Below are 144179 nucleotides of genomic sequence, written 5' to 3'. Positions count from 1 at the left end.
AGGATTAGGGGACTGGAGACTAAAACATATGAAGAATGGTTGCAGGAACTGGGTATGTCTAGTTTAATGAAAAGAAGGATTAGGGCAGACATAATAGCACTGTTCCAATATCTCAGGGGCTGCCACAAAGAAGAGGGAGTCAAACTATTCTCCAAGGCACCTGAGTGTAGAATAAGAAACAATGGGTGGAAACTAATCAAAGAGAGAAGCAACTTAGAACTGAGGAGAAATTTCCTGACAGTTAGGACAATTAATCAGTGGAACAACTTGCCTCCAGAAGTTGTGAATGCCCCAACACTGGAAATCTTTAAGAAGATTTTGGATAGCCATTTGTCTGAAGTGGTGTAGGGTTTCCTGCCTACGCAGGGGGTTGGACTAGAAGACCTCCAAGGTCCCTTCCAACTTTAATGTAAAATACATAATTGAGTTTATTCAGCATGAAATGGAGCTTAGTTATGTAGCATGAGGCTGTATATTCTGCAATATTGAGACTGTCGGTGAGTCAACAGCGGGTCAGAGGAAGAGGGACTGAGATGACAGTTGCTCTTTAAAAATCACGATTCAAATCAAGTTGATTTAAATCAAGCCCTTTTACTAGTAATTTTAAATCTTGATTTAAATCACGACTTGATTTAAATCAAATCCACCCCGGTGCCACTGTAACTTCAAACCGTCACTAAATGGATTGTTGTAAGTGGAGGACTAACTGTACCTTAAATACAGACCATTGAGAAGCCCATAATGGAAAGGGGCTACTTCATTCCAATCCAGGCAGCTACAGAGGTTGGTTACAGAGTGAGCCAGCAAAGAACTCCTTCAGATTTTGTAAATTTCCAGACATCCCAAAAATGCCACCCAATCTGAATTCCCCTAAGATGGGATAATAAGACCATCTCAGTTAAAGAGCTGAATGGGGTGGAAGTAACGGCAGTGTTTCTCAACCTTGGCTATTGTAAGATGGGTGGACTTCAGCAACTCCCAGAATTCCTTAGCCAGCAGGATTGGCTCGGGCAGTGATGGCTAACTTTTTCCGGATCGAGTGTCCAAAGCGCATGTGTGTGCACGAATGCACGTGCATGCGCCGGAACCCCCAAAATATGTGCCACGTCACCTGTGTATGTGCGGTAGAGACCCGAAGACCAGCTGGCTGGTGGGAGGCGCATACGCGGCGGAGCTGAACTGGGGCGACGGCTCGCATACCATATGTTCGCCATCACGGGGCTAGGGAATTGAAGCCCACAAATCTTACAGTTGCTAAGGCTGAGAAACATTACTTTATTACACTGTGCAATTTCAGCAATTGTGATAGACAATATGGTGCTTTACGAGAGGAGTCTAACTACACCCTACATACAACTGTCCAACCAATTATCTGTATGCACCAATTATTGTTCATACAATTGTCAGTTGAAGTTTTTCTTTTCTTTCCTAATCACAAGCCCTTAACACAGGAGACAAAACACAAAAACCTCACCCATAAACAGGGGCCAAAAGTATTAGCAGGAGATGAACAAATCTCCAGGCCCTGTTTCCATCAAAGTATATCTGCACAATACTACCCATTTTTCTGAATCTATACAACCCACCAAAGCATCACCTAATTATACAGAGGGAGTTCACACTGGGCAAAGCTTGGTTGGCTAGCTTGTAGTTCTGTGTGCTGTAAAGACACAACCAGCATCAGTTTTGCGGCACACTGGCTGAATGACATGGGACTTGCCATTCAGAATCGCTCGACAGAAAGATGGGTGTCATATAAATTTAATACAGTCGTATGGATGCTCCTGAATTGGGAGAGGTTCTCATATTTAGCCATACAGGTGCACCGAGATCCAGTTCACATGGTTGCAGAAACCACACGATGGGCCCATCCTTAATTTTAATAAACCACGGTCAGCAATACCTTAAGCTGTAAAACAGGGTTGGCAAACTGTAATGACAAGAGTTCACCCCAAACCCCAAACCAAAGAAAAGCCTATGGAAAACTTCACCTGTTTGGGGAGGGGGTGGATTCCAACCTTGTTCCTCACTTCTAACCCAGATTAGTTGTGCATCAACCATGCCAGGAAAAAATTAGGGAAACTGAAATCCATTAGCAGGAGTGTCAAGGGCCAGTGGATCAAAGAAAAGGGAAAGTCACGCAAACCCACACCACAAAGCCAAGCCTGTCTTGAAAATCATCATCATCATCATCATCATCATCATCATCATCATCATCATCATCATCAAAAACCACTGGGAACACCAGGTTGAGAAGGTTCTAGAGAATGAAAAAGTCAAAATCTTGTGGGATTTCAGAATTCAGACTGACAGGCACTTGGCCTACAACACACCTGACATAACAATAGTTGAAAAGAAAAAAAATTGGTTCGTTGACATTGCAATACCTGGAGATGCACGAATTGAAGATAAACAGCAAGAAAAAAATCACAAAGTACCGGGACTTGCAAATTGAAGTTGAGCGACTGTGGAAAAAGAAATCGTGTGTTGTACCGATTGTAATTGGAGCCCTTGGAGCAATACCTAAAGGGCTACCTCGCTATTTGGAAATTCTAAATTTATCGGACTTGAATATTCTGGTTCTACAAAAAACCCACCCTATGTGGAACAGCTTATATCCTCTAAAGTTACCTTAACCGTTCCTAGATCCTTGGTTAGGACTCGAGCTGTTGAGCTACCCACCAGCCCCAAAGGCTGTGAATCTCACCAAAGATTAACAAATAACAATAACAATAACAATAACAATAACGAGGAGGAGGAGGAGGAGGAGGAGGAGGAGGAGGAGGAGGAGGAGGAGGAATAATCAAGAAATATCGCAACCTGGCCATCGAAACTACACAGCTATGGATGAAACATGTAACAGTGATACCCATTGTCATCGGGGCACTTAGTACCAAGTCCAAGAGTTTTATAAGATATGTCAACAAATTGCACTTCCTGCAATAACACCAGTGGAACTGCAAAAAACTGTGCTACTCGGAACATCATACATCTTAAAAAGGTACTTAGTTGATACCTAGGACACTGGCAGCAACCCGTATCAACCATTAGCACCAGTCAATGGTATTTGCGACACATCTTTAAATGTTGACTTGACTTGAGTTTCATGTTTAATGAATAAAGAAATAATAATTTTAAAAAACAGTGATACTCATTGTCATCAGGACACTTGGTACCATAACCAAGAATTTTATAAAACACATCAAGAAATTGCAGCTTCTTGCAATAACGCCAGAGGAACTCCAAAAAACTGTGCTACTTGGAACATCTTAAGAAGGTACTTGGTTGATACCTAGTTAACTGGCAGCAACCCGTATCAACCATTAGCACCAGTCAATGGTATTTGTGATGCGTTTTTGAATGTTGAGTTGATTGAGTTTCATGTTTAATAAATAAAGATGATGATGATGATGATGATGATGATGATGATGATGATGATGATGATGATGATGATGATGATGATGATAAAAATCGAGCCTGGGAGGACCAGCAACAGGAGTGGCTAGTGAATGCTCAGGTTATAGAACAGAAAAGCCACAGGTAGCAAACCCCACAGATTCTGGCTTAACACACACACACACAAACACACACACACACACACACACACACACACAAATACACATAATCACACCTTTCCCACCCTTAAATCCCGAAAGCCCAGGTGAGAAACACCAACGAACGCCTCCCATTTTCACCCGTGAGAGTTCACCATTCCCCCACACCCACCCAGCAGCCTTCGTCCGGGGAAATCGGAGACGGGATCTAAATGGGATCATAGGATTCAGCGCAGCTTTCCCCCCCCCCCCATACCTCGCGCGGGCGGGCGCAGAAGCCAGCCTTCAACCCGCGCGGGGGCCCGTCTCGCGTGGGGGCCGTGGGGAGCGGGGAAAGGCTTAGGGGGCGAGGACCCCCGGTAGCCGCGCCGCCGCCTACCTTTCTCGGGTCCCCCGTTCCGCTTCTGCTCATCCACAAGGCTTTTTTTTTCCTTTCCCCCGTGATAGGGGTGGGGGGGGGGCTTCCAAACCGGAGGAAGGCTACCAAACCCGGCCGCTTCTGGCCCGGGAACTGCGGCTGGTGAGCCTCCGCTTTCCGCAGGTCATCGGAGCCAAGCGGAAAAAGCCGCCGCCGCCGCCGCGTAGGGTAAAGCAAAGTGCAGCCTTCGCCTTCCAAAGTGCCCGCCTCTGCTTCGGTGACGGTGGCTCGGGCGCTTTCGGTGGCGCCGGTCTCCCTCTAGCGACCCACCTGGGCTTTGCTCGAGCGGGAATAAGCCGGCGGAGACCCCGTTCCCACGTGCCGCTTTGACCCGTCTTGGGCATTCCCCCCCCCTCCCCCTGCGCGGCGCTGCTGGGTTCGGAGTCCCTTGGCTGAGCCGCGAAAGCGGGGGTGTCGTTTGGCGAAAAGGGAGGGGGGCGTGATCCCTGCCTTCGTGGTTTGGAGACATTGTGGCTTAGTGAACTGGGCTGTTGTGGGTTTTCAAGCAGCTGGGATCATGGTTTAGCACAGTGTTTCTCAACCTTGGCAACTTGAAGATGTCTGGACTTCAACTCCCAGAATTCCCCAGCCAGCATTCGCTGGCTGGGGAATTCTGGGAGTTGAAGTCCGGACATCTTCAAGTTGCCAAGGTTGAGAAACACTGGTTTAGCATGATGGGTTATCCCGGTCGACCTAAGCCAGAACTGACCACTCACCTGTAGCTTAAAGTCAACGTTAAAGCCCTTGTTCCCATTCAGTTTCCTTCTGAACCTGGCCTTCTGATTTCATCAGGCCTTGTTTGTTTAACCACATTTGGCTTAAAAATCACACAATGTACTAATAAGTCATCATTCACTGGCAAAGCATATGGGGTGGGTTCATATCTATGGTTTTCAAAGCTAGCCAGTTACTCTTCCTGCTTTTCTTTTTTTCTTTTTTTTTGCAAAATGGTGGTTTTGACCAACGTGATAAATTAAAAACAAGGAAGCTGCTTGATAGCTGTGGCATCGTACATTTAGTAAATCTGATTATGGTAATTTATTTTTCAGCAGGTGCGAACACAACCTGGTATCTTGTGTGTTTATTTAAGTGCGTGTGTGTTATATAAGGACAACACTATCCTTTTGTACCCTACCCAGATTTGGGGAGCAACATGAGTGAAGTTATATGTACGGCACACACACATGCACAACACACAACACATACATACACACACACATATATATACTGTTTTCCCCAAAATAAGACTGCCCCGAATAATAAGCCCAATCGGGCTTTTTGAGCATATGTGCTAAAATAAGCGCTCCCCGAAAATATTGCAACACAGCAGCAGCCATGAGGTGACCATCCTCGCCATCTCCTGCACCTCAAAAATAATAAGACCTCTCCGAAAATAAGGCCAAGTGCTTATTACGGGGGTCGGGAAAACACAGTACACACACATATATGTGCCTTAGCTCCAGAAACTGGATTGTTTTCCTTCTTTGTGGTAAGTTTAAAGGACAATATGATCAGCTGTGACACCACCCTCTCCACAAGAGCAAAAATATTAGCCTCACCCATTTTGGTGACATATTTTTGGCCACACCTCCAGTTGCCATCACAGGCAAATACATTAGAAGTGAAAATTGCCCCTCCCATTTCCCAGGAGTATAAATCATTTGAAACCAGTGATGAGATTCAATTTTTTTTACTACCGGTTCTGTGGGCGTGGCTTGGTGAGTGTGGTGTTGCTTGGTGGGCGTGACAAGGGAAGGATACTGTAAAATCTCCATGATGTCCAATCAGGTTACATCAGCGGTGGGATTCAATTTTTCTTACAACCGGTTCTGTGGGCATGGCTTGGTAGGCATGGCAGGGGAAGGATACTGCAAAATCCCCATTTCCTCCCAATCAGCTGAGACTCGGGAGGCAGAGAATAGATGGGGGCGGGGCCAGCCAGAATTGGTATTTACTGCTTCTCTGAACTGCTCAAAATTTCCACTGCCGGTTCTCCAGAACTGGTCAGAATCTGCTGAATACCACCTCTGTTTGAAACCCATACATAAGAGATCAAAACTAAAACATAGTGACTCTCCTAAATTCAGCATGAGAAAAGTAGACTGCGGTGTGCACAGAGAAAGGTTTTTTTAAAAAGCCAAAATAATAAAATAGGGAAAAAGAGAGAGGTCTTGGATTACATTGTTACAGCTGACATCTTTGCGAATTTCTTATTCAATTTTAATTTAATACAAAACACAAGTTGTACCTTACATTATTGGAGAACGGCAGTATTTATAGTGTTGGCTGGAGATTAACACCCTGATGTTTAGATAATTTAAATCCTTAAAGGAAAACATTTGTAAATATTAACTAAGATTTCTAAAATTGAGTGTTGATAAACGTAAAGTGGCTTAAATTTAATATCTAAATGTAAATGTGACAATGAGAAACAAATGCAGAATACATTAAATTGTTTTTGATATAAAAAGGTTCCAATGTTTCCACTATATTGCTATTGTTGTTTATGCATGTTAAGAAAATATAATGGCAATAACAAAGTTTTAAAAGCCCATTTGGTTTCTTAACATTTCCTCTTGGTTTATTGTTTTTCTTTGTTTTGTGATGGCTTTGTTATTTGCATTGTTCTCCGTGTTTTAAACGTTTTAACAACTGTGAACCACCGAGTCACTGGGATTCGGGTGGCATAAAAATTGAATAAATTAATATTATTATTAGGGTCTGTCTCTCACAACAACATGACAGTTAGAACAGTTAATCAGTGGAACAGAAGTTGCCTCTAGAAGTTGTGAATGCCCCAACACCGCAAGTCTTTAAGAAGATGTTGGATAGCCACCTGTCTGAAACGGTATATAGGGTTTCCTGCCTAGACAGGGGGTTGGTCAAGAAGACCTCGAAGGTCCCTTCCAACTCTGCTATTGTATCGTATGAAGTCACGGCTGCCAGTTCTTTAACTGGTATTGACCTACATTTGCATTGAGGTCTTCTTCCCAAGAACCTAGGCTATCATAATGTGTTAGCATAATATATGGGTGGATCCAAGCAGTGTCGCCTTTTGCGACGGACTGAAGGCCATTTTGTCAATCAATGCGCAGATTTGCCATCCAAGTTATTTTGTTTGTTATAGTTCGTCGCACAGTCAGTCAGATGTTCAGACTGGATTTGGCATTTTTGTCTGCCTATCGAGTCCTTCCCAAAGACCTGGGATAGACAGGTGCAGATGTTTTATGGAGTCACAGGATGTAAGAGCCAAGGTGGCGCAGTGGTTAAATGCAGCACTGCAGGCTACTGCTAGATCAGCAGGTCAGCGGTTCAAATCTCACCGGCTCAGGGTTGACTCAGCCTTCCATCCTTCCGAGGTGGGTAAAATGAGGACCCAGATTGTTGGGGGCAATATGCTGACTCTCTGTAAACCGCTTAGAGAGGCCTGAAAGGCCTATGAAGCGGTATATAAGTCTACTACTGCTATTGTAAGCCATTCCAAGTAAGGCTGCCTTTTTGCAATTGACCGATGGTGAATTAGTCAATGCGGATGGTTATTATTTAGCTATTTATTTCTTGGGACTTGAGCAGTTTGCAGTGTTTATAGCATTTAGGCTCCTTTGCACACCATATCGTAAGTGTTTATATGTCAAATATAAACCCTATTGGCTTTTTTAAAAACCTCTCTTAGGGATACTTCCCTCAGTTGAGTTAAATATTACAACTGGCTCTGGTTTAGAGCTAGTAATATTTTGTCCCTATCTATTTTAAGCACATACCATGTACGATCTCTTGATCACCAAGGGCCCATAAAAGCTTTGAGCAAAGGTACCCGAAGAACTTTTAATAATTGCCAAACTGTACTGATTAATGAGATAAATGGGGGGAAATCATGTAATTCAGTACAAGGAGAACAACTATCGTAACTCCATGTCTTTATTTAGTTTGATTCTCATTGATCTGAAATTCCATCCTTTTTTGACCTCATTCCATCCATGACCACATTGGTGTGTGTGTGTGTGTGTGTGTGTGTGTGTGTGTGTGTGTGAATCCTCCATGCACTGAATGGCTTAGGGCCATAATGGCTAACTTCGTGGCCCGACAAAACCGCGCTCGTCAAAATAGCGGCGACAAAACCATGTCGCTAAAACCACGACGTCATCACCGCGACATCATCAGCGCAGCGACAACAGCGCGGCGACAGAAGGGCGCTTTTGGGGTTAGGTTTAGGGTTAGGTTTAGGGTTAGGTTTAGGGTTAGGTTTAGGGTTAGGTTTAGGGTGCTGAGCGCTTCGGAAGGCGCGGATTTGGCCTCCGCGCTTATGTCGTCGCGCTAGGGTCGCCTTTTTCCTTAGCACTTCGGACGGCGCGTATTTGCCCTCCACGCTTATGTCAGCGCGGATAAGTGCTTCGCGGTTTTTTGTGAACCGGCTAACCTATGGCACATCTCTGATGGCACACGACCCATCGCCCCAGTTCAGCTGCGCCGTGCATGCAAACGGGCCTCTCGCCAGCCAGCTTCGGGTCTCTGCTGCACATGCACAGGTGGTGGAGCACATGTGTGGGGAGCGGTGCATTGCATTCTGGGGGTTCCGGCGCATACACGTGCATTCCCACGCATGCACACACTTTGGGCACTCGATCCGGAAAAGGTTGGCTACCCTGGCTTAGGGCAACCCTGGCAGAAAACAGTTGTGCCCCCTCTGATCTAACGCTAGGTTGTCTATAGATAATTTTAAAAAATGAACCTGAGATATAGATAGTCCTCAACTTACAACAATTCATTTAGTGACCGTTCAAAGTTACATCATCACTGAAAAAAGTAACTTATGAGCATTTTTCAAACTTATGACCATTGCAGCATCCATAATCACATAATCAAAATTTGGATGCTGGGCACTTGGTTCCTATTTATGACAGTTGCAAAGTCCCAGGGTCGTGTGATCCCCTTTTGCGACCTTTTGACAAGCAGAGTCAATGGGGGAAGCCAGACTCATTTAACAACCCTGATACTAATTTAACAACTGGAGTGATTCACTATAGCAAGAAAGGTTGTAAAATCGGGCAAAATTTACTTAACGGCTGTTTCGCTCAGCCACAGAAATGTTGGCCTCAAGTGTGGCTGTAGGTTGAACGCTACCTGTGCACTGTATTACGAAAAGCATTCCTCAAAATCAATGCAACTTTTCTCTGCTATGTTTATAGGTAAAGGTAAACTCATCTCCGTTTCAAAGCCGAAGAGCCAGCGCTGTCCGAAGACGTTTCCGTGGCCATGTGGCCGGCATGACTAAACGCCACAGGTGCACCGAACGCCTTCTGTTCTGACCCCCTCGTTCCACACCAAAGTACACTCCGAGCCAAAGATGAGTTACGGCATTTAATTAACAGACAGACAGGTCCTTGGCAGCAAACCGGCACAGACAAGCTTGGGCAGCAATAAACACAGATAAGGCTTGGCAGCAATCCAGCCTGCCAAGCTCACAGTAATGTCCTCCGACATTCAATCCTGCGTTGACTTCTGCAAAGAGGGGCATGTGAACAAGGAGTCTTTTTATAGTCTGGATAGGAGCCTAATGACCACCAGCTGAGTGCAATTATGTCCTGTAACTGCACAACTGTTCCTGACGTCTATTAGCTCTTCGATGCCGTGCATCCAGGAACAACTCACTACTGGCATCCGGCTCACTCTTCCTTGTCTCCTCCCCACTGGTTCAAGGCTCAGGCGCCTCCTGGTGGCCAACCAGCCTCTCTTTGCCCTGCTCTGAGTCGGAACCCTGTCCAGAGTCCTCCACATCCTCCAGAGCCGACTCATAGGGCCCCTCGCTGTCGGAGTCTGGTGGCAGCTCCAATTGCTCCTGCTGGGCCACATCACCTTCCCACCAAAGGTGGTTCCTATTTTCCTACTTGCATTTTTACATGCTTTTGAACTGCTAGGTTGGCAGAAGCTGGGACAAGTCACGGGAGCTCACTCCTTTACCCGGGGCTAGGGATTCGAACTGTCAAACTGCCGACCTTTCTGATCAACAAGCTCAGCATCTTAGCCATTGAGCCACCGCGTCCCTGCTAAGTTTATAAAAAGATTGTTATTGTGGAGCATTAAAGAAAAGATGTTTGTGAAACACACACTTATTTTTTAATGTCGCCATGAAAAGCCTCTTGGACACGATCCAGTCTTTCCACTTCTTCCCCTTCTGAAATGTACACAAAGTTCCAGCATTGCAGAGTGAATGTATATATATAAAACAGTTTTTAATTTTTTTACTTAAAAACCCAGAATGCAAGATTGCTCAACAGCAACAGAAATATAACACAGTGTCTTCTTGAAGGCACACACACTTCCCTCTCCCAAAATGCCCCCAAGAGTCTCAAAGTCTCTCAGTGATCCAGTTCCTGCCAGGAAAGCATATTTTATGACTTCACATAATTGGTGTTGTACTCGCTGTGTTTTTCTGGGTTAAAATAAACTTGACTCTTATGCCTGCAGCCTCTTTCAACTTTTAAAATTTAGTGCTTGGTGAATTATCCTCTCATGGGGCTCAATACATTCATCACCGTCTTTTAATGACCCCACAATCCAGAGGTGGGTTCCTACCGGTTCGCACCAGTTCGGTAGAACCGGTTGGTCAAATCTACCGAACCATTGAGAGGAAGTTCCACCGGTGGACTCGGAAGTAAGTTCCGGAACGCCTGTAGAGGGGAAGGAAAGGATGACATAGCAATAGCAATAGCAGTTAGACTTATATACCGCTTCATAGGGCTTTCAGCCCTCTCTAAGCGGTTTACAGAGTCAGCATATTGCCCCCAACAACAATCCGGGTCCTCATTTTACCCACCTCGGAAGGATCGAAGGCTGAGTCAACCCTGAGCCGGTGAGATTTGAACAGCCAAACTGCAGAACTGCAGTCAGCTGAAGTAGCCTGCAGTGCTGCACTTAACCAATATGTAGTGGTCCATGCATATTCTATATAATCCCCCATTAGTTTATATGGGTTACGGTGAGTTTTTTCAGAATAATAAAAAATGAATAAATTGTAAAGGAAATCTCACTAAGCCTTTATCTATCCCAAAAAATGTAAAGGAAAGCTACAGTCTAGCAAATAAGACTGTAGATATAGTACTCCACCCACAACTCTTCAAAGTAGATATTTCATGAATCCAGGAAAAAGGTGCCGCTGCTTTAAAAAGTACCAAGTAGATGCTGTGGGCTTTACATTCCTATATATTCAAAAACAGTGCATAGTCCTAACAGATTCCACCACAAATGCGCGCACAACAAAAGCGCGCCTGACTAAACCGCGGTGTCTAAAGTGCGGTGACAAAACCGTGCAATGAATGAGCGACGAATTAGCCCTAAAGCGTGCTGACAGAAGCGCGCCGACAGAAGCGTGCTGTAACGTAACCCTAAACCTAACCCTAAACCTAAACCTAACCCTAACCCTAACCCTAACCCTAACCCTAAACCTAAACCTAAACCTAAACCTAAACCTAAACCTAAACCTAAACCTAACCCTAAACCTAACCGTAAATCTTACCTTAAAGTAAATCGCGCTTCTGTCAGCGCACTGTTGTCAGCGCGCTGTTGTCGGCGCGCTTTTGACATCGCGGTTTTAGCGCCGCGGTGTTGTCGGCGCGCTTATGACGTTCGCGCTTTTGTTGGGTCACGGTCCTAACAAACATTATTATTTAATGAATTTATGTTCTTGCCACTGCTTTGAAGTTAAATTCAGATGTATGGATGCCTCTTTCTTTTCTGTGTAATTTATACCTCTATCTTGACTGGGAATGCTGACATCATCTTGGCCACTCCCACCCGGTCACATGGCCAGCAAGCCATTCCCACCCAGTCACATGGCTGGCAAGCCACTCCCACAAAGCAGGCCACACCCACAGAGTAGGTTCCAAAACATTTTGAAACCCACCACAATCCCTTGCAGGGTGTAGTCTGGGTGTTTACTGGCCGGATACCCTTCCTGTCGCCAATGCGGTGTGATATTCAGCAGATATAATCTCAACCAGTGGTGAAATTCAATTTTTTTTTACTACCGGCTCTATAGGTGTGGCTTGGTGGGCATGGCAGGGGAAGGATACAAAGGTGGGTTCCTACCAGTTCAGACCAGTTTGGTTGAGTAGGTAGAAACTCGGCTGGCCAGGTCCCTAAACTGGTTCTATCGGCAGTGCCATAGGCGGCACCATCTTGCTTTTTTGCTTCTGCACATGCACAGAAACATTTGTTACTACTGTGCATGCGCGCATAGTGTGCATCAAGCCCGTGAGCGCCCAAAGTGCGTCCTTGAGCAAACCGGCAGTAACAGAATCCGGAACCCACCCCTGAAAGGATGCTGCAAAATCTCCATTCCCACCATACTCTATTTGCCGGTTCTCCGAACTACTCATAATTTCCGCTACCGGTTCTCCAGAACCTGCTGAATTTCACCCAATCTCAATGTGCTCAACGTGAGAAAGAAATAGCTGCCTCTACCTAGAATCGAACTCACAGCCTTCTGATTGTGAGGCTCCACCTCTAGACCACCGCACCACGTGCGGGACTCAACACATTCCGTCGTTTGAATTTCCTACAATGCCACAGTAATGAACTGCAAAGGGGCATTGTGGGAAGTGTTCTGATGCTTCCAGCAAAAGTTAAGAGTGGATATTTTTGTGGCTAGATTTGTACCAAATCTAGAAGGTGCAAAGGTTTATAAAAGGGCTTGATTTTATTTCTATTTTTTTTTCAGTCCTGCAATTGAGGAAGGAGAAATATTTTTTTACTAAAAGGACCATCTAGTGATCAATTTATAGTTTTCCTTCACATCTTCAAGAACCACACTGCCGTGCTTAAGATCTGAAATGCAATTTAATGCATTTAGACCCTGTTAGAGTGCAGGAAGAGAGAGATTAGTTGGCAATGGCTATTGTTCCTTCATTTCCCTTCAAATATAATCAGCCAACCTCACTGCGGTGGTAGAAGATTCACCTTTTGAGTGGGTCCTTGGCTGCCTGCACCACAGCATTTTCTGATGTTACAGTGTATGGGTGACACAATTCCATTCAAGATGTTTTCTGTTTCCCAATATACTTATTACCATAGTTTCCGGAGTATTAGACGCACCGAAGTATAAGACGCACCAAAGTTTTGAAGAGGCAAATTAAAAAATAAAGTTTTTGGATTCTGCAGACCTCCCAAAAATGACATGAATAGCCTTTAGGAGGCTTGTAGAGTGCTCCTGGGGGGGGGGTAGAGGCCCCCCAAAACAAGCAAAAAACGGCCCATTCCTTTTTTAATAAAAGCATGCATAGCCTTTAGGAGGCTTATAGAGTGCTTCTGGGGGCTGGGGGAGCAAAATTGAGCAAAAAAGGGGGCTGTTTTTTGCACATTTCTGCCCTCCCTAGCCCCCAGGAGCATACTGAAAGCCTTCTACAAGCTCTGCATGGCCATTTTGTTGAAGGGGGTGGGGTTTCGGAAGGCAAAAAGTGCTGTATTCAGTGTATAAGACGCACCCAGATTTTCAGCCTGAGGGGAAAAGGTGCATCTTATACTCTGAAAAATATGGTAATGCAGAAGGCAGTCTGAAATGGTCCTACAATCTTTAGTCAAAGTTTACTGATGCCTTCCTTAGATAGGAGAAAACATCCTGTGCTGCAGAGGTGATCCATTGCGATATTCTCATTCTTAGCTCCAGTGCAATGCTCTTTGGACCTGTGAAAGTCCAAACAAATTGTGGTGATCATCATCCAAACTTTGGGTGGGGGGAGGGACAAAGCTTGGCTTGGTTTGCCCTCATGCCTTCTTCTGGATCCTGATATTGGCCCTAAGAACAACTGGATTTTGTTCGTAAGAAATTGATTGCCATGTTATTTAACATATTTAAAGTAGTTTTCCTGGAGATATTTGTATAGGCTGAATTGGTGAAATTGAGCTGAACATGTCCTCTACATACAGCCCTTGTGGCTTACAGCATGTTCTGCAGAGCCTGGAATATGTTCTTTCTTTATTATTTATGAAACAAATTCATATCACCGCACAACTCCCACACAAGTGACTCCAAGCAGTTTACAATCTCAAAACTCCACAACCTTAAAAATCCATAAAACCCTACCCCCATCTAGGGGTTTGCACAGGTTCAGCCGATCTTCTAGCTAAGTGTCTGCCTAGTTCAGCGAACTGGTAAATCCCACCCCTGGCTGGTATGTCAGGTGGATATGATAAGGGAGAGACAGTCCTTCATTAGCTTGTCCTCCAGTCATGCAGATCTTTAAAGGTGATAATCAGCACCTTGAATTGTACCTGCCAGTGCAGCTCCTGCAAAAGGGGGTGACACATCAGAGGTGATATTCCAGTTCCTCCGAACCAGTAGCAGAAATCACGGCTGGCCCTGCCCACCTAGCCCAGCTCTATGGCATCCCATTTAGGGCCTTTTTTTAGCCAAAGCACATGCACAGAAGGTAGAGTGCATGCACAGATTTGTGAACTGGTAGAGAAGGTACCACCTCGTGACATATGTAAAAGTCTAGCAGGTATCATAAAAAATAGTCTGGTTGAATGAAACCGTGACCCATCAAAACTGCGCTCGACTAAACCGCGCCCGATTAAACCGCGTCACTGACGTCATCAACAGGGCGACAACAGCCAGCACGGAGAAAGAAAGAAGGGTGCTTTAAATAGCACTTTGAAAGCAAGCCGATTCAACTTAAGGTAAGGGTTAGGTTTAGGGTTAGGTTTAGGTTTAGGTTTAGGGTTAGGGTTAGGGTTAGGTTAAGGGTTAGTGTTAGGTTTAGGGTTAGGTTAAGGGTTAGGGTTAGGGTTAGGTTGAGGTTTAGGGTTAGGTTAAGGGTTAGGTTTAGGGTTAGGTTAAGGGTTAGGATTAGGTTTGGGGTTAGGTTAAGGGTTAGGTTTAGGGTTAGGTTAAGGGTTAGGTTTAGGGTTAGGTTAAGGGTTAGGTTTAGGGTTAGGCTAAGGGTTAGGTTTAGGGTTAGGTTAAGGGTTAGGTTTAGAGTTAGGATTAGGTTTAGGGTTAGGTTAAGGGTTAGGTTTAGGGTTAGGTTAAGGGTTAGGGTTAGGGTTAGGGTTAGGGTTAGGGTTAGGGTTAGGTTAAGGGTTAGGATTAGGTTTAGGGTTAGGTTAAGGGTTAGGTTTAGGGTTAGGTTAAGGGTTAGGTTTAGGGTTAGGTTTAGGGTTAGGTTAAGGGTTAGGTTAAGGGTTAGGTTTAGGGGGGTTAGGTTTAGGTTTAGGGGTTAATTTTAGGTTTAGGGTTTACAGCGTGCTTTTGTCTCTGCGCTGTTGTCGCCCTGTTGATGACATCAGCGACGCGGTTTTAGTCAGGCGCGGTTTAGTCGAGCGCGGTTTTGTGGTGGAACCGAATGAAACACCGCCAGCTGAATTGTGTCCCTTTTCTCCTGCAACTGCTGGAAAGCCCCAACAGATAAATCCACAAATGTTGATTGAAGCACCAGGTAGCTATCAGAATCGGCATCTCCATTGTCTATTTGCTATAATAGATCTGTTCACAGCTCAATGGGAAACCATTTCCTTTGCCTGCAGAAATCCCCAGGGTGAATTCCTAACTGCCTAAATAGGATATTGTATCTTCATAATAAGGAGAGATGCCAGGCCTGGTTCACGTAAAGCAATAGTATCTTATTTTTATTTGGTAAGTATTTATAACTACGTGCGGTACAAGCAAATAAAACAGGGATCACAGTTTAAACCAGTTATAAAACTATAAAGCAGCGGTCACTAACTGGTGGTCTGTGGACCATTGGTGGCCCGCAAGAAAATTTTGGTGGTCCGCAGAAAAATTATTTGCAATTTTTTATATTGCACTAAATCAGGAGTCCTCAAACTACGGCCCCTGGGCTGGATACGTGCAATGAACGCTTGTGTTGCTAAAGGGTCTTTCCCTCTCGGGGACTTTTTGTGTGGGTCAAAGGGGGGGAAGAAATTCCGACTTGGGGTCTGCTTCAACCTCCTGGTGCGGGATTTTGAAGTGTCACTGCTGGTGAAGAGCTGGAGGGCCTTGTTCCAGTGGGACTGCATCATGGCCTGGAACTGGTTGACCATCTCAGCCCGCTGAGCTTCCAGGCACCAGTAGCTGGCCTTGCATTCCCGCAGATCTTCCCTCTGCTTGGAAAGCCTATGCTCGTAGTCCTCGGTGAGGTTCTTCTACTGAGCCTCCTACTCGGTCAGATCCAATTTGAACTGAGCTGTTTTGCCAACTCTTTCTCGTGGTGGCTGCTTAGCTCCAAGAACTGCTTCTTGTTGGGGCCCTAAGAAGCCCGGGCGGGGAGGCGAATAGTGGCTGGGAGGTGAGGGGCGAGTAGAGACTGGCGCGGTGCCCCTCAGTGTGAGTAACATCAAGTTGGCCACACCCACGCAGTCACGTGACCACCTAGCCACACTTACCCAGCCAGTCATTAGGCAGATCATATTAGTATATGGGATTGAAAATTATGAATTCAGTGGTCCCTGAGGTCCAAAAGGTTGGTGACCCCCACTAGAAAACACACTAGACCACCGTGCCCCCTAACCATGAATTAGCCCAGTATCTTTTTTAAATATTTTTTTTATTTTCCATTTTCATAGCATATAATCACATGTATACTATTACATAGTCAGTATCTTGTTGTATTATTAAATAATTACATCAATTCATCTTGCCATCAACTACCCCCCCCCCAAAAAAACACCAGTTATTGGCTCTTCTGCTCTCCATACACCATATTTATACCTTATCCGACACTTTCTTCCCCCTTTCTCCTTCCCCTTTCTACATCCTTTCCTCCCTCCATCATCCTTTTCTACTCTACTTCCCCTTCCTTTCTCCTTCTCCTCTCTTCCCTTACCACTCCTCCTTATACACCTCATCTACCCCACCTCACCCTCTCTCCTGTCCCTCTCCTCCTATCTTTCTTCTCTCCTTTGCTCCCCACTCTTCCTCTAATTCACTTGGTGTATTTCAGCTTCTGAGCAAACTCCCTTTTGTGTTGATGATATTTATACTTCCATTTCAATATACATAAAAAAGAAAAAAATAGCAGTATACATATACAATCATATTACCTTAAAATCCAAGACCCCTCCTCCAACCTAGTATACTCCCCTCCCTCCCACCCTCCCCCAACCCCCACCCTTCCCCCCCCACTTCCCAGAACCAATACAAGGTATAAATCTTTAACAAAAACAGTTTAAAATATACTTAAAGAGAAAGTAGAAAATTAATAACGTCTTTAAATTGAGCTTAGTTCCTCCTTGTTGGGCTGTGTTGGCCATGCCACCCAGTCACGTGACCACCTAGCCACGCTTACCCAGCCAGTCATTAGGCAGATCATATTAGTAGTCCGTGGGATTGAAAATTATGAATTCAGTGGTCCCTGAGGTCCAAAAGTTTGGTGACCCCACTATAAAACACACTAGACCACTTTGCCCCCTAACCATGAATTAGCCCAGTGTCTTAACCACTTGGCCACTGTGCCCCCTAACCATGCATTAGCCCAGTGTCTTACAGTATAATGTTGTGGGAGCTTCATCACTGGAAACTTTCAAGAAGAGACTGCACTACCATGTCAGAAATGGTTAGGGTCTCCTGCTTGGGTTGGACTAGATGACCTACAAGGTCCTTTCCAACTCTGTTAATCTGATCTAATCTGAACCACTAGGCCATCGTGCCCTCAAACCATGCATTAGCCCAATGTCTTAACCATTAGGCCATCGTGCTCCCAAACCATGCATTAACAACTGTTTATAAACATGACTTGTGTTTTAGAGAATTCTGTGGTCCAGTAATTGTGTGCCAATTTTGCCCACCTAACAAGGCATCTCTGGAGGATGCTGAAAGTTTAGCCCAACATTGCTAAGTGTTCCTATTTGCCCATTGTCTGGAATCCCCCTAACTTCCTTAATAGAGAGCCTTTAAAATGCTCCGAGAGAAGATGGGACAGGCAGATTGCAAGGGAGTTTCTACCAGTCTTATTCAAACCAAACACATTCAGGACCATTCCTCTTTTTCATATGCGTTTTGCTTCAATGGGCAATGTGTCTCTTGCCTGGGCTAAACTAAAAAAGGCTGTTGAATTATCTATCACGTCCCTTCCTTGGTCCTGAAACAGAATTTTCTGTTTTGCAAGAAGCATTTGGCATTCCTTTCCAAATCAGTATGGCAGCTCTGAAATCATCAAATGAGAAGAGTTAATTGAAAATTGTTTTTGTCGTGCAAAGAACTCCAAGTCAAGAGAAGGCGAAACCTATTTCACATTCCCACTCCATGGTTTGATTGAGGTTCTGTCACTTTTAATCTCTATTAAGTTCCTGCTTCATGCTGCCCTCCTCTCTCATGGTCAGAGAATGCAGCCTCTTGCTTCTGATTTGTTTTTAATCATCGCAGCTGTCATTCTGTATAGCGGTGAATTGCCAGGTGTAAAACACAAAACCATCTTTAGTGAAGAAGCAACTGTAAAATATGAAACAGAACCCCCCAGAGATTAGGAAGTTGAAGAATGCACGAGGAGGAAATGAATAACAGTTTAGGCAGGAAGAAATCCAGAGCACTTTGTGTTGTTATGCAAACATCTCTGTTAAAAATAAGTCTTGTCAAATTCAGAGGGATCTGAATTCAGAAGCTCTGATTTTACAGGATGCAAATGGATTGCTCTGTTTTTCTTCTATGCTTGGGGCATCGTCACCGTTTCTAATCATACTTTTCCATAAACTTGAAATTTTCCTGTTGGGATTTTACCAGAGACTTATAGTAAAGAAAATGTATTATTTGATTATTCATGTTGTAACAGCAGCTAGGATTATATTTACACAAAATTGGAAAAGCGAAGAGATTCCTACAGAGGAGAATGTGGTTAGGAAAATATTGGAATGTGCAGAAATGAACTGATTTAACACTGGCAATTAAAGAGAAAGAACAGATTATATGGGAATCATTTTATCGATGGGTAGAGAATAAACATAAGAATTAGAAGTAAATTCTAATTGGTGTAAAATATGGACAATGTATTAATAGAGTTAATATAATTAATAGAGTTAAATAAATCAAGAAGAGGATTGTTACAGTACTAGATATTTAAGGTTTAGGTGTTAAGCTACCAGGAATAGATCAAATAATGAATATGATTGTAGATTTGATTGTTAGTGTACAAAATATTTGTACCCAGATGACACACTATTTAATGGAAGATGGATTGTTTATGCTAAAATAAAATAAAAACTTATAAAATATACTTTCCCATACTTAACTTTACAAAATTAACCCCTTTTTGTATAACCTGTGGTTCATATTACCCAGAGAACCATAAACTAAGATCATGGGGTGGATTTACACTTAACATACTAAGCTAAATATCTTTGGCTGGTTTGTGGCTCAGTGGATCTTAGGAATGCTGCTTACCATATTTTTCAGAGTATAAGACACACCGGAGTATAAGACGCACCAAGCTTTTGAAGAGGCAAACTAAAAAAAGTTTTTGCACTCTGCAGACCCCCCCCAAAACGGCCCCATTTTTTATCCAAAAAGTGGCATGCATAGCCTTTAGGAGACTTATAGAGTGCTCCTGGGGGCTGGGGGGGGCAAAAATGAGCCAAAAATGGTCCATTTTTCACTCATTGTTGCCCTCAGGAGCACTCTGGAAGCCTCCTAAAGGCTATGCATGGCCATTTTTGCAAAGGGGGAGTTTCATGAGGCTAAAAATGCTGTGTTCAGTGTATAAGACGCACCCAGTTTTTCACCCTCTTTTTTGGGGGGGGAAGGTGCGTCTTATACTCCAAAAAATACAGTAACTGCAGGAAGCATGTCAGAACAGTTTCACAGATCATACCCAGGCCATGATTTGCTTAATCACATTTTACTGAACAAACCGAAACTGAGTTGTCATATCATATCCCAGCAAGTCACAAACTATGCTTTACAAACCACTGTTGATTGAATTTAGATATCCCACTAAGTCTCAACAGATGAGCAAAGCGAATGGTGGCATAAGTATATGCCCAATGTTTAATTCCCCATAACAGAAAAATGGATAGCAGTAGTCATCTGCAGCAGATTTGTCCCAAAGGTGAAGAAGCTTCTTGGATGAGAAGCAAAACGTCTTCAAAGAAAAACCAGAAAGTCCAGTTGCCTCTTGAAAAAGCACCTTTGGGACAACCATGACCTGGATGACTGAGAATCTCCATAGATATAACAGAGGAGGGTGAGAGCGACAAATTGAAACCTTGATCCAAACTATTCTGTCGGTGATTGAGTAATTTTTTTTTTAAGAAAATACTATCAATGTAAGAGGCATAGATTCACAAGTTACTGTATTTACCCAAGGGCAACTTTTTTTTTTGACCAAAAGGCAAGCAACCCAAACATAGTGATAAACTCAACTTGCAGCAGCAGAAGTCCAACATGCCAATTCTCTGGTCCTCAAAACTGACCCACGTTTGTTCTTGCCCTTTTGAGTTATCTCATGATTTTTTTTTGCCTTGTCTATGGAGATTCTCAGTCATGGTTGTCCCAAGGATACTGTCAGCACCTCTTCATTGAATGATTAGGAAAGAAAACCACGAGAGTCCATTGATAGAAATCAAGTGTACTTTTACTAATTATAAATGAATAGAAGCGTAGCAAAGCGAAGACTGATTATTTAGGCGCGAAAGCAAATGATATATAAAATAGCAATAGCAATAGCAATAGCAGTTAGACTTATATACCGCTTCATAGGGCTTTCAGCCCTCTCTAAGCGGTTTACAGAGTCAGCATATCGCCCCCACAGTCTGGGTCCTCATTTCACCCACCTCGGAAGGATGGAAGGCTGAGTCAACCTTGAGCCGGTGAGATTAGAACCGCTGAACTGCAGATAACAGTCAGCTGAAGTGGCCTGCAGTACTGCACCCTAACCACTGCGCTACCTCAGCTCTTTTTAAGAGCCGCCCCACCCCTTGGCATCCCAGTTACAGTCCAATCATAATTCTCCTAAGTGTCAGGTGTGAGATGATTTCGAAAGGCATCGCCAAGATGGAATGTCGGTGCCGTTGGCCTTGGCGGGAAACCTCCTCCGCATGCGCAATCTGACAGGCAGCAGAACTCCAGAATCTTCCTCCAGCACAATTAGTAAACCCCTCCCAAATACCATGCCCTCCCTCCCCGTTTCAATGGCAGCCGAAGCAGCAGAAAAGCAGAGGCTGACAGATGTTTTCCCCCACCCCCCCAAGAGGCAACTGGACTTTCTTGTTTTTCCTTTGAAGACCATTTGCTGCTCACCCAAGAAGAGTCAGAACTGAAGAAGCTTCTTGGATGAGAAGTGAAATGTCTTTATAAAAAAAAAAAAAGCAAGAAGCCCAGTTGCCTCTTGAAAAAAAAAAGCACCTTTGGGATTACCTTTTGCCTAAGCCAGAGATCAGCAACCTGTGGCTCTTTCATCCCTCTGCTGCGGCTTCCTGTCGCTCAAAATATGTGTCACAACCGCCAATGTGTGATACTTGCCAGCACGGGATTTATTGAGCTTTTTGACACACACCATGGATAAACCCAAGAAAAAAAAAGTTTCAGAAGAAAACAGAATGTTTATTTCAACTACATATGCTAGTTCGGTGGCCACTCAGGAAATAGGCAGGGACAGGAAGGGTTTTGTGGCTCCCGGTGTTTTCTTTTCTATGGGGAACAGGCCCAAATGGCTCTTTTGAGTGTTTAAGGTTGCCGACCCCTGGCCTAAGTGTTTTCACCACATTACAAAGTGGGAGGACATCAGGACCTTGGACAGCTCCAATGACTTTCCTTCTCTCCAATGGGCCAGATATCCTTTCTTGGCTCCACCCTTTTTTCAGAACAATGGAGACTCAGTCTTAAAGGGACAGTTCTCCAGTCTGAAAGCCTCCACTCTTCCATTTTGCATTGAATCCCTGAGAAGAACAGTCCAATGAATTCTGATGTTAAACATTGCAGAGGAACCTGGGTAAGCTGGATCTGACTGTTACAGATGAAAAGTATTTCATGGTAAGAGAGACAACCCCCAGCTTGATCAGTCACCTCAACGGCAGGTCTTTGGACCAATAGCTTCTTCACCTTTTATAGCTGAAGAGGCTTCTGTTCTGACCTAGGCTCCCCCAAAAAGCACGAGGCGGAGTCCTGGTCCCGACAAAATGCCTTTTATTAAATGAATGTGAATTCCTCTCATTCACATTCAACTAAGGTAAACAGTCTTTCAAAGGTGAATTTATGACCACAGACCTTATCTAGCTTGGAAAGCTGCCATGTAAATATTTTCCAAACGCAGTGCTGTGCAAGGAAAGACTGGGCACAGAGTCTCTGAGATTCATGGACAGATCTTCACACTCCTGAAATGAAGGAATGAATGAACAAATGAATTGTATCCTGCAAAAGCCCACTCCCCTTTCGCTCCTCTTTTATTTCCTATGGGAGAGGCCATTCATTGTCCATCTGTGGCTTCACTCCCAATTTGACCCTGAATTCTTAGCTGTTCTTCTGGCAGTTCTGCGCATGCGCACTTTGGGAACAGCCTCCATCTGTTCCTCTGCCTCACTGCTGTCTAGCTCTGAAGGCAGCTGAGAACTGGCAGACAGCCTTGGGCCTGTGACCCGACAAATGCGCACCCAACAACAGCGCGCCCACAAGGGCGCGCCGACAAAAGAACAGCGACAGAAGCGCAATTGCGGTTAAGGTAAGGTTTAGGTTCAGGGTTACCTTTAGGGTTACCTTTAGGGTTATCTTTAGGGTTACCTTTAGGGTTAGGTTTAGAGCGTGCTGTTTTTGGCGCACTGTTGTCGGCGCGTTTCTTCGCTCATTCGTCGGTGCGATTTCGAACTTGCAGTTTTTTTCCCGTGGTTTCGTTGGTGTGTTTTTGTCGAGTGCGCATTTGTCAGTGAACCCCTTGGGCCCATCTCTGCCTCCAATGCAGAGCCCTCATCTGAGCCTTCCCCAGCCTCCAGGACTGGCTCATGTTCCTCCCCAATCACCTCACTGTCCGACTCTGCTGGCGGGCCAAAACAGCTTCTCGGATGAGAAGCGAAACATTTTCAAAGAAAAAAAACAAACCAGAAAGTCCAGTTGCCTCTTGAAAAAGCACCTTTGGGTTAATCTCTTATAGTACATCACAGTCCTGACAGCTGCTCAAAATCAGATGGCAGCATCTTTCTGGCAGGAAAAATGCTTGATTACAGCAATCCGTGATTGTCTGAAAACTCTTAGATTATCACAGATACTTGCAAGAAAACTGTTTTCAGCTAGGACAGGCCTTGATTGCTCTTATATCCATTCCAGGCCTATGGGTTTTCAAACTCTTGTGACACTAAGATCATGGGAAACTATTTTAATTCCCTGAAAATTCATTACCAAACACTGGTATCCATCAAAATGAAAAACAACAAGGGCGAAAAATGCCAAGTACCGAAAATGGACAGTCTCTAGAGATGTTTTTGGAACGGTTTAGTTTTTTTTTCTAATTTATCAGTTTTAGGGAATCTGGCTATTCAACAGATTGGCTTAGCCAGATTTCGACATCGTAATTACAATGTGTTCTTTCCATGGACCCAAATAGTTTTAACTAAAGAAAGGAAGCAGCTAATGGGACTAAGAAATTCCAGATAGTTTATAACTGAAGAAACAAGGAATGATATAATCTGTTTAGAGTTAGCCTAGCAAAGAGGAGTTAAAGCTCAAATGAAAGATGATACTAACCATCTTTAAGTTTATTTTAGAACATCTTTGTTAACGATTTATACTCTGTATTTGTTCTGGGAAGTTGGGGGGGGAGGTTGGGGGTGGACAGGTGGGGAGGTAAACATTTGTAAAAGTTTGTTTTCCTAAAATTTTCAATAAAAAAGGAAAGGAAACAGCTCTTAAATCCTTAAGAAACCAGTCTGAAAATCTAATGTTGCATAGATAACATGGATATATTGCTTTTCTGTTCCTCGCCCATCTCTTTTTTAAAATAAAAAGCACTCGGAGGAAAAATACGTGAAACAGAGTAACAAAAATATAATCACTGTTACAGCATAGGAGGAAGAAAAACAGCACATGGCTGGATCTTATCCTAAAATCTGTCATGGAACCAAGAGAAAGAAAAGAATAGAAGGAGCCAAAACTTGATTTGGATGTAATTAAAATTAAAAATAGCCTCTATTGGTGGCAGTACTTAACTGACCTCAAAAAAAACAAAAACTAAGCAAAGTTGGAGCTGATTAATATTGAGGAAAACTGGACAATTGGCTGGACTAGGAAATTGGGAAACATTTAAAAACGTAATATGAAAAAAAAAACCTCTAATGCAATAAAATCATTTAAATGTCAAACTTATGAAAAATGAGATTGGGATTTGGGAGGATTTGCTAAATATAAAGGAAATAGGGAGCAAATAAGTCTGAGGGAATGCTCTGTGTGTGTGTGTGTGTGTGTGTGTGTGTCTGTGTCTGTGTGTCTGTGTGTGTAGAAGGGACACTGTGGCTCAGAGGCTAACACACTGAGCTTGTCGATCAGAAAGGTCAGCAGTTTGGTGGTTTGAATCCCTAGCATTGCATAATGGAGTGAGCTTCCGTTACTTGTCCCAGTTTCTGCCAACCTAGCAGTTAGAAAACACGTGAAAATGCGAGTAGAAAAATAGGGACCACCTTGGTGGGAAGGTAACAGCGTTCCATGCATCGTTGGCGTTTAGTCCTGCCAGCCACAACACCACAGAAACATCTTCGGACAGCGCTGGCTCTTCGGTTTTGAAACAGAGATGAGAACCACCCCCTAGAGTCAGGAACGACTAGCACATACGTGCGAGGGGAACTTTACTTTAACTATGTATGTATATTCCAGCAAGATGAGATTCTGGTACTCGGGGAGCATCTTCAGGAGGGTCTCACTTGCAGATCTTCATGGCTGGGGCAGTTCATAATGGGAGAGGCTATCCTTCAAATAGGCTTTAACCTGTTTAGGGCTTTCGAGTTCAGGAAGAAAGTCTCCTTTAAGTTGAATTCAACTGCTGGTTACTTCCATCTCATGTTAGTTTGGTTTGGTTCTACCATCATATAACACTAGTTTTCCCGTTGCCTTCCTCTGTTTTTTTTTTTTCTACTTCCCAATCTCACTCACAATTCTCTATTTTAAGTATTAAACGGGCCTATCTTGCTTTTTTAATTTTTAGATCAGCCAAGGTTAGCGCAATGCTGCCATCTAGCAGTACTTAAACCTCAATGCCAATGCTTTAAATTCTTCTCCGGAATACAACTGGCGATCAGTATGGATCTTTCATGATAGACATCAGGGGATCTCTGAACCTTGCACACATGTGTTTGCACTGCCACTCCGTTGCTTAAAAGCAGAACTTACATATTTATTAATGTGTAAATACAGCGCCGTCCTAAGTGTAAATAGGCCCCTCCCTGATTTAAGGTTTCGCCGTCTTTGCATTACTAAGAATTCAGGATGTAACCGGATATAGATCAGGGGTGTCAAACTCGATTTCATTGAAGGCCACATCAGGGTTGTGTTTGATCTTGGGGGAAGGGGTGTGGCATGCCTAGGGTGTGTGGCCAGCTTGACATCACTTGTGTTGAGGCGCCTGTGGTGGCCTGAGCATTCTGCCAGTGAAAACAAGTTCCCGAGCTCCGTTTTTTGTTGTGACAGCCTCCTGCAACACTCCGCAAGCAAAAACGGAGCTCAGGAGAATTGCATGTGCCGGTCCTTCACTTGCCAGTCCTTTGACACCCCTGATATAAACAGTCATACTTATGACCTCTTGCCGTGTCCAAGGAGTCATGTGATCCCCTTTTGCAAGCTTCTGACGAGCAAAGTCCATGGAGAAGCCAGGTTCACTTAACAACTGTGGCAAGAAAGTGGGGCAAAATTCCCTTAACAACTGTCTCACTTAGCATCAGAAATTTGGGGCTCGGTGGTGGTCCTGAGAGGCTAAGAGAAAGAAAATTGCTCTGCGCAATTGACTGGCGCCCCAGAATGCATGCACTGGTGAATGGATGCATTAAGTAAATCTGTTAAGTGGTGAAGGAGCAACCCGGATCAGCTGCAACAGAGAGAATCGTTTCTTTTAAAAAAGGCCAGTCTTTCTCACACTTTCTTCATTGACTTCAGCCTGCCATTAGTCCTGAGACCCTAAAAGACCTGATCCCTTTCTATCTGCTAAATCTACCATTCTCCAGTTTGGTACAATGTGCTGGATTCCAACCCTTGTCATTCTCAACATAATTTTGGCTGAGCATTAAAGGGATTGCAATGAATCACAATTGAAGTTAGATCGAAGAAAGTAAAGTTCTGAATGCTTGAGTTGAGTTGAGTTTAAGTTTCTTTACTTTACTTTACTTTACTTTACTTTACTTTACTTTACTTTACTTTACTTTACTTTTTACTTTACTTTACTTTACTTTACTTTACTTTACTTTACTTTACTTTACTTTACTTTACTACTTTACTTTACTTTACTTTACTTTACTTTTTACTTTACTTTTTACTTTACTTTACTTTACTTTTTACTTTACTTTACTTTACTTTACTTTAACTTACCGTACCTTACCTTACCTTATTTAATGATTAGCCCTTGGGCCATATCAAAGTACAGAGTTCCAGAAACAAATTATTACTAAAATCTGATAAAAAACAATTAAAAAAGGAATTGCATCAAATACAATTTAAAATGAAATTGGAATAAAATACAATAATTTAATATATAGATAAATAAAATATGATAAAATTATATTTCAGTGTCACCCCTACAATCTACCCCAATCAGTCCCACGTACACCGATCTCAACCAAACCATTTTGTTCAAGTACTGTGCTGTGTTAAATGTTATTTTCAGATTCTGGCCACACATAAGGTAAATTGTTTTTTATATGGGGATCCCAATGGGTCATTCATTCAGTGTGCTCTAGAAATCATCACGTTCTCATTAACTCTGTGACTGTTTTTTTATAACATTGTTTATATACTCTTTCTTCCCCCCACACCCCTAAGTCCATGGTGAAAGATAAACAAAGCTGCACTGATGATTAATTGTTTCAATCTGTTTTACTTACTTTTTGGTTCTCTAGCTCCTTCTTGTGCAATCTTATACTCATGCCACAAGTCCCAGAATAATTACTATTCCTTGTGGATCTCTCTAGATTTGTCACAAGAGTGGACTTATATTGTTTCCCCAGCTTCTTAACTTTCCACATCATATTTTAATAATGTGTGCCTATGAATGAAACAGATTTTCCACTCTTCCCCTAAACCAGAGTAACTAGGAAGCAAAGCCTGAAAAAATATATATACTTTACCCGTACTGTAAGTGTACACTTAGCTGTACAATTAACTGTACCATAGGAATTGAGGCCTTTGAACTCTGGTGCTGGAAAAGATTCCTGTGAGTCCCTTGGAGTGCAAGGCCATCTACCCCGTCAGTCCTAGAGGAGATCAACCCTGACTGCTCTTTAGAAGACCAGATCCTGAAGATGAAACTGAAATACTTTGGCCATCTAATGAGAAGGAAGGACTCACTGGGAGAAGAGCCTAATGCTGGGAAAGATTGAGGGCAAAAGAAGAAGGGGACAACAGAGAATGAGGTGGCTGGATGGAGTCACTGAAACAGTAGGTGTGAGCTTAAATTGACTCCAGAGGATGGTAGAGGACAGGAAGGCCTGGAGGAACATTGTCCATGGGGTCATGATGGGTTAATCATGGCACAACTTCACAACTAACAACAACAACAAACATAAGTGATGTGCATTTAGAGACTCTATGAGCTATTACAATAGTCTTATCACATTTCTTTTGACTTTGTTTGAAATCCGTTTTGCTCAGGTATGTTTTTACTTCAATATTTTGCAATAAAATATTCATCGGGCTAGGATGAGAACCTGTGATCCTTCAGATATTATTGTAGTCATTCCAGTCATATGCTAGCATTTGTTATCTAGCTTGAGACTACAAATATCTAGAGCAGAGGTGGGTTCTTACCGGTTCACACCAGTTCGGTGGAACCGGTAGTGGAAATGGCAACTGGGTCACCAAACTAGTAGGGACAGCATGCTCGCCACACCCCCGAAATGATTCCACAGTCGCTGTGATATCTTTTTTTTTTGACCTTTTAAAATATTCTGCGCGTGTCCAAACCTATTTATAAGCAACTGCGCATATGCGCAGAGCACGCATCAGGCACCTGCGCACAAAATTGTGCATGCACCGAACTGGCAGTAATCCCAACAGAAACCCACCCCTGATCTAGAGAACCACTAAGGCAGTGTTTTTCAACCTTGGGGACTTTAAGTCCTGTGGATTTCAACTCCCAGAATTCCCCAGCCAGCTGTGCTGGCTGGGGGATTCTGGGAGTTGAAGTCCACAGGACTTAAAGTCCCCAAGGTTGAGAAACACTGCACTAAGGTGACAAGACTAGTAGAGTTTTTGATGACTCTTTGCTTAGATATGTTATGGTCCAGATTTCTCTTAGTTGCCCTTTGGTGGAATTTATGGATTTATGAAACCCATTAAACACATCGCATGGTGGTTTGGCATGCTTTGTGAATCAGTCTTCACTCCAACTGAAAATTTGTTATTGATACCAGCTTTCAATGGGATGGATGACATAGAGCTCTCTATTTCAAATATTGCTACCCTGTTTCCCTGAAAATAAGACCTCCCTGGAAAATAAGACCTCCCCTGGGCTTTTGAGTGCATGTGCTAAAATTAAGCCCTACCCTAAAAATAAACCCTTCCTGAAAATATTGCAACACAGCAGCAGCCATGAGATGACCACGCTCACCGCCTCCTGCACCTCAAAAATAATAAGACCTCCCAAAAATAAGGCCAAGCACTCATTGGTGGGGGTCAAAAGAAAATAAGACCCTGTCGTCACTTATAAAGCCCTTCATGGTATTGGACCTGGGTACTTGAGAGACCGCCTGCTGCCAATTACCTCCCAAAGACCCATTAGATCACACAGATTAGGCCTCCTCCGGGTTCCGTCTACTAGCCAATGTCATCTGGCTACTACCCGGGGGAGGGCCTTCTCTGTGGCGGCTCCAGCCCTTTGGAACGAGCTCCCCGCAGAGATTCGGACCCTCACCTCTCTCCAGGCCTTCCGAAAAGCCGTTAAAACCTGGCTGTGTCGGCAGGCTTGGGGTCGATGAGTTCCCTTCCCCTCTCGAATCGTGTGGCTGTTGGTTGTTTTAAATTCCCTGTACTTTTTGTTGTAGTTCTTGTGTTTCCCTTCCCCTCCTTTGGGTTTGTGCGCCGCCCTGAGTCCCGCCGGGAATAGGGCAGCATATAAATAAAATGAACCTTGAACCTTGAACCTCTTATTTTCAGGGAAACACAATAATGGAACAGTTATTTAGATCTCATGGCAATGTATTGTCAAACGTTACCTTAACAAAGGAAATTCTTATTAAAGTTGTTAAGGCAATCTTTAGTAGTTAAAAATGGATCTTAGAATTGTAGCCACTTGTCATTGCTCATATGATGTTATTAAGCCATTAACCAAATAAACCTTGTTATGGTTTTAGTGCAAATCTAGCCACAGGTTTGGAAGGGACCTTGGAAATCATCTGGTCCAAATTTCTTTATGTCATTATGAAAACAATCAAACCAAACCTTCAAAACCAATCAACAAATGCTGAGTTTTGCCTGAGATAAGCATGTTAGAACTCTCAGAGGAGGATGGAATATCCTTTCATTTTTATTTCGTTATTTTATTTATATCCTGCCTTTATTGTTTTTATAAATAACTAGCTGATAACCGGCGTTGCCTGGGTATTTATTTATAGGGGGAAAATGTCCATATCAAACTTAATTTCTAATGTTGGATTTTCCCCCTTAACAGAGGGAGCCCCCTTGTGGAGTACTGTGATGCCGTTACCATGGCAATTCCACTGTGTTGCACAGTAGAAGCCATTTTACAGCAGTACAGTAGAAGCCATTTTAAGGCGCAACAGGCTGCATCTTAACAGAACACCCCCCCCAAGGGGTGTTAGGGGTGTCTTACCCCCACAGTATATTTTTTTCCAGAGAGTCATCTGTGTACCAAGTTTGTTTGAAATTGCTCAAGTTGTTCCAGAGTTATGGTGGAACACACACACACACACACACACACACACACACACACACACACACAGAGAGAGAGAGAGAGAGAGAGAGAGAGAGAGAGAGAGAGAGAGAGACGTTCTTATATATACAGATTGAAGTCAGTGAACATATCTATCACTCCTTTTTTGTCCTATTTCCCCCCCCCCCCAACAATAACCCTGTGTCAGGTGAGTTGGGCCAAGAGAGAATGAAAGTGGCCCAAAGACACCTAGCCAACTTTCATGCCTAAAGTGGGACTAGAACTCATAGCCTCCTGGCAATTGGTCCAAAGTCACCCAGCCAGCTTCCATGCCTAAGGCAGAACTCAAGAGTCTCCTGGTTTCTAGTTTGGTGCCTTAATCACTTTGTCCAGATATTGTGATGAATAGAAGTTTCCTTTCATTGAGGAACAAGTACCCTCTAATACAGGGATCTCCAACCTTGGCAACTTCAAGACTTGTGGACTTCAACTCCCAGAATTCCTCAGCCAGCAAAGCTGAAGTTGAAGTCCACGAGTCTTAAAGTTGCCAAGGTTGGAGTCCCCTGCTCTAACATATGGAATTTTACTCTCAAAATTTCCAGGAAAGACCATGCAGGTGGGTGGGTACTAGAAGGAATCCACATCTATGGTGCATGTCAGGTAGGAGAAAGTATACCAAGCTATAAATCATTTCTCAAACCATGGTGGCAAGATTCACATAGTATACTAAAATGAAAACAGGAAGCTACATTATGCACTTACGTAGTAGTGGAAAACAGATGGAAGATACATCATTTTTTGATAGTGCTTGTAGCTGAAAATGGAGCCAACTTTCAGGTACAAAGGTTCAGGATCATATGCTGTTGCAGTTTATTTATTGCTCCAGAATTTAGTTAACTACAGTTCAATACTAGGCTGGCGCCAGATAAGAGTCATCAGAATTCAGGAGCTGAACTTGGACCATTTGTGGCAATGTAACAATTCTAAGCTGATGACTCACTTAACTCTGCCCCCAGCTCTCCCTGCTGTTCACCTACATCAGCTGATGGAAACCCCTAGCACATACTGTATGCCTGCCTAAAGGAGGCAAGCAAATGAAATGAACTCCAGTCTAAAAAAAACTGGAGGGATGTAAAACAAATTAGTATGCCCTGAATAATTTTTATTCTACCTACAAAATCTTGATAGTCGAGAAGAAGAGCAAGTGTATGACTTTACCCTGTAGAGAAACTACCTCCCTACCATCCTGGCTGAATGAAGAATTATCTGCATGCAAGACACCACGATGAAAGTCTCCTTGTCTTCTCTCCTACTCCGGTTTTCTCTGCATAGGAACGTGCTTTGCAAAGAGGTGCAATCAGGCAAAACTCAAGATGCTCTTGTATCGCCTTACGTATAGGTTGGTATCGGTGAGGCAAAAGGACCATATGCTCGCTAATGGTTCTTGCTACACCAGCTGCCCTGAACCATTACAGAGATTAATGGTGCAGAATCTCTGAAGCAATAGCTCAGGGGTTGTTTTTTTCCTAGTGCAATTATCTTGTGATTATCCAGTGCTGATCACCATTGCAAAGAATTAAGACAGGTCCTAAGACAGACATGGTTGTAGGGAGTGTCTTTTATAGCATGTAACCCAGAGGTGGTATTCAGAAGGTTCTGACCAGTTCTGGAGAATCGGCAGCGGAAATTTTGAGTAGTTCGGAGAACCATTAAATACTGCCGCTGACTGGCCCCAGCCCCATTTATTCTCTGCCTCCCGAGTCCAAGCTGATCAGGAGGAAATGGGGATTTTACAGTATCCTTCCCCTGGAATGGGGTGGAAATGGAGATTTTATAGTATCCTTCTCCTGGAGTGGGGAGGGAATGGAGATTTTTACAGCATCCTTTCCCTGGAGTGGGGTGAAATGGAGATTTTACAGTATCCTTTCCCTGGAGTGGGGTGAAATGGAGATTTTACAGTATCCTTCCCCTGGAGTGGGGTGGAAATGGGGATTTTACAGTATCCTTCCCCTGGAGTGAGGTGAAATGGAGATTTTACAGTATCCTTCCCCTGGAGTGAGGTGAAATGGAGATTTTACAGCATCCTTTACCTGGGGTGGAAATGGAAATTTTACGCGGAGGAGAGCCTTTTCAGTAGCAGCTCCGACCCTTTGGAACGATCTCCCCGTGGAGATTCGTACCCTCACCACCCTTCAGACCTTCCGCACAGCCCTCAAGTCCTGGCTATCCCGTCAGGCCTGGGGGTAAAGAGTATAATCCGCCCCCACCCGAATGTTGAATGAATGTTGCTCGATTTTAATTATATATTGTGTTATATGTCATTGTATGTTTCCCCTCCCATATAAGTTGTTAGCCGCCCTGAGTCCCCTCAGGGAAAAGGGCGGCCTATAAATAAACTTAACTACAATTACTACAACTACTACACTATCCTTCCCCCAGTATCATTCCCCAGCCACACACCCCAAGCCATGCCCACAGAACTGGTAGAAATTTTTTTTGAATCCCACCACTGCCCCAAATGCTTCTTTGCAGTTTTGCAGAATGGTAATTTCCATATAAACAAAATATGATAAAACGGACACTGGCTGTGGCTATAGGGAGGCTTTGGGATTGGTGAAGATTGGCGGCAGATGGACTGGTGGGCTGTGCTACCTTGGGACCTTACAGACGAGGGAATTAATGGGACTAAAGTGAAGAAGCGAAAGACTTGGAAGATTATGGGAGATATGAGCAAGAGGGCTACTCTTGGATATTCCTTGCTGTGAATTTTTAAGTTGGAGGAAGAGAGGGGGCAGTGCATACTAGCTTTGCTTTTTGCTCATTGCTGCTGTTAAGGTAACAGATGCACATTTTCCACTTGAGTCTATTAAAAATGAGAGTTTCAGCTATTTGAAAAGCTCGGTTGAAGGAGACAGGAGTCCTTAGAATGAATACACAGAGATTTCAATTTACTGGGAAATAAAGGCAGTGTTTAGCAGACAAAACTCACAGAAGACAAAACAGTAACTATCCATTGAGAGGATAGTCCATTGATTAAAGCAGAAGGAAGGTTAGCTTCACCAAGGATAATTTTAACAGGAACAAACTATTTAAATGAATACTGTATTTCTCCAAAAATAAGACAGGGTCTTATTTTCTTTTGCTACCCCCCCTGAAATAAGCGCTTGGCCTTATATTTGGAGAGGTCTTATTATTTTTGATAATAATAAGAGGCGATGAGCATGGTCAACACCTTCTGTGTTGCAATATTTTAAGGGAGGGCTTATTTTCGGGGGAGAGTGTATTTTAGCACATGTGCTCAAAAGCCCGATTGGGTCTATTATCCGGGGAGGTCTTATTTTGGGGGGAAACGGGTAGAGATAACCTCTGGCCATAGGTGGCAAGAGGTAGCTCTGCTTTTAAATAGTTTGAGGTGTAAATCCACATGATGGATCTGCTCAGTGATGAAATTCAGATTATTTTGACTACCGGTTCTGTGGGCGAGGCTTGGTGGGCGTGGTAGGGGAAGGATACTGCAAAATCTCCATTTCCTCCCCACTCCTGGGGGTAGGATATTGCAAAATCTCCATTCCCACCCCACTCTAGGGCCAGTCAGAGGCGGTATTTGCCAGTTCTCTGAACTACTCAAAATTTCCGCTACTGGTTCTCCAGAACCTGTTGAATTTCACCCCTGAATCTGCTATAGGATGACCTTTGTTAAGTTCCAGGACTCTGGTCAAGAAACCTCGATACCCCTTGACAATTCTTGATGGGATTCAAAGGATTGGATTGGGAAGAGCTGAAAATGATAGAAGGTCATAAGTTTCATCATTTCAGTGTTTTTGCTGTCCCTGGCTCCCAAATTTCGTGCGTGGGTGAAACACCACATGAAACAGAAGGGGAATTTTTAAGGCTATACGGGTATGCTATTTCTGCAGGAAACCCACATAACAAAAAACTCATGTCAAATGATTAGCATTAAGATAGTTGTGTATCGTTTGAGGATACCTAGAATCTTAGATTCATCAGTGAGGTATGCATGAAATCTGCATTACATCAGAATTCTACAAAATATCTGCCATGCTTTTATCAGCTGAAGCTAATAGCAATAGCAATAGCAGTTAGACTTATATACCGCTTCATAGGGCTTTCAGCCCTCTCTAAGCGGTTTACAGAGTCAGCATATTGCCCCCAACAACAATCCAGGTCCTACTTGCTAAGAGCAAGTAGATCATGAAATAAGACAGTGATCCAGGCAAGCATATAGAAAACCAGATGAAGAGAAAGCTCATTGTTTTAGAATGGCCTACTCAAAATCTAAACCTAAAATCTCTCTCTATATAAAAAGTATCTGTGTGTGTGTGTGTGTGTGTGTGTGTGTGTGTGTGTGTGTGTGTGTGCGTGTTCCAGCATAACTCTGGAACACCTCAAGCAATTTCAACCAAACTTGGTATACGGGTGATTTACTCTCTGGAAACAAATACTGTGGGGGTAAAACACCCCTAAAACCCCGGGGGGGGGGGGGTTCTGTTCAGATACAGCCTGTTGTGCCTTAAAATGGCTTCTACTGTGCAGTGTAGTAGAGTTGCCATGGTAACGGCTTCACAGTACTCCACAAGGGACTCCCTCTGGTAAGGGGAAAAATCCAACATTAGAAATTACGTTTGATCTGGACATTTTCCCCCTATAAATAAATATCTGGGCAACGGCGGATTATTGGCTAGTACTATCTAAATAAGCAATTTACACTAGCAAACTATCAAATATTGCTGACTTGAACTATATTGCAATGGACAATTGGCCAAACTCTCCCACAGTAATACCAGAAACAGGTTATTTTATAAGAAGTGTTTGATATATAACCCATTACTGAAATGATAGAGGCAATTACTTTTTCACTCTGGTACATGAGATGTTGGATGACTATTTATGAATAAAATAAGAGAAGAAGATAAGCTTTAGTGTTCTTTATTCCCTCGTGTATGTGCGTGAGTGTGCCTTTGAGTGAGCCCTGGTAACTGTTTGCAACAAATCCTTACAGTTTTCTTGGCAAGATTTTCAGAAGTGCTTTGCCTATTGCCTTAATTATTACACCCAACTGGCTCTCTTCTTTATATACTGTACTTAGCTTCTCTTTGTATTTAATAGATCCCACAAAATTCCTAAAGGAGGTAAATAACTTTTCATAGAATGGGATATGACAATATATAAATTGTGTGTGTGTGTGTGTGTGTGTATATATATATATATATATATATATATATATATATATATATATATATATATATAATGGGATATGACAATATATAAATTATGTATGTATGTGTATGTGTGTCTATATATATGCCTCCTTCTTACCAGCAGAATTTCCTTTTTCTTTTATATCAGCATGGATGCACTGTAGAGGAAACTTAGAATCACACCTCAAGACTTGACTACTGTAACGCGCTCTACATGGGGCTGCCCCTGAAAAGTGTTCGGAGACTACAATTGGTCCAGAATGCAGCTGCGCGAGCGATACTGGGTGTACCTAGATACACCCATGTTATACCTATCCTCTGTGAGCTGCACTGGCTCCCTATTGGTCTCCGAACATGCTTCAAGGTGCTGGTTATCACCTTTAAAGCCCTACATGGCCTAGGACCTGGATATCTCTGTGACCACCTCCTGCCACATACCTCCCAGCGCCCAATAAGTTCTCACAGGGTGGGCCTTCTCCGGGTGCCGTCGACTACACAATGGCGCCTGGCGGCTCCTTGGGGGAGAGCCTTCTCTGTAGCTGCCCCGGCCCTATGGAACGATCTACCCCCTGTGATCCGGACCCTCCCCACTCTGTCGGCCTTCCGAAAGTCTATTAAGACCTGTCTGTTCTGGCAGGCCTGGGGCTGCTGATCTTTGATTGAGCTTCAGCCCCACTAAGATTGGGTGCATGTTGTGTCCTTTTTAATTCGCTTGTCTTGTATTTTTAACTTTTTTAATTTTTAAAAAAATGTTTTTGATGTGAGCCGCCCGGAGTCCTTCGGGATTGGGTGGCATACAAATCCATTAAAACCTTAAACCTTAAACCTTTTGTTTTCCCAAAGAAGAAAGAGGAGGAAGAGAGGAAACTTGGGAGGTCTTTCATACTGTGGATTCTAGACCTTGCTCAATAGTCCAACTCGAACTTACTTCCAAGTAAGCGTAGGACTGAAGCCAAAGTGTAGGTCCAGCTCTGAAAGAATCAAGTCATTTGCTGCATGGTCTCTGCCAAATTAGATCCAAGTCTTGACAGCTGTTTGCAAAATTGCAAAGAGGAATCCTATCAAATTAAGCAATAATAGCATCATTTTAATAGGCTGAAATTAGCTAAATAGGTGTGGGGTTTGCTGCATAGCTCAATGTTAATAGCTTGGATCTCTCAGGGGATTTTTGCCAGCTTTAGATTTCCAAAGTCTTTATGGTATTTATGGCTTTCCTTTAACCATTAGAATGTTTATGTCTCCCCAACTGGATATCAACTGGATTTGCTTTGCATAAAGGGCAACTTATAGGCCAATTGAATAAAAAAATTAAATTAAAAACGGAGAGCGGGGAACAATAAAGCGAAATGCTCCTCAAGAGCACAGCTTGTCTGTACATTTCCACGGCTGTTCAAGCTGTATAGATATCATTTCATTAAACACGGTCCAAGTTTTTTCTACAAAGCCAACTTTCTTCCAAGGTTTTCTACAAAGTCAACTCTGGTAACCTTGGATTTTATTTGTCTTCATCGTGGGCTGTACCACGCCGTCTTTCCTTCACAATCAACTCAGGATCCTTTCAAAAGATTTTTTTTAAAAGTTGTCTTAATTAAGTCAGATGAGATGGTCCTTCAAATCAAGAAAAATAGATTACATTTGCTCAAGAGGGCACTGGAAAGAAAATGCTTCCCACATGTACGCAATAAATAATAGGCGGTAATGGAAAGAAAGGCTTAAATGCATTTCTTACAGCAGACTGCCACTCACGTCTATTCAGAAATAAATCATAATGAATTAATTGATTCCAGACAAATAGGCAGTGGACAATAGCTTCTTAAAGTTACAATTCCAAAATGACTAAAACAAAAAATATTTGCAATACCATCTTGCACAAAAATCTGGTAAGAAGGTCAACATTTTAAATGGATGAAAAGATAAAAGACTTTGAAAGTTAGATATACTCATTGCCACAGATGGGATTCACTTCCCTTCCCTACCGATTCGCAAATGTGAGCTTGCTTCTGCACATGTGCAGCGGCCCATGCATTAAGTGGGAGGGCGGAGCCTACTGAAGCCACGACTACTGGTTCACCCAAACTGGAGAGAACCAGCTGAATACCACCTCTGCTCCTTGCCTTTGTTAGGATTGTTCTCTGAAGACATACAAGTGCCCTCAACTAATAATAATTAGAATAAATAGAACTATTTCATAAAATGAAATGTTGTAGTAGATGTCAACGTTCCAATGTACCCATTGAAAGCAGAACTCCGAGGCAGGTAGATTCCTCAGGGAATAATTTATTGGACACATCCATTAGTACAACTGGTGAAAACAGACTCTGAAAATTCCCATTGTTTTCACCTAATTAAAAAAATGAAAGTTACCCCTTTCCCCCCCCAAGTCATCAGTCATATTGTCCAATAGAACTGCTGGCTGGTTGCTTGATTACTCTCCTCCTCCTCTTTCCACCCAACTGTTGAAATGTCCTTGGTTCCCACAGGAAAACTTTGTTTGGACTCCAAAACCCCAGCTATATATTTCCCCCCTCCCTGTCTTGTGGCAACTCTCAAGCCGTAAATAGCAATAGCAGTTAGACTTATATACCGCTTCATAGGGCTTTCAGGCCTCTCTAAGCAGTTTACCGTGTCAGCATATTGCCCCCAACAACAATCCGGGTCCTCATTTTACCCACCTCGGAAGGATGGAAGGCTGAGTCAACTCTGAGCCGGTGAGATTTGAACAGCCGAACTGCAAAACTGCAATCAGCTGAAGTAGCCTGCAGTGCTGCATTTAACCACTGCGCCACCTCGGCTCTATAAAGATGCCCTCAGCCAGGTTCGCTTCAGAGTTAACAGTAGACATGTTTAACTCTATTCCATCTGGCGTCTAATAATGAGGGTGACTGATTCCAGGGTACTGTATTGATCAGCTCTCTTCACATTTTCTAATCTTGTATAGTTTATTATTATCCATTTAAAACTATCTAGACCCCTTCCAGTCAGGCTTCAGGCCCGGTTACAGCACAGAAACCGCTTTGGTCGCATTGATGGATGATCTCTGGAGAGCCAGAGATGAAGGACATTCCTCCATCCTGGTCCTCCTTGACCTCTCAGCGGCTTTCGATACCATCGACCATGGTATCCTTCTGCGACGACTGCGGGAGGTGGGAGTGGGAGGCACCGTGCTACGGTGGTTCTCCTCCTACCTCTCGGACAGGTCGCAGTCGGTGTTAGTGGGGGGGCAGAGATCGTCCCCTAGGCCCCTAAATTATGGGGTGCCTCAGGGCTCGGTCTTATCCCCCCTACTATTCAACATCTACATGAAACCGCTGGGAGAGATCATCCGCAGGCACGGGATTAGATACCATCAATATGCGGACGATACTCAATTGTATCTGTCCGCCCCGTGCCAACTCAATGAAGCGGTAGACGTGATGAGCCGGGGCCTTGAGGCCGTTATGGACTGGATGAGGGTTAACAAGCTTGTGCTCAACCCAGAAAAGACCGAGTGGCTGTTGTGTTTTCCTCCCAAAGATTTGGCTAATATTCCACCACTCAGGCTGGGGGGTCAAATTTTATACCCCTCAGAGAGGGTTCGCAACTTGGGAGTCCTCCTGGATCCACAGCTGTCATTTGACCACCACTTAACGGCTGTGACCAGGGGGGCATTCGCCCAGGTTCGCCTGGTGCGCCAGTTGCGACCCTACCTGAATCGGGAGGCTCTCACAACAGTCACTCGGGCCCTTGTGACCTCTAGGCTGGAATACTGCAATGTGCTCTACATGGGGCTGCCCTTGAGGAGCATCCGGCGACTTCAGCTAGTGCAGAACGCAGCCGCGCGAGTGATTGCGGGTGCACCCCGATTCACCCGCATAACACCTATCCTCCGCGAGCTGCGCTGGCTACCTGTCGATCTCCGGATGCGCTTCAAGGTGCTATTAGTCACCCATAAAGCCCTACATGGCAGTGGATCTGGATACTTGAGAGACCGCCTTCTGCCAATTACATCCCTGCGACCAATAAGATCCCATAGATTAGGCCTCCTCCGTATTCCATCGGCCAGCCAGTGTCGGCTGGCAACTACAAGGAGGAGGGCCTTCTCAGCAGTAGCCCCGACCCTTTGGAACGAGCTCCCCGTGGAGATTCGTACCCTCTCCACCGTCCAAGCCTTCCGCATAGCCTTGAAGAACTGGCTCGCCCGTCAGGCCTGGGGATAAGGATAGTTACCCCTCCCGAATGATGAATGTATGTTGCTTACTATTTTATTATATGTTTCTATCTTAATGTCTGTATTCCCCCTTCCCGGTTTTGTGTGAGCCGCCCTGAGTCCCCTCAGGGAAAAGGGCGGCCTACAAATACTAATAAAACTCTAAAAACTCTAAAAACTCTAAACTCTAGTTTATTTCAATTATTTTATGTTTTAGCTAGTGTCAGCTTTGATGATGCAGCTTTTACTGCTGGCCATTCTGAGAATAATGGCCTTTTCCAGTGAATTTGATCACACAATATGGCAGAAATAATGCAGAATTTCAAAATAATGTGTTCATCCTTGCTTGGACAGAAGTTAGAACTTTTTCCTATGTCTAATAGATAAATTCAAAGTCTACTCTGAAATAAACCAAGTAACTCTCAATAAACGATAAATTCAGCTTTACAACTAATTGTTTCTAGATAATATGCAAATGAAATGTATATAAAACAGTTTTACTAGAAAACAATCAGTCAAAGCTATGAGGTGAGATATTTCCTGGAGGTTACAACGTGAGCTATTTTCTTTAATCTAGGACTACCATAATTTACAAAATCAAGTGCACCAATAGGTGTACAGAATCTCTCTTTCCTGATGGCTTTGAGTTGTTGTTGTTGTTGTTGTTGTTGTTATTATTATTATTATTATTATTATTATTATTATTATTATTATTTAAATGATCTAGGAAATGTGCCTTCTTTTTTAGAGCATCTGTCCTTTGCAGTAGTACCCCTTCAAAGATCCACAGGACTCCCTCCCTGATGATATTCCCAAGGCGTTTTGAAAACCCGGCTTTGAAGCAGGGTGCCTCCTCAGCCCTTGTAAATCATTTTCTTTCTTTCTTTTTTTTTTTTGTTATTTGGTTTGATATGTTTCCCTTTCTGGAGGTCTGTGATGTTTCTTATTTTTACTCTGCTTGTTTTTCAGGCAGTCTTTTGGGCTTGAGCAGCCTCTTAAATAAAGACAAATTGTTGTTGGTTGTGAAGTCGTGTCTGACCCATCGCGACCCCATGGACCACGTTCCTCCAGGCCTTCCTATCCTCCTCCATCGTCTGGAGTCCATTTAAGCTCACACCTACTGCTTCAGGGACTCCATCCAGCCACCTTATTCTCCGTCGTCCCCTTCTTCTTTTGCCCTCAGTCATTCCCAGCATTAGGCTCTTCTCATTAGGTGGACTCAAAAAGTTTTTGAGTTTCATCTTCAGGATCTGGCCTTCTAAAGAGCAGTCAGGGTTGATCTCCTCTAGGACTGGCCGGTTGGATCACCTTGCAGTCCAAGGGATTCGCAGGAGTCTTCTCCAGCACCAAAATTCAAAGGCCTCCATTCTTTGGCGCTCAGCCTTTCTTATGGTCCAACTTTCACAGCCATCCATTGCAACTGGGAAAACCAAGCCTTGACTACACACACTTTTGTTGGCAGGGTGATGTCTCTGCTTTTTAGTATGCTGTCTAAAGACAAATTGGCAGCCTATTATTCTATGTTCTATTAGACTTAGCAAGTATAATTGCCTATATCACCATTATTGGCAAAATGTTATATTGTTGCTGTTGTCATTATTAGCTTCAATCTGCAAGGTGGCCTCTTCATGGAAAGTTATGAACTATTATCTACCCTGCTGGTCCAGCTGGGGTAGACAGATAAATGTTTTTCAACTTTTTAGTCTAGGGCAGTGATGGCGAACCTTTTTTGGCTTGTGTGCCAAAGGTGGGGAGAGTTGTGCACGGGCATGCCACACCCATAATGCTATGCCCATGACCCCAGCCTGTATGCACGCACAACCAGAGCTCCTCCCCCCATTTTTGATGAGCTTTTTTCGCCTTCCCAGGGTCCAGAGGCTTATAGGAGCCTGGGGAGGGCGAAAACAGCCTCCCCCACCCCCCTGGAGCCCCCCTGGAGGCTTCAGGAGCTTCCCTGAAGCCTCCGGAGCAGGAAAAACCGGCCCTACAGGCAAACTGGAAGTTTGGGAATGGATTTCCGGTTTGCTCGTAGGGTCGGTTTTAGCGCTCCCAAGCGTTCAGGAGGCTTCCCTGAAGGCTCCGGAGGGCTAAAACCGGCCTTACGAGCAAACTGGAAATACGTTCCCAAATTTCTGGTTCACCCGTAGGGCTGGATTTTTGTGCTCTGGAGGCTTCAGAGAAGCTCCTGAAGCCTCCGGAGGTTGAAAAATGGCCGCAAAAGAAAGCCGAAGTCAGCTGGCCAGCACGCGCATGTGCGCTGGTCAGCTGACAGAGAAACGCCTCCTGTGCCTGGACAAATGGCTCCGCGTGCCACCTGTGGCATGCGTGCCATAGGTTCACCATCACGGGTCTGGGGCTAAGAGAAAAGGATTGACCCAGGTAGCTTCCATGCCTAAGGGAAGACTAAAACCTGGGTCTCCCTTTACCAACTAATTGAAATTCCAGCATTGGTGACATTCTATTTTGTCTAACTTCAGTTTGCAAGTTCTAGATCGCATTTGAAAGTAATTAGAGAAATTAGCAATAGCCTTTAGGCTTATATACCACTTAATAGTATTTTACAGCGCTCTCTAAGCGGTTTACAGAGTCAGCTTATTGTCCTCAACAATCTGGGTCCTCAATTTACCGACATTTGGAAGGATGGAAGGCTGAGCCTGGTGAAATTCAATCTGCCAAACTGCTGGCAGCCAGTGATCAGCAGAAGTAGCCTGCAGTACTGCACTCTAACCACTGCGCCACTGTAAATATTAAGAGGCAAAGGTTCCTTTCATGATGTACTTATTAATTAGAAGTTTGGAACGGATAACTATCATTTTGGGTTTGTGTCCTATTCCCTAAAACAGTGGTCTCCAACCTTGGCAACTTGAAGACTTGTGGACTTCAACTCCCAGAGTTCCTCAGCCAGCAAAGCTGGCTGAGGAACTCTAGGAGTTAAACTCCACAGGTCTTCAAGTTGCCAAGGTTGGAGACCACTGCTCTAAAAGATCTGAAAGTCCTTAAGAGATGGGTCTGCTGATGGGCATGGGGTTATTTTTGTTGTCTTATTTGGGCAACTTTGTCATGTTTTTAACAGTCTTTTCAATGCATATTTCATGGTTTATAAACCACTCAGTCTTTTTGGAGCTGGGAAGCCCTGACATATCTAATAATAAGAATACAGAGAAATCACTGACTGAGCAATATTTTACAAGGAACCTTTGTGCAATCAACTTTTAATTAACAATTAATTAATTTGAATTTACTGTCTATTCAATCTAGGGACCTAAATCAATACAACTGGAGAAGTTGATCCAAGTATTTGACTTCAGTATATGCCTTCATTCGTTATGACTTTAAAATACCAAAAAACTAAACTGCCTTTTTGTTGTTACTGTAATCAGTAACAACATTCCATACTTTAAAAGAGTTTTAACACATCTTATAATAGTAGAACACTGTCCTATTCTTCATAGAAATAATGAATATGCATAGGAGAACCAGAATTGTGCTGAACTTAAGGCACTGGAATAGGACTGGAAAGACCCAGGGTTAAGTTAACTTTTAGCAATAGAAATTTCCTGAGTATGAAGGAGAAGAGGGTGGAAGGGAGAGAAAGAGAAGGAGAGATAGTAGGAAAGGAAGAGGAAGAGTGGAGGAGAAGTAAGGGAAGAAGAAAGAGGTAAGGAGAGGTGGGTGGAAGGGAGAGAAAGAGAAGGAGAGGAGGGTGGAAGGGAGAGAAAGAGAAGGAGAGGAGGGTGGAAGGGAGAGAAAGAGAAGGAGAGAGGGCAGGAAGGGGAAGAGAGAGGGTAGGAGTAGGGGAGAGGTAAGGGAAGAAAGAAGGGGAAGGAGAGAAGGAAGGAAGGAAGTAGAGAAGAAAGGGAGGGAGAAAAGAAAGGGAAAATAAGGTGGTGTTACAACAGGCGCTAGGGATGGTAAACAAAACAACTCAAACTGTATATTATAACCTTTTAAATGGAATAACAAAAGTATAAGAATGGCAAAGAAAAAGAATAACTATGTGAATGTATACCTATAACTGTATGTAAGAGAATAAATGACAGTAAGAATATAAAACACAATATAGGTAAACAATATTTTGTTATAAATAGCTAAGTATAAATAAATATAGAATTGTACATAAAAATGGATAACGAATAAGGAGACCATGAATGCAAGATAAAAATGTATAGAAGGGAAAACACTAACTGTAAAGAAACCGATACGGAACTGCTGTATGATATATGATGGAACTTCTTGTTCCTATGTTGTTTCAAGTCATGTGTTTGCTTTTGTTGATGTGTTTAAATTTTTTTTTTAAAAAAAAGAAATTTCCTGAGTATGATTTTGTACCAGCCATTCTCTCTGCCCAACCCACCTACCTTACAATAGGCACCATAGGATTAAAGGGAAATCCCCCAATGTAATTTGTCTAACAAGGTGGTGGTCATACTCCTGTTATATTAAAATGTCTGTATTTCTCTTAAGATCACACATATACTTCCAGGGAGCCAGTTTAGTTCAGTCCTTAGAGCAGAAACTGGAAGACTGAATTCTAGTCCCATCTTAGCTACCAAGCCTTCGGCCAGCTGCAAGGCCTTGGGCCAGTCAGATCCTCTCAACTCTAGGAACTCCAAACTACTTTTTTCTTTCCATATATTAAGTGTGTGTATCTGTGTGTTTTCATATATATACAAATATTGTATATAAATATTTATAGTAAAATGTGTGTGTGTGTGTATAATATATATTTTTGTAGATTTTCACAGGTGTGTAGCACTGTTCCCTCTAAGGTGCGCGGCCGCGCGGCCGCGCACATGGCAAGAAACCCCCGCGCAGAGGTTTCTAACTCCCGCGCAGAGGTTTCTTTCAAAGCAAACGTGGGGAAGTCCTTTGCAGGCGGCTAGAACTGGCCACCTGCAAAGGACCTCCCCAAACTTGTTTCAGTGGCAGCTCTCAGCCTGGCGGCAGCGTCACACAGACTGTGGAAGGAGGGGGAGGAGGAGGGAACCAAAGAGAGTTTTTACCGAGTCTGCGGCACTGTTCCCTCTAAGGTGCGCGGCCGCGCGGCCGCGCACATGGCAAGAAACCCCCGCGCAGAGGTTTCTAACTCCCGCGCAGAGGTTTCTTTCAAAGCAAACGTGGGGAAGTCCTTTGCAGGCGGCTAGAACTGGCCACCTGCAAAGGACCTCCCCAAACTTGTTTCAGTGGCAGCTCTCAGCCTGGCGGCAGCGTCACACAGACTGTGGAAGGAGGGGGAGGAGGAGGGAACCAAAGAGAGTTTTTACCGAGTCTGCGCCCCACAGCCAGGACCGTCCTTGCGCCCCTCAAGCCGCGTTTCTTCCCGCAAAGCCCTTCGGGCAACCCGAGAGTTCCGCTTGACGCCAGAAGGGCTTTGCAGGAAGAAACGCGGCGTTTCTTCCTGCAAAGCCCTTCTGGCGTCAAGCGGAACTCTCGGGTTGCCCGAAGAGCTTTGCGGGAAGAAACGCGGCTTGAGGGGCGCAAGGACGGTCCTGGCTGTGGGGCGCAGACTCGGTAAAAGCCTCTCTTTGGTTCCCTCCTCCTCCTCCTTCTTTCTGGAGCCCCTTCCTCAAAGATTTGGTACCAAAGCAATGGCGGTGAGGAAGTTGTGTCTTTTGGATTTTGCACTGTTGTCTTTTCAATGGTTCTCAGACTGGTTGAACCTTTAGCAGCTGGGGTGATATTCTTTACTGTTAAGGTTACAATTGGATGTGTTGGACAAATCTTAAAAGATGAAACTTTTATTAAAACGTTTGACTTAACTAAAAACATCTTCCTTTTTCTTCTTCTTCTTAAATATGATTTATTTATTTATTTTTACTTCAGAAGTTTGGTGACCGTTGTACAAACTAATCCAACCTAAATGTAGAGGAGGAGAAGAAGGGGGGGGATTTAAAAAGAGCAGAGGAAAAAGAAAAGAAAGCATGAAGAAAACATAAAGAAAGGGATGGGAGGGAGGGAAGGAAGGAAGGCACTTTATGTTGAAACAGAAAATATTATATAAGGAAGAAAATGGAAATAACTTAGGAAGGAAGGAAGGAAGGAATTGCACTTAATATTGAAGGAAAAGAGAATGAAGGAAAAAGTATTGGAAGGATTGAAAGAAGGAAGGAGGAACAAAGAATTACACTTAATATTGAAATGGAAAAGAAAATATAATGAATGAAAGAAGAAGTATAGGAAGGGAAGGAAGGAAGGAAGAAAGAAAGAAACAAAGACTGTTGAAACAGAAAAGATAATATAAGGAAGAAAATGGAAAGACGTATAGGAAGGAAGGAAGGAAAAAAGGAAGACAATGTTGAAATAGAAAAGAATATAAGGAAGAAAATGGAAAAAAGTATAGGAAGAAAGGAAGAAATGTACTTAATATTGAAACAGACAAGGGAATGAAGGAAAAATATTGGAAGGATTGAAAGAAGGAAGAAAGAATGGAAGGAACAAAGACAATGTTGAAATGGAAAAGAATATAAGGAAAAAAATGGAAAAGTTTGATGAAAAGAAGGACTAGGGGAGACATGATAGCAGTCTTCCAATATCTCAGGGCCCAGGGTTGCTCCAAAGAAGAGGGAGTCAAACTATTCTCCAAGGCACCTGAAGGCTGGACAAGAAGCAATGGATGGAAACTAATCAAGGAGAGAAGCAACCTAGAACTAAGGATAAATTTCCTGACAGTGAGAACAATTAACCAATGGACCAACTTGCCTCCAGAAGTTGGGAATGCTCCAACACTGGAAGTTTTAAAGAAGATTTTGGATAACTGTTTGTCTTAAGTAGTGTAGGGTTTCCTGCCTAGGCAGGGGGTTGGACTAGAAGACCTCCAAGGTCCCTTCTGTCATTCTATTCTACGATTAGGGGACTGGAGGCTAAAACATATGAAGAATGGTTGCAAGAACTGGGTATAATGAAAAGAAGGAATTGGGGAGACATGATAGCAGTCTTCCAATATCTCAGGGGTTGCCACAAAAAAAGAGGGAGTCAAGCTATTCTCCAAAGCACCTGAGGGCAGGACAAGAAGCAATGGGTGGAAACTAATCAAGGAGAGAAGAAACTTAGAACTAAGGAGAAAATTCCTAACAGTTAAAACAATTAACGGAACAGCTTGCCTCCAGAAGTTGTGAATGCCCCAACACTGGAAGTCTTTAAGAAGATGTGGGATAGCCATTTGTCTTAAGTGGTGTAGGGTTTCCTGCCTAAGCAGGGAGTTGGACTAGAAGACCTCCAAGGTCCCTTCCAATTCTATTTCTATTGTATTCTCTATATTCTATTCTTTCTCTGTTCTATTCTAATCTCTTCTGAACTAAATGTTTATCTAGAACTCAAATAAATAGCTGCTTTTTGGTTTTATTTTTTTTAATATTTATCAGTCTCTCTTTTATTCCATACTTCTGGTTGAAAGACTATTCTATGTCATGCTAAACAAATGCATATTCTAGTGGCGGCGGGAGCTCGTTGGCATCTTCAGCAGCAGCCCTGCCTCCTGTGAAAAAACCGAAGATGGAGCAGATCAACGCAGATGACGTTGCTGCAACATGACTGGAGGAGGAATTCTGGGAGTTGAAGTCCACAAGGCTTAAAGCTGTCAGGTTTGAAGACCCCTGGGGTTTTTTTCCTAAAGGGCTAGGGGTGCGAGGGTCTTGTAACTTGACAGCTTTAAGACTTGCACGCTTCAATGCCAGAGTTTCTGAGCCAACATTTTGGTTGCTAAGCAGGACCGTTGTTAAGTGATACTGATATTATATAACACTTTTAATTAAGCGGGTACCTTGAATAAACATAACTTTGAGTTTCAAATAATACTGATTTCGTTGTTGTCTTAGGTGACATCTGTGAAAAAAATTCAGGTGCTCAGGCATGAAAATGTGCCGCTCAAACACTATACTTTTCCGCTCACACTGAAAAAAAATTAGAGGGAACATTGGTGTGTAGGTATGCTGGTCTTGTTGTATTCGGGTCTTTTTCCGTGTAAGATTGAGATTGTCTTGGCAACGTTTCAGCGAGGTCCCACTCGCCATCTTCAGGCTGGTGTTTTCAGCTTTGTGCTTGTGCGAGTAAAGAAACCAGCCCTAGTCAACAAACGAGCCCCACCCACCATCCAGATTGTTACAACACAAAAGAACAACGGACACACAGCCAGCACCTCAGCCACACAGGATGATACGAAACAGCCAACCAATCTACAAACATCAACTACCATCTACCAATCAGGATGCAACTACACAGCCAATCAACCCACTTACAGCAACAAAGCCAGCACTACACAAACTCCCACCAAGATTTATACAGAGACGGCAGCTCCAACCACACTTTACGCGCACAAGCACAAAATCGAAAACACCAGCCTGAAGATGGCGAGTAGATCTTGCCGAAAGGTTGCCAAGACAATCTCAATCTTTATTTATTTATATATTTATACATTTATACACACACACACACACACATATATATATATAGTGTCACAACCCCTGGTAAGCCCCAATTATGGGAGGAAGCTAACTGCTTCCATCATCTGTCAATCGGCTCGTCACAAGAGTCCATCACGACAGAAACCCAATATTTTTACTGTTGCCTTTGTTATATTTGTGTATAACAGGTTCGAATCCCAGTAAGGGTATGGCTAGCTGATGAGAGCTAAATAGCTTGAAATAGATCTATACTAGTCTCCCTTTATTTATTTATCAGCACAAATAAAACACACACACACACATATATTACACACACATACATAAACACACACACACAGTGTGTTCACACATACACGCATAAATGTATGTATATACACATGTATGTATATACACTTGTATACAATGTATGTATGTATGTATGTATGTATGTATGTAAAACTAGCTTGGGCAGCATATAAATTAATTAAATAATAAATAATCATCTTGTATGAATAAAACTAATCTTCTGGATACAATAAAACTTGTATCCAATGGGAGATCAAGCTTGGCCTCTCGGGGGCGGGGCCAGAAAGACACCCTTAAAGAGACAGTCACTTTTTGAAACCCTCCCCCGAAAGAAGCGCAGTGTTCTTTGGTTTCGCATTTTCTTCCCTTCCCTCACTTTGAGAGAGGAAAAACTTGCCAACGGAAATCGAACTCTTTGGAAAGCATGCGGCAATCATTTCCCTTTGGGGCTCAGGTCTCTATGGCAGCGACGTCACAAGCCCCGCACCCAATGGCATCCGGATCCGGAAGTGACCATAGAGCCGAGACGGAAGGAGGCAGCTTCCGCCAGCGACCATTCTTTCCTCTCCCCCTCCCCTCCCACTTCCGGCTGCCGGTCCCATCGTCCCGTCACCAGGAGGCCAGGCCGCTCGCGTGGCGGTGGGCGAGCGCTGCCTCCCCTCAATCTTCCCGGGCTGCCCCGCAGTCGTTGCTTCCCCGGCGGCTCCTTCCTCTCTCCCGGCCGGCGCCATGGCGATGAAGCAGACCCCGCTGACGTGTTCCGGCCACACGCGGCCCGTGGTGGACCTGGCCTTCAGCGGCATCACCCCCTACGGCTACTTCCTCATCAGCGCCTGCAAAGGTGAGCCTGGAGGGGCGCCTCCTCGGCCCCCTCAGCCCCTCTGCGGCGATCGCCGCCTCTCCAGCCCTCCCGCCACCCCCGCGGGGGCTCATCCAAGGCTGATCGGGGCTTTGGCTTTGGGCATCCCCTGGGCTTACAAAGGAACAGAGTTGGAAGGGACCTTGCAGGTCATCTAGTCCAACCCCCTGCCCAAGCAGGAGACCCTACATCTGCCTCTGTCTTCTCGGCCTGGGCCACGTGGGGCTACGCCCCAAAAGCGCCTTTTTCCAAATAGGCAACTGGACTTTTTTCCTCCACCCCTTCCTTAGCAAACGTTTCCTGTCTCACCCGCTTCTCCAGTGGAAGAAGCTCCTGGCATGAGAAGGGAAACGTTCTCAAAGGAAGGGAGGGGGGAAATATACACACATACACACACAATACTCTATAAATTTTATAGTAAGATTTGTGTGTGTGTGTGCTGTCCACTCAACTTTGTATGTAGGGTTCTGTGTGTAGACGCATCCATACACATACATACATACATACAAACCTACGTACAAATGCATGGGCAGCACACAAGGAAAAGGGGGAAAAAAAACCAACAAAATCCAGTTGCTTTTTTGAGGGGGAAAAAAACCCACCTTTGGGACCATTGTGGCCTGGATGATGGAGAATCTCATTACACCTATGGGGCATCACCTCCTCTCAAGCTCTCCCGCAACCCCCATGGGGCTCCTCCAAGTGTGATCGGGGCTCTGGCTTTCTAAGGATCAGGTCTTTGGCTTTGGGCATCCCTTGGGCTTACGGATGAACAGAGTTTTAAGGGACCTCGCAGGTCATCTAGTCCAGCCCCCTGCCCAAGCAGGAGACCCTACATCTGCCTCTGCCACGTGGGGCTACACCCCAAAAGGGCTTTCTCCAAATAGGCAACTGGACTTTTTTCCTCCACCCCATCCTTAGCAAACGTTTCCTTTCTCACCCGCTTCTCCAATGGAAGAAGCTCCTTGGATGAGAAGGGAAACGTTCTCAAAGGAAGGAAGAGAAAAAAGAATATATATGTATATGCATATACACACACATACATACAAATAATATTGTGTATAAATTTTATAGTAAGATATTGTGTGCGTGTGTGCACGCACGCTGCCCACTCAAGTTTGTATGTAGGTTTCTGTGTGTATATGTGTGCAGACACACGCACATACATACAAACAAACCTACGTACAAACACATTGGCAGCACATAAGGAATTGGCAGCACAAAATCCAGTTGCTTTTTTGGGGTGAAAAACCACCTTTGGGATCATCACGGCCTGGATGATGGAGAATCTCATTCAACATAGGTTATATAGTCTTTATGGGGTACAGATTCGTTTAATAACCAGTGTGGGCGGCGAAGTAAAGGTAAGTCCTTGACTTAGCAACAATTCATTTAGCGGCCATTCAAAGTTACAACGGCACTGAAAGTCTATGGAGAGTCTCAGTCATCCAGGTCACGATTGTCCCAAAGGTGCTTTTTTCCAAGAGGCAACTGGACTTCCTGGTTTTTCTTTGAAGACGTTTCACTTCTCATCCAAGAAGCTTTTTCAGCTCTGACTGGTTGGTGGGGAATGGAAGGGTTTGAATTCCTTGCAGGCAGCTGGTCATTTGCATTATTTTACAGAGTTGTTGAGGCCACTTGGAGGTTTATCTGTGGCCTCAGGGTCACCTGAGTGGTGCAAATAGGTGTGGAGCCTCCTTGGAACTGCTGAAAGGGCTGTGTTGTAGACTGGAGATGTAGATGATGTCGTATCTCTCCCCCTCTGTTAAGAGAGGGCTGTTCAATTTTGACATAGATTTAAACATAGATTGTCGACATAGATTCTTGAACCCCTTTTTCAAACCAGCGGTCCTCTCTGTCCAAGATATGTACTTTGTTGTCTTCAAAAGAATGGCCTGCATTTTAAAGAGGAATTAAAGAGGCCATCTATGTCAAAATTGAACAGCCCTCTCTCAACAGATACAACATCATCTCTGTGTCCCAAAGAATATTTCTCTGCGGTTGCTTAGAGTTGACATCAACTTGAAGAGACATAATTAAAATATATTTCTTCTATTTGCCCATTTGCGAAAAGTGGTTGTGTGGCTATGCCATAAAAAGAGCCGAGGTGGCGCAGTGGTTAGGGTGCAGTACTGCAGGTGACTTCAGCTGACTGTTATCTGCAGCTCAGCAGTTCTAATCTCACCAGCTCAAGGTTGACTCAACCTTCCAGCCTTCCGAGGTGGGTAAAATGAGGACCCAGACTGTGGGGGCAATATGCTGACTCTCTAAACCACTTAGAGACGGCTGAAAGCCCCATGAAGCGGTATATAAGTCTAACTGCTATTGCTATTGCTATAAGCAGACATATAAAAAAAATGACAATTTTTATTAATCTACATGGGACTTTCTACCGCTGGTTGTCCTCGACTTACAACCATTCATTTAGTTAATGACACTGAAAAAGTGACTTACGACTGGTCCACACATGTACAACCATCGTCACATGCCCATGGTCACATGATCAAAATTCTGGTGCTTGGCAACTGGGAAATATTTCTGACTGGTTTCAGTATTCCGGGGTCACCATTGCGACAGCTTCCAATAAGCAAAGTCAGTAGGGGAAGCCAGATTTGTTTCATGACCACACAATTCACTTAACAACTGCAGGGATTCACCTAGCAAGCGTGGCAAAAAAGGTCACAAAATCAGGGGCAACTCATTTCATCGCCTTGCTTAGTAACAGAAATTCTGGCCCCAATTGAGGTTGTTAGTCAAGAACTGCCTGGATGCTCTATAGAGTCCTTTTGAATTTACAAATATACTTATAAAGAAGTAGATGCTGTGTGATTGAGATTATCTTACTTTCTCTCTCCCCCCCTCCCCCTCCAGATGGCAAACCGATGTTTCGACAGGGTGACACAGGGGACTGGATTGGAACATTTCTTGGCCACAAGGGAGCAGTCTGGGGAGCCACGTTGAATAACGATGCCACTAAAGCAGCTACAGCCGCTGCAGATTTTACCGCGTAAGTGAGAGTTGTTGGATATGGAAATACTTGCAGCAACCTTAAGCTTTAATCAGGTCTCAAATCATTAAGTCAAACGATAGCTGGAAAGCTAACAATTTTGGGCAAAGGAAGCCTGTATCTGAAGCTTTCTGAAAATGCCATTGTCATTAACTGAGTTTTGTTTTGTTTTGTTTCAGCAAACTGTGGGATGGTGTTTCAGGAGACGAACTCCTCACTTTGGCTCACAAGCATATCGTCAAATCAGTGGACTTCACTCAGGTAAAAAGAAAAAGTACAAATGTCTTTTTGTCTGTCTTGATTTTCAAGATTTTGACTCTGCCTTTGCTTTTCTGAAGATAGTCAGCATATCACTAATTTTACTGATTTTTTTTTTAACTAATAAGATTTTAAAAGGTTGGGCATCTAACCAGCTTTCTTAATAAATGACTGCTGATTTTCTCTTCTAGGACAGCAATTACTTGTTGACAGGTGGACAAGATAAATTGTTACGTATATATGATTTAAACAAGCCGGAGGCAGGTGAGGCTTTTTAAAAATTCCTATGAATCAGTAAAATCAGTACCAGAAGTTGCAAATATTTCTGTGCTAATTTGAAGGCTCAGCAAGCTGACTTTTTCCACCTGGTTTTAATATTATTTTTTATTTGTAACTGGGCAGAATACCTGAGAGTTTGGGTTCCCAGTAAACAAACAAATAAGAAAAATGTGTTTAAGAAAAACCACAGGTTCAGACAAAATGCGTGCAAAGTCTTCAGTTCGCCAAATAAAAATACAGGAAAGGACAGAATGTGGAGATTCTCAGTCATCCAGGTCATGGCTGTCCCAAAGGTGCTTTTTCATGAGGCAACTGGACTTTTTCCTTGAAGACATTTAGCTTCTCATCCAAGAAGCTTCTCCAGTCTACAACACAGTCCTTTCAGCAGTTCCAAGAAGGCTCCACACCATTTTGTGCTATTCAGGTGACCCTGAGGACACAAATAAACCTCCAAGAGGCCTCAACGACTCTTTAAAAGGATGCAAATGACCAACTGTCTGCAAGGAATATAAATCCTTCCCTACCATCCAGTCAGAGCGGAAGAAACTTTTTGGATGAGAAGTGAAACGTCTTCGAAGAAAAACAAGATACTTGAAAAAGTATCTTTAGGATCCTGAACTTTATTGCAAAAAAAGGAACCTTTTGAACAGCTAATTTTGTTAATGTAAATAAATTGGATTGTCTTTATTATCATAATATCAGAGTGTCATCTTAGGACAGGAGTCCATGGCCCCACTCAAAGGAATAAACAAGGAAAGAAATGAAAATGGCAAAAATGGCTTATCACTTCCTGAAGTAAGAAGGGTAAATGCATATAATTAGAGCCGAGGTGGAGCAGTGGTTAAATGCAGCACTGCAGGCTACTTCAGCTGACTGCAGTTCTGCAGTTCGGCTGTTCAAATCTTACCGGCTCAAGGTTGACTCAGCCTTCCATCTTTCCGGGGTGGGTGAAATGAGGACCCAGACTGTGGGGGCAATATGCTGACTCTGTAAACCGCTTAGAGGGGCTGAAAGCCCTATGAAGCGGTATATAAGTCTAACTGCTATTGCTATAATCATCTAAGGAGGACTTTTGAAGCCCAAAGCTGATAAATTTAGCCCCATGAAGTTAGCTCTTTTGGGAGCCAGGAGAAATGTGATATATTCTTGATCTGTTTTTTTTTCTTTCTTGAATCTTTCACTGTATGCATGGAAATATCCGAACGTTTCCTGTACGCTCTAATATACAATAATTACTTCCGTTATTTTTATTTGTTAGCCACAAATAACATTTTACTGAAATGTAAGAAAATAGGTTTTCATTTTAAATGCAAAATATTTCCTCTACTTTTCAGAACCTGAGATAGCCAGTGGTCACACGTCTGGTATTAAAAAGGCTCTGTGGAGCAGTGATGATACGCAGATCCTTTCAGCAGATGATAAAACAGTCAGGTAAGAAATAATCAGTGCCTCTTCCCTTAGTGCCATATAAGAAATGTGTGGTGGAGTTGTCTGGTTATCATCTTCACTATAAAACTACGTTGGGCTTTTACCATACGAGTCAATGCCTTCCACTATAAGTTCTGGACCTACGATTGGAATTCTGTTGTCAGTTGGGGTGGCTCATTTTATGCAATTGTGTCTGATTTTGGAATGGAATAGAATAGAATTCTTTATTGGCCAAGTGTGATTGGACACACATGGAATTTGTGAATATGCTCTCAGTGTACACAAGGAGAATAAAATACATTCATCAAGAATAAAGATCCAATACTTAGTGATAATCAAAGTTACTAATAAGCTATCAAATCGTACTTGTAAACAAATAAAACAATGTAAATTCAAAGATACAAGCGACATGGTTATAGTCATAAGTGGGAAGAGATAGATACGAGGAAGGAAGAGAATAATAATAATCTTAGTAAATTATTGACAGTGTTGTGGGAATTAGTTGTTAAGCAGAGTGATGGCATTTGTGGAAAAACTGTCCTTGTGTCTTGTTGTTCAGGTGTGCAGTGCCCTATAGCGTTGTTTGGAGGGTAGAAGTTAAAATAATTTATGTTCAGGATGTGAGGGAGATTGGTAGCAATTGTTTTTTCCCCCTGCAATTCTGATTATCCTCTGAAGTCTGTCTGTCTGTCTTGTTAAGCAGACACCATGGAGACAGTTATGGAGGTGCAGATGACAGACTCAATAATTCCTCTGTAGAATAATTCTCTTTTACGACCTTTGTTGCAGTGGTTGTTCAATGAATCCATTTTATTCAATGACCGTTCTTTTTTGGAAACCAGAAAAACCCTCCAAAAGTCATGGTCATGTGACCACAGGATGTCGCAAATAGCTGTAAATATGAGCCGGTTGCCAAGCGGCCAAATGATGATGTGACCGGGGGGGGGGGGGGCATTCTGGAACTCCAGAAATGGGTCCTAAGTAGTTCTGGGCAGATGCATTGTAACTTCAAAAGGTTGCTAAGGGCTACCTATACTTGATTCAGATTCAATTTTAATTTTTACTTGGATTCCGGTATCCCTCAATTAGTTGTTAGTTGCAAAGTCATGTCCGACCCATCGTGACCCCACGGACAACGTTCCTCCAGGCCTTCCTGTATTTTGCCATCCTCTGGAGTCCATTTAAGCTCACGCCTACTGCTTTGGTGACTCCATACATCCACCTCATTCTCTGTCGTCCCCTTCTTCTTTGGCCCTCAGTCTTTCCCAGCATTATGCTAGTCTCCAATGAGTCCTTCCTTCTCATTAGGTGGCCAAAGTATTTGAGTTTCCTCTTCAGGATCTGGCCTTCTAAAGAGCAGTCAGGGTTGATCTCCTCTAGGACTGACTGGTTTGATTGCCTTGCAGTCCAAGGGACTCGCAAGAGTCTTCTCCAGCACCAGAGTTTAAAGGCCTCCATTCTTGAGTTTTATCTTCAGGTTCTGACCTTCTAAAGAACAGTCAAGGTTGATCTCTTCTAGGACTGACCAGTTTGATCAATTTGCAGTCCAGGGGACTCGCAAGAGTCTTCTCCAGCACCAGAGTTTAAAGGCCTCACTTCTTTGGCGCTCAGCCTTTCTTATGGTTCAAATTTCACAGCCTCACAGCCAAGTGCAAAAGACTGTCGGGGTGTCAGGAAGCTTTGCACACAGTGTTTAATTTTAAGAAGCAAAGTGCTTGCACACGTTCAAGCTGGAATTTGTTTTCTTTAGAACAGCTAACCTCAGCTCTTTTCATTTTCCTAAGTTTGCTCCCAAATTGCATTCATCTATCTTTTAAGAAGCAAGTCTTACCATGTTGTGGTTTTACCGGTTGGGAGACAAGCAGTCCCTGATTTATTTGCAATGCTTCTCAATCTCAGGGCCTTTTAAGATGTGTGGATTTCAGCTCCCGGAATTCCCAGCCAGCCATGCTTATAAGCAGCAAATTAGAGCTTTTCACAAGGGGTGGCACATTTAGTACGAATAGATCAAAAGTTACAGAAATATGGTCTACAATTGAAGAGTAAGTTCATGTATTTAAACCATATGGATCTTACCAACATGGGGGATCTTAAACAAATGTTGGTCACAGTACAAGTTTGTATCACATGCCCAATTCTCTATTTATACTTTCAGAATATTCAGCTTGACAGCCAATCTTAAAATATTCATTAGGGTATCCAGTAAATGGAAAACATCTTTTTGAATTGATAGTAAGAAACTTTTTGGATGTGTTTTTATTATATGAATAGTTGCCAATATTGTTTCCCATATTAGAAATTGATTTCAAACGAATACTTTCAAAAATTCATTTCCATTGTACTGGCATATGGTAAAACCTTGATTTTTACAGATTTCTGTTCAGCCGAATGGATGCAACAGACAAAACTGTAGTTCAGATTTCATTTCCCAGAACCATAGCATTGGACATAAATTAAACAATAGGAGTAAAGTTGCGTAATTTGTGTAAATTATATGAGCGATCTCAAGAGTTTCATATGGCATAAATTATTTCAAGTCCCTAATTGTGTAAATTGTGTTAGTTTAACAGGTATTCTGTCTGTCCTAATGACGTATAAAATCATATCATGGTTTGAATTGTGTTTAAGTCTGAACTTGGGATATTGGTTAAGACCAGAGGTCTTCAAACTTGACAACTTTAAGACTTGTGGACTTCAACTGCCAGAATTCTCCATCCATGAATCCAACTTCCCCAATTGACTTCGCTTATCGGACGTTGGTTGGGAAGGTCACAGATGGAGATCACATGACCTTAGGATTCTGCAGTTGTCATAAAGTCCATGCTGGGGCCTGAATTTTGGTTATGTCTTTGTGGTGATGGTGTGATGGTTGTAAATGTGAGGGCTGGTTGTGAGTCACTTCTGTGTTCTGGTAACTTCAAATGGACCCTATACGAATAAAGTTGAGGACTAACTGTGATGTTGTCAGGTACTTTTGTTAATGACTCATTAAATACTAAAGCAATTAACCATTTAAGTTTTCTTTTAAGAGTTTGTTGCTCTTCCATTATCAATCATATATTAGAATTACTTCCAATGTGTAGGATTTCTTAGGTTATATCTATATCTATATATATCTATATCTATCTATCTATCTATCTATCTATCTATCTATCTATCTATCTATCTATCTATCTATCTATCTATCTATCTATCTATCTATCTATCTATCTATCTATCTATCTATCTATATATCCCTATCCCTTTATATATATATATATATATCCCTTTATTTGTATGCCGCCCTTTTCCCTGGGGGGACTCAGGGCGGCTCACAGTTCAAAAAAAGGGGGGGGGAGGACAAACAGTTTCCAACATACAGACAATACAACATATTAAAAAACACAACAGCCACACAATTCGAGTGGGGTTAGAGTCTTAGCCCCAGGCCAGCCGGGACAGCCAGATCTTTAGGGCGGCGCGGAAGGACTGGAGGGTGGTGAGGGTCCGAATCTCCATGGGGAGTTCGTTCCAGAGGGTCGGAGCAGCCACCAAGAAGGCTCTCCTCCGGGTAGTTGCCAGTCTACACTGGCTAGATGATGGAATTCGGAGGAGGCCTAATCTATGCGATCGTATCGGTCTAGTGGAGGTAATTGGCAGTAGGCGGTCTCTCAAGTACCCAGGTCCAGTACCATGAAGGGCTTCCGTTATCAATCATATATAAGAATTACTTCCAATGTGTAGGATTTCTTAGGTTAAATATGTCTGAGTTTCTCCTTCTTTTTCCCCACGTTCAGTGGGTTCTGCGTTCATTCACACTTAAAATGGGTGAATGCGTAATTGAAATATATGTAAAATGTTTTTTTTTCTGTAACAGCAATGACAATTTAAAAAAAAACACTTGAAATGCCTGAACTATACTGTAAGTAGGTTGAGAGATTATCATGGTAGCGAAGAGCATTTTATCCATTTTGATGTACCGTATTGCAGTTAGGAATTAAAGAAATTTTACTTTTGTCTCTCCATTTCAGACTCTGGGACAGAAATACACTGACAGAAGTGAAGGCGATCAACGTTGCTATGTCTGTGAGTAGCATGGAATACGTGCGCGAAGGGGAGATAATAGTCATCACCTATGGCCGGACCATTGCCTTTCACAGTGCAGAAACGTAAGTTTGTTTTTAACATGTGTGTTTCATTCATCCGGCCATACAGACAAACTGGACAAGCGTAGCCTGTAGAAACTATGTGCCTATGATGCCATCAGTCTAAATAATTTCTATACTTACATTAGTGCATGTATTCAAAAAACTTGTTTTTGCTAAAAAAAAAAAAAAAGAGAGAGAGAGAGAGAGAACATTTAGTTGGTAGCGGACAGATTTTAAAGTTTATAAATAGGATTATACCGATGAAGAACTAGGCATGTGATTATATTTAAATGACCTTCAGAGCGTTTTTTTTTTCTTTGCTAAAAAAAATTGTAATAGTTGTTTCCTGCTCTATGTAATAGCGGCACTCAACCTCCATTGTCTAGGCCACAGTGTAAAAGGAACTATTTTATCACTTCTACCTCTGGCATTTTGCTCGTTTCTGTCTGTCTGCATCTTCAGGAAAATCTGATTGCAAATGATAACTACAATCTCAAATGTTTTTATGAGTGGTTCATGTTTGCTTTTTGACTACAGAAGTTTCCTTTCAAGTGTGCCTTATTTTTATTGTAGCAGTTAGCAGTTAGACTTATATACCGCTTCATAGGGCTTTCAGCCCTCTCTAAGCGGTTTACAGAGTCAGCATATTGCCCCCACAGTCTGGGTCCTCATTTCACCCACCTCGGAAGGATGGAAGGCTGAGTCAACCCTGAGCTGGTGAGATTAGAACCGCTGAACTGCAGATAACACTCAGCTGAAGTGGCCTGCAGTACTGCACCCTAACCACTGCGCCACCTCGGCATATTGTGCAAAATGTATTACGAAAATAAAATCACAGCCCTCTAAAAATGGATCTCTTTTTGCTAACAAGCACTCAGCTTTCCGATAAGTGAATTTCATTTAAATAAGAATCCCTCCTTATAGTGTTTTCTTCTTTGACATGCTTTAGTGTTTTGTTCAATATAGGATTTCATTTTTTAAAAATAATCATAGTGCTTTTTGTTTTCTCTCCATAGCCTGGAACAGATTAAATCCTTTGAGGCACCTGCAACGATCAATTCTGCGTCTCTCCATCCGGAGAAAGAATGTCTAGTTGCTGGTGGTGAAGATTTTAAACTTTATAAATATGATTATAATACTGGTGAAGAATTAGGTATGTGAACTTTAAATGAACTTCAGGGCATGTTTGGATGACTTTCATGGCTGTTAAAAAAAAAGCTTAAATGCTAATTGTAAAAGTTTAAACTTGAACATTTTGGGGGAGTTAGCAAAGCAGTGATAGGAATCCTAACTCATAATTATCAAGTTGGTACTGTAGTCATATTTCATTCCACTGAACCTTGAATTGTGGCTTGAAATAGATGATGATGTTTCTCCAACTGCATGTGTTTATACGTGATTGTGTTCAAGTCACTTTTGAATCGCTCATATTGCAGACTGATATATATGCTCTATACTCTTGGCCCCATGCATCTGTGACCCACCTGGGCATAGAGGTAGCGGACAAAAATCCCATTCTTTGTATAGAGGAGCTCAGGGTGGTGTATATGCTGCTCCATCATCCTGTTTTTCCCTACAGCAGTAAACCCTGTAAAATACCTTATTTTTAGACTATAAGACACACTTTTTTGTCTCCAAAAAGGGGGTGAAAATATCTGTGCGTCTTATAGACCAAATACTGCAGACGTCCCACCTACCCGCTGGCCATTTTTTGGCCTCCACACCCCTCATTTTTAGGCCTTGGTCTTTTTCAGGCCTGTTTTTGAGACTTTTTTCGACCTATTTTTTTTTTTTTGCCTTTCCCCCCCCAAAAGAACAGGTCGAGAAAAGCCTCAAAACAGGGCAAAAGGGCTCCCAAAATGGGAGGGGGAGTCTCAAAAATAGGCCAAAAAATCCCCCCATATGGGCAAAAAAAGCCTAGAAAAATGGCTGAAAAAAGCATCGAAAATGGGTTAAAAAAAATGGCTGAAAAAGGATCAAAAAAAGCCCTCCCAAAAGGGGCAGAGAGGCCAAAAAGCTTTTTTTGTTTCTTTGTTTCTTTTCCTCTTCTAAATTTAGGTGAGTCTTATAATCTAAAAAATACAATAGGTGGGGCTGAGTGAGAATGACTGGCCCATATTTCCTCAAGAGGAAGCTATGGTGGCCGAGGGTGAACTTCAACTTGGCTCTTCCTGCTCCTAGTCCCACACCTTAACCCACTACACTATACTGGCTGCTTAGATCAGGGAGGCATTAATACTGAATCTTGAGTTCCTCACCCTTGCAGTATCTAGGAAAGGGGTGTCAAACTCGATTTCATTGAGGGCCACATCAGGGTTGTGTTTGACCTCGGGGGGGGGGGCATGGCCAGGGTGTGCATCATCACTCCTAAGAGCCGAGGTGGCGCAGTGGTTAAATGCAGAACTGCTTCAGCTGACTGCAGTTCTGCAGTTCGGCTGTTCAAATCTCACCGGCTCAGGGTTGACTTAGCCTTCCATCCTTCCAAGGTGGGTAAAATGAGGACCCGGATTGTTGTTGGGGGCAATATACTGACTCTGTAAACCGCTTAGAGAGGGCTGAAAGCCCTATGAAGCGGTATATAAGTCTAACTGCTATTGCTATTGCTATCATTCGAGTCGGGGGCGCCTATGGTGGCCCAAGCGCTCTGCCACCGAAATGAGCTCCAGAGCTCCGTTTTCGGTTGCCACAGCCTCCTGCTACCCTCTACCAGTGAAAACGGAGCTCTTGTTTTCACTGTCAGGTTGCAGGAGGCCATGGCAGCCAGAAACGAACCTCTGGAGCCTGTTTTCACTGGCAAAAGCACCATGGACTGCTCCTTCGCTGTTTCCAGGGCAGCCTCACGGGCCAGATCTAAGTACCCCATGGGCTGCATTCCGGGCCTTGAGTTTTGACACCCCTGCTCCAGGAATTTCTAAGTTAATGTCCCTGAACAAAGAAAGAAATAATGTTGAGTGTGAGCTGATGTAGTTTTTGCCTTCATTTTTAAAAATAATAAAAATCTTATCTACCTCTGGTTGCTGCAATACCCCCAAATCTCATCTTTTTTCTGGTGGCAAGTTTACATCCAGGCCATCAGAGGGCCCCTTCTGTTAACATCCAGCAAACGGTGCTTTTCTAAAATGTGAGCCCTCCTCAACGTTGCTCCACAAGAGAAGGCAGAATTTTTTACTTGAAGCCCCATTGCAGGGCAAGGCTCTCTCTCTCTCTCTCTCTCTCGTTTCCTTAAAAGCTTGAGCTGAATCAGTTTGCATCCCTCCCTCCCCTTCTTGACGCATTACAATTTCTTTGCAGAATCTTACAAGGGGCACTTTGGACCGATTCACTGTGTCAGATTTAGCCCAGATGGAGAGTTGTACGCTAGCGGCTCGGAGGACGGAACGCTGAGGCTGTGGCAGACGACAGTCGGGAAAACATATGGTCTCTGGAAATGTGTGATTCCTGGTAAGAAGTGTCTTTTCTATTGGGACTCCGGCATTCTTGCTAACTTGTTTGTTCTCTGATTTACGGGATAATTGCTACAGAATTCTACTGCAGCGGAGGCAGCCTTGCAACTTAACAAACCATTCATTCGGTGGCCGTTTGAAGTTTGGTTGTGGGAAAAAAGTAACGCAACCGTCGGCAAATATTTGCCCTTAACAGTCATACGATCAAAATTTGGGTGCTTGGCCACTGGCACGTGTTTATCACAGCTGCAGCATCCAGCTGCAAGGGACACCTGGTTGCCAGTTGCAGCCTTCCCAGTTGGCTTTTGATAAGCAAGAGTCAACGAGGGAAGCCTGATTCGCTTAATGGCCGTGCGGTTCAATTGATGACAGTGGCAAAAAAGGGTTATAAAATTCGGCACGACACCCTTAACCAACTGCCTCACTCGGCAACTGAAGTTCTGCTCCCTAATGTGGCCATAAGTCAAAGAATTACATGCATTTCTTTTGGCATCGCTGCTCATTAATTCACTGACACCTGATCAGGTTGTATGTCGGGAAAAGACTGGGCAGCGCATTTTGATTAAAACTTGCCATCAAAATGCTAATCCTGTATTGTACCACTTCTTCTGCCCCTGTTGGAATTAGTGATGCTCCATATGAAAGAAACAACCTAATACAGGGGTCGGCAACCTTAAACACTCAAAAGAACCACATAGGTCCTAACTAGAAGCCCCCCGTTCAATTCTGGAGCCGACCAGAAGCCCGGTTCCCCCACCAGAGCCTCCTCCTAGCATGGCATCCTTTTCCCCCTACCTGTCCTAACCAAAAGCTCTTATCAATTGTGGAGCTGATGGGCAACAGGGAGCTGCAGCAGAGGGATGAAAGTGCCACATGTGGCTCCAGAGCCGCAGGTTGCCAACCCCTGACTTAATATCATCCTTTGAGAAAAGGCTAGGTAAACGTTTTCCTGCAGGCATCAGGGATGGGGTAGATTGAAGGCTATTGAGGTAGAGCTCTCTCCCACTAACTGCCATGACCTCCTGAAATGGAACTCTTGCTTTTCTAAGGCCAGTAAATTGTAGCTGGTTCATGATACATATCTATGTAAGAGAGTACCATAGATAGATCGTCCCCAGCTTAAACCAGGCACCCTTATCTGGAAGAAAATCATATCAAACAGCCCTGGAGAATGTTTTGTGCCTAGCGGAATGCTGCCTGTTTTGTAAATGTTTATGCAAGTGACAAGTTGAATGATGTAAAATTATCGCTTTGTGCTTTCTAATTCTCTTTCTCCAGAAGAAGAAGGTGTGGAGCTGGCTAAGGCTAAAGTCAACCTTCCAGGAACTGCAGAAGAAGAATTAGGTAATGATCGAATAGCAGAATCTAACCACAATCAGAGGTTGACCTTTTGGTGTGTAGATGTCAGGTTTCCAAAAGATGCCCCAATTGATTCATGAGCCTTGAGCCAAGTTTCAAAAGAAAACCAGTCATTTATTAGGAGCATCATTTTGGCAATACCTACTACAGTCAGAGCTAAGCCTCATTTGAATTATAGCTGAACTTTACCCGTTCCTCCCCTCCCCTCAGTCTGTTCATAAATCACATTCTCCAACAAGGTGCACCCCTCAGAAGCCTGTTGTAGTAATCTGAGATCCGATTGTAGCCGAAGGTATGCATGGAATGCCCTCCCCCCCTTTCCCTCACCATGACAACTTTATGAGTTGACATTCGGCTCCCCTCACTTTCCAGAAGCGATCTATGCGAAGCAAAAACAATTTTGAGTACAGGTATAGGATTTAAGGCTACGTCCTCCCCCGCCCCCCGGCTTGTTTGAATTTTCTGCATGGAATTTTGCTATAAGGCGATCAGCCTGGATATTTCTAATGTAGCAAGTTCGGACTGAAGAGGTATAAGAGATCCAATACGAATCACATTAAATGGTGTTTCTCAAACTTGGCAACTTTAAGATGGGTGGACTCCTACTCCCAGAATTCCCCTGGCAGTTTAAAAACCCAGCCTATGAAAACTGAGGATACACTATGAAACTGTGGTTATTTCCTATCTCGTTCACATTAAAATATTTTCATAGAGGTAGTCCTCTGTTTACAACAGTTTGTTTAGTGGCCGTTCAAAGTTACAATGGCACTGAAAAAAGTGATTTGCAACTATTTTTTTAGTTATGACCTTTCCAGCATCCCCGTAATCAAAATTCAGATGTTTGGCAACTGGTTCCTATTTTATGACTACTAATGTGTTCCAAGGTCGTATGATCCGCTTTTGCGACCTTCCGACAAGCAGTGGGATAGCCAGATTTACTTAACAACCAGGTTACTAACTATAGTGATTCACTTAACTGAGGCTAGAAAGGTTGTAAAATGGGGCAAAATTCACTTAACTGTCTCACTTAACAGCAGAAATATTGTGGCTCATTGTGGTTGTATGTTGAGGACTAATTGTAGCACCAATATTTTAACTGGCCTTTTAAAATATATATATATCTCACAATGTGAGGAATTGTGTGGAAGATAATTGTTTCTTGTTCTTGGGCTGGACGAGGGTGGTGTTGGTTGGAAGATCACAAGAGTGACATTCACATTAGCCTACTGGCTTAAAAGGCCATGGGATGCGGTGGCTCAGTGGCTAAGACACTGAACTTGTTGATCAGAAAGGTTGGCAGTTCTGTGGTTTGAATCCCTAGCACCTTGTAACGGAGTGAGCTCCCGCTACTTCTCCCAGCTTCTGCCAATCTAGCACTTCGAAAGCACGTAAAGATGCAAGTAGAAAAATAGGAACCACCTTTGTAGTGAGAAGGTAACAGCGTTCCGTGAGCCTTCGGCATTTAGTCATGCTGGCCACATGACCACGGAGACATCTTTGGACAGCCCTGGCTCTTCGGCTTTTAAATGGAGATAAGCACCGCCTCTTAGGAGTCAGGAACAACTAGCACATATGTGCGAGGGGAACCTTTCCCTTTTTAAAAGGCCAACTGTGACCGGACGCTACTTTCAGGAGCAAACGGAGGATCTATAAACTGGAATAGATATAGAGTTATGGTGAAATGCAGGCCTAGCAATACAAATTTTTAAAACTAACCTCTTGTTTTTCTTCTTGTTTCTTCCCTTACGCTCAACTCGGCAGAAGATCTTGGCTCTGAAACCACAGATTCCATCTATAGCACACCTCCTGAAGTTAAGGCTTGAGCATCATGGCCGTTAAGGACAACACACACGAACTCGTTGAGATTCGATTCCGGAAAGAAAAAAAATGGAAAAACAAACAAAAATAACAGCAGTCATATGCAACAAGCCTCTCCCAAGGGGTGGTGTGGGGGGTGCAAAGTGAATCGAAGGCAAATAGAGAGGCAGTAATTGATGAGAATGCATAGGAACAGGTTGTCAAGAAAGATGAATAGAGACAAAAAAAAAGTAACGGTTTGGCTGTCTTTTAAGCGTCATTTTGCCTTTTGTTAAGTCTGAACACAACCAGGCGCCGAGATCCTGTTTTTTTTTCTCCAGTGTTAAAAGATTAAGTCATTGTAGTGTTTTATTATTGAGGAGAAATGTAATGGTATCTTGGTTAGAGTATGTTCTCTGAAAGTGGGGAAGACAAAAGGCAGGGGGGAGGGGTCATTTGGTTAAATAAAATAGTTGTGGTTTAGGGGGTTTTTGCCCCCCCACTTTTATTGTACACTGCTTCTGTTTCCAAATCATCTAAATAAAATGCTCCTACAATGGCACTCCTAGAAAATGTTATAAAGCATACCAGGTTAATTCATCTGTTTCTGAACAGTACTGAATAACCTGGGGCTTTGAATTTTAAAAGGGGGGGGGAATGTAATATTTGGGGGTGTCTTTTGCACGATAGGTGGCTGAATGCCATGCTGCTTGAAGCTTGTACGTTCTTCTCCAGTAAAATTTTGTAATTCAAAACTTATCTCTAAAAAGATAACATGTGAAGGAGCATCCCCGTCAAAATTGTTCATATACTATCTGAATTTACACTATGTCAAAACATACCTACTTAGCCTTGCATTTCTTCTGGACTTCTTTTAAACGGAAGCAACTAAGTATTTCTATATGATTTTTTAATGTGTTGTTTCCCCCAAAAACGAACTGTATGTATACATCGAATAATTCATATGCTGCATAGGAATAAAATGGTGGTTTAAAGAGTCATCTGCATTAACTGGAGACTAAATATAAGACGTTTGATGTTTAGAAATGACAGCATGTGTTCAGAACACACAAAAGCCAACATAAAAGGAATACAAGCCCATTACTTTAGCCTTGCCCATCCTCCTCTTTAGTTCTCCGTTGATTTGCCATAAATGGTCTTAACGCTCATATACATGATCTGGACCAGAGGTGGGTTCCTACCAGTTCGCACCAGTTCGGTAGAACCGGTTCGTCAAATCTACCGAACTGGTTAGAAAAGGTTCCACCAGTGGACCTGGAAAGCAAGCCACACCTACAGAAGAGGTTCCAAATTTTTTTGAAACCCATCACACACACACACACACACACTCTGTCTCTCTCTCTCTCTCACACACACACACAGAGAGAGAAAGAGAAAGGAAGGAAGAAAGAAATAAAAAAAAGAAAAAGTGAGAGATGAAAGAAAAAAAGGAAAAGGGGACAGAGAGACAAAAGGAAGGAGAGAGAGAAAACACATGGCTGGCAAGCCACTCCCACAAAGGAGGCCACACCCACAGAGTAGGTTCGAAAATTTTTTGAAACCCACCACTGATCTGGACGATGGGAGTTCAGCACATCTGGCAGGTTCAATGTTGAAAAAGATTTTAACCAGAGCGTTCTGCAGTGCAAGGGGAGTTGAGAATTAAAATGAACTCTTGTGACACACTTGATTCTGTGGAGGTAGTAAGATACCTGAAATATTAATGCAGTTATGATGGATTGGTTAGAAAGAACACTCTCCATCTTTAGTGGAAAAGAATGTGAAAAAGATGAAAACGTGGCCCCTGAATCTAGTCATATAGGACCAGGCATTTAGGAATATGGACTTTAGGAGAAATAATAACATCACTGCATTTTGAATAGAGATTACAAAATCAAATAATACAGGAAGAATAACTGTAGCCTAGCCTTCGATATGGGGGGAGAGGGGGATTTGCAGATGGGTCTTTTTCTAGTGAGAAGATCTGAGAGTGTTAACTATCCCTGTACTCAAAACAAAATTTGAATGAATCAGGTGATCTTAGAGCAGTGTTTCTCAACCTTGGCTACTTGAAGATGTCTGGACTTCAACTCCCAGAATTCCCCAGCCAGCAAATGCTGGCTGGGGAATTCTGGGAGTTGAAGTCCAGACATCTTCAAGTGGCCAAGGTTGAGAAACACTGTCTTAGAGTACCAGCTCTGTTGCTTGTTTATAAACGCAGTAATTCCCCCACCCCTGTATCTTGGTGCTCCATCTTTTTTTGCATTGGTTTCTGGCAGACATTTTCGCTTGAACCCTCCACCTATACGCAAGTACCGTATTTTTTAGAATATAATATGCACGTTTTTCCCTCAAAAAAGGCTGAAAATCTAGGTCCATCTTATACACTGAATACAGCATTTTTTTTAACCTCACCCCTTCATCAAAATGGCGTGCAGAGCCTCTAGGAAGATTTGAGAGAGCTCCTGGGGGCTCGGGAGAGCAGAAATGAGCAAAAAATTGCCCTTTTTTGCTCAATATTACCCCCCTGGCCCCCATGAGCTCTCTAAAAGCTTCCTAGAGGCTATCTATGCCCTTTTTAAAATGAAAAACGGGCCCATTTTCACAAAAAACGGGCTGTTTTAAATTTGCCCCCCCCCCCGGGAGCATTCTGCAAACCCCCTAAAGGCTATTCATGCCTTTGGGGGGGGAGATGGGCCCATTTTTGCGAAAAACGGGCTGTTTTGGGGAGGTTTGCAAAGTGCAAACACTTTTTTTTATTTGCCTCTTCAGAACCTTGGTGTGTCTTATACTCCGGTGCGTGTTATACTCCAAAAAATACGGTACATGCATATGATAACCCGATGCCATTAGCTATGTAGTAGAAAAACATAGGATCTTCATGTTCCTACCAGAGAATGATTTTCCATTCTGGATGTGCTTCCTTCCTATTGAAATGTTCAAGGGTAGGTCTTGTAGATCAGGGGTCACCAATCTTTCGGACCTCGGGGACCAATAAATTCATAATTTTATATCCCATGGACTACTAATACGAATTAGTGACGGCATGGGGTCCTTCAGGCACTTAGCTTGGCTGCCTGTTAGCGGAGAGAAGCGCCTGGAGGTTGCTGTCCAATGGAGCTAGGAATCTCAAATATAGCCAAGAATGAATGAATGTTTTGTAGCCATCCCGGGCACTAGATTCCCCCCCTGCAAACTATCTTTCAAGGAGCCCAGCCGAAGTTTCACGCACCACTCATTGAAGCGCCTGGACTCCCAAGGAGGGAGGGAGGGAGGGAAGGGGTGGAGCTACTAAACAGGCAGCCGAGTGAAGTGCCCGAAGGATTTAGTACAATATAAAAAAATGCAAAGATTTTTCTGTGGACCATCAAAATTTTCTCATGGACCACCAGCTGGTGACCGCTGTTGTAGATTACAGGTAGACCTCACTTTACAATTATTCATTTAGCAACCATCCAAAGTTATGATGCCACTGAAAAAAAGGAACTCCTAACCTGCCCTTGCTCTTAATGCAGCATCCCCATTGTCTTGTGGTCCAAATTTGAGCGCTTGGCAAACAACAGGCACTTACTACAGTTGCGGAGTCCCAAGGTCACGTGATTGGATTTGGATTTATTTTATTTGTATGCCGCCCTTCTCCGGGAAGGACTCAGGGCAGCGAACAACTCAAAAGGGGAAAAGGGGAACATAGAACACAATACAAGTAGTTAAAATAGCCAAGAATCACACAGCCACACACGTCGAGCCTGGAGGGGAACTCATCAACCCCAGGCCTGCCGGCAAAGCCAGGTTTTGACGGCTTTTCGGAAGGCCTGGAGAGAGGTGAGGGTCCGAATCTGCGGGGAGTTCGTTCCAGAGGGCTGGAGCTGCCACAGAGAAGGCCCTCCCCCGGGTAGTAGCCAGGTGGCATTGGCTGGTAGACGGAACCCGGAGGAGGCCGACCCTGTGTGATCTAATGGGTCTTTGGGAGGTAACTGGCAGCAGGCGGTCTCTCAAGTGCCATGTGTGACCTTCCCAGCTCGCTTCCAACAAACAAAATCCATAGGGGAAGCCCGATTTGCCTAACAATTGCACTATTCACTTAACGACTTCAGTGATTTGCTTAACAAACACGGCAAGCAAAGTAAAATTGGGCGTGACTCAATAACTACCTTGCTTAACAACAGAAAGCCTGGTCCCAATTGTGGTCATAAGTCGAGGGCTACCTATACATTTCTTGACACGTGCCTAACCTTCAAATTTACCACATTCTGAAAGACCTTGCATTTTCATTGTGAAAAAGTGTTTTGCAGATGGTTGATGCAGTGTGGTTTTGGAGCTTCGTTTTGGAAGCAATAAAATGACAGGTTCATTGGCACCATTTGTTTCTGTACACACACGTGCAGTCACTAACCTACCTACTCCATCCCACAATAGCTGGCCTTTCGTTCTTAGCTGATAGAGGGTTATAAGTAAAGGAAAAGGTTCCCCTTGCACAGATGTGCTAGTCGTTCCCGGCTCTAGAGGGCAGTGCTCATCTCCATTTCAAAGCCAAAGATCTAGTGCTGTCCGAAGACGTCTCTGTGGTCATGTGGCAGGCATGACTAAATGCCGAAGGCGCATGGAACACTGTTACCTTCCCACCAAAGGTGGTCCCTATTTTTCTACTTGCATTTTTTTTACGTGCCTTCAAACTGCGAGGTTGGCAGAGGCAGGGACAAGTCATGGGAGCTCACTCCGTTATGCAGCGCTAGGGATTCGAACCGCTGAACAGCCGACCTTTCTGATCAACAAGCTCAGTGTTTTAGCCACTGAGCCACCGCGTTCGCGATGGAGGGTTATGGAGTGTTTTATTAATCCTTGCTGATGAGGGATGATACTGTAAACTGAAGACATCCTGTAATCACTTGGCACCTTCCAAAAATAAGCAGCTCCCCTTGTGGCTTCCTTCACTCAATTATCTGTGCCACATTTATAAGCCATGAAGGTTTTTGAAAAGCTGGGATGTAGGTGGATTCCTAGCAAATATCATTTGCCATCAGGTGGAACCCAATGACACCTCCAGTGAGGGTCAGCACCTTTTTATTATGAAACTCGAAGGAAGGAGGGCTTTCCGAAGCAATTATATTTACTACCAGAAGAAAACCTTGTGACCTCAAGAACAGCGGCCAATGCTATTGGCACAGCTTTAAAAACAATTGAAAATCTGTGGTTCGTAACGCTTCCATAGGGAGAAAATGACAGCTCTCTGGGCCCCCGCCTAAAATTTTTGTTAAGGCCAGAGACCGCTTTGTCGAAAACCCAATAAATTCTGAATTGCTCTTTAGCTTTCTTGCCAGATTCCAAGTGTGACATTCCTACCGTGTTTCCCTGAAAATAAGACATGGTCTTATTTTCTTTTGACCCCTGAAATAAGCACTTGGCCTTATTTTCGGGGAGGTCTTATAATTTTCAAGGTGCAGGAGGCGGCGAGCGTGGTCACCTCATGGCTGCTGCTGTGTTGCAATATTTTTAGGGAGGGCTTATTTTGGGGGGAGGGCTTATTTGCACTCAAAGATGCACTCAAAAGCCCAATTGGGCTTATTATCAAGGGAGGTCTTATTTTTTGGGAAATAAGGTACCTTTTCTCTGAGAAGGTAAGATGGACTCGTCCCCCTCATTTTATCCCTGGTGAGATAGGCCTACTTTATTGGCTGGAATGGTGTGGGGGGGGGGGGGAAGCAAGGCCTACATTTAGCCCCTTAAACTCCATGACTCTGGAGATCAACAAGGACTGCATTTTGACCTGCGATAACTTGTACACCGAGAGGCTGCACATTGTCCAGTCCGCAATGTTGATTTATCTGGGTGATGTAACTGTAAACCATTAATGAAGACAGATGCCTGTTCGTAAAATCAAGGCAGCTCAATCACTGCAGTACTAATAGGGGCCGTTGCAATCGATGAGCCCAAAAGCAGTGTGAGCGCATCAATTGCAATAATGGGCTGTTTTATCTTTGCAATCCCCACTTTTCCTGGGCAATGAATGAATACGAGTAAGCATACCCCGGACAGGGCCATGCATGCATTTTTAAAAATAATAATAGCAACAATAAACAACAACAATAATAATACAAGCAGTGGCACGGCAAAGTAGCAACAATGGTGCATTGGAAGATCTGCAAGAAATAGCATTTGCCTGTAAGCAAGAACTGGTGGGACCATAAAACAGAAAAAGTCATAGAAAACGAAGAAGTTAAATTGTTCTTGGACTTCAGAATTCAGATAGACAGGCACTTGACCCAGGGACTTAACAGTTGTCGATAAGAAAGACAAAAAAGTCTGGATAGTGGATATGGAGACAGCAGAATAGGACAGAAAGACCTACAAATAGAAATAGAACGACTATGACAAAGGCAAGCAAGGGTGGTACCAATAGTAATAGGCGCCTTGAGTGGAATCCCAAAACAACTAGAGCTCTACTTGAACAACATAGGCATTGACAGATTTGCTATCAGTCAATTGCTGAAGGCAGCTTTACTTGGAACAGTTCCATCCTGTGACGATAGCTGTAAAACCATCAAACATCTGGATTTGCCTATTACAGGTCCTTGGTAAGAGGACTCAATAGGTAGACAAAAATGCCAAACCCAGTCTGAACATCTAGCTGGCTGTTCAAATAATAATAATAATAATGACGATGATGATGATGATAAAAATCATCATTGGAAAAAATCATGAATACCGCGATCTGGCCATCAAAACTACCTGATTATGGATGAAACATGTAACAGTGATACCCATTGTCATCGGGGCGCTTGGTACCATGTCCAAGAATTGATACATCAACAAATTGCAGCTTCCTGCAATAACACCAGCGGAACTGCAAAAAACTGCTTCTTGGAAAATTGTAGATCTTAAGAAGGTACTTGGTTGATACCTAGGACCCTGGCAACAACCCATATCAACCATTAACACCAGTCAATGGTGTTTGTGATACATTTTTTAATATTCAGTTGACTGAGTTTCATGTTTCATGAATTATTATTATTATTAATAATAATAATAATAATAATATACTACAATAGTATAATAATAATCAGGTTCAGAAGGTTTTAGAGAATGAGAAAGTCAAGCTCTTGTGGGACTTCAGAATTCAGACTGACAGGCACTTGGCCCACAACACACCTGACATAATAATAGTTGAAAATAAAAAATTTTGGTTTGTTGACATTGCAATACCTGGAGATGCACGAATTGAAGATAAACAGCAAGAAAAAATCACAAAGTACTGGGACTTGCAAATTGAAGTTGAGCGACTGTGGAAAAAGAAATTGTGTGTTGTCCTGATTGTAATTGGAGCCCTTGGAGCAATACCTAAAGGGCTACCTTGCTATTTGGAAATTTTAAATTTACCAGACTTGAACATTCTGATTCTACAAAAAACCACCCTACTTGGAACAGCTTGTATCCTCCGACGTTACCTTAACGGTTCCTAGGTCCTTGGTTAGGACTCGAGTTGTTGAGCTACCAACCAGCCCCAAAGGCTGTGAATCTCACCAAAGATTAACCACATCATAATAGTATGTATGCAGAAAGTCGTGGGAACATAAAGTGGAAAAAGTTATCGAAAATGAAAAGGTGAAGATCTTGTGGGATTTTCGAATACAGACGGATTGTCATTTGGAACACAACACGCCAGATATCATGGTTTTAGAGGGCTGAAGTGTACAGTTTATTCATATTGCTGTACCAGGAGTTGCCACAGTCGAACAAAAAGAACTGGAAAAAAATACAAAATATCGCGACCTGACCATTGAAACTACATGGCTATGGATGAAACAAGTAAGAGTGATACCTATTGTCACTGGGGCACTTGGTACCATGTCAACAAATTGCAGCTTCCTGCAATAATACCAGTGGAACTGCAAAAAAACTGCAATGCACTACTTGAACCATTATATATTTTAAGAAGATACTTGGTTGATACCTAGGATGCTGGCAGCAACTCGTATCAACCATTAGCACCAGTCAATGATATTTGCGACACATCTTTAAATGTTCAGTTGGCTGAGTTTCATGTTTAATGAATAAAGTATATCATTATATATCTATATCTCTATCATCTCTATATCTATCTATCTATCTATCTATCTATCTATCTATCTAATATTTGCGACACATCTTTAAATGTTTAGTTGGCTGAAAGAAATAATAATAATAATAATAATAATAATAATAATAATAATAATAATCAATTCAGTAGCACAAATGATCCATTGGAATTTGTGCAAAAATTATAATATTAAAACAGCAACAAACTGGTGGGAACATCAGCCTGAAAAAGTCACAGAAAATCAGATGGTCAAGATCTTGTGGGATTTCCGTATACAAACCGACAAAATACTGGCGCATAATACACCAGACATCACACTGGTTGAGAAAAATAAGGTCACAATCATAGACATCGCAATACCAGGTGATAGCAGGGTCGCCGAGAAGGAACATGAAAAAATCGCAAGATACCAGGACTTAAAAATCGAAATTCAACGACTATGGCACAAACCAGCAGTGGTAATTCCAGTGGTAATTGGCACACTGGGTGCTATTCCAAAAGCACTGGAATTACATTTAAAACAGTTAAAAATTGACAAAATCACCATCAGTCAAATGCAAAAAGCCGCACTGCTTGGATCTGCACGCATATTACGAAAATACGTTACGACGTCCTAGGCCCCTGGGTGGGGCCCGACTAGTAACCAATGCCAAATCCAGCGAAACAACTGGCCGCTGTGATACAATTGTATAATAATAATCAATTCAGTAGCACAAATGATCCATTGGAATTTGTGCAAAAATTATAATATTAAAACAGCAACAAACTGGTGGGAACATCAGCCTGAAAAAGTCACAGAAAATCAGATGGTCAAGATCTTGTGGGATTTCCGTATACAAACCGACAAAATACTGGCGCATAATACACCAGACATCACACTGGTTGAGAAAAATAAGGTCACAATCATAGACATCGCAATACCAGGTGATAGCAGGGTCGCCGAGAAGGAACATGAAAAAATCGCAAGATACCAGGACTTAAAAATCGAAATTCAACGACTATGGCACAAACCAGCAGTGGTAATTCCAGTGGTAATTGGCATACTGGGTGCTATTCCAAAAGCACTGGAATTACATTTAAAACAGTTAAAAATTGACAAAATCACCATCGGTCAAATGCAAAAAGCCGCACTGCTTGGATCTGCACGCATATTACGAAAATACGTTACGACGTCCTAGGCCCCTGGGTGGGGCCCGACTAGTAACCAATGCCAAATCCGGCGAAACAACTGGCCGCTGTGATACAATTGAATAATAATAATAATAATAATAATAATTCAGTAGCACAAATGATCCATTGGAATTTGTGCAAAAATTATAATATTAAAACAGCAACAAACTGGTGGGAACATCAGCCTGAAAAAGTCACCGAAAATCAGGTGGTCAAGATCTTGTGGGATTTCCGTATACAAACGGACAAACTACTGGTGCATAATACACCAGACATCACACTGGTTGAGAAAAATAAGGTCACAATCATAGACATCGCAATACCAGGTGATAGCAGGGTCGCCGAGAAGGAACATGAAAAAATCGCAAGATACCAGGACTTAAAAATCGAAATTCAACGACTATGGCACAAACCAGCAGTGATAGTTCCAGTGGTAATTGGCACACTGGGTGCTATTCCAAAAGCACTGGAGTTACATTTAAAACAGTTAAAAATTGACAAAATCACCATCAGTCAAATGCAAAAAGCCGCACTGCTTGGATCTGCACGCATATTACGAAAATACTTTACGACGTAGTAACCAATGCCAAATCCGGCGAAACAACTGGCCGCCGTGATACAATTGTATAATAATAATAATAGACAAAATATAATGAACATCTGGCTGACTGTGTGATGATGATGATGATGATGATGATGATGATGATGAAGAAGAAGAAGAAGAAGAAGAAGAAGAAGAAGAAGAAGAAGAAGAAGAAGAAGAAGAAGAAGAAGAAGAAGAAGAACTGGAAAAAATCATGAAATATTGCGACCCAACCATCGAAACTATGCGATTATGGATGAAACATGTAACAGTGATACCCATTGTCATCGGGGCACTTGGTCCAAGAATTTTACAAAACACATCAAGAAATTGCCGTTTCCTGCAATAACACTAGCGGAACTGCAAAAAAACCTGCGCTCTGGCATAAACCCCCATCAACCATTAGTGCCAGTCAATGATATTTGTGATAACATTTTTAAATGTTCAGTTGACTTGAGTTTCATGTTTGGTGAATAAACGATACAACTTACTACTACTACTTACTACTACTACTACTACTACTACTACTACTACTACTCCCACAAACAACATGAACGATAATATTAATAATAATAAGCCCTTCTCCTTTTTCTTGCTCACTACCCGATGTGGGGATCTTCTTTGTCTTTACAACCTGCAGAATCCCGGGGCCTGCTTTATTTGCAGTTTTTCAAGCCGTCGCCCACTGAGTGCAGCTAATCCCGTTCGACTTTCTCCGTCCCGGGGGGCCGTCCTGGAGGGGAGACGGCAGAAAGAGGAGGAAGAGGAGGAGGAGGAAAACGGGGAGGGGGGGGGAGGGAAAGGGCGTAACCAGGAAGCGCCGTGGAAGCGCCTTGCCCTGGAAGAGCATCGGCTTTCGCTTCTCCGCCGACCATGGCTGCTACCAACCGGGGCATGGAGTTAGGTAAGCCGGGCCGCAGCGTGCAAGCTGAGGGCGCATCTGGACAAAGGGCGGTGGACGGAACAAGGCGGGCTGGGCTGGGGATGGGGGGTGGGTGGGAAGGAAGGGGGCGCTTTGAACTTGGAGGTTTCCCCAGGCTCCAGATGTGCCAGAGGGGTTTTTCTCCCTTCTGCTGGTGGAGCGCGATGCCGTGTTGGGGAGATGAACCCAGGCCTCTCTGAAAACGTCTGAAATGCACGATCTTAATTTAATTCCTCTTAATCATCAGGTGGCAATGCATTCCTTCTATGGGGCCCAGATGTTTAGCCCAAATCAGGGTTACTATTCCCAGGAGCGATGAAAACCTACCAGTTAAGTTCTTGGGGCAAATAAGGGGGAGCAGCTCCTTTATGTCTATTGGAGATGGTCAGTTATCCAAGGCCCAAAGATCCTTTTCCAAAAGGCCACTGGACTTTTTTTTTCTTTTTTTTCTTCTTTTCTTTGAAGACGTTTCACTTCTCCTCCAAGAAGCTTCTTTGGTTCTGAAAAAGTGAAGCTTCTTGGATTCGCCTGGAGAGATTCTCAGCCATCCAGGTCATGGTTGTCCCAAACGTGCTTTTTCAGGAAGCCACTGGATTTTCTTGTTTTTTTCTTTTTGAAGACGTTTCGCTTCTCATCCAAGAAGCTTCTTCACCTCTGACAGGATAGTGGGGAAGCTGAAGAAAGCTCCTTCTTGGATGAGAAGCGAAACGTCTTCAAAAGAAAAAGCAAGAAAGTCCAGTGGCCTCCTGAAAAAAGCACCTTGGGGACAATCATGGCCTGGATGACGGACGAATCAAAGAAGCTTCTGCACTTTTTCAGAAACAAAGAAGCTTCTTGGAGAAGAAGCGAAACGTTTTCAAAGAAAAGAAAAACCCACAAAAATGTTTGAATGTTTATTTCATTTGTATGCTGCTCTTTTCCCCCGAAGGGGGACTCAGGGCGGCTCACAACTCAAACCAGGGAAGGGGGATACAGACAATTTAACAACAACACAAAACAATACATAATTTAAAAACACGCAACAATCATACCATTCGAGATAGGGGCAACAGTTCTTTAGCCCCAGGCCTGTCGGAACAGCCAGGTTTTAAGGGCTTTGCGGAAGGCCTGGAGGGTGGTGAGGGTTCGAATCTCCACGGGGAGTTCGTTCCAGAGGGTCGGAGCAGCCACAGAGAAGGCTCTCCTCCGGGTAGTCACCAGTCGACACTTGCCGGCGGATGGAATTCGGAGGAGGCCTAGTCTGTGGGATCTAATTGGTCTGGTGGAGGTAATTGGCAGCAGGTAATTGGCCAAAAATATCCAGTGGCCTTTTGGAAAAGCACCTTTGGGACGAGAACAGTTCCTTAAGTTGCACATGCAGTGCACAATAGTTGCTTTTCTCCTTCCCCCGTTTGTAGTTTTTCTGGTTAGTGTCAATAGAAAGAAATATGGCAGTGCCCTCCCACCTGGACTGAGTTTAAAGGACACACTGGGTGGTAGGAAACTGAAGGTACAGAGTTCATCTTCTACAAGAAGAAACAACAAGCGTGTAAGAGCCAGAATAAGTGCTTACTCATTTACTTGATTTATAGTGGGGTGTTTCCCCCCCCCCCCAAACGTGGCAACTTTTAAGATATACGGACTTTAATTCCCAGAATTCCCCAGCTAGTTAGCTAGCTAGCTAGCTAGCTGGGGAATGTCTGGCTGGGGAATTCTGGGAGTTGAAATCCACATATTTTACAGTTGCCAAGTTTAAGGAAAACACTGATTTATAAGGATTAAGTGATCCGAGGGAGCTTACAGGAGTGTTCAAAATATAAAATTGCTCAAACAACAACAGTGCAGAGGAAGATAAAAACTGAAATTCAAACACTTCAGTGGATTCACCATTCATCCTGGGTCAATCATCTACTGCATGTTTGTAAGGCCTCAAGGATGCCCATGGTAATTAATGGTATTGATATATTTAGAGACCCCCCGTCCCCAACCCTGAGGTAATTCTGGGTGGTTTATACTTTAAAAGAAAGGATACAACATCAAAAAACCTTGTTTTATGGATAGCGGAAGAAAAAAATCCAGACAGCTCAGAAACCTATGGGGATTCACAACCACTGAATAGCAAATTTTCAGAGACATTGAGATCACTGGAGTGACTGCAGTCTAATGCAGCGAAAGGGTGCTAAATCATACTTGACAAATCTCATATCGGCTGATAGGAGCAGTATTTACAAAAGAGGGTTGGAGCATTGTGGAAAAGGAAACATAATCCCAGCTATTAGCAAAACATTGGCAACCAAGATAATTCAAAGGATCTAGGCCTGCAGAGGAAAAAATCATTGTTTCCTTTTGTTGTGGTTGTGGTTTTCCAAGATGCAGCTAGTCCTCAGTGTAAGACCGGTTTTTAAGAAACGATTTGAGGTTATAATAGACCAGGGGTCGGCAATCTTAAACACTCAAAAGAGCCATTTGGACCTGTTTCCCACAGAAAAGAAAACACCGGGAGCCACAAAACCCTTCCCATGCCTGACTATTTCCTGAGCGGCCACAAAACTAGCATATGTAGTTGAATTAAATGTTCTGTTTTCTTCTGAAACTTTTCTTTTCTTGGATTTATCCATGGTTGGCCTTCCGGGGTCAAAGAGCTCAATAAATCACATTCTTGCGGGTGTCGCACATTGGTAGTTGTGACGCATATTTTGAATGACAGGGAGCAGCAGCAGAGGGATGAAAGAGCCACATGCGGCTCCAGAGCCGCAGTTTGCTCACCCCTGCAATAGACAATCCCCTCTCCAGCATTGATGACTTGGTTCTGAAGTTCATCCATGATCACGTGACCTCATGTTGGGCACTTGGCAACTAGGCCTCATTTATGCCTGTCTCTAGCAACCTGCAGTCACGTGACCTTGTTTGCCCAAAACACATTTCCTTCCAATTTCTGCTAAAAGCAGCCCATCATGAACAATGGGTTTCATGTTATGATTAACAGACTCCATGATGGTTGTAAACTGAGCACTACCTGTAGAGGAATTTATCATCTGTTGTTATTTCTTACTTCATAATTTGGGGAGATGTTTCTTGGGAACATTTCTGGTGAAATGCTGTTTTAAACTGCCGAAGAAAATAAATCGCTTCTTAGGGTTTGGATTTGATCTCCAGACAATATCAGGATCAAGTAAACAAGAACAGGAGTAGAGTTCAAAGCGCGAAAAGTTTCTTAAGATAAAGGTAAAGGTTCTCCTCCCACATATGTGCTAGTCGTTCCCCACTCTAGAGGGCGGTGCTCATCTCCATTTCAAAGCCGAAGAGCCAGCGCAGTCAGGAGACATCTCTGTGGTCATGTGGCCGGCATGACTAAATACCGAAGGTGCACGGAACACTGTTACCTTCCCACCAAAAGTGGCTCCTATTTTTCTACTTGCACTTCTACATTTTCGGACCAATTTCGTTGTATTTAAGTACAATGACAATAAAGATTATACATACATACATGCTTTTGAACTGCTAGGTTGGCAGAAGCTGAAACAGGTAAAGGGAACTCACTCCATTAAATGGCGCTAGGGATTCGAACTGCCGAACTGCCAACCTTTCCGATTGACAAGCTCAGCCTCTTAGCCACTGAGCCATGGCGTCCCTTATGTGCTTATGTTTTTTATGTGCTACCTATACACAAGAATTTAATTTACGAATAGTCAAAAAGAATTTTCATTAGATAAGGGTCAGTGAAATTCACGGGAGGCTGATCTTAGGTGGGGATGCAAGGATCCCAAACTGATGACCCGTTTAACTCCGCCTTTGGAGTCAGCCTTCTCATCTCCTACACAAAGTGCTGCTTTGAAGAGCACGGATGGAGCCCCTTTAAAACAGCCACATCTTTTTCCAGCATCACAACTACAGAGGGCAGCTGTGCAACCCTGGCAATGTTGTGGTTTAGGAGTTTGTAGGAAGGTGCTGCATTTATGCTTTCTAGTCCTCTCAAAGCCCTTTTAGAAGTCCATATCCAAAGCCTTGGAAAATTGCAATGCGCTGTTCTAGCATGATTTTGGTTTTGGCTTAACACCAAATTGGACCCCAGGCCAAATATATTGAGTGTCCTGGAATCCAGCAAGAGAAACGACGGAATAAAATTTTGAAGGCAAAGCTTTGGAACATATCTTCAGATGAAACAAAGCAGATTTCCATCCCCCATCTCCACACACCACCCCCATCCAGAGGGAGGATTAAAGAAAGTTGGCTAATTATCTGTAGTTTAACTACTTTAATTACTTTGATCCCCGAAGCCCCATGAATATTTGATTGGAACAGATGACATATTAAAAATGGTATTATTAACGCTCCCAGGTTTAATGAATTGAAACATCTTTGTCTTTCAGCAGACATTCAAGATGATTCAAACCTGTTCCTTCCCAGGCGTGCAATCCAGTTTTCCTTTTTAGAGCGGGTGAAATATTTATTTATATTCTGCCTTTCCTTCATGAGCTCAGGATGGCATGCATGGTGCTCGTATCCCACCAAAATAGCAAGCCTGTGAAGTAAGCTGGACTGGGAAAGAGAGAGAGAGAGGAGCTGGCCTAAAGTCATTGGGATGGAAATTGCTAAGAATAAAAATAATAAATATGCACAGGCTCTCCCTTTTTAATTATGGTGCATCATCTACAGCAGTGTTTCTCGGTTCCACCACAAAACCGCGGTAGACTAAAGCGCGCTCGACGAAAGCACGTACGTGACGTCATCACAGCGCGACAAAACAGCACGCTGTGAGCGGTAAACTGAAAATTAACGCGTAAATCTAAACGTAACCCCCCCAAACCTAACCCTAAACCTAACCCTTAACCTAACCCTAAACCTAACCCTTAACCTAATGCTAACCCTTAACCTAACCCTAAACCTAACCCTAACGCTTAACGTAACCCTAAACCTAACCCTTAACCTAACCCTAAACCTAAACCTAACCCTTACCTTTATGTGAATCGGCTTGCTTTAATTTAATTTTAATTTTAATTTAATTTTATTTTAATTTTATTTGTCGCGCTGCTGATGACGTCACGTACGCGCTTTAATCGGGCGCGCTTTAGTGGACCGCGGTTTTGACGGTGTTTCTCAGCCTCAGGAACTTAAGATGCACGGACTTCAACTTACTGAATTCTCCAGCCATCATGTGGCTAAGGAAGAATTTATTACAGATGTTGAGACTCTAGAAAGGGTGCACAGAAGAGCAACAAAGATGATTAGGAGACTGGAGGCTAAAACGCAAAGAACGGTTGCTGGAATTGGGTACATCTAGGTTAATGAAAAGAAGGACTAGGGGTGGCATCATAGCAGTGTTGCAATATCTCAAGGGTTGCCACAGACAGGAGGGAGTCGAGCCATTCTCCAAAGCACCTGAGGGCAGGATAAGAAGCAATGGGTGGAAACTAATCAAGGAGAGAAGCAACTTAGAACTAAGGAGAAGTTTCCTCACAGTTAGAACAATTAGTGGAACAACTGGCCTCCAGAAGTTGTGAATGCTCCAACACTGGAAGTTTTTAAGAAGATGTTGGACAACCCTTTGTCTAAAGTGGTGTAGAGTTTCCTGCCTAAGCAGGGGGTTAGACTGGAGGATCTCCAAGGTCCCTTCCAACTCTGTTATTCTGTTTGCAATGGAATGATGATCGCAGTAGCATAAAGCAAAAGAACTTTTTAAATTCATATTTATTATGTTTGATCTTTTCTCCAATCTGGTCACCAGATTTAAATGACACAGGTAATAGTTGCCGGTAATATGAAAGAAGAAGGCCAAAAGAATTATAGCTCCAACATTGGATCAATGGCTAAGACTGCTCCTCCCATCTCCCTTCAGGTTCTGCTCTTCCCAAAATTGATTTTGAACGTAGATGGCGATGGAAGTAAATGGATGTTTTTTTTCTCCCCTTTTAGATCTCACATGGCTCGCACGAGTTCGGGTGAATCACCCAGCTGTTCTAAAGCGGGCAGCGCAGATTGAAACGCAACGGGCCATGAAAAAGAATTGGCTGGTGAGAAGTCCCCTCTCCTTGGGTTTCCAAAAGAGACATTTGTCTCCCGTGAATTTTAGCACTGTCCTCCGGGATTGGGCGGCCTATAAATCTAATAAATTGAATTGAATTGAATTTTGTTCATGGTGTTTGCTGCTTGTGTCATCAAAACTCAACAGGGACAATGGGCCAGTGAAAGATGATCTGTTTATCCAACCCAGTGTCAAAATTAGAAGGCCACAAAGAACAGCTAAAATACCAAAGTTTTAAGACAGGGGTCCCCCATGAGGGTTCCGAGTAATGTATCCACCGAAAGCAGAACTCCGAGGCAGGTAGATTCCCCAAAGGAACATGTTTATTGGAGACACCATATCAGCACAGCTAGTGAAAACTAACTCTAAAGGTTCCCACGGTTCCCCCCCCTAATTAAACAAGAAAATATTCCCTCCCCAGGTGTCACCGGTCACATTGTCCAATGAAGGTAGTTGGGAGGCTGCTTGGCTACTCCTCTGCCATCTGCTGGGATGACCTTGGTTCCCACAGGAAAACTTTTTGTTTCGACTGGTAGCCAGTCTATCTTCTCCCTCCCCCCACTCCTTTCCGCCTTTCAAAGTTGATTGCAACTATGAGAGGCAGGAATAAAATGGCTTCAGCTAGGTCAGCTTCAGAGTCAGTGGTGGGTTGCAGGCGGTATGCCCCGGTACGGTGCTCCGGAGGGCCCACCTGCCCGCCCGATAGCAATAGCAATAGCAGTTAGACTTATATACCGCTTCATAGGGCTTTCAGCTCTCTCTAAGCGGTTTACAGAGTCAGCATATTGCCCCCACGGTCTGGGTCCTCATTTCACCCGCCTCAGAAGGATGGAAGGCTGAGTCAACCTTGAGCCGGTGAGATTAGAACTGCTGAACTGCAGATAACAGTCAGCTGAAGTGGCCTGCAGTACTGCACCCTAACCACTGCACCCCGATCTCCTTACCTGAGTTTAAAGATTTCTGCTCTTCCACGCAGAAGCATGGCGCGTACAGCGCCTGCGCGACGCTCCGCCAAGCAGCACCTTCTATACAAACGAGCCCCCAATTTCCATTGCTAAGCAAGACAATTGTTAAGTGAGGTTTGCTCCATTTTATGACCTTTCTTGCCACAGTTGTTAAGTGAATCCCTGCAGTTGTTAAGCTAGCAACACCATTGTTAAGTGAATCTGGCTTCCCCATTGACTTTAGTTGTCAGAAGGTTGCAAAAGGTGATCACGTGACCCCATACATGCCAGTTGCCAAACGTCTAAATTTGGATCACGATGCTGCAACAGTATTAAGTGTGAAAAATGGCTCTAAGTCACATTTTTCACTCCCGTTGTAACTTCGAATGTTCACTGAATGGTTGTAACTCAAGGGACTATATACCAACTGTGTAGCTCAATTGCAAGGACATTTTTTGATCATTTTAACTCTGTGTGTTTTTAAAACGAAGGCAGCTTGGCTTTTGAGAGCCGTCACCTGCATAGACCTCACCACCCTTTCTGGAGATGACACCCCATGCAGTGTTTGCCGATTGTGCCACAAAGCCAAACATCCCATCCGAGCGGATTTGCTACAAGCCTTGAAAATGCACGATAAAGGTACGCCGGGGTGATGAAACCTTGCTTCTAGCTGGGTAAAGCATACTTGCCATTTTGAATTTGAATTTGAATTGAATTTGAATAAATTTATATGCCGCCCTATCCCGTAGGACTCCGGGCGGCTTACAAAAACAAGATAAAAGGTAAGAGTTAAAAATAGAAAGGAGAAACAAATTTAAAAATAGCACACCATACATTCAGTCTAGATGGGGCTGGACCTTGTTCATGAAATCAACAGCCCCAGGCCTGCCGTATTAGCCAGGTTTTAGTGGCTTTTCGAAAGGCCGAGAGAGTGGGAAGGGTCCGGATCTCTACGGGTAGATCGTTCCACAGGGCCGGAGCAGCTACAGAGAAGGCCCTCCCCCGAGGGGCCACCAGCCGGCATTGTCCGGTCGATGGCACCCGGAGAAGGCCCAACCTGTGAGATCTTATCGGCCGTTGGGAGGTATGTGGCAGGAGGCGGTCTCTCAGATATCCGGGTCCTAGGCCATGTAGGGCTTTAAAGGTGATGACCAGCTGTTATTAAATGAATGGTATTGTCCCTTGACAGAGAAAGAGAAAAAAGCTGAGTAGATAAAGCGAAGTTAGCAATGTGATATGTAATGTGGAAAATGGAAGAAAAAAGGGGAAAGCATTTTGCAAATTCAGCAACACCGGAACAATTGACTGCATCTGGCCCGTGGGTTGCTTAGAGCCGGCCTGGGGAGGCTAGCCTGAGGACTGGCCCGCGGTGACTCTGCCGGCTAAAACAAGCCACGGGGGGCTGTGGGCAGCCCCCCCCCCCAATGGCCCATTTCTGCCTTGTGCAGCACCTTGCCAGCCAGAAATGAGCCGTGGGGAGGGAGCGTGCAGACCCATTTTTGCACTCTGCTGGCTGAAGACGGGCCATAAGGCCCTTGTGAGCGCCCCAGCGACCCCGCACCCCATTTTGGCCGGCTGGGAGCTGCACAAGGCATCCGTCCTTTCCAAGCTAGATTGGTTGATCATGGACTCTCATAATCCCTATGTGGGTGGGGATTTGAGTGCTTGAAGTCCATCCTCGCAGAGTGAAAAATTAGGAAAGGCTCCATTGGAGTGAACTAGATTAGTGGACAAGAGTCACATGAAGACAACAGAGGGGTCCTTGAGACTTACTGAGCTTGGTGGTTTCCTTGCAAACGTTTCAAACGGCATCGCTGTTTGGTTTGGTGGCAACAGTGCCTCAGATAGAAAGTCCATACAGAGAGTGGTAAGGACAGCCGAGAAGATTACAGGAAGCTCACTTCCTGTTTTTCAGATACAGCTATGTGCTTAGAGCTCTAAGTATTGTTAGAGACCTCACACACCCACTTTACGGTCCGTTTCTGTTTCTCCCCTCTGGGAGGAGGTTTCGAAGTGTATCTAGCAAGACTACTAGATTCTGGAATAGCTTTGTTCCCTATGCCATTTGTCTGGTAAAAGATTCATTTTTCTTGAGCTAGACTGTATTGTTTCTCTGTGTCATCTAATATACACTATATTGCCAAAAGTATTCGCTCACCCATCCAAATAATCAGAATCAGGTGTTCCAATCACTTCCATGGCCACAGGTGTATAAAATCAAGTACCTAGGCATGCAGACTGTTTTTACAAACATTTGTGAAAGAATGGGTCGCTCTCAGGAGCTCAGTGAATCCCAGCATGGAGCTGTGATAGGATGCCACCTGTGCAACAAATCCAGTCGTGAAATTCCCTCACTCCTAAATATTCCACAGTCAACTGTCAGCTGTATTATAAGAACGTGGAAGTGTTTGGGAACGACAGCAACTCAGCCACGAAGCGGTAGGCCACGTAAACCCGTCCAACATCAGTGTGTGTGACCTCATAAATGCGCTTCTGGAAGAATGGTCAAAAATTCCCATAAACACACTCCTGAACCTTCTGGACAGCCTTCCCAGAAGAGTTGAAGCTGTTATAGCTGCAAAGGGTGGACTGATGTCATATTGAACCCCATGGATTAGGAATGGGATGTCACTTACAGTAAGTTCATATGCGAGTAAAGGCAGGTGAGCGAATACTTTTTGGCAATATAGTGTATGTGGATACGGGAGTATATGCTCCCCTCTCTCTTCTCCCTCCCTCCCTCATTCATTCATCCATCCATCCATCTATATTGCTGTCATGTTTATGTAGTGTAAATTGCAGGTGGTGACCCTTTGAGATTCGTATCCAATGAAATTTCATTTTAATGTATGCTGATTAGTGAACATTTCAAGTGACAATAAAGTTAGTCTAAGTCCTAAGAGTTGAGATGGCGCAGTGGTTAGAGTGCAGTACTGTAGGCTACTTCAGCTGACTGCTGGCAGTTCGAATCTCACCAGGCTCAAGGTTGACTCAGTCTTCCATCCTTCCGAGGTGGGTGAAATGAGGACCCAGATTGTTGGGGGCCATGGGCTGACTCTGTAAACAGCTTAGAGAGGGTGTAAAGCACTGTGAAGCGGTATATAAGTCTAAGTGCTATTGCTATTACCCAAACTAGTAACCTCATCAGTGCTCAAGAAATGCTTGATTCTGGTGATGTTACCTATTTTGGGTAGTGAAACATCTGCAGGGAAACATACAAGCTCAAAGAGCACCAAGAGGCCTCCACTTCAGCACTGAGATACAAATATTCTCCTTTATTGAGGATAACAGAGTCTTGATGATGGTTCCTTTCCAGGCATCACCACAGCAGCCGTTTGTGTCTATCCAGCCAGAGTAGCTGATGCAGTTAAGGCTCTCAAATCTGCTAGCTGCCAGATCCCAGTGGCTTCAGGTAAGCTTTCAGCCTGAATTCCTGAAGGGGCGATTCGGAATCAGTTGCTCATTTTATGTATTCGTTCATTAAAGATTCTGTCTTGTTCTGGACTAATGAACAGTCCCACGTTGTCACTGGTGCCATATGTTTACTAGAAACTAACCTTGATGTAGTTCTGGATTAAAAAGAAAAGTCGAGCCCTATGATCAAAATGAATGAAATGAACTGAGATCAGCAGGTTTTGACCAGTTCTGGAGAACCGGTAGCGGGAATTTTGAGTAGTTCGGAGAACCGGTAAATATCACCTCTGACTGGCAAATATCATCTCTGACTCCATCTATTCTCTGCCTCCCGAGTCCCAGCTGATCGGGAGGGAATGGAGTTTTTACAGTATTCTTCCCCTGCCACGCCCACCAAGCCACACCCATCAAGCCATGCCACGCCCACCAAGCTGCGCTTACAGGACCGGTAGTAAAATTTTTGGAATCTCACCACTGAATGAGATGCATAGGTAAGTCCTCAATGTACGACCACAATTGAGCCCAACATTTAATCTTGCTAATCAAGACATATGTTAAGTGCGTTTTGCTCCATTTTACAAGCTTTCTTGATACAGTTGTTAAGTGACTCACAGCAGTTGTTAAGTTAGTAACACGGTTGTTAAGTGAATCTGGTTTCCCCATTGACTTTGCTTGTCAGAAGGTCGCAAAAGGGATCCCAGCAGGCCCTCTCCAAGTGGCCAGACTGGATAGTCAGATTTGCTGGTATCAAATTAGTCATGATATAGCTGGATGATAGCTGTTTAAAGGTAACATTCAGCTCCTGCTACTTTCTGCATGAAACAGCAGTGCTATATATATATTTCTTTACGACTGAGGCCAAAGTTATTGAATGCTTACTCAGTCAGCCTTGGACAAATTTAACTTGAGCTTGATTTGCTCCGAATGAAGGCAAAGATGCATGTCCCAAAGATAAAGTTGCAGAATCCAATCTGGGTCGGTCACCGGGACCAGAGTTTTAGTCTTCCAGACTTGTGCTGGAGCCCATCCTTGTGGAACTTCTCTCTCACCAGAATGTGGTGAACTGCCCCAGAATTGCTCCATTGGGATCCTCACAGAGACTCCAAACACTACTTCAGAATGTTCATACTTGTCGTGGCCCCCCAGCAGATTCAGACAGTGAGGAAGTTGGGGAGGAACATGGCTCAGTCCTGGAGTCTTGGGAAGACTCTGATGAGGTCTCTGCGTCAGAGGCAGAGAGTTGACAGCCAGGGCTGCCTGATAGTTAACAACTGCCTTCAGAGTCAAACATCAGTGAGGCAGACGAACAGCTGGAGCCTGTTCCCAGTGTGCGCATGCGCAGAGTCGCCAGACAAAGGGAACAGCTAAAGAACAGGGGTCGACTTGGGAGTGAGGCCACAGGTGGACGGTGAATGACCCCTCCCATAGGGAATAAAAGAGGAGCAAAAGGGGATGGGGTTTGCAGGAAACAATTAGCTCATTCCTGCATTATTGCCAAGTATTGCGGTGTCTGAAAGATATCGGCTTGGCCACTCTCCAAGCCTGATAAAGGTTGGTAATTGTGAACTACCTTGAAAGACTGTGGGAGAGGAAAGACTCTGCTGGAGAGGAATTCACTGTAAATTAAATAAAAGGGGTTTATCGGGATGAGGACTCGGCTTCCTGCTGCTGGGGAAGCCTAGGTCAGAACAATAATATTTCCAGTTTGGTTAAGGAGGGTTGATGTATTGAAGTAGCGGTCAAACCACTGTAATTCTGTGTTGCAATTCTGGTAGCCTGGAAGGAAAGCATGACGGAATGGAAAGCTGCTGAGAGATCTAATCGAAGTCCTACATCTTAACTCCTGATAAAGAATATTGCCACTATTTTAACATCTCTGATGTACTTAACGGATTTTGTTTTTCTTTTCTTAGTGGCAGCTGGATTCCCAGCAGGACAGACGCCTCTAAAGACACGTTTAGAGGAGATCCAGCTAGCCATAGAAGATGGGGCCAAAGAGATTGATATTGTCATTAATCGAACCTTAGTACTGACAGGCCAATGGGAAGGTGAGCATTTCCATAATCCTAAAATCAAGGTTCTAGGGAAGACTCCCCCCCCCCCCCCAGGAATAAACCAGACAAGAAACTCAGCCGTTGTGGTGCATACTTTGGAAAGAGTCCTATGTTCTTAGGTAGTGGCTACAATTTGTGCAGAAAGATAGACTTGTGGGGACTTAGGAAAATAATGTAGGCATTTTGCTGATGGTAATTTGCCAAGAGTTGTTGGGGTCTGCCAGCGGCCAGCATATTCGGGCAGTGAGGAGGTTGGGGAAGAACATGGGCCAGTCCTGGAGTCTGGGGAAGGTTCTGATAAGGGCTGTGTGTCGGAGGCAGAGACGGGGCCAGAGTCATATGCCAGTTCTCAGCTGCCTTCAGAGTCAGACATCAATGAGGCAGATGAACAGCTGGAGCCTGTTCCCAGTGTACCCATGCGCAGTGTTGCCAGACGAAGGGAACAACTAAAGAACAGGGGTCAACTTGGGAGTAAGGCCACAGGTGGACGATGAATGGCCCCTCCCAGAGGAAACAAAAGAGGAGTGAAAGGGGAGTGGAGTTTGCAGGAGACAATTAGTTCGCTTAATTGGTTCGTGAGTCTCTGAGACTCCTTGCCAGGTTTTGCAGATATCGGCCTGGCAGCTCTCCAAGCCAGATAAGGTCTGTGACTGTAAATCCTCCCTTGAAAGACTTTGCTGGATGTGAATGAGCAGAATTCACAGTAAATTAAGGGTTTTTTTGTCAGGACAAGGAGTTTTTTCCAGTGTGTTCAAAATCTCCCAAGTGATTCTTCAGAAATTTGGAATCTCCTTTCGTGCACGCTGGTAGATGGTTGCCTTTTAAAAAATAACCTAAATTTGTTTACTGCTGCTATAAATTTTGAAAAAAAACCATCTCTAGATATTGTTTTTTTTAAAAAATAATAAACCAACCCTTTCTGCAAAGCTATTGTGTGAAAATTCAATCCATCCACACTTTTTCTCTAAATTAAGAGTGGGGAGGGAGAATACTCCATGGGGTGCTAGTGCTGTAATTATTTGCAATAGAATTGTTAAAAAGAATTCAGAGAGGGGTGTTTTTTTTTTGGTTTAGGTGATGTATCATATTAAAATAAAAAAGTGTGCTGGATTCTTGACAACAAAATCTGTATTTTTAATTGGTTTTCACAGAATTCCAGGGCATGTGTGGTACTGTTTAGATTGCTGTGGCTAGTTGTGTCCCTCCCCTCCCCCAGAATGCTATTAATTAGTAGATTTTAAATACCACGGGAGATATCTATTCTCTGCATGATAATTGGGTTTTCCTTAATGTACCTTGAATGGTTTGCCTGTAAGTGCTGACAGAACTCCAACAACTGGATTATGTGTAGAGAAAAAAAAAAGGGATGCAATTAAACATCCTTACATTAAAATACAACTCCACCCTCCTCCATTGTTTTGGCTGAATGATACAGTGCTGATAACCCTTACCTTATTCATACAGCGTTTTTACTACGTTGGTTGGCCAAAAAGGCTTCCAAAGTAGGTTGCAAAACTCATTTCTTGCTTTCAAGGTAATATTTAGAAGAAGGCAAACGAGGAAAAAGGAGTGGGGAGGACAGAAATTCATGCAATCTATACTTTGGCATCCGGGTGGGAGAAATATAGATTGTCTTCGACTTAATAACTACAGTGGACCCAACATTTCTGATGCAAAGCGGGGCGTTTGTTAATAGCAGTAGCAATTAGACTTATATACCACTTTGCAGTGCTTTACAGCCTTCTCTAAGCAGTTTTACAGAGTCAGCCTATTGCCCCCAATTTGGGTCCTCATTTTACCCACCTTGGAAGGATGGAAGGCTGAGTCAACCTTGAGCCTTGTGGGATTTGAACAATCAAATTGCAGGCAGCCAGCAGGCAACAGAAGTAGCCTGCAGTACTGCACTCTAACCATTGCGCCACTGAGGCTTTGTAAAATGTTGTGGATGGGAGAAAAAACATGGTAAGAGGAGATTTTAAAGGTTGATTACTAGAAGCAACCAGAAAATATATATACATATATATGTTTTTATTTGTGCTGATAAATAAATAAAGGGAGACTAGTATAGATCTATTTCAAGCTATTTAGCTCTCATCAGCTAGCCATACCCTTACTGGGATTCGAACCTGGGCTATATTACATATTAGGCAGACGTCTTAGCCAACAAAGGCAACAGTAAAAATATTGGGTTTCTGTCGTGATGGACTCTTGTGACGAGCCGATTGACAGAGAATGGAAGCAGTTAGCTTCCTCCCATAATTGGGCATACCAGGGGTTGTGACTTTATATATGTATGTATGTATGTATGTATGTTATATTTATGCTGATAAATAAATAAAGGGAGACTAGTATAGATCTATTTCAAGTTATTTAGCTCTCATCAGCTAGCCATACCCTTACTGGGAATCACCTGTGCTATATACATACATACATACATACATACATACATACATACATACATACATACATACATACATACATAATGTATTAAAATTAATATGGAGAAAAATATTTTAACTCTGGAAAAATCAAGGATATTTGGCAGCAAAATATTCAGAACTTTCTATTCAAGATTGTCTCTTACTATAAAAAATGGGCTCAAAAGAAGAGAGAGAAGGGGATACAAGTGAGAATCGGTCTGTTTTGGGTATGGATTTAAAATTGACAGGATACAAGAATGATTTTGACAAAGATTATAAAGGTCTCACAAATAAAATCAATATTTTAATAGCTAAAACAGACACAGAAGTAATAAATCAGAAGACTGACTTTGAATATATTTCAATTCAGAAAAGTGACTTGGATAACTTTTTTTATTTTGGACTTATGGAAGAGATATTTTACATCTCTGAAGGAGTTCTTGAGAAAAGATTAAAAGAGGAAAAAATCATTTCTGGAACACTACTTAAATGGAATAACCATCAAAACTTTTAAAAGTAAAAATAAGACATATAAAGTTGCTTTCTTCAATCAAGGTTAAAATGTATTTGATGGTGGTTTTTTTTTTCCAGATAGCTTTTAATGAGTTTTTCTTGACCAGGATTAAATGATGAGGCTTTAAAGATTTGTCTATAGATAAGATATGATAAGAAAAGATTTTTCTGTTGTTGTATTTTTAGAGGAAGTGATAAGATGTGGTATTAAAATGGCAAAAAAAGTGTTTAAACAAGAAATTTCTAAGAGGGATGAAGAAAAGATGATAAGAAATTAATTTGTGGAACGTGATTTGATGGGATTAAATTTCAATATGTTGTTGTTTCTGGTAGCTCTTAATAGATTTTTTTTTCAGATTAACCTTGAACGATGAGGCTTTAAAGATCAATATGAGATAAGACATGAGAAGAAGAGATATTTTTTATGTTTTTTAGAGAAAATAATAAATTAGTGTGTAAAATAAATGAAAAATATGAAATTGATTTACTTGTTTAAAATATATTATTTCTGATAGCTCTTAATGGACTTTGGGGGATTAAGATTGAATGACGAGGATTCATTATTTGCTAATAGATAAAAATGAGGTGGAATGAAGAGATTTTAGGTTGAAATGCTTTGACAGTGAGACGGGTGGCATATAAATTTAATAACTAAAACTAAATAAATAAATAGAAAATTGAAGACAATGTCATTCTTCAGTTGGGTGTACTTAAATTTAAATAGGGAAGAACTTGCCATTGCATTTAGTGGTTTTCACAGGAAAGGTGGCATTTGAAAGATGCTGTATAGGCAGTCCTTGGGTTATGACCATAATTGAGGCCTACATTTCTGTTGCTAAGACAATTGTTAAGTGAATTTTGCTCCACTTTACAATCTTTCTTGCCACAGTGGTTAAGTGTACCATTGCACTTGTTAAGTTAGCAACACCGTTGTTAAGTGAATCTGACGTCCTCCTTGACTTTGCTTATCACAAGGTCGCAAAAGGTTCATCATATGACCCCGGGATACCACAACCCTTATAAATATGAACCAGTTGCCAAGCATCCAAATTTTGATCACGTGACCATGGGGCTGCTTGCAATGGTCGTAAGTGTGAAAAACGTTCATAAGTCACTTTTGTCAGAGTTCGTTGCAGAAATCAAATCCAGAAAGCACACGCAGGTAACTGATTCAACAGGATTCATTAACTTCTCTTTATATACCTAATGAATAAATGTACAATACCAACAGCAGATTCTTCCAACGTGGTAGCAGTTACAAGCAAGCACAAGGCAGAGGCGAGCAGACTAGTTTTTGTTTCAATTCAGCATACAGACAAATTCATACTAGTTTCGTTTTCTTGCACAGAGCTTAATTCAGATAAAGAGAACCTCCTCTATAAAAGGCAGTTAAGCTAAGCCTAAGCCAAGCCCAGGCTCCTAGCTATCTGGCATGCCTCTCAGTCACCAAAAAGTTCCTATTGGCTGAGCCAGTTGCCATGCCTATTCATTGGCTGACCCAGTTGCCATGCCTATTCATTGGCTGACCTTGTTACCATGTCCTATTCCCGCCAGTCCCCAATGGCTGACCTGTTGCCATGTCCTATTCCAGTTCATGAATACTCTGATAACTTTTCTTCAGGGCCTTTGTAAAAACTTTGCACAGTCCCTAAATGTAAGTCGAGGACTAGCTGTAGAGAAGAAAGGTTCTGAAAACATCCGGTGCCTTGTCTTGGCTTCCAAGTTAACCTCACCTGCGCATTTGTAGTTCAGATAGTCCACTTAAAAGTTCATTTGTGATGGGTTGCGAATTAGAGATGCGATCAGGTGCATTTTGAAAGGAACGGCCTTGAATGTTCCTCTCCCTTCTTCAGGCAAACACACACCCTCTCCATTTTCTTTCTTTCTTTCTTTTTTTAAAAAAAGCTTTATATAAAAAGCCTGTGGCAAAGTTGAAGGTCATGTTTGATGGAAAGCTGTTGGGCTCACTGAACAGTCTGAATGCAGCTCTAAAATCACTGGAAATGTTAAGTACCCCAACGTATGTCCAATTATGCTCATCTTTAAGTTAAATCTGCTGTTACCTATTGTGGCGTATCTTCATAACACTTGAACTATAATTTGTCTAAGGCTGGGTTTTAACAATTATTTTAAGTGTTCTCTAATGGATTGGAGTATAAAAGCAAGTTATTGTGAGCACCATATCCCTCCCCCCCCGCCCATTTAGGAATGGAGTCCTTGCACTGGAGTCACAAAAGTTTTTTTTTTTTTTAATGTACAGCTTTTTGCTACCTGAGTTCTATTCATACTTCGGGCAGAGGGGGGACATACTAAAATTTTTGTGAATTTTTTTCTCTCTCTAAGGGTACGACAAAAGCAATAGGAAAGGATAAGAGCTGTATAAGTCTTGGAATCTGGGCTTGGATCTTAAGATCACTTGAAGATCAGGGAAGTCCTATGATCCCTGTTGCCATGGTTCAGTCAAAGCGCGCTCAGTATATTCAAAGATACACTGTCCTTGAAAATGGAAGAGCTATTCAGTCTCTCATATACCTGTTAGTCTTCCGGGATAACGAGGCTTTTACTGGAATGATCAAGATGTAATAAAACATTAGAAAAAAGGATTTTGTTACCTTTTGTTAGTTTGGCTCCCTATGAATACTGTTGGGCCTTCAGAGAGAGATGGCTTCAACAGGATTCCCACTGTCATCTGCCATGTTATACTTGGCTTGTGCTTCGCTGCTACGCGGAGTCAGATTGCCGTGAACTGTGGGGAGGGGGAATGAAGGGGAGAAGGCTTGGGGGGGAAATGAAAGTAAGCGCTGCACCTCCCCGAGAAGCTGCCTCAAGGTCATCCAGCTGGAAGAAGGAAGGAGCCACATACCAAACCACACTTGGACTGACCATTATGAAAACATCTCGCTGGGACCTGATTGGTTACAGTGGCTTGGGCAATGAGAAACAGTTAAGGAAGGAAAAAAATAGAACTTATGGATTTTGGTGCGCGACTCTCAATTCGGGCTTTGCAAAACTACAATGCGCATGACGAAGGATCATTTCTATTTAGAGCAGGGGTGTTAAACCCGTGGCCCGGATGCGTCACACGCTGGCCAAGGCCACCCCCATTTTAGCAAAGGGGAAAAAAGTCATGATACATCACGAGACAATAATGCGACACTGCGGGTTTGACACCTCTGATTTAGAGGTTTACATTGTGGCAGGTCTGACACCCACTGTCTGATGATGATGTTTCCCTCCCAGAGATTCGACCAATATTCCATCACTCAGGCTGGGGGGTCAAATTCTATACCCCTCAGAGAGGGTTCGCAACTTGGGAGTCCTCCTGGACTCACAGCTATCGTCTGACCATCATTTAATGGCTGTGACCAGGGGGGCATTCGCCCAGGTTCGCCTGGTGCGCCAGTTGCGACCCTACCTGAATCGGGAGGCTCTCACAACAGTCACCCGGGCCCTTGTGACCTCTAGGCTGGAATACTGCAACGTGCTCTACATGGGGCTGCCCTTGAAGAGCATCCGGCGACTTCAGCTAGTACAGAATGCGGCCGCGCGAGTGATTGTGGGTGCACCTCGGTTCACCCGCATAACACCTATCCTCCGCGAGCTGCGCTGGCTACCTGTCGATCTCCGGATGCGCTTCAAGGTGCTATTAGTCACCCATAAAGCCCTACATGGCAGTGGATCTGGATACTTGAGAGACCGCCTTCTGCCAATTACATCCCTGCGACCAATAAGATCACATAGATTAGGCCTCCTCCGTATTCCATCGGCCAGCCAGTGCCGGCTGGCAACTACAAGGAGGAGGGCCTTCTCAGTAGTAGCCCCGACCCTTTGGAACGAGCTCCCCGTAGAGATTCGCACCCTCTCCACCGTCCAGGCCTTCCGCACAGCCCTTAAGAACTGGCTCGCCCGTCAGGCCTGGGGACAGGGATAGTTCCCCTCCCGAATGATGAATGTATGTTGTTTACTATTTTATTATATGTCTTATCTCAATGTCTGTATTCCCCCTCCCCGATTTTATGTGAGCCGCCCTGAGTCCCCTCAGGGAAAAGGGCGGCCTACAAATATTAATAAAATCCAAAAATCCAAATCCAATTTAAAAAAATGATGATGATGATGATGATGAGGCAGATCTGACACTCATGATGATGATGATGATGACGATGATAATAATAATAATAATAATAATAATAATAATAATAATAATAATAATAATAAGGTCACAATCATAGACATCGCAATACCAGGTGATAGCAGGGTCGCCGAGAAGGAACATGAAAAAATCGCAAGATACCAGGACTTAAAAATTGAAATTCAACAACTATGGCACAAACCAGCAGTGGTAATTCCAGTGGTAATTGGCACACTGGGTGCTATTCCAAAAGCACTGGAATTACATTTAAAACAGTTAAAAATTGACAAAATCACCATCAGTCAAATGCAAAAAGCCGCACTGCTTGGATCTGCACGCATATTACGAAAATATGTTACAACGTCCTAGGCCCCTGGGTGGGGCCCGACTAGTAACCAATACCAAATCCGGCGAAACAACTGGCTGCTGTGATACAATTGTATAATAATAATAATAATACCAGCCCCAAAGGCTGTGAATCTGACCAAAGATTAACCACATAATAACAACAACAATAATGTTGTCTTGATTGTAATTGGAGTCCTTGGAGCAATACCTAAATGGCTACTCACTATTTGGAAATTCTAAATTTACCGGACTTGAGCGTTCTAACTCTACAAAAAAACACCTTACTTGGAACAGCTAATATCCTCCAATGTTACCTTAACTGTTCCCAGGTCCTTGGTTAGGACTCGAGCTGTTGAGCTAGCAACCAGCCCCAAAGGCTGTGAATCTCACCAAAGATTAACCTCATCATCATCATCATCATAACAACGTTGTCGTCGTCATCATCATCATCATCATCATTATCATCATCATCATGGACACTGGCCTGACACGTTGGACCAGCATTCAACATCATCTTTATTTGCAAATCTTAAACATCTTAAAACATTTTTTAAAAAACCAATTGAAAGGTGATGGCAGTCCAGTACTTTTTTTTCTTCCAAGAATCTCAATTGTTTCCTCCTTATTTTGATCAGGAAAAGAGTCCAATAATGGATTTGATGAGATCAGTTTTGAGTTTAGTCTGTGTTTGTTTTTTTGCTCTTTAAATCCAAACTGGAAAAAAAAATGATGATAAAGTAAAAAGATGCTAGTTAGGGAGTCTTTGGTGCTCTCTGAACTTGAGTGTTTGCTTTCAAATGTTTCACAAGGTAACGTTATTGACGTTACCTAGTCAGATAACAAAACATCTACAAGCAAACAACCAAACCTTGAGGGGGCACCATTGTTCAATCCAAAAAGCGACATGCATTCTCGTCAGTTAAAGGATACTAACATGGGTTTTCCCCCTCTAATTTTATCCATTTATTCTTCTTCCCAGACCTTTATGAAGAAATCCGTCAATTCCGCAAGGCCTGTGGCGACATTCATATGAAAACTATCCTGGGGACAGGAGAGCTGGGATCGCTTACAAATATCTACAAAGCCAGTCTTGTTGCCATGATGGCAGGTAACTTCCACACTTTTGGATTAGGTAGTGTTTGCAAGGGATTGTCGCTTTGTGGAATGCTTCAGTTCTGTAAACCAGCCAGCCATTTAACCTTTCTACCCTGTTTCCACGAAAATAAGACCTCCCCGGATAATAAGCCCAATCGGGCTGTTGAGCGCATGCGCTAAAACAGTGGTTCTCAACCTGTGGGACAGGACCCCTTTGGGGGTCGAACGACCCTTTCACAGGGGTCGCCTAAGACCATCGGAGAAAACATATTTTCGATGGTCTTAGAAACCGAGACACCAATTTGATGGTTGGGGGTCAACACAACATGAGGAACTGTATTAAAGGGTCGCGGCATTGGGAAGGTTGAGAACCACTGCGCTAAAATAAGCCCTCCCCCCAAAATAAGCCCTCCCTAAAAATATTGCAACACAGCAGCAGCCATGAGGTGACCACGCTTGCCACCTCCTCCACCTCGAAAATAATAAGACCAAGAGCTTATTTTAGGGGACAAAAGAAAATAGGACCCTGTCTTATTTTCGGGGAAACACGGTAATACACTCCATTATGTTCTTCCTCTTCTCTATTTTCTTTTCTTTCATTGATCATTCTCTCTGCCACTCCCTCCCTGGCATTTTACACTGAGGCAAAATCTGTTTTCTTATGTTTTGTTTTAGCAAATTGGTTCTAGACCAGGGCTGTTAAACTCCCAGCCCGTGAGCTGGATGCGTCACATGCTGGCCACGCCCACGCCCAGTTTAGCAAATGGGTGGAAAGTCCTGATACGTCACGTGATGCTACCATAATGTCACGAGTTTGACACCCCTGTTCCAGACCATCTATATTCCCGGTGCATTATTTAGCATGTTGTGCGAAGACAACCAATTATACTTTGTAAGCCATGGTTTATGGCAGGGGGGTACTTAGATCTGGCCAGTGGGGCCAGCCAGGAAGTAGCAAAGAACTGGCCCGTGATTCCTCTGCTAGCAAAAATGGGGTACAAGCCCCCCCATTCCCCATTTTGCCTGCCAGAGTGGTGCAGGAGGTTATCCAGACTGAAAACGGGGCACAATGGCAGCATTGCACATACCCCCCGCACCCCATTTTTGCTAGCAGAGGCACCGCAGGGCGGTCGTTTGCTATTTCCATGGGCCAGATCTAAGCACCCCCCTGCAGTTGGAATCGCCCACTCTGTCACTAAGTGAAGTGGTCACTCAGTGAAGCCACCACTGTCCTTATGCTTTTATTCAGCTCTCTTTGCTTACAAACCTGTGAAGGTCATAAATGCGAGGACTGGTGGCAAAGTTACTTTTTGATCTCTGTTGTAATTGCAAATGGTTCCTAAACGAGTCAGTCATTAAGCGAGGACCACCTATATTCAAAGCATGGTTTAGGACACTACAAAAAAACTCAAGGAGTGAAGACTGAGTCAGTGGTTGAGGTGGAAGCTATACTCTTTAAGTAAGTGGGGGGCAGGAGGAAATACTTTTATCTGGATCTTCTTCGTAGCTTGATTCCAGAAGTTGTCAGTACTCTTAATTAATTGCAGAACTATTGAGAACTGCTTACAGTTGTCTAAAACTTCTTCCCATCCACTCTGTGAGTTTTAAGGGAAGGGCATTAGATCTCGGTAGATTTCTGTATCCACTTTTCATTTAGAATTTCATTTAGGAATAATACATTACTCTTCATCCTTTGTGTTTCCCCACAACACTGTGAGATGTTTGGGGGTTGAAGTGTCTTCAGTTTTTGGGTCAAGATTCTTCACCCCCAAACCCCGCTGAAGATGTTACTTAGTTTGGTAATGAAACATCTGGGAACTAAACAGCAAGCTTGGAGAACAGACACCCCACCCCACCCCGGCCAAAACTTACAACCTGAGCTGCGAATATTCTCAACAATTTCTAATCTGAGCTAGGTTGGGCAAAGAGCAAGCGACTGGCCCAAAGAGACACAAGGCATTTGTGTAGTTGAAGATGGATCAACATTTGGGTCTTCCTGCTTTTAGTCCCCCATACCACACTGTCTCATTGACAGGAACTCTTTTGAGTGGTGTTTCTAATGCAGAGTTATTGTTTTTATTTTAATGTTTTCTGAGAAGTAGATGCTATTTTTAAAAAAATTATAATTCCATCCATCCAATTAGCTGTTCAAAGTTACGTTTAGGATTAACGCTGATTCCTCAACATTTTTAGCACTGTAGTTTCACTGAAGTACAGCAGGTGGCTCTGCTGTTTACACAATTCCTTCTTTTTCTGTACGACACACACACACACATACACACACAGGTATTGCTGTGTACAATTATAAAAATAATTGTGAGTTTTAACAACATCTACCCAGAGGGAAATCTTACATTCCCCCCCCCCCGCGCCTAAATAATGTAACTTTAAATAGAAGAGTCCCTTAAGGTTTGTTGAGAGAATGGTAACAATGCAAATCAGATCACCTCTTTGTCTTCAGATGTTTTGAGGGACTAAATTGTGTTGAATCACTCTGTCTTCTGAGATCTAACCTCATGAGAATTATGGGTTTTCTAATTCGTGTTTAAAAATTTAAGTTCATAATACTGTTTTGGGGTTCAGTGAAAGTATAGAAGCAAGTGTTCGGGCCCTGATTTACACTTAAAATGATTGATTTTTAACCTTGCCACATGTGTTTCATTCATTATTGCTTACTACAGAAGTTGCTATCTTTCCAAAGCCCCTGTCACCAGTGTGGGTGTGGGGGTGGGTGGGGGGGGGGGGTGTATTTGACTTTATAAGCTAAGATGCAAATCTGTCCTGATATCTCAGCTATTTTACTTTATATTCTTCTTTTTTTAAAAAAAAACATACATTTGTTTATTTTGAATTCAGGAAGCATCATACAAGCAGGTTTCAGGTAGTTTGTCATGGTTCCACCACAAAAGCGCGTAGGACAAAATCGCGCTCGACAAAAGCACGCTGTGATGTCATCACAGCGCGACGGAAAAGTTCGAAAAATGTAAAAATAAAGCGAAAACCTTACCCTAAGCCCCCCAAACCTAACCCTAAACCTAACCCTAACCCTAACTCTTAACCTAACCCTAAACCTAACCCTAAACCTAACCGTTAAAGTAACGAAAAACCTAATGCTAACCCTTAACCTAACCCTAACGCTAACGCTAACGCTCTAAAGCTAACCCTAACCCTTAACCTAACCCTAAACCTAAACCTAAACCTAACCCTTACCTTTATGTGAATCGGCTTGCTTTAATTTAATTTTTAATAATTTTTATTTGAATTTTTCGATCTTTTTCGTCACGCTGTGATGACGTCAAAGGCGCGATTTTGTCGATCGCGCTTTTGTCGTCCGCGCTTTTGACGGGTCACGGTTTGTCATTTTGTGTTGTTCGTTCCCAATTTGAAGAATTGCATGGAAATATGCCATGCCTTCCTGGATATTGGGAGGTGGAGAATGAGGAAAGTCTATTTTTTTCCTTCCTTCCTTCCTTCCTTCCTTCCTTCCTTCCTTCCTTCCTTCCTTCCTTCCTTCCTTCCTTCCTTCTTCCCTCCCTCCCTCCCTCCCTCCCTCCCATTGATTGATATGGTGCTAATCTCCCCTATACGGCAGTTGTGAGCAGCTTACAGATCGTAACACTATAAATAGAAAAAGAATTAAAAATGTAAAAATATGGGAAAAAACTGAACTCAGTAGATGAGCATGTGGGATGAGGTCGTTTCAACCCATCAACAACCTCAGGTTCCCAAGCCTGCCTGCCTGCCTCCCCCAACCCCCCATGTTCTCAACTTTTATATATATAAAACTAACTAACTAAATATTATTAATATAATGTATTTGTATATCTATCAATATTTCACCACATGCTGGGATTTTATTCTCACTCCTGGATATTTTAAGGGTAGTTTCAGTTATATCCACATGGTGATGGTTCAGCAGAGGTTCTAAGCCTCCTGCTGATAAGGCTGCTCCCTATAAAAGACCTTCATGTATCTTGATCTTGAAGGCATTTCTGGTTAGGCATTGTGATTTCTACTTCGTGTTACTTCTTTCAGACAAAGACTCAAAAATATCTTCCCAAGTCTGCCACTTTTGTGCTACCATCTGTATAATACACCACACCATTAATGAAGTTTGGAACTTCTTATAATACTATTTTTATTCTGTTTTAGTTTGTTATATTTGTTCTTAGCTATTTTTTGGATTCTATTCTGCTTATTGTTTTCAATTGTTTTCATATATCTTATTCTCTCTCTCTCTCTCTGTGCGTGTGTATATATACACACACATAAATGCACACATACATGCACACACGCACATATACAAATACATATACATATATACACACACTTCAGGGACGTGATGGCTCAGTGGCTAAGATGTTGAGCTTGTTGAACAGAAAGGTTGGCAGTTCGGTGGTTTGAATCCCTAGCGTCGCGTAATAGACTAAGCTCCCATTACTTGTCCCAGCTTCTGCCAACCTAGCAGTTCGAAAGCACGTAAAAATGGAAGTAGAAAAATAGGAACCACCTTTGGTGGGAAGGTAACAGCGTTCCATGCTCCTTCAGAATTTAGTCATGTCAGCCACATGACCACAGAGACGTCTTCGGACAGCGCTGGTTCTTTGGCTTTGAAACGGAGATGAGTACTGCCCCCTAGAGTCGGGAACGACTAGCACATATGTGCAAGGGGAACCTTTACTATATATACCATATATATATATATATATAGATAGATAGATAGATAGATAGATAGATAGATAGATAGATAGATAGATATAGATATAGATATAGATATAGATATAGATATAGATACACACACACACACACACACACACACAGAATAAGATATATGAAAAAAATCGAATCCAATAATTCTCAAGATCTAGCTATCTCTATCTATATACATACAGAGAGAAACTGAGACATTATCTTTCTATCTATCTCTATATCTATCTATCTATCTATCTATCTATCTATCTATCTATCTATCTATCTATCTATCTATTTATCTATCTTCAGAACTGAAGAAGCATCTTGGATGAGAAGCAAAACATTTTCAAGGAAAAACAAAGCCTAGCTGCTTTTTGAAAAAGTACCTTTGGGTCATTGGGTTAGAAAATACTGCTGGGTGAGCCTCAGCCACCACAGCATTTTGTGTTCATTTAAATTCACTGGTGAATAATTTAAAGGATCCTGTTTACTTTTTAATACAAGGGAGAGATATAAATTGTCTTTGTGTGGGTATTGTTACATACAGCTGCCAGTGAACAGATGCTTGGAGTTCTTAAATAGATATTTTAGTCCACCAGAAGTTACAGGAGTGAAAATCAAAACTTTTTTCTCCCTTTCATTTACACTCCCACCCGTTCTTTTAAAATTGATTTTCTGACATGATTAACACTAAGCCTGTCTCGCTATTTTTATATAGTTCACACACGTACGAGAATTTCTTATAAACACTTTAATTTATTTTGTGCTTTTTTTTTTTTTTGGAGTTTTGGGAGGGCAGAGACTGAGTTTTCATGGTGATGATGATAGACTATTTTAAAATATAGCTCTTAATTAAATCTTCATTTATTCTTCTGAGCCCAACACATCCCAGCATTCATTCCTCTATTAATACTGTATATTAATACAGTTATTACCCAAACAATCAATCTAAAACATTAACCAGTGCAAAATGAAACCTATATTCCCTACAATTTATTAGGTAAGATGTATCAAACCAAAAGTAATATTTAAAACAAGGTTAAATACAATCTTTCTTTATATCTTGCTTTCACCAGAACAACACAAAATTTAGCTACTTCTACTATTTTAGTCTCGAAGCAAAGGTCCCATTCAACAATCCACAAGTCATTTTTTGGCTACTGTGAGGTCATTGGTGTTCTTCTTCGAGCTTGTTGTTTTCTTGCAAACGTTTCATTGTCAAACTTGGTAACATCATCATTGCACTGATGATGTTACTGTCAGGTTTCCAAGGGATGAAACTCATTCAAAGAAGAAATGTGCAAAGCCCATCTTCGAAAACAAATTTCTTTTATTTAGGTAGACATCAAATTGGCAAGGTCTGTTGCAATCCCGGATCTGACCCAAACCGGAATTACATCACATAATATTGTAAGTTGGAAACATCCCTCCAAAGTCACCTTCTCCAATAAACACTCAATCTACATTGCTCGGTGTCTTCAAACTCCACCTTCCGTTCTCAGCAGGAGCAGCCTCTGTTCCCACAGGAAAGAAGGTCACCTAGCCAAAACAATCCTCACTATCTATTCGCTCCTTCCCCCCTCACCTTAAGAATGTGGTGAACCCCCCAAAACCCCTTACATAGTAAAGAGAAAGAAAAGGAATAAATGAGTATAATAGAGAGCTAAATAAAATGGCTACACGTATGTCCAATTCGGGCTCAACAATTACCTAGTTTGATAATGAAAGGTCTTCAAGAAAGCAACTAAGCGGAGAGAGCACCACAGTGGTGGGTTCCAGATCCCGTTGCAAACAGTACGGTGCAACGGGGTTGGGCATCCACCACATGCACTGGCACATCACGTGCACAGCGCGTGCATACATACTTAACCGCCCGCGATGCTCCACGGTGCTCCAGCTGCTCGGCGGAGCATCGCACAGGCGTTATACGCTCCATGCGCATAAGCCCCGATTGACTCAAATACAGGTAAGGAGGGCAGGTGGGCCCTCCAGAGCACCATACCAGAACAGTACCTGGTACTCCCAGCAGGCACCGGTACGCCCGTATCAGCACGTACCGGTTGTATCCCACCACTGGAGCGCCAAGGACCCCGCAGTGCAACCCTGAGCTACCCATATTGTCTTCTATTTTCACTACCCTGATAAAACATGCTCTATAAACATGCACACTTTTATTCACATGCTCAGACCAAACAGGGAGAAAAAAAGGCTGCCTTTCCCCTCCTGAACTGGATGAAAAGGATTTGGGAGATTTCAAGGAGCTCTTTATGGGAGAACGTTAGCTCTTCCAATAGTTTATAGTTTATAGTTTATTTATTTGTATGCCGCCCTTTTCCCTGAGGGGACTCAGGGCGGCTCACAAGTTAGGGGAAGGGGAGGACAAAACAAGTTATGAACATAAAACAATACATTGTTAAAAGAAAACACAATGATCATACCATTCGGGTGGGGTTAGGGTCTTTAGCCCCAGGCCTGCTGGGACAGCCAGATTTTAAGGGCAGTGCGGAAGGTCTGGAGGGTGGTGAGGGTACGAATCTCCACGGGGAGTTCGTTCCAGAGGGTCGGAGCAGCCACCGAGAAGGCTCTCCTCCGGGTAGTTGCCAGATGACATTGGCTCGTTGATGGAATTCGGAGGAGGCCTAATCTATGCGATCGGATCGGTCTAGTGGAGGTAATTGGCAGTAGGCAGTCTCTCAAGTACCATGCCTCCATTATTATTATTTTTTTGCAGATACAAAATACAGAATAACAGAGTTGGAAGGGACCTTGTAGGTCCTCTAGTCCAACCCCCTGCTCAAGCAGGAGAACCTATACCCATGAACCTAGAGAGCCCTTTCTGCGGGCACACAAGCCGTCGCCCCAGCTCAGTTCCACCGCGCATGCACTGATTTTCTGGTCTCTGCTGTGTGTGGGTGATGTCCCCCCCCCCACGGCCCATTTTTGCTCCCAGGAGGCTGCAGGAACACCTCCTAAAAATTAGCTTGCTGATGGGAGGCACATGCACATGCATGGTGGAACTGAGCTGGGCGATGGCTCATGTGCCTGCAAAGAAGGCTCTGTGTGCCACCTGTGGCACAGGTGCCATAGGTTCGCCATCACGGACTTAGATAGTTGGTGTGATTCAGTGATTGAAACTGATTCAGAAAATAGAATTGCAATCATTTCCGTCTTCCAAATCACCAAGCAGTTGATTCAGCTTTTTGATTTAGAGGACTGATTCTTTTGAAATTTGAGTGTGTGAATTGAGAACTTAAAAGAGTTTGAACAGGCTGGTGGATTCTGTGCTGTTTCTTGGCTTCCGCTTTCTGTTCTTCTGTTTGATTGTTGCTGGTTTTATGTATTTGTTTTTTTTCCTAGTAAAATCTCAGTTGTACAAACCTCCATTCAGCAGTTTGCAGGGTGTCAGGGACAAAAATCTGAATTTGCCAAGCTCATCTCCTATTGTTTTCAGTTTTGTGCTCTGCACATTGCAGAATTATATCAATATTTATTCACCAATAGAATAGCAGCAATAGAAGCCACAATGATGTAAAAAACATGAAAATGGCAGGAATTACTTATTTGATACTTAGCTGGTTTAATATGTGACTTGTGTTATTTGTGTAGTAACTTTATCTCCCCCTCTCTCTCTCTCCCTCTCTCTCTCTCTCTCTCTCTCCCTCTCTCTCTCTCTCTCTCACACACACACACACACACACAGTGTCTTCCTCTCCCCTGCAGAGACCCAAGTAGTCATGCTCTTAGATTGTATCTCTGAAATTGGATCGCCAAAATTCTTTTCCTCTTTTTCTATTTTTGTGGGAAATAAGCCTTCACAGCTGTTTTCCTTAAATTTCTTCATTTTCCCCAAATTTGGGAGGAAACAGCCACAACCTGCATATTCCCTAGAAACCAAACGAATAACCAAAGCAGTCATGAAAACAAACATGTGGTCTATAGGCCTCATAAAGTTTGTTCATTTTTGGTGTAAATCAGGAACTTGAAATCTTGCAAGAACGTGACTTCGTGTTATACGTTGCAAGTGTCCTTTCGAAATCCTATAGGCTCTTGCATTTGTAAAGATGATGGACAGAATAAGTCACAGGGACATAACATTTCCCTTTAAAGCTTGATTGTTTATTCTGAGGGGAAAAAAAAGCCTTTTTGGTGGAGGCTTTGAAGTTGGACACAGAAGTGTTTGGGCATTCAAACTTTAAAGCCGAAAGGTTCAAATCCGAATATATTTCTGCCTTCCTTTAAGGCGCGTTCTTTTATTACAGATCAAGTGCTTTTATTGGGATCCATTGAAAAAAAATACACTGAAGTTGACATTGAAGTGTGATGATCTTGGTTGTGTGTGCATATATGTGTGTGTGTGTGTGTTTTTATATCCTCCTTTTAGAAAAAGTTACACTTAAAATTCATAGCACTTTCAAAGGCTGATAAAGGATGCTAATTTTCCTGCTGGCTTTGTTCAATGTAATATATTTTTTTCTCAATCCATTTCGAGCAGCTAGTTTTTTCCATTTCAGCAACTTTCCTGCAAGTTTGGTAGACAATAGGGTTTTTTTAAATTAATAAAATTAGCTAACAACTTATTGCTGACACCGAAAAGTAGCCAAGTTAAATCGGGTTTCTTGAAATATCTATATCTTATATGATATTGCTTGGGGGTGGGGGGGGTGGGGGGAGGTTTGAAAACATTTGAGGCTGCAGTTTTGACAACGCTAAGCATTGGTGTATTTTGTTCAAAATAAAAAATTGGTACTTTTATGGGAGGCCAACAGAAATCATATTTACTGGATTGGAGAAAGAGGTGTTTCACTACAAAGCAAGTTGCAAAATAGGCAAATGATAACTATTTATTTAATACATATACTGTAATAATTGGGACGTGGTGGCTCAGTGGCTAAGATGCTGAGCTTGTTGATGAGAAAGGTCGGCAGTTCGGCGGTTCGAATCCCTAGCACCTGTAACGGAGTGAGCTTCCGTTACTTGTCCCAGCTTCTGCCAACCTAGTAGTTCAAAAGCATGTAAAAAATGCAAGTAGAAAAATAGGGACCACCTTTGGTGGGAAGGTAACAACGTTCCGTGCATCTTTGGCATTTAGTCATGCAGGCCACATGACCACGGAGACGTCTTTGGACAGCGCTGGCTCTTCGGCTTTGAAACGGAGATGAGCACCGCCCCCTAGAGTCAGGAACAACTAGCACATATTTGGGAGGGGAACCTTTACCTTTTTATACTGTAATAATAATATTTTTTCTGTCATTGCTTTCATCTTTTAAATTACATTGATGTGTAGGGGATATTTATAATGACAACAACAGTAGTTTTTTGTGAGTTGGATTTAAGAGATATCTTCACCATTCTTCTGTGAAAAAGTGCCCCAAATGGATTTCATAAAAACTATAAAAACGACTCTACATGCAAACAACTTTAAAAAGCAGGACACGTAAAAGAAACGAAAAAATTTGAGGGAAACGGAGCCACCAATTTTTAAAGGTGTACAGGTAGTCCTTAACCGTTTAGTGACCGTTCAGAGTTTCCTTGGCTCTGAAAAAATGATTTATGAATGTTTTCCACATGACCAATGCAGCCTCCTCATGGTCATGTGATCCAAATTGAGATGCTTGGCAACTGGCATGTACTTACGACAGTTGTAAGTTTTCCGAGGTCATGTGACCCCTTTTGTGACCTTCTGACAAGCAAAGTCAGCGGGGAAGCCTAGTTCGCTTAACAACCGTGTGACTAACTTAACAACTGCAGCGATTCACTTAACAACCGTGGCAAGAAAGGTCGTAAAATGGACCAAAATTCACTTGACAACTGTCTTGCTCAGCAATAGAGTTTGCGCTCAATTGTGGTCGCCTGTGGAGGGCTACCTGGAGACTTGCAATCTTTTCAATACCTAAAAAAAAAAATGATTTAAATTTTGGAACAGCTGAAAATGGCGACCTCCGCTTTAGCACTCATCCTTCCTTTTGTTTTATTTGAGTGACATGCTCCTTTCTCCCTCCGCGATAGGTAGGCCCAAAAGGAATCCTTTCCTTCTCATAGGGAAAGGCAGGATACGGGGGGGGGGGGGGGAGAGAGTGGGGGGCATCCTGTTTTCACCTGAGGGTGGACAGGTGAGATGGCTTTTGCTGAACGTTGGGCCCACTGAATTTGGATTTTCCTTAGAGAAACCGGAAGAGATGCCAAGGTGATAACATCGGGCTGGTCGCTCTGCATTATTTTAAATTGCAGACTGGGTTCTTACTCTTTATTAAGAGTAAAGCAACGTTAAGCAATCTGAGATTATTGGGAGATAATGGCATCCCGAGGGGGTTTAGAGCATAACTGAAACATAAAGATTGCGATTACGCCACGATTGCGATGCTGTTTATTATTCTTTACTGCTTAATAATGGCTCTCTAATATTGTTCTTGTCTATTGCTAGCTAAATACTTTGCTCCAGTTTTAATCACATAAATGGTTGCCATTTACACGTTCCAGAAAAGCTTTTTTTGTCCCGTCCCCCCTTCTTCCCCCCTTATTATGCTGGCAGCGAAAGGGAGTGATAACATGGAGCAAACACTCATGGATTTTATTAATAGATGTTGCCTATCAGCATTTTTATTTTTCTGTTGTTATTTCTGGTCCACTGATTTCCAAAATCCACTGATTTCCAAAAAAGCAACTCCGCTTTGGTTGGGGTACAGTATTCAGAAGTAGCATTTACTTCTGATCTTTCCTATCATATGTTCTGGCAGCTTTTGTCACTTGTTCTAGGAATGTTGTTATATTGTTAAGGCACCAGGCTAGAAAACGGGAGACCATGAATTCCAGTCCAGCCATGGCCATGAAAACAAGCCGGGTGACTTTGGGCCAATCCCCCGCCTCTCTCTCTCAGTCCATCTCACCTCACAGGGTTGTTGTTTAGAAAATAGAAGGAGGAAAAATTGTTGGGTATGTTCACCGCCTTGAGTTATTTGTAAAAAATAAGAAAGGTGGGCAGGGGTGGGATTCAAATACTGGTTCTGTGGGCGTGGCTTGGTGGGCGGGGATGGGGAAGGATACTGCAAAACATGGCACGACAAAACCGCGCTCGACTAAAGCACGCCCGATTATACCGCGTCGCTGACGTCATCAACAGGGCGACAACAACGAGCGCGGAGAAAGAAGGGCGCTTTAAATAGCGCTTTGAAAGCAAGCCGATTCAAGTTAAGGTAAGGGTTAGGTTTAGGGTTAGGGTTAGGGTTAGGGTTAGGTTAAGGGTTAGGGTTAGGGTTAGGGTTAGGGTTAGGGTTAGGTTAAGGATTAGGATTAGGTTTAGCGTTAGGTTAAGGGTTACGTTTAGGGTTAGGTTTAGGGTTAGGTTAAGGGTTAGGTTTAGGGTTAGGTTTAGGATTAGGTTTAGGGGGGTTAGGTTTAGGGTTAGGGGTTAATTTTAGGTTTAGCGTTTACAGCGTGCTTTTTTCTCCGCGCTGTTGTCACGCTGTGATGACGTCAGCTACATGGTTTCATCGAGCGCCCTTTAGTCGAACGCGGTTTTGTGGTGGAACCACTGCAAAATCCCCATTCCCTCCCCACCTGGTTTTATGCCCTTCCTGGGCTTTTGAATTTGAGCTTGTAATCTGATTGGTTGTCATAGTCCCATGGGGCCATGCAGGGGCAACTCAGTAGGCTGTCCTGAGTCCCAAGCTTGGTTGAGCCTTGCTGGGTGATGATAATGAAAGGGCTTTGGGCAATTCCTACTATGGCTCTACCTGAAGGAGGTAGATCCTTGTTATGTAGAATAGACTGGCTCAGGCCTTAATGGCCCATTGACAAAGATGGGTGAGGGGCTGAGTTTCTGCCTCCCTTTTAGGGGAAATATTCTGTCCTTTTAATATTTCCTAAAATATTGCATTTTTCTAAGAGAAGGGGGTGGGTGCTAACTTCCTGCAGTGTGATGCAAAGTAGAGTTTTTGTTCTCGAAAAAGCACCTTATTATGTGCCCTGACTTTGAATCATCCTTGATTGTTCTGAAACTCAACACAAGTCCGGTTTCATTTGATGTTGTTCCCAAACTTGGCTTTTGCTCTTGATGCCTAGAATTCCTGTTGCTGCTCATCACAGCTGCTTCGCACACTGAAATCAAACGGCGAGCCTTTCTTCTTTGCCTGAACTTCGTTCTTTTTTTTGTCTTACCGATCTGAGAAAACAAAAAGGGGGGTAGACATGGAGAGGTGAATTATACAGCCAGAAATACCTTCATTAAAGAGAGATTTGGCTACTTCTTCCCATCTCACTTTAGAATGGAATGGAATAGAATAGAATAGAATAGAATAACAGAGTTGGAAGGGACCTTGGAGGTCTTCTAGTCCAACTCCCTGCCGAGACAGGAAACCCTATACCATTTCAGACAAATAGTTATCCAACATCTTCTTTAAAATTTCCAGTGTTGGAGCATTCAAAACTTTTAGAGTCAAGTTGTTCCATTGATTAATTGTTCTAACTGTCAGAAAATTTCTCTTTAGTTCTAGGTTACTTCTCTCCTTGATTAGTTTCCACCTATTGCTTCTTGTCCTGCCTTCAGGTGCCTTGGAGAATAGTTTGACTCCCTCTTCTTTGTGGCAGCCCCTGAGATATTGGAACACTGTCTCCCCTGGTCCTTCTTTTCATTAAACTAGACATACCCAGTTCCTGCAACCGTTCTTCATATATTTTAGCCTCCAGTTCCCTAATCATCTCTGTTGCTCTTCTCTGCACTCTTTCTAGAGTCCCAACATCTTTCTTACATCGTGGTGATCAAAACTGAATGCAGTAAAAGTACCTTATTTATAAAGGTAATATGAAATATGTTTAAGAGCCTCCATTTTAACAGCGAAGCTCCCGTTTCTCTCCCTCTCCCTGTTTTCATTAGAGAAATATAAAATGTTAATAATACCTTTACATTATAAAGCTCCATGCCCGCATCCATCTTCTGAGTTCTTTATAGCATCCTGCTAGCAAACTCTCTCCTGAATCATAAATAGAATTTGTCCATAAAGTAAAATAGTGCATTGTTTTCATTGTTAGAAGATGCTGCTAAATTGGCTGTATTTTGATAATCACATCCGAAGCCGATTAGTCTGCTAATAGCCTTAAGATATTATTTTATTTTTAAAAATAAGTGTTTCACTATAATCCTAATACTACTATTTAAAAAAAAAAAAACCTTTCTTGTTTCGGCAAAGTCTGAAAGAGTTTTTCAAAATTGAATAATAATTTGATCCGTTAATCTTTTGAAGCTAGTAATTTTATTTTCCCCTCTTTGCGGTCTCCGAGGCTTGCAAATGAATAGAGCTTCATTACTGGAGCCTGCATTTAATAACCATTATCCATTATCTTGTAATTAAGACCCCTTGTAACGAATCATGAGGACAATGCGAAAATACATAGTACATTTCTTTAATGAACTGGAAAATGTTCATCTTGTTCTATTTAGTAATGAGTTGCTGAATAGTCGTTAAATCCACTGGAGAATACAGCGAGATGGATTTTGAAGACTATCTTGAGTTTGCGGTTAATCTATTAGAATTAAAATTTCATCTTCTATTTTTATCAACAGCCGATTAGAAGCCCTTCTGTTTGACCAAATTGATTATGAGAACCTATGCAAGGGCAGATGTTGTTTAATGAAAGTTTTTAATGAAACCATACCATTGAGATTTCTAATTATCAGAGTTATAAAAGCTTTGACTTACCTTACTCCGATAGGAGGAAATGGGAGATAGGGGTGGAAGACTTAAACAAAAGGACTTAAACTCTGTGATTTTTTTTTTTAAAAAATGAGGGGAGGGAGAACATATGAGTTGATGCAAAGAAGTTTGCTTTTTTTCTTTGTAAAGAGGGAACATTCTCATTTCATTAAGAAAAGCTCTGTGGAGCAGGCAACGTAGTGAAGAGACAAAGGACATGTAGTAGCACATGAAGTCAAATTCATCCAGATCAGTGTTTTCCATGTTGCCTGGGAATTGGAATGGAGTGGAGTGGAGTGGAATGGAATGGAATAGAATAGAATAGAATAGAATAATAACTTTATTGTCACTTTGAATGTACACTAATCGACATACATTAAAGTGAAAAATGAACTTGTTTTTCTGCCTCTAAATGTTTTGAATATAGGTAGTCCTTGCTTAATGACCGACTCATTTAGGAACCATTTGCAATTACAAAAGTGTTCAAAAAGTAACTTTGCCACCAGTCCTTGCATTTATAACCTTCAAAGTTTGTTATTTAGAATAGAATAGAATAGAATAGAATAACAGAGTTGGAAGGGACCTTGGAGGTCTTCTAGTCCAACCCCCTGCATAGGCAGGAAACCCTACACCACCTCAGACAAATGTTTGTCCAATCTCTTCTTAAAGAAACTCCCATGTTGGAGCATTTACAACTTCTGGAGGCAATTTCTGTTCCACTGATTAATTGTTCTCACTGTCAGGAAATTTCTCCTCAGTTCTAAGTTGCTTCTCTCCTTGATTAGTTTCCACCCATTGCTTCTTGTTCTGCCCTCAGGTGCCTTGGAGAATAGTTTGACTCCCTCTTCTTTGTGGCAACTCCTGAGATATCGGAACACTGCTATCATGTCTCCCCTAGTCCTTCTTTTCATCAGACTACACATATCCAGTTCCAGCCACTGTTTTCAATAGGAAATCCACATATTTTCAAGTTGCCAAGTTTGTCTGTCTCGTCTCTTGAAGTTTTTTCTGGGCAACGATCTTGACGGTTTATTCTCAATACCACCTCTGAATACCACCTCTGTTTCAACACTGCTATTCTGTTACTCATCGCCCAGAGTTCCTTGTCTGAGACAGGCTGCTATAATAAATAAATAAATGCTGACTTTTGAAAAATAAATTAAAACTCAGTGAGGAACGGAGTAGAGAAAGACTGTTGGCTGGGAATTCTGAACCGAAGCGGTTTTCCATCACCACTTTTGTTTCAAACCCCGTTATTTCCTGCCTTTGAGAAGAGTATCAGTATTGACAATGAACCTTATATCTAGGAGTTCTGATATTATATTTTGCTGATGTAGAGTTTTTCTCTTCCCTCCTCTTCCCAAGGTTCCGATTTTATCAAGACGTCTACCGGAAAAGAAGCGGTGAATGCTACTTTCCCAGTGGGGCTGGTGATGGTGAGAGCTGTTAGAGACTACTACTGGAAAACTGGCTATAAGGTAACATGATAGCTTAACTGTCAGGGTTCCAAGTAATAGAACCATAACAAGCAAAACTCCGAGACAGGTAGATTCCTCAAAGAATAGCTTTATTGGATATATCATGTTGGCACAGATTTGGTGAAAATCCAACTCTGAAGGTTCCCGCCGATTTCACTTAATTAAAAGTAAAAGATTTTTCCCTTTCCCCAAACAATCCAGTGGTGGGTTGCCAATTTTTCTACTACCGGGTTGGGCACGCTCTCCTGTGCGTGTGCGCGCCGCTTCTGTGCATGCACAGAAGCGTTCGGGCTGATGGGCGGAGTCTCCCACTGCTGCTGCTACTGGTTCACCCGATCTGGGCCGAACCGGGAGCAACCCACCTCTGAAACAATCAGTCACATGGTCCAATCGAGGCACTGTCTGGTTGCCGGGTAACATCACCCCTCCTCTCTCTGACCAGGTGTGAGAATGTCCTTGGTTCCCAAGAGAAAGTATTTTGTTTTGGCTACAAAACTCCAGGCATCTCTATTCCCCCCTGTGCCCGAGGTGGCGCAGTGGTTAAATGCAGCACTGCAGGCTGCTTCAGCTGACTGCAGTTCTGCAGATCGGCTGTTCAAATCTCACCGGCTCAGGGTTGACTCAGCCTTCCATCCTTCCGAGGTGGGTAAAATGAGGACCCAGATTGTTGTTGGGGGCAATATGCTGACTCTGTAAACCGCTTAGAGAGGGCTGAAAGCCCTATGAAGCGGTATATAAGTCTAACTGCTATTATCCCTTAGCGCCAGTGTGGCAACAATGAAACCGCAAAATAGCTTCAGTCAGGTCAGATTCAGGGTTTCACATCATCTTTTTTTGAGAAACAGTATTCTCAAAAAGGAAAAAAAAGGTGAAATGTTCAGGGCTTTTATAAGACTTTTTAATAAGAATTTTGTTTATAAGACTTTTTGTCTTTCCCCCTCTTCTAACTTTCAGAAGGTTCTTATTCCTGCATTTCAGCCTCAGAATGCGTGTTTTAGGCTGGAAGACAATGGGGAAGAGACAAAATAAAATAGAACATCTTGGGGAAAAAGTTTTTTTCTGTATTGTATACCTTTTTCCCATGTTTATCCTATGTTCATACAGGCACTCTTCGACTTGCAACAGTTCATTGAGTTACCGTTCAAAGTTACAACGGCATTGAAAAAACCCTGACTTGTGATGGTTTTTTTCACACAACCGTTGCAGCATCCCCGTGGTCAGGTGATCAAAATTCAGATGCTTCGGCAAATGACTCATATTTATGACAATTGCAATGTCCCAGTGTCACGGGATTACTTTTCGCGACATTTTGACAAGCAAAGTCCATGGGGAAGCCAGATTCCTTCAATAACTGCGTTGCTAACTTAACAACTGCAGTGATTCACTTACCTTATTTTTCGGAGTATAAGACGCACCTTTTTCCCCTAAAAAAAGAGGGTGAAAATCTGGGTGTGTCTTATACACTGAATACAGCATTTTTGGCCTCCTGAAACCCTGGACGTGTAGAGGGAGGCCTCCTGGGGAGGGCAAAAACGAGTGAAAAATGGACCAGCTTTTGCTTGTTTTTGCCCCCAGCCCCCAGAAGCACTCTACGAGCCTCCTAAAGGCTATGCATGCCCTTTTTTGGGCAAAAAACAAGCCCATTTTTGCGAAAAATGGGCCAATTTTTTGCACATTTTTGGGCCTCCTCAGCCCCCAGGAACGCTTTGCAAGCCTCTCAAACTCTCTGCATATCCCATTTTTTTACAAAAAATGAGGCGTGCAGAGTGTTTGGGACATCTACAGAGTGAAAAAACTTTTTTTTGAATTTACCTCTTCAAAATCCAGTGCGTCTTATACTCCAAAAAATACGGTAACTCTGGAGTGGTGCTGGTCTTCAGCACGAGTCTAAAAACTCAGAAGACTAAACCTCTGGTCCTGGTGACCGACCCAAATAGGATCCTTCAGCATTACCCTGGGACACCTATATTGGCCTTCATTCGTAACTAAATGGAATTGTTGAATTGTCCCATAGCGAGTTGCCCTGTGGTGTTGATTATGGCAAGTTGGCCATGGTGAGTTGGCTGCGGCAAGTTGTCCCATTCTGAAAATAGATGGTTTCTAGGAAGCAAACTGCTTTCCCAGTCATTCACTACTTCACAAAACAAAGCAATTGCGCCACTGAAAGTCAGCCATTTTCTTGCCAAGGTTTCAGTGGTGGGTTGCAGGCGGTACGCGGGTACCGGTGTCTGCTGGAAGCAGCAGCCACCGTACCGGAATGATGCTTTGGAGGGCCCACCCGGCCGCCCTCGTTCCTTACCTGTATTTGAAGGAAACGGGCCAACTGTGCATGTGCGTGCAGCGTACGGCGCCTGTGCGACACTCTGCCGAGCAGCTGGAGTATCGCAGGTGGTGGGTGCGCATGTGTGCGCACGCCCAGCTCCTGTTGCAACGGGAGCCAAAACCCACCACTGCAAGGTTTGCTAGCATTTCTTGGCGTCCTGGAAAGCTCCTCAGGGCCTCATGGCATAGAAGAGGAGGATGCCTTTTCTACATGCATGTAACGTAGCTTTCTCAAAGAGGCCGGACAAACAGTCCTTCCTTGTGAAACAAGAAAGAGACACAAATAGTCTAGGACCGTGATGGCGAACCTATGACACGCGAGCCAGAGGTGACACACAGAGCCATTGGTTAAGCATGCAAGGCGTTGCCCTGTCAGCTCCAGCGCACATGCATGCACTGGTCAGCTGACTTCGGCCTTCATTTTCGGCCATTTTTCCCTGAAGCCTCCGGAGGGAGAAAAACAACCCAACGCGCAAACTGGAAGTTCGGGAACGGACTTCCAGATTGCCCGTATGGCCGTTTTCACCTTCCCCAGGTTCCTAGAAAGCCTCTGGAGCCTGGAGAGGTAGAATAACGGGTCAATCGCGTGCCAAAAGTGGAGGGAGATTGGGAGTTGCGTGTGCAAGCATGAGGGGGTCGCATGCACATGTGTGTGGTGGTTGCACACATAGAATTATGGGTGTGGGAATCCCCGCGCATGATCCCCCTGCGTTCCCATTGCTTTTGGCACACAATGGCAAAAAGGTTAGCCGTCACTGATCTAGGACAAGGCTTTCCAACCTTGGCAATTTTAAGACTTGTGGACTTCAACTCCCAGAATTCAAAGCTGGCTGAGGAATTCTGGGAGTTGAAGTCCACAAGTTTTTAAGTTGCCAAGGTTGGAGATCCCGAGTTTAGGAGGCCCTAGGTCAGTGATGGCGAACCTTTTTGTTGTTGGGTGCCAAAAATGCGAGGGCGTGTGTGCAATAGCGCACGTGCATGCCGGCACCCATAATGCAAAGCTCACCCCCACATGTGCATGTGTGCACAACCCCCCATGCTCCCCTCCTCCATACACGCCGCACTGCCCGCCTCTAAGTTGAGCTTGGCATTTCCGCCAGGGGAGGCCGTTTTCACCCTCCCCAGGCTCGAGGAAAGCCTCCGGAGCCTGGGGAAGGCATAAAACAGCCCCAACGGGCCAACCGGAAGTTCAGAAATGAATCGAGAACGGCCTCCCTCGGCCCTCCAGAAGGCCAAAAACCAGCTGGCCAGCCCCGCGGATGCGCGCTAGAGCTGACGACTCGTGTGCCAACAAATACGGCTCCACATGCTACCTGTGGCACGTGTGCCATAGGTTTGCCATCATGGCTCTAGGTGTTGGCTGCCAACTTTCTGCTGGACCATGTGCTTCCTGACGTTAACTTCTCATCCAGACATACTTATAGACTCTTCCCAGCCCCCAAATTACATGAATGTGATCACTCCTGAGCCAAATGGTAACAGACGTTGTTTCCCACTAGCCATATTTGAGCCAGCCTTGCCCTCGTGATATCTCTGTTAGGACTTCACATAGTTCTCCAGATCTCAGCAACAGTGCATTTCAAGGTAAAAGCACCTGACCCAATGACATAAATGATTCAACGGAAGATTTTAAGCATTTCTCTTCCTAGAATCTTTGGCTTCAAAATGGACTGTTTCCAAGAAAAATAAAACAACCCCCCCCCCAAAACAATAAACATGACAGTTTTGAAGGATTGATCACTTACAGAAATACACATTTCCTGATCAAAGGAGTGAAGCTAGACACACAAGTCATTTTTCATTCATTTTGTTCATGCATTTTTCATCCAGAATCAAATTGAGAAAGCTTTTACAATTTTGGCCTAGTTGGCTTTAAAAATCACTTAGATTGCCTATTTGATATGTGAACAAATGCAACCTGGGGGGCCAAACTGAACGGCGCCCATTATCAGCCGCAATTAGGTCAAAAGGTCTTGTGTGACAGGACACTGCATAAATGCCATCGTTTCGTGCACAAAATTCCCCACCCCTCTGTAGATACCTGTGTTCACATGGCTGCAAATTCTTTAGCATAGTACAGCTTTTATTGTCATTGTAGATCATATATACAACGAAATTGGTTTCAGCCTCACTGGTGGAATCCATGACAAAAAAAAATGCAAACAACATAAATAGCATAAAGAATAATCCCAAAGCAAGTAATTAGGAAAAAGGGAAAAAATAAAGAAAAAGAAAACTAGTCATACGTTTCCATGTGTGTGTGGCGTGATTGTGGTTGTGTTTAAGAGTCTTGACAGCCCAAGGATAGAAACTACTGTATTTTTCAGAGTATAAGACGCACCAAGATTTTGAAGAAGCAAATTTTAAAAAAAAACACGTTTTTGCACTCTGCAGACCTCCCAAAAACGGCCCATTTTTCACAAAAACGGGACCATCTTTTTGTCAAAAAAAGAGCAGGCATAGCCTTTAGGAGGCTTGTAGAGTGCTCCTGGGGGCTGGGTGGCCCCCCAAAACGAGCAAAAAACAGCCCATGTTTTGCTAGTTTTTGCCCTCCCCAGCTCCCAGGAGCATTCTATAAGCTTCCTAAAGGCTCTGCACAGCGATTTTTGCAAAGGGGGTGGGGTTTCAGGAGGCAGAAAATGCTGTATTCAGTGTATAAGACTCACCCAGAATTTCACCCTCTTATTTGAGGGGGAAAAGGTGCATCTTATACTCCGAAAAATATGGTATTTTTAAACCTATTTGTTTGGCGGCTATGCTTCGATGTCTTCTGCCCGATGGTAGAAGTGCGAAGAGACACTGACCAGGGTGTGAATCATCTCTGAGTATCTTCCTTTGCTAAAGCAGTGTGACCTGGTGATGTCATCCAGTGTTGTTAGAGGGCAACCAATGGTTTCTTCTCCCGAATTGATCACTCTCTTAGCCTTTGAGATGTGGCAGTGTGATGCAGTTAGGAGTTGCTTCATACAGTCCCTGACTTGTAACTTTTGTTTCATAACCATTCAAAGTTGCAATGACATTGAAAAAAGTAACTTCAGTGAAGCTTCAGAACTGAAGAAGCATCTTAGATGAGAAGCGAAACATCTTCAAGGAAAAACGAAAAAAGTCCAGTTGCCTTTTGCAAAGGCACTTTTGTAAGAGTTCCATTTCTCATTCACTTAAAGAGAATTCATCAGGCAGAAATTTAAAATTCCTTTAAGCTGTTCTGAGTTAGGCTTCTCAAGAGCATGAAGCAAACTCCTTATCCTGAAAAAAAACACACCTTTTATTAATTTACTGTGAATTCTGCTCATTCACATCCAGCAAAGTCTTTCAAGGGAAGATTTACAGTCACAGACCTTATCCTGCTTGGAGAGCTGCCAGGCCGATCTCTGCAAAACTTGGCAAGGAGTCTCAGAGAGTCACAAACCAATTAAGCGAACTAATTGTCTCCTGCAAACTTCACTCCCCTTTCACTCCTCTTTTATGTTCTCAGGGAGGGGCCATTCATTGTCCACCTGTGGCCATACTCCCAAGTTTGCCCTTGTTCCTTAGCTGTTCCCTTCGTCTGGCAACTCTGAGCATGCACACACTGGGAACAAGCTCCAGCTATTCGTCTGCCTCACTGATGCCTGACTCTGAAGGCAGCTGATAACTGGCATACGGCTCTGGCCCCCTCTCTGCCTCCAACACAGAGGCCTCATCAGAGCCTTCCCCAGACTCCAGGACTGGCCCATGTTCCTCCCCAACCTCCTCAGTGTCTGACTGCTGGCGGGCCACAACATAACCCAAAAAATCCAGTGCATGTGCTCACTCTGAAAACAATAATAATGAAAAACACGTGTAAACCGAGTCTATATCCTTTTATTAGACATGTCAACTCTCCGTGTTGACATTCCATACATACCTTCGGCATCTCAGATTACAGTAGCTGGTTTGAGATGGGTGTGTTTATTGGGCAATGTGATTTATGACACAGAGTGAGGGGAGGAAAGGAACGGGGGTAAAGTTCAGAAGCAGAGAGACGAGGCAAAAGAAATGGCTGCGAATCAGAATTGCCTAATGAAGAATACCTAATGAAGCTGTTAATAAATTACTGGTTTTTGTATTACAATATTGGGTCACTTATTATGAATCAGGCTTCTTGGGAAATTTTACAACAAATACCATTTTTATCATTGACAGGAGATTTCTAAATGCTTTGTTTAACAAACCAATTTCGGCTCCCACACAGATGCTTTTCTGCTAACGCATTGGCTAGTAAAAACAGGTTAATGCAGAAATTAAACCTCTCCCAAGGATGGAAGGGGGCTTCAGACTAACATTCATTGAATGATAAGCTGTCACTGCAATATAAAAAGTATTTGGCATAATGGGAAATAAACTTCTCTTTTTGTCCCTGTCAATAGCGAAGGACACACACAAATTGGTTTTTCTGTTGGGGAATTCCTAGCCCAGAGAAACTTATTACTTCTAATAATACAAGGTGATGAGGAAAAAAAAGTCTGAGAGATGAACTTATTAAACAAAATAATGAAATGCTGTAAAACAGCATGGGAATAGTAGCCAAGTCTTTTCTGGTTCTAGGACAAAAATATCCCACTATGGATAATGGCTTGTTTGGGGAAAGGAGAAATGGAATTATTTGTGGGGATGTGAATGCTTCAGGTGGCGAAAGGAATTGAGGTCAAGTTCCAAGCCCTTACTAGTTGAGTTGCTACATATATAATATAGGCATAATGTACTATTAGAACAATTAATCAGTGGAACAACTTGCCTCCCGAAGTTGTGAATGCTCCAACACTGGAAGTTTTTAAGAAGATGTTGGATAACCATTTGTCTGAAGTGGTGTAGGGTTTCCTGCCTGGGCAGGGGGTTGGACTAGAAGACCTCCAAGGTCCCTTCCAACTCTTTATTCTTCTGAGGGTGAGATATTCATCAGACCTTCCTAGAACCACACTGCCTAAGGCTTTATATATCATAAATTGAATTTGGCTTGTTCTGTGCTTTCAAGTCAGTATGGATTCCTGGTGATTGCATGGACAATTCCCTACAACTTTCTTGGTGAGATTAATGGAAGTAATTTGCCATTGCTTTCTTCCTAAGGCTGAGAGGAAGTGACTGGCCCAAGGTTACATAGCGGGCTTCATGCTTAATGGGGGAGTAGACTCACAGGTTTCTGGGTTCTAGCCTGCTACCTTAATCACTGAACTGGCTCTCTGAATTGAATTGATCTGATCACTAGCCTACTAGTCTTAGCCACTGAGCGTCCTGGTATATTTTAATATATAGTTCATTCCAAATCTTTTAAATTTACCACAGTTTTATTCGTTGCATTTAAATACCTCTTCTCAGCTAACCTGCTAGGCCAATTTTTCAAGATTTGTAATATTAGAAAGATATTTCTTCTTGAAAAGTAAGCTCTCCGGTTTCCCCCAAATTGGCTTTGAGGCTTTTAGTGCTCGTATAATACATGCAATATCTCTCCCTCACCAGATGTCTGGGGCTCCATGGTTTTCAAGTTTTGCTCTATGCTTCCATTTATATTTTTAGTGATTTTTCTTTTATTTAGCAGTGTGTTTCTTATTGTCATTATACTGTATTTTATTACCCTATAAGCCACTTTGTGCACCTGCATTTGGGAGAGGGAAGGCAGGAAAAAAAAATCCTTCTCTAAATTAGGCACACACACACGCACGCATACACACACACTGTCTAGATAGATGTATGCATTTATATGCAAATTCCCATTTTGCTGTGCATCTGCAATGACTTCTTTGGAGCCTAACATCATAGTTCTTTCTTTTTTTTTAAAAAAAAAAAATTCTTTCCTAAGGTTGGATTCAAACCTGCAGGAGGCATTCGCAAAGCCAAGGAGGCCTTGATCTGGCTTTCCCTGATGAAGGAGGAATTGGGAGAGGAATGGCTGAAGCCGGAACTCTTTCGCTTGGGTGCCAGTACTTTGCTGGGAGACATTGAAAAACAGGTGAGATTCGAAGCGCTGCCTTTCAGCAGCAGGAAGGTTCAACTTACTTCAATACGTTTAACCCTTGATCTGGGCTAACACAGCACAATTGTTGGGTGAATAGAAAAATGTATTTGCTCGGATTAATAAAGCAGTCCAGAAATGGAGAGGGTTTCAGCGGTCAAAAACCCCAGGACAGCCTCTTGACTTCTAGGGAGGAAGCAATACCGGTAGTTCTTGATTTATGACCACAGAAGAGCCTGGAATTTTGGTCATTAAGTTATTAGGGTCCATAGGATTGTCTGGGACGCTGCACATCCTCTTTCACGACCTTCGTATGTGTGTGTGTGTGTCGGTGTGTATGGGTGTGTATGTGTACATATATGTGTGTGTGTCTGAGTATGTATATATTTATATAAGTGTGTTTGTGTATGCATGCGCAAAGCATCCTTGTGGGCGGAGCCTGCCGCTGCTGCTGCTACTGGTTTACCGGCAGAATATCACCTCTGATATATATATAGTGTGTGTGTGTGTGTGTCTGTCTGTCTGTCTGTCTGTCTGCCTGTCTGTCTATCTGTTTGTGTATGGGTGTGTATGTATATATTTATGTTTGTTTTCTGAGGTTTTCGCGGGTGTTAGTATGTAGGTCTCTCGTTATTCAGGTTTTCTCCCGCGTCCAATTTTACGCGGGAGAAAACCCGAATAACTAGAGACCTACATATTTATGTTTGTATGTATGGGTGTGTGTGTATGTGTAAGTGCCCCTTAGATAAGGCTCAAAATCAAGTGGCAAGCTCTGTTTTACTCCCAGCCCGATTAGTGTAGACATTAAGTCGCTGGTTTGGCATCAGGGAAACCAACCTTGAAATATCCCAACCAGCACAACGGATGAAAGTGAGGAAGCTTGTAAATCAGTATATCTTCAGAACCTCAGGTTGGGGTGAGCTACCGTATTTTTCGGAGTATAAGACGCACCTTTTTTCCTCACAAAAGAGGCTGAAAATCTGGCTGCGTCTTATACACTGAATACAGCAATTTTTTGCCACCTGAAACCCCTCCCCCTTCACCAAAATGGCTGTGTGTAGCTTTTAGGAGGTTTTCAGAGTGCTCCTGGGGGCTGGGGAGGGCAGAAATGAGCAAAAAACGGCCCATTTTTTGCTCAATTCTGCCCAGTCCCTAGGAGCATTCTATAAGCCTTCTAAAAGCTATCCATGCCCTTTTTTTTTGACAAAAATGGGCTGTTCTTTGCTCGTTTCTGCCCCGCCCCGCAGAAGCACTCTACAAGCCTTCTAAAGCCTATTCATGCCCCCCCCCTTTTTTTTAAAAAAAAAAAATTCATGAAAACCGGGCTGTTTTTGAGAGATTTGCAAAGTGCAAAACCTTTTTTTTTTAAAAAATGTGCCTCTTCGAGACTCTCGTGCATCTTCTACTCTGAAAAATACGGTAATCTCACTTTAGGGGGCTCAGTGGTTAAAGGGTTAAACTTGTCAGCTGGAAAGATGACCACCTGGGTTTGAGACTTGAGAACCGCGTGATGGTGTGAGCTCCCATTACTTGCCCCAGTTCCTGCCCACGTAGCAGTTCAAAAGCATGCAATTGCAAGTAGATAAATAGATACCATTTCAGTGGGAAGGTAACAGCATTCAGTGCGGCTTGTGATATAGTCATGCTGGCCACAGGACGGGTGTCTGAAGTGTCTTCAGACAACGCTTGACTCCCTCAGCTAAGAAACCGAGAAGAGAACTGTCCTCTAGAGTTGGGCACAACTGGACAGGGGAAAAAATGTTCCGTTTACCTTTACTTTTAGTCTAGCTGTGCATGATTGTTGGAAATTGGAGTGAGTCCTGTATATTCCATTTTCCATGGAGACAGATAGAAAATTGCCAGATAAATGTAAGATGGAGTACAGCAGGTGAAACAAATAGTATCAGCCCATATTCCCCATTTAAAGAAGAATGGCTTTAGATAAGGCATGCTCTTAATCAGTGTGAATAATTAAGTGTCTATCCACTGGGTCCATCTTTGCATTAACCTACCCACAATTTGCCAGTTTTATTATCCGGATTTTAATTTCTGCTTTTTTGTTTCCATTCCACAGATTTATTATCACGTGACCGGCAGATACCCAGCTTCCTATGACCTGCCCATGGCTTAAACCAGTGACGGAGTCATGCTGTGAAAGAGAGAAAGAATTAAGCCAACAATGTTGTGGATTATTTCCCCTGCCCCCCCCTCCTCCTGAAACCACATCCTTTACTAAGTGCTTTACAAAACGGATTAAAACTGTGGTGCCTCCATTTCACCGTTTCAGTGTTCTTAGAATGGCCCAGGTGAATCAATGGAGAAAATCTTTGAATGCTGAAAATTTCTAGTGTTAATATTTTTGTAATGGCACCCATTGACCTCAGCCTGGATTTCAGGAAACAACCAGCAAAATGGTTATTTTAGGGTGAATTTTGTACTTGAATGAAGCATTTGTGAATTGTCATATATATAAAGTATACCAAAATCTGATGATCAGTAGTATTGGAATAGACCCGTGTTGGCGAACCTATGGTACAGGTGGCACACAGAGACCTCTACGGGCACGCCAGCCGTCGCCCCAGCCCAGTTCTACCACACATGTTCATGTGCCTCCCACTGGTCTTTAGGTCCTTTCTCTCCACCCTCCCAGCGCGCCCTAGTTTTCTCCTCCAATCCTGCCTCCCATGCCTTCCCCGATCTCTGCAGTTTCTCTCCCCCCAGCACACCCTAAATCTGTCCTTCATTCTTGCCTCCTGGGCCTGTTTCCGGCCTTCCGGAACATCCTGAGGCTCGTTCCCCCCCCCCCCCGAGCCTCGACACGGGCCCTCCACTTACCTCGCATCCAAAATGGGCCATGTGGAGATTCCTGAAAGGGGTGGGGTGGGTGGGGCCAGCCAGAGGTGGGATTTGGAGGTTCTCCAAACCGGCCATAATGTTAGCTACAGGTTCTCCCGAACCCGGGCGAACCCATAGCAGCCCATGCCTGAAAGTAACGCTCCGTGTCCTCTGGATGTGGCTTGTTACTGGAAATAAGTTTGAGATTGAATTGCAAGGATTTTTTTTTAACTAAACAAAAAAATCTATCCCCAAAATATGGGTAATCCTTGATTTACAACAATTCCTTTAGTAATCAAAGTTACAACGCCACTAAAAAATGACTTATGACCATTTTTCACACGGTTGTCGCCAGGAAGGTTTAGGGGGGGGTGGTGTGTTATTGCCTTTTTATTGTTTTCATATTGAGCGTGAGTTGGATGGCCATTTATGTTTTGTTAAATAAACAAATAAACTCTCATGCTTGGGCTACAAGCTTTAGCGTGGGTCAGCCAACATGCCCACCCATACTCACTATATAATAACGAGGGCTTATCGTCCAGCTCAGGAGTGTCAAACTCAAGGCCCGGGGGCCAGATCCGGCCCACGGGGTGCTGAGATCTGGCCTACAGGGCAGCCCTGGAAATAGTGAAGGATTGGCCCGTGGTGCCTCTGCCAGTGAAAACGGAGCTCAGGAGGGCCGCATGCTGATAGAGGGCTGCAGGAGGATCAGACCACAAGTGCCCTCTGACACAAATGATGTCAAGCTGGCATGGCCACTGTAGCCATGGCCACCCAAGTCATGCCCATCCAGCTCCCCCCTCCCCCGAGGTCAAACACAACCCTATGAAGCCCTCAATGAAATCAAGTTTAACACCCTTGGTCTAGCTGCTGTAGCCAAATTTGGGTTGGGGCAGTGGTGGGATTTGAATAACTTAACAACTGGTTCTCTGCCCTAATGACCAGCTGGGTAGGCGTGGCTCGGTGGTCATGTGACTGTGTGGGTGTGGCCAACTCAACATCACTCAGGTCGATGGGCGCTTCGCCTTAGCTGTTACGATGTCATAAGGGTTAACCGGAGGGGCAGTTTCTGTAAGCAGGGCAATAAAGATGAGGCTAGAAACAACACCAGAATGTTTCCTTCCTGCCTTCCTTACAGGATTAGCCCTGTAAAGTGGGGGAAAACAAAAAGAGATTTCTTCCAACAACCTCCTTCCTCGAACTGGTCAGAAAGTTAACAACCGGTTCTCCCGAATAGGTGCAAACTGGCTGAATCTCACCACTGGGCAGGGGGATATCAGCCCTCACGTTTCCAACTGTTCCAGCTTTTCAAGTCATATGGAAGAGCAAAGTTTTCCCAGGTATGTTTTGCAGTTGGGAGCTGTTGAAGTTTTCTTAGGTTCTCAGCTAGCCCTAAGTAGCTACTTCACAGTCAGACATAAAGGAATCTTTTGCCTACATGAAACTTCAACACGAAATAGCTTTCTTGTTGTTTTACTTTTTTTGAAGCGTGCTCCCTATATAGAAGAGGAGAGCTTCTTAGCAGTGGTGGGATTCAAATAATTTAACAACCGGTTCTCTGCCCTAATGACCATCTGGATAGGTGGGGCTTGGTGGTCATGTGACTGGGTGGGCATGGCCAACTCACTGTCACTAAGGTCACCTTAGCTGTTACAATTCATAAGGGTTAACCAGAGGGGCAGTTTCTGTAAGCAGGGCAATAAAGATTAGGCTAGAAACAACACCAGAATGTTTCCTTCCTGCCTTCCTTACAGGATTAGCCCTGTAAAGTGGGGGGGGGGGAGAGATTTCTTCCAACAACCGGTTCTCCGAACTGCTTAGAAAGTTAACAACCGGTTCTCCCGAATAGGTGGGTTTTGATATCTAATAGAATTTGAAAGACTTCTGAAATTTAAGCAAAATGATTTTGCACAAATGAATAGGAAGCAGAGTTGTTTGAACCAGACGTATATATTATAGTCCAGAAAGTTCGATAATGAGCGTTGTCAAAGCTGAAGAGGAGTTTTGAATTGGAAACACCACACCCACACACCCACACACACACTTCAAGTTGGACTGCCCTATTTCGCTGCAAACAGCTGTTTTTGAGTGTGAAAAAAAAATTCTCAAAACAGCTTGTTTTGCTTTGCGAGCAGCTGTTGTACATTGAAAATGGGGCATTTCACACTTCCAATTGGAATGTTTTGAATTACACATGATTGAGTTGCGACTATTTTATAGATCCTGACTTTTCAAAAAAAAATTGACTTCTTTGGGGAGAAGAGAACTACAAGCAGACAGCTTGGATCTGGGCCTCTTTATCGCTTGCCAAAAACAGAAAAGGGCTCCTTGGTGAATTTTTGTTACAGCCCCCCATGTTGTAAAAATCAATGGCTTGACATTTTAAGAACATATGTTTAAATAAAAGAATAATCTGTGCAAGGGTGGTTCTCCCATTTCGCTTGAGATTAATTACTGCCTGCACGCGACAGAGCAAAAAAATAATATTTGAATCATTACCTTTCTAAAGATCAGGCCACCCAGAGTTCCACTCCTGATTTTTCTCATGCCGTCTGCTAAGGAATTATTTTTCTTTTCTAGAAGGCCACCATCGCATAGAACAAGTAATTCCTAGGAAAATGAACATTTATTATTACAGTCATAACATAAAATAATGGTGTGATTTTGTTTTAGGGAAGATTAGGGCACATTGTCAGGACAATCCCTTAATGTTGAGATGCCTGGAGTTGGGCAGAAATTATTCAGGCATAATGGAAAAGCACCGAATGCTTTCAAAGTAATTATGGGTGGGCTTCAAAAATTTCAGCAATGGATTCTCTGCCAGGTTACTGGGTGGTGGGTGGGCATGGCCAAGTTAGCCTCCTGCACCATGGTCGGAGGGGGAGGCAGTTTCGCCCGTCCCAGGCTCCGGAGGCTTTCCTTGAGCCTCTGGGAGGGTGAAAACTGCCTCCCCCAGGCTCTAGAGGCCCTCTGGAGGCTGGAAATGGGCCAGTTTCCAGCCTTCCGGAACTTCCAGGAGACCCGTTTATCCCCTCCTGAGCCTCTACACTTACGCAGTCCTTGCACTTACCTCGCATCCAAAATGGGCCACGGGGAGCAGTGGTGGGTTCCGGATCCCGTTGCAACCAGTACGTTGCAATGGGGTTGGGCATCCACCACATGAATGTGCATAGCACGTACACACAAGCACACACATGCGTACTTACCGCCCGCGATGCTCCAGTTGCTTGGCGGAACGTCGCGCAGGGGCCATGCGCTCCATGCACATGCGCGGAAGCCCCGAACAGCTCAAATACAGTTAAGGAGTGTGGACGGGTGGGTGGGTGCTGGTGCTCCCAGCAGGCACCGGTACACCCGTACCAGGGTGTACCGGTCGTATCCCACCACTGGCATGGAGACTCCTGAAAGGGATGGGTCGAGGTGGGGTGGGTGGGGCCAGCCAGAGGTGGGATTTGGAGGTTCTCCAAACCGGCCATAACATTAACTATGGATTCTCCCAGACCCGAGCGAACCCGTAGCAGCCCACGCATGAAAGTAATTCTCCGTGTCCTCTGGATGTGGCTTGTTACTGGAAATAAGTTTGAGATTGAATTGCAAGGATTTTTTTTAACTAAACCAAAAAACTATCCCCAAAATAGAGGTAATCCTTGATTTACCACACCAAAGTTACAACAGCACTAAAAAATGACTATTTTTCACACTTGTGACCAATACAGCATCCTCATGGTCACATAGTCAAACTTTAGATACTTGCCAATTGATTCATATTTATGACGGTTGCCGTGTCCCAGGGGGTCACGTGATCCCCTTTTGCGACCTTCTGACAAGCAAAGTCAATGGGGAAGCCAGATTCATTTAACAACCATGTTACTAACTTAACAGCTGCAGTGATTCACTTAATAACTATTGCAAGAAAGGTTCTAAAGTGGGACAAAACAAAACTCACTTAAGAAATTCTCAGTAATTTTGGACTCAATTTGAGAACTCCCTGTAGAATTCAAAATAAGGGAGTGCTTCATTTAAAAGCAAATAGATAAAAAGGGAGTTTAAGTGCATAATGTATGTATTCGTATGTGATCATAAGGAAAAATATTTTAGATATTCACTGTCAACATTTCTATCCAAAATGATATTGGTGCAGATGAAGGTAATCTAGAAAAAAACATTGATAATGTAGTAATAATAAATTATATATATATATATAATATAATATATTCTCTGTAGCTCAAATGGTTAACTCCCTGCCTGGGAGGCAATAGAGCACAGGTTCGAATCCCAGTAAGGATATGGCTAGCTGATGAGAGCTAAATAGCTTGAAATAGATCTATACTAGTCTTCCTTTATTTATTTATCAGCACAAATAAAAACACAAATATAACAAAGGCAACAGTAAAAATATTGGGTTTCTGTCTGGATGGACTCTTGTGACGAGCCTAATGACAGAGAGTGGAAGTGTGACCTTCCTCCCACACTTGGGCATACCAGGGGTTGTGACTTTAAGTATATACCTCCCACCCTGGCTGGCTGATAAAAGGAGTCGTTCTCTGTAGCTCAAATGGTTAACTCCCTGCCTGGGAGGCAATAGAGCACAGGTTCGAATCCCAGTAAGGATATGGCTAGCTGATGAGAGCTAAATAGCTTGAAATAGATCTATACTAGTCTTCCTTTATTTATTTATCAGCACAAATAAAAACACAAATATAACAAAGGCAACAGTAAAAATATTGGGTTTCTGTCTGGATGGACTCTTGTGACGAGCCTAATGACAGAGAGTGGAAGTGTGACCTTCCTCCCACACTTGGGCATACCAGGGGTTGTGACTTTAAGTATATACCTCCCACCCTGGCTGGCTGATAAAAGGAGTCGTTCTCTGTAGCTCAAATGGTTAACTCCCTGCCTGGGAGGCAATAGAGCACAGGTTCGAATCCCAGTAAGGATATGGCTAGCTGATGAGAGCTAAATAGCTTGAAATAGATCTATACTAGTCTTCCTTTATTTATTTATCAGCACAAATAAAAACACAAATATAACAAAGGCAACAGTAAAAATATTGGGTTTCTGTCTGGATGGACTCTTGTGACGAGCCTAATGACAGAGAGTGGAAGTGTGACCTTCCTCCCACACTTGGGCATACCAGGGGTTGTGACTTTAAGTATATACCTCCCACCCTGGCTGGCTGATAAAAGGAGTCGTTCTCTGTAGCTCAAATGGTTAACTCCCTGCCTGGGAGGCAATAGAGCACAGGTTCGAATCCCAGTAAGGATATGGCTAGCTGATGAGAGCTAAATAGCTTGAAATAGATCTATACTAGTCTTCCTTTATTTATTTATCAGCACAAATAAAAACACAAATATAACAAAGGCAACAGTAAAAATATTGGGTTTCTGTCTGGATGGACTCTTGTGACGAGCCTAATGACAGAGAGTGGAAGTGTGACCTTCCTCCCACACTTGGGCATACCAGGGGTTGTGACTTTAAGTATAATATAATATTATATATATATATATATATATATATATATATATATATATATATATATATATATATATATATATATATATATATATATATATATATATATATATATATATACATATATACATATATACATATATACATATATATTTATACATATACATATACATATACATATACATATACATATACATATACATATACATATACATATACATATACATATACATATATATATATATTCTCCCGTGTAAAATTGGAGATGCCTTGGCGATGTTTCGACGAAGTCTCATTCGTCATCTTCAGGCTTCTTCAGGCTTGGAGCAATGTGAGATCTCGGCTGTTTCTTCCTTTTAACTGCCAGTGGGAGTTTGAACTGATTGGGTGGGAGATTGGCTGTGTCCTGATTGGGTGGAGGTGTGTTCTGATTGGTTGGGGTTTATGTTTCATGTGAGGATAGGAGGGGTTTAAAGAGGCTAATTGTGCATTTGCAGTCTGGCTTCTGGTCCTTGGTCGTGCCTCCTCATCAGTGTGGGTTTTTGTCTGTTTTCTTTGTGGATGTTTGATGGTGATATTCTGTGTGGATCTTGTGAGTGTGGGCCTGGTGTCATTCATCATGTTCGGGACTCGTTTATCAATAAGGGCAGGCTTCCAAATGGCTGGCAGGCGGGAGGTGTCGTCCCGCCTGTTCATGCTGTGTGGGCGTTTTTCTATCTCAATGGCTTGCTGAATTTTTTGAAGCCCACCCCTGCCCCTAAGATACACTACCTTGCTTAGGATTGGGTTCTTGGTGATGTCAGTAACGGTTCTATGTGGTTTTCTTGGCATTTATTATGGATGGATTTGTATTGCTTTCTTCCAGAACATTTTTCTGGTTTCCCAGTCTAACAACCCTGATACTTCTGGGTAGACTCTCGTCCGAAGGCTAATGAGGTCCGGCCTCACTTAGCTTTTTGAGATGGGTTAGCTGCTTCCTCCTGCCAATGCCATCCTTAATATTAATTGTGAGCTATCGTCGGTGTCAACTCTTAGTGACCGCATAGATAGATTTTTTCCAGGAAGCTTAATATAACAGGGATGACATTCGCGTCTTATTAGATGAAATCATTGTTAGATCTTTATGGCTTTTGGAAAGGATTCAGAAGTGTTTTCGATCTTGTATAAGAGCTATTCATTAAAATCGCTTGGCTTTTTTTAGACTTTGGTGCGGGGGACAAAATGTGCATTAAGAGCTTTTCTTCAGGCTCATGTGGAGTGGAGGCTACGTTAATGAGTAGCAAAAAGGAGATGTCCTTGCCTAATGTCCAAAGCGACGCTGAATCATTTTCAGACTATTTTTAATATTGCACATCCTACTTACACTAAAAAAAGGGCTAAACTGGAGAAACCCAGATGATTTTCAAAGGAATGGTTGAATTTGAATTCATCCAGCACAGGTAATCCTTGAGTTACGACCATAATTCAACCCCAAATTTCCATTGCTAAGCAAGAAGTTGTTAAGTGAGCTTCATCCACTTTTGGGGGGGGCTTTTCTTCCCGCAGTTGTTAAGTGAATCACTGCAGTTGTTAAGTTAGTCACACGGTTAGTGGTGGGATCCTCCTGGTTTAACAACCGGTTCGTTGATCGCGCAAGCTGCCCGTGTGTGCGCAGTTTGAAGAAATCTTCACTTCCGGATTTCTTCAGAGGAGTAACACAGCTGATTCGCGCAGCAATCTGAAGTTGAAGCTGTGGGGGTTTGATGAAGTAACAATGGAGTCAGGTGGAGCATTCTAGGCGTTGACCACTCTGTTGCTGAAGTCGTATTTTCTGCAACCGAGTTTGGAGCGGTTTACCTTGAGTTTGTATCTATTGTTTGCCGATGTATTATTGAAGTTGAAGCTGAAGAAGTTGTTGACAGGTAGGATGTTGTAGCAGACAATTTTGTGTACTACACCTCGGTCAGACTGTAGGTGGTGTAGTTCCAGATTCAGTTCCAGACGGAGTTCTACCTATATTATTTTGCAACGGTTTACCTGGAAAGTGTAGAAAATAATACTTACGTATCTAGATATCAGTGCAGACCAATTCCAGTTCATATTTGCATCTCCCCATGCATCACATCTAGATAGCTTCTAATCCTAGGAACCTGAGAACACTTTTATTGGGGCTGGTAAGAGAATTAGCTTAGCAGATGGAGCTTAATTTTGCCTGATGGATGTTCTTCCTGCCCAAAACTTTGTTCTGAGTAATAATGTTCCTCTCCCCCAACATAATAAAGCTTCCTAAGTATTGATCCTCCCCTAACACTTGTCAAATCAATATGTTGGAAGAGATGACTGATAAAAGTCCAGGACTCAGAAACTGCTCATGATGGACAGGAACCCCACCCTCCCTTGGCAACCTTTCCATATCTTCATTTGTTCATTTATAACTTTGGTTCCTTGTTTTCCTAAGAAGAATAGCCTTAAGTCTTATCCTGCTGATCTTGTGAAGATCAGAGCTAACATCTGGATAAGAGATAAAATGTCATGGGTAGGATTAAAAGGGAGAATAATTTTTAATTAAATGCAACCTGTGCAGGAAGACAAGATTAAGGCGGGGGATGAGAGTGTTGGAAATATCTCCATCTGGTCAGTTGTTTTAATAGGGCAGGCAGTAACCAAGGTATATTAATTCGCCAAGCGCGCTGCTTTAAATGCCTAATGGCCATTGGAATTAACACCCTGGCTATTCTAAATTCACAGGTTAGTCTGTCTGTCGGTGGACACATATTCTGCTCCTGTTCTCTACGTGAATTATTAGCATAGATTTCGGTTTATGAGGTGGAAGCATTTTTTTAAAAGAAACTTTGGACAGTGTGATTAAGAAACACTTTAAAAACAAAATTCAATAGTATTGTGCTGATTTTGTGTAATTCCATGATACATATTGGAAATGCTTCCATGAATATAATTTTGGGTGCTCCCTGCAAAACAAGTGTTAGAAAGCTGGGAAAGTTTCAGCAAAGTACTGGTAGATGAAGAATTTTTACAAGCATCTTGAGACGAGATGCCATATGGCCATCTTCCATAGTGTTGTTATTCTCTTACAGCAAGGCCCCCAACTCCTGGGGCATGAATCAGTATCTGTCTATAGCCCATTACGAACATGGGTTCTGTTACTGCCAGTTCGCTCAGGGATGCGCTTCAGCAATAAAAGTCGATAGTCTAGGACAGGGATGAGCAAACTGTGGCTCTGGAGCCGCATGTGGCTCTTTCATCCCTCTGCTGCTGCTCCCTATCGTTCAAAATATGCGTGACGATTGCCAATGTGCGACACCCGCTAGAACGGGAGGGATGCGGACGAACGCTTACAGGGTAGAGCTGAGGAATTTGTTCAGTTTCTGTCGGATAAAATCGCTCGGATCCGGACGGACCTGGACTCCACTTGGACGGGGGAAGGTCCTGATCGGATTTTATATAGCGAGTTTCAACTTGTCGCTCCTGAGGAAGTGGACAAGGCCATGGGAGTGGTGAGTGCCTCCACCTGTTTACTGGACCCGCATCCCTCCTGGCTGGTCTCGACCAGCAGGGAGGTGACACGTGGCTGGCTCCAGAGGATTGTTAACACCTCTCTTCTGGAGGGATCCTTCCCACATCCTCTAAAGGATGCGGTGGTGAGACCCCTCCTTAAGAAACCATCCCTGGATCCAGCCATTTTAAACAACTATCACCCAGTCTCCAACCTCCCGTTCGTAGGGAAGGTTGTTGAGAAGGTGGTGGCCTTTCAAGTCCGGCGGACCTTGGATGAAGCAGATTATCTGGATCCCTTTCAGTCGGGTTTCAGGCTGGTTACGGCACAGAAACTGCTTTGGTCACGCTGATCGATGATCTCTGGCAGGCCAGAGATAGAGGACATTCCTCTATCCTAGTGCTTCTTGACCTCTCAGTGGCCTTCAATACCATCGACCATGGTATCCTTCTGCGACGGTTACGGGAGGTGGGAGTGGGAGGCACCATTTTAAGGTGGTTCTCCTCCTACCTCTCGGACAGGTCACAGTTGGTGTTGGTTGGAGGACAGAGGTCGACCCCTAGGCCCCTCAACTATGGGGTGCCGCAGGGTTCGGTCCTGTCCCCCCTCCTATTTAACATCTACATGAAGCTGCTGGGTGAGATCATCTGGCGGCACGGGATCAAATATCATCAATATGCGGACGATACTCAATTGTATCTGTCCGCCCTGTGCCAACTTAGCGAAGCAGTGGAAGTGATGTGCCAGTGCCTGGAGGCTGTCAGGGTCTGGATGGGAGCGAACAAGCTTGCACTCAATCCAGATAAGACCGAGTGGCTATTGATGCTGCCTCCCAAGGTTAGTCCAGACATTCTACCTCTTAGCCTGGGGGGTGAAATTATACACCCTCAGAGAGGGCCCGCAATTTGGGTGTCCTCCTGGACTCACAGCTGACGTTAGAGCTCCATCTGTCGGCTGTGACCAAGGGGGCTTTCGCCCAGGTTCGCCTGGTGCACCAGTTGCGGCCCTACCTGGACCGGGAGGCACTTCGAATAGTCACTCATGCCCTCGTCACCTCAAGACTGGATTACTGTAACACACTCTACATGGGGCTGCCCCTGAAGAGTGTTCGAAGACTACAGCTGGTCCAGAATGCAGCCGTGCGAGCGATATGGGGTGTATCTAGATACACCCATATTACACCTATCCTCCGCGAGCTGCACTGGCTTCCTATTGGTCTCCGGATGTGCTTCAAGGTGCTAGTCGTTACTTTTAAAGCCCTACATGGTTTAGGACCTGACTACCTGAGAGACTGCCTCCTGCCACTTACCTCCCAACGACCAACAAGATCGCACAGGTTGGGCCTCCTCCAGGTGCCGTCAACCGGATAATGCCAGCTGGCAACTCCCCGGGGGAGGGCCTTCTCTGTTGCTGTGCTGGCCCTGTGGAACGATCTACCTGCAGAGATCCGGACCCTTACCACTCTCCCGGACTTCCGCAAAGCCATCAAGACCTGGCTGTTCCGGCAGGCCTGGGGCTGTTGATTGATATCCAGCCCCGCTTAGATTGAATGGGTGATGTAAATTTTAATACTGTATTTTTTTTTATTTCTATTTTTTAAAATTTTTTTTAAATGTTTCTTGTCTGTTGTGAGCCGCCCAGAGTCCCTATGGGAGTGGGCGGCATACAAATTCTATTAAACTTAAACTTAAACTTAAACGTGATTTATTGAGCTCTTTGACCCCGGAAGGCCAACCGTGGATAAATCCAAGAAAAGAAAAGTTCCAGAATAAAACAGAACATTAAATTCAATTACATACCGTATATACTCGAGTATAGGCCGGCCCGAATATAAGCCGAGGCACCTAATTTTACCACAAAAAACTGGAAAAGTTATTGACTCGAGTATAAGCCTAGGGTGGGAAATGCAGCAGCTACCGGTAAATTTCAAAAATAAAAATAGATACCAATAATGTTTTTGAATATTTATTTCAAAGAAAAACAGTAAACTAGCTCTGGGACATCGTTATGTGGCTGCTTGCCATAACAAGGAGGAGGTGGGACATCGTTGCAGAGCGGCAGGAGGGGGAGGAAGGGGAATCGTAAGACAGCCCTGCATTACATTAGAACGTGAGGAGGGGGGATGGTGCGGTGCGCGCTGCGTGGCAAACTGACACAGAGGGAGGGGATACTCACAGGGGCACCCGGCCATTCACGAGCGTCACCCAGCGGCATGGCCCTGCCCCTTTTTCTCCTCCATTTCGGGCAAATTTTTCACTGACTCGAGTATAAGCCGAGGCGGCTTTTTTCAGCCCAAAAAGTGGGCTGAAAAACTCGGCTTATACTTGAGTATATACGGTATGCTAGTTTTGTGGCCACTCAGGAAATAGTCAGGCATGGGAAGGGTTTTGGGGCTCCCGGTGTTTTCTTTTCTGTGGGAAACAGGTCCAAATGGCTCTTGGAGTGTTTAAGGTTGCTGACCCCTGATTGGATGGCAATCAGATTCAAAAGCAAGTAGGTTGAGGGGCAGTAATGGTTTTCTCTTACCTTTGCTGCCAGTTCGGAATTGGAATTCCTTTTTTGTGTGAGCTTCTTTCGCTCGCACGTGGCGCTTCTGCGCATGCGCAGCGCATCCGTGATGATGTCTGGGTAGATGGGTGGAGCCTCCCGCTACCGCTACTGGTTCTCCCGAACCGGGGCGAACCGGCAGAATACCACCTCTGTTGAGGGACCTTGGCAAAGGGTTGGCGCTTGGAAAACCGCGGATAAGTTGAGTCAAAGGGGAATGAAAGAAAGCAGAAAAGATTTGACTGGGCAAAGAAGGGAAATGGGCACAGAAGAGAAATGTACAAAGGGAAGAGAGGCTGCCATCCATGTGCTGATGTGGAATAATAATCAAGTCGTCCCGCTGTACAACAGAACCACAAAATGAAACTGGCTTCCATCCATTTGGGCAATATACATAGTGAGAGTGCTTTTATCGTGCCATTTTTAAACTCTGAACTAATGGGTACTTTGGCAATCGCTTCCAAGCCTGAAATCATTATTAATTCCTTTAGTACTGTAATAACGTTGATGGAGACGAACTCTTATAACATTGAAATAGTATAGTATTTAGCAGTAATTAACGTCCTCTAATTAGGAGATGTTGCCAAGTAGTTTTTCTCTGCTGGCTCCACGAGTAGTTAAGTGCAGCTGGATGAAAATTAACCACAAAGGGAACAGCTTGTGTTTTATGTGAGGTTTGCCTTTGATTCCAAAAAGATATTTGTTAATATCTCTTCATTATCAGAAAGGGGACACACGGAATTATTCGTGTTAGAAAGAGCGACGATCCCCGATGCCCTCCTATACAATAGGCTAACTTGAGGAGGCTAGAAAATTCACCAACTGGCCTTACTACCTGGTTACTCTTCCAATGCTAGGAGAATGCTGGGACTATAATAGAGCTGCTGCTATAGGAATGGAAACAGCTGACCAACGAATTTGGAGAGAGAAGTTAAGACTTTCATATGCAGTGAAATGAAAGCAAGTGTGGGCTGCTACAGGTTCGCCTAGGTTCGGGAGAACCTGTAGCTAATGCTATAGCCGGTTCAAAGAACCTCCAAATGCCCCCCTCTGGCCTCACCCACCCTGTCCCTCCCCTCCCAGGAGTCTCCACGCGGCCCATTCATCATGCCAGGTAAGTGCAGGGCCCATGTGGAAGCTGGGGAGGGGGAAAATGGGCCTACTGGAGGTTTCAGAAGTCCAGAAATGGGCCTGTTTCTGGCCTCCGGAAGGCCTCTGGAGCTGGGGGAAAGCGGTTTTCTCCCTCCCAGAGGCTTGAGGAAAGTCTAGGGGGCCTGGGGAAGGCAAAAATGCCCCTCTCCCTGCCACCTTGGTGCAGGAGGCCAACTAGGCCACACCCACCATGGCCACACCCACTCAGCAACCGGGCAGAGAACCCAGTGCTGGAATTTTTGAAGCCTACCCCTGAATGAAAGTCCTTGGGTTGGATGGGAGATGGAGACAGTCGATGCTAGATTACCTTTTTGGGATTGGATGGCATTCACACAGTCACCCAAGCCAATCACAGTTGCCCTTGTCTTTTCCGGTGCGACAAAAAGTCATGCTGTCAATAGGCTGGTGGAGACATTAAAATAGCAGCTACTATAATAGGCTCCGGCTTCGAAACAGCTGTACAGGTAATTCTCGACTTACAACCATTCGAAGTTACAACAGCCCTGTGAAAAAGTGATTTATGGCTATTTTCCACCCTTACGACCGTCGCAACATCCCCACGGTCACGTGGTCAAAATTCAGACGCTTGGCAACTGTGCAGGTTGCAGTGTCATGTTGCGGGATGATGCGATCAGCTTTTGTGAACTTTTGACAATGGGGAAGCTGGATTCATTTAACAACCGTGTTACTAGCTGAACAACTGCCGTGATTCACTTAACAACTGCGGCAAGAAAGATCGTAGAAGGGGGCAAAACTCACTGGACAGCTATCTTGCTTAACAACAGAATGTCTAGGCCAGTGTTTCTCAACCTTGGCAACTTGAAGACGTCTGGACTTCAACTCCCAGAATTCCCCAGCCAGCATTCGCTGGCTGGGGAATTCTGGGAGTTGAAGTCCAGACATCTTCAAGTAGCCAAGGTTGAGAAACACTGGTCTAGGCTCAATTTTGGTCATAAATTGAAGACTACCTGTATACACAAAACCTGAGATGGGGGAAAACGCCTTATAGCAAATCAAGCAAATTTACAGCAGAATGCATGCACACTGGCCTATATATATTAGAAAGATTGCTATATTTAGCATATTCATCCATTCAATATTATTATCCCAAATATCAAAACAAGCCAAGATGAGCTTGCAGAAGGCATAAATCCCCCCCCCCATTTTTAAAAAAGAAGGGCTATTTGATAACATTGCCACGGTTTATTTCAATCTCACAGCTAATGCTCTAAAATACTTTTTTTTTTTTAAGTTTAAAAAGAAACCCTGCAATTTAACCATGGATATATTTCAACAGCAGGCCGTTGGATCTTGCTAAATCTTGTCGTCATCCCCTTCCCTTAAAATCTTTGTCCCCTTACTTAATGGCACCCCTGTGGTGTTGTGTAGGCCAGATGCGGGGTTTTATAATGGAGCTTGGAAAAAAATATATATCTATATCCATGGAATAATTAGCTGGTCTGGATGTAACCGAAGAGCGCTTTTGTTAGCAGCCAAGGCTGAAATCTTTGGGAATTTCTAACGCTGTCTGGAACAGCCTTCTTGGTTCATTGTGAAACTTCAGAACATATGGTGCTTCTGCTGGTAGGTGTTATTTCAAAGTTTCCAAATCACACTACGAGAGAGAGAGAGAGTCCCTCTGGTGAGTGATTGGAACGCTTAGCAACTGTGAATTGGAAGTGACAGAATAGAGAAAGAGGGACTATTTAAAAAAGAAAAAAAAACCTGAGCCGGCGATACGTTCTGTTTCCAAGAAAAAGAGTACAAAATAAATCTATAAATCTTTACAAGGAGAAAAGAGAGGCCGGCGTTCCAAATCAGGAGGGGTGTGTGTGTGTGTGTGTGTGTGTGTGTGTGTGTGTGTGTGTGTGTGTGTGTAAATGACGCCTAAATTGTTTAACACCCCCCCCCACCCCAGACACACACACACTCCTTGAGGAGCTCTCCCTTCCCTGCAAAAGCCACCGAAATGTTCAAATAAAAATATGGTCACTTTCTCGTGCTGACACATTCAAACAACTGGCAGATTAAAATATGGAGTCGCATAAGATAGCTCTCTCAAAGGGCCAAGTGGCTTTTGTGGAACGGGGGGGTGGGGGGAAAGCCCCGTCTTTCCATTCAGTTCGATCGGGCAGAAAAATCTTTGCTCGGATCATTTCAGAAAAAATCAGAATGGAGTCTTGGGGGGGGTGGGGGCATCTTTTCAGTACTGATGGTTTTTATTCTGTGGGAAGAAATGTCCTTCTGGGTTCAAGTTCCAAGTGGGGGAAAAGACACTGGAAACATGGAGGCTGCTTGGAAAGGTGGTTTTAATGGTGGACAGGATCACATGGCTTGAGCTCCTGAACAGAAAAGGGGGATCACATGCTTCCAGGTCAGTGGTGGGTTTCAAATTTTTTTGGAACCTACTCTGTGGGTGTGGCCTCCTTTGTGGGAGTGGCTTGATGGCCATGAGATCTGATGGGAGTGGCTTGCCGGCCATGTATTTTTGCTCTCCCTCTCCCCCCACTCTCTCTTTCTTTCCTTCCTTTTGTCTCTCTGTCCCTTTTTTCTTTTTTACTTTCATCTCTCTCTCACTCTCTTCCTTTCTTCCTTTCTTCCTTCCTTCTTCCTTCCTTCCTTCCTTCCTTCCTTCCTTCCTTCCTTCCTTCCTTCCTTCCTTCCTTCCTTCCTTCCTTCCTTCCTTCCTTCCTTTCTCTTTCTCTCTCTCTCTCTCTGTGTCAGTCAGTCTGTCTCTCTGTCTGTCTGTGTGTGTGTGTGTGTGTGTGTGTGTGTGTGTGTGTGTGTGTATGTGTGTGGCAGTGGTGGGTTTCAAAAAATTTTGGAACCTCTTCTGTAGGTGTGGCCTGCTTTCCGGGTCCACTGGTGGAACATCTTCTAACCGGTTCAGTAGATTTGACGAACCGGTTCTACTGAATAGGTGTGAACTGGCAGGAACCCACCTCTGTTCCAGGTGTTGGGTGAAGAAGAAAAAGAGAGCAAGATGCTGAAAGTCCCTGGTTTTATGCCCTCTCTGGCCTTTGATGCTGATCTTGTATTCTGATTGGTTGTCAGACTCCCATGGGGCCATGCAGGGGCAACTCTCTTGACTGTGTTTTGACTCCACGTTTGGTTGAGCATTGCTTCTTCCCAGGTGCCCTGTGGTGAGATGGATAAAGGGCTAATACTATCATGCCTTAATCTCATCGCCCTAGACCTGAAGGGGGAGATCTTTGCTATGTAGAATAGACTGACCCAGGCTTTTTAAAATGGCCCGTTGACAAAGGTGGGGGCTATTAAGAGTGAGTCTGTTTCCTGCCTAAAAACATGTTTCTCCATTTCTGATCCAGGGAACTATAATATTCTGCCTTTTCAATATTTCCCAGGATATTTCGTTTTTCTAGGAGAGGTGTTTTTTAAAAAACTTCCTACAATTTAAAGGCATAGGCTTACAGGTGCTACAGATCCCTTCATTGGGTGCTTGGGTGAAAGGGGACTTTCACCTTAGCATTTGGCCCCATCCAGTATCTTTGGGAAGGGAAGGGCAGCCAGGAATCCACCATTTGAATTGAATTCAAGAGCCAAGGTGGCGCAGTGGTTAGGGTGCAGTACTGCAGGCCACTTCAGCTGACTGTTATCTGCAGTTCAGCGGTTCTAATCTCACTGGCTCAAAGTTGACTCAGCCTTCCATCCTTCCGAGGTGGGTAAAATGAGGACCCAGACTGTGCGGGCGATATGCTGACTCTGTAAACCGCTTAGAGAGGGCTGAAAGCCCTATGAAGCAGTATATAAGTCTAATTGCTATTGCTAGTGCTAATTGGGTAAAGCCAATCTAGAGAAAAGAAGGACTATGGGTGTGTTCTGACCCCCCCTCGTCCCACACCAACACATACTCCGAGCCAAAGATAAGTTACGGCATTTAATTAACAGACAAACAGGTCCTTGGCAGCAAACCGGCACAGAAAAGCTTGGGCAGCAATCCAGCACAGATAAGGCTTGGCAGCAATTCAGCCTATCAAGCTCACAATAATGTTCTCCGACATTAATTCCTGCATTGACTTCTGCAAGAGGGGTGTGTGCACAAGCAGTCTTTTTATAGTCTGGAGAGGAGCCTAATGACCACCAGCTGAGTGCAATTACCTCCTGTAACTGCGCAACTGTTCCTGACGCCTATTAACTCTTCGGTGCTGGACATCCAGGAACAACTCATTGCTGGCGTCCGGCTCACTCTCCCTTGACTCCTCCCCACTGGTCCAAGGCTCAGGTGCCTCCTGGTGGCCAACCAGCCTCTCTGCGCCCTGCTCAGAGTCGGAACCCTGTCCAGGGTCCTCCACATCTTCCAGAGCCAACTCATAGGGCCCCTCGCTGTCGGAGTCCGGTGGCAGCTCCAACGGCTCCTGCTGGGCCACAACAGGGTGACGTGAAGCAAAGTGAAGTGATACCAACTGGTACAAGAAACCACCCCTGATCATCACCCAGAAAAGAGTCAACCAAGCTTGAGACTCAGGACAGCCTACAGAGTTGCCCCTGCATGGCCCATTGGAATCTGACAACCCATCAGAACACAAGCTCAAATTCAAAAGCATAGGAAGGGCATAAAACCAGGGCTTTCTCAACATCTCTTCCCTCCACCCACCCCAGGACCTCAAACCACGTGGTCATGTCCATCATTAAACCTTCTTTCCAAGCAACTTCCATGAATCCAGTGTCTTTTTCCCTACTTGGAACATGCTTATGGATTTGCTTATGAATAGAGCTAGCTATCTCTTTAACTCTTAAATACTGACATCTGCTGAGGGCTATTAAAAAAGGTGGGGGCTGCTTTCCAAGAGCATGTTTCTCCATTTCTCCCTTTAGGGAAATATAATATCCTGCTTTTTAATATTTCCTAAAGTATTTCATTCTTCTAGGAAAGGGGTGGCTGCTAACTTTCTACAACCTCAAAGGAGATGTTAGGTCGCTCTTAACACCCATAGAGATACTCAGAGACAGGCAGAAGGCTTTGGATCTGGAAGGCAAGTCACCATTTTGCACACATGCACCTCTATTTAATCTCCATTAGCAGTGCACACTGTAAGCTTTTAAGGGGGGGGAAAAATCTGAATTAGCTTGCTACACTTTCCTTTTTATAAAGCTAATTTGCAGCCAATTCTCATGCAATAATTAAATTTTCAAGTTAAAATGGAGCTGAAAGTCGAAAACAAAACAAAATAACTTGATTGCAATGAAAGCACTCAGACAGAATTTTTTTTTAAAAAAGAGTCATTCAACATGTAGTATTGGCAAAACACATCAACAGCTAATTCCAGAAAGTAGGCATCTAATCTAGTCTTTTCTGGAGAAGAACTTTGGAGCGACAGCCAGTAGGAGACAGATTTCTCAATATACACTATATTCTGCTGTGTAAAGCGACTGGGCGCATAAGACCACCCCCTACTTTCAGGTGCCTCCGTGCTGCCAGCTTTCGTAGTTTGAGCTCAGCGCCTTCCTCCTCCAGGAGGAAGTATAAGACGACCCCCAATTTTTGAAATAATTTTTTGGGGTTAAAAAGTCGTCTTCTATGCCGGAAAATAAGGTAATCAGCATAGTGTTGCTATTCATATTTTTAACAGCAATAGCAATAGCAGTTAGACTTATATACCGCTTCATAGGGCTTTCAGCCCTCTCTAAGCGGTTTACAGAGTCAGCATATCGCCCCCACAGTCTGGGTCCTCATTTTACCCACCTCGGAAGGATGGAAGGCTGAGTCAACCCTGAGCCGGTGAGATTTGAACCGCCGAACTGCAGTTAGCAGTCAGCTGAAGTGGCTGCAGTACTGCACTCTAGCCACTGCGCCACCTCGGCTCTTAACAGTCATATTCAGGGGTGGGCTGCTGTGAGTTTGCACAGGTTCGGGCAATCCTCCAGCTAAGGATCTGCCCAGTTCAGTGAACCTGCAAATTCCATCCCTGGCTGGCCCCGCCCACCCCTCCTTTCCTAGGAGTCTCCACGCGGCGTGTTTTGGATGTCAGATAAGTGCAGGGCGCATCAGCTCAGGGAGGGCGAAAAATGGACCTCCCGGAAGTTCCGGAAGGCTGGAAACGGACCCGGTTAGAAGTAGAACACTGAACCAAATCAGATCCGGAGTAGATTTTTTAGAAATGTCTTAACAGGTCAGGGGTTCAGGTGAGACTTTGGAATAACCATATAAGTCCCTTTCTGGTTTGCCTTCTTTATAAAACTTCCTCTGCATCCATCTCACCTCCTTTGTGCCTTCATTCCAGAATATTGGAGCTTTGGTGGCAGCTGTGCCATTTTAAAGTTTTATCTCTACTGTAATTAAGAAATGGAATATTCAGCAATAGTTAAATTTTCACATAGGCCAGCTGTATCTACAAAGGAATTGCTATTTCAGAAGCCCAGGTCCTCCCTCCCACCCCCATTTCTGCAAAAATCTGATGATTGCTTCAGATTTATTTCTTCAGCTTTTATTAAAGGTAAGCTTGTCTGTTCCCATATGTAATTTGTAGTCCTTGATTTTTTTTTAAAAAAAATCATTACTGAATGGAATGTCACTTTTCTCTTATACTATTCAGTTTAGCAACTGTTAGAACATAGAGGTGAAACTTGAAAAATTAGAATATTGTGCAAATGTTCATTTATTTCAGTAATGCAACTTAAAAGGTGAAACTAATATATGAGATAAGACTCATTACATGCAAAGCAAGATAGTTCAAGCCGTGATTTGTCATAATTGTGATGATTATGGCGTACAGCTCATGAAAACCCCAAATCCACCATCTCAGAAAATTAGAATATTACATGCAATCAATAAAACAAGGATTCTACATAGAACAATATCGGACCTCTGAAAAGTATAAGCATGCATATGTACTCAGTACTTGGTTTGGGGCCCTTTTGTAGCAATTACTGCCTCAATGCGGCGTGGCATGGAAGCTATCAGCCTGGAGCACTGCTGAGGTGTTATGGAAGACCAGGATGCTTCAATAGCGGCCTTCAGCTCTTCTGCATTGGTCGGTCTCATGTCTCTCATCTTTCTCTTGACAATGCCCCAAAGATTCTCTATGGGGTTCAGATCAAACGAGTTTGCTGGCCAATCAAGCACAGTAATCCCACGGTCATTGAACCAGGTTTTGGTACTTTTGGCAGTGTGGGCAGCTGGAAAATGAAGTCAGCATCCCCATAAAGCTCATCTGCAGAAGGAAGCATGAAGTCTTCCAAAATCTCTTGGTTGATGGCTACGTTGACCCTGGTCTTAATGAAGCACAGTGGTCCAAAGTCCTGTTCCTCAGTGGTCCAAAGCCCTCTTTTCTGATGAGAGCAACTTTTGCCAAAAGCACCAAAAACTGGTTCAATGAGCGTGGGATTACTGTGCTTGGCCTCTCCATTCTTCCTCCATACTCTGGGTCCTTAGTTTACAAATGAGATGCAAAAGTTGCATTACTGAAATAAATGAACTTTTGCACGATATTCTAACTTTTCGAGTTTCACCTGTAGAATAATGGAAAGATTCTCGGAGGTCTTCTAGTGACTGTCATAAGTCACTTTTTTCAGTTCACTAATTAAACAGTTCCATGACAAGTACCCCGATAAGCCAAAGGGTCCCCCTGGGGGGCGGGCGGGGGGAAGAGGTGGTTATGTTTATGAAGTTAAGCCCCTGTGTTATTCTCGTTACGCTCTTCTGTTGAGGGGGGAAGCCTGTCAGGCCTGGAAGCCATCTTTTACATTCAAGCCTGCCACATATTCTACTGTGGGAAGCTGGAAGGGGAGGGGGGATTGTATGGCGCATGGGAGATATGTAGTCAAAATAACATTCTTTCGCGGAGAGTTAAGGTCATCTTGCCCCTGCACTTGAACTGACGTGGATGGGAGGAATCCTCCTTTGTGGCAGTGACTGATTGGAACACATGATGGACTTGGGAGTGTTGGGGCAGGGTCTTTAACTTTCAGTTGGGTGGGCGAAACCTGGAAGCTTTCAGATTCGGGTTTTCCCAGATGTTCCAACGTGGCTTCTATTAGGTAAGCTCCCCGTTGGGAGAGCGAGTACGTTCAGAGAAGCATTGTGAGAGTTGTGTTGGAGAACACACAAACCAGCATACAGAGACACTGCAGTTTAAATAGGCTTTTACTTTCGTGGAAATAGAGGTATCAGAGTCCATCAAACAGTCCAAGTCATACATGGATAAGACAGTCAGTCATCAATGTCTTTCAGTTAAGGGATAATCCAAATAACATAGTCCAGTATCATATAATCAGTTCAGTACTCAAAGTTT

General features: G+C 43.3%; 3 protein-coding genes across 5 annotated transcripts in view; 2 read left to right on the top strand and 1 right to left on the bottom strand.

Annotated features, from left to right (window-relative positions):
- The window catches only part of EPS8 (EGFR pathway substrate 8, signaling adaptor), a 179312-nt gene extending 175160 nt beyond the window's left edge, over positions 1–4152 (bottom strand). For 2 of the 3 annotated variants that reach the window (XM_087722840.1, XM_087722839.1), the window contains exon 1: positions 3934–4152. The gene's annotated coding sequence lies outside the window, so the exon portion shown is untranslated. The remainder of the gene's footprint in view (positions 1–3933) is intronic. The other variant, XM_087722841.1, reaches the window with a different exon arrangement.
- A 44474-nt stretch (positions 4153–48626) lies between these two features.
- STRAP (serine/threonine kinase receptor associated protein) lies at positions 48627–65616 on the top strand. The gene is made up of 10 exons (XM_087722838.1): positions 48627–48899; positions 51789–51924; positions 52104–52185; positions 52374–52446; positions 53796–53892; positions 57900–58037; positions 59033–59169; positions 61308–61457; positions 62738–62803; positions 64580–65616. The coding sequence occupies exons 1-10, from the start codon at positions 48788–48790 to the stop codon at positions 64639–64641; spliced, it is 1053 nt and encodes a 350-aa protein (XP_087578964.1). The 5' UTR covers positions 48627–48787; the 3' UTR covers positions 64642–65616.
- A 9603-nt stretch (positions 65617–75219) lies between these two features.
- Positions 75220–122918, top strand: DERA (deoxyribose-phosphate aldolase). Its single transcript, XM_087722837.1, has 9 exons — positions 75220–75346; positions 81257–81354; positions 82801–82948; positions 85626–85721; positions 87637–87771; positions 96167–96295; positions 112026–112138; positions 120276–120425; positions 122503–122918. Exons 1-9 carry the CDS (start codon positions 75316–75318, stop codon positions 122557–122559), a joined length of 957 nt encoding a protein of 318 aa, XP_087578963.1. The 5' UTR covers positions 75220–75315; the 3' UTR covers positions 122560–122918.
- Positions 122919–144179: the final 21261 nt, after the last annotated feature.

Source organism: Thamnophis sirtalis, unplaced genomic scaffold (genome assembly GCF_051295495.1).
Source record: "Thamnophis sirtalis isolate CommonGarterSnake01/CBP01778 unplaced genomic scaffold, rThaSir2_p1.2 scaffold_9, whole genome shotgun sequence".
Taxonomy (NCBI): domain Eukaryota; kingdom Metazoa; phylum Chordata; class Lepidosauria; order Squamata; family Natricidae; genus Thamnophis; species Thamnophis sirtalis.
The sequence above is the reverse complement of the archived record's forward strand: the minus strand, read 5'-3'. Positions and strand labels throughout refer to the sequence as shown.

Excerpts from the sequence above, each read along its gene's own strand:
- DERA (XM_087722837.1), top strand. The coding sequence starts at position 75,316 with ATGGCTGCTACCAACCGGGGCATGGAGTTAG. Across the intron at positions 112,139-120,275 it reads ACTGGAAAACTGGCTATAAG|GTTGGATTCAAACCTGCAGG; the intron begins GTAACATGATAG and ends TTCTTTCCTAAG. Across the intron at positions 120,426-122,502 it reads TGGGAGACATTGAAAAACAG|ATTTATTATCACGTGACCGG; the intron begins GTGAGATTCGAA and ends TCCATTCCACAG.
- STRAP (XM_087722838.1), top strand. The coding sequence starts at position 48,788 with ATGGCGATGAAGCAGACCCCGCTGACGTGTTCCGGCCACACGCGGCCC. Across the intron at positions 59,170-61,307 it reads TAATACTGGTGAAGAATTAG|AATCTTACAAGGGGCACTTT; the intron begins GTATGTGAACTT and ends ATTTCTTTGCAG. Across the intron at positions 61,458-62,737 it reads CTGGAAATGTGTGATTCCTG|AAGAAGAAGGTGTGGAGCTG; the intron begins GTAAGAAGTGTC and ends CTCTTTCTCCAG.